This window comes from Cibotium barometz, chromosome 12, assembly GCF_041138505.1.
Source record: "Cibotium barometz isolate CiBa-2024 chromosome 12, ASM4113850v1, whole genome shotgun sequence".
NCBI classification, from domain to species: Eukaryota; Viridiplantae; Streptophyta; class Polypodiopsida; order Cyatheales; family Cibotiaceae; genus Cibotium; species Cibotium barometz.
Window position 1 is genome coordinate 54,803,575 of NC_141057.1, and position 144,179 is coordinate 54,947,753.

The 144,179-nt window shown below is 42.9% G+C and overlaps 3 protein-coding genes across 4 annotated transcripts; 1 reads left to right on the forward strand and 2 right to left on the reverse strand.

Annotated features, from left to right (window-relative positions):
* Window positions 1-2,900: 2,900 nt before the first annotated feature.
* LOC147633597 (profilin-3-like) lies at window positions 2,901-4,582 on the reverse strand. Of its 2 annotated transcripts, XM_086806719.1 has the most exons (4): window positions 4,547-4,582; window positions 4,237-4,350; window positions 3,751-3,888; window positions 2,901-3,318 (listed from the first exon to the last, which is right to left on the reverse strand). In XM_086806719.1, exons 1-4 carry the CDS (start codon window positions 4,565-4,567, stop codon window positions 3,184-3,186), a joined length of 408 nt encoding a protein of 135 aa, XP_086662845.1. In that variant the 5' UTR covers window positions 4,568-4,582; the 3' UTR covers window positions 2,901-3,183. The 2 variants fall into 2 exon arrangements, with proteins under 2 accessions (XP_086662845.1, XP_086662846.1); XM_086806720.1 differs by lacking the exon at window positions 4,547-4,582 and having other exon boundaries at window positions 4,237-4,467.
* Window positions 4,583-33,701: 29,119 nt separating this feature from the next.
* Window positions 33,702-98,354, forward strand: LOC147633598 (calcium-dependent lipid-binding protein-like). The gene is made up of 11 exons (XM_086806721.1): window positions 33,702-33,753; window positions 33,838-33,914; window positions 34,028-34,129; window positions 47,797-47,847; window positions 47,942-48,059; window positions 48,222-48,343; window positions 64,199-64,297; window positions 64,472-64,552; window positions 78,988-79,073; window positions 97,687-97,851; window positions 97,930-98,354. The coding sequence occupies exons 2-10, from the start codon at window positions 33,879-33,881 to the stop codon at window positions 97,721-97,723; spliced, it is 732 nt and encodes a 243-aa protein (XP_086662847.1). The 5' UTR covers window positions 33,702-33,753; window positions 33,838-33,878; the 3' UTR covers window positions 97,724-97,851; window positions 97,930-98,354.
* Window positions 98,355-132,142: 33,788 nt separating this feature from the next.
* Window positions 132,143-135,462, reverse strand: LOC147633599 (putative protein phosphatase 2C 8). Its single transcript, XM_086806722.1, has 4 exons — window positions 133,470-135,462; window positions 132,947-133,318; window positions 132,713-132,818; window positions 132,143-132,623 (listed from the first exon to the last, which is right to left on the reverse strand). Exons 1-4 carry the CDS (start codon window positions 134,367-134,369, stop codon window positions 132,319-132,321), a joined length of 1,683 nt encoding a protein of 560 aa, XP_086662848.1. The 5' UTR covers window positions 134,370-135,462; the 3' UTR covers window positions 132,143-132,318.
* Window positions 135,463-144,179: the final 8,717 nt, after the last annotated feature.

A 144,179-nucleotide genomic window follows, 5' to 3' on the forward strand; every position in this document is an offset into this window, starting at 1 on the left:
TCATTCAAGCACTAGCAGATTACCAAGGTAAGAACTTTAAGCTTTTGATTGATTCTTGCAATACTCATTCTTTTATTTCCCCTGGATGCTTGCGTAAATTAGTCCTAGATCATAAATCGGGAAAATCTATGCAAGTAGAGTTGGCCAATGGGAAGATTCTTTTCACACACCATGAAACAGATCTTATTCAGTTTTATTTAGATGGGAATTTAACAAACTGCCAGTTCAAAGTCCTGCCAGATCTTATTTAGATGGGAATTTAACAAACTGCCAGTTCAAAGTCCTGCCATCAGGAATTTATGATGGGATCCTTGCAATGGATTGGCTCCATAAAAATCAGGCTGATATTCACAGTCACAAAGGAACCATCTCCTTTCTTGATCTTCAAGGAAACAAGGTTCAGGGAACGGGAATTTTTGGATCCCCAGACTTACAGTTAGTCAAAGCTTCTAAGCTGCCTGAAAGGACTCAAGAAGAAGCAATCCATGTATGTTGTTAAAATGAATCCAGTAGGCAAAGAGCCAGAGTCTAAGGAGCCAGAATAGTTAAGTGAGTATGCTGATATCTTCCCATAGGAATTGACTGAGATGCCTCCAGCACATGAAGTAGAACATGAGATAGAATTGATTCCTGGAGCCCAACCATCAACCCAACGTGCTTATAAACTGTCAGTCCCAGAAGCCGTAGAACATAAGGAGCAATTGAGGTAGCTATTAGAGCAAGGATTTATCCCACCTAGTCTATCACCTTGGAGTGCACCTATTCTCTTCAGAAAAAGAAAGACGGGACAATATGGCTATGCACGCTTGATCTCTCTCACTCACTCACTCACACACGCATAGACCCCACAAAGCTCAAATCATGCATACAAGCAAGCAAGAGGCAAGAGGGAGAGAGTAGAGAGCAAGAACACACTTAGATTATGCAAAAGAGAATACAAGAGAATGAGGGTTTGGCTTTCCTTTTACCTTATCTCCTTTGTTTATACGGTTTACACCATTTAGGTGACCAAAGTTAAAATTAGGTCCTAGCCTTCACGAGCAGTCATGTAAAATTTATATTACATAACCATTTAAGTGTAATCCGGCCTTTCTTGTGCCTACAACCAAACGAAGTGAAAGTGAAGAGGTGGTTGGCCTCAATGCCTAAGAGGTCTTCAACAAGGGTTAACAAGAGGTTACATGTTCTATCCCCACAGGTGTCTCCTCTTCTTTTTATTCTCTTTTGGGAACCTCTTCTTCTAGCACCACTACCTCTGCCATGTGGGTTTCCTCCTTTTTCCCTGCTTCTTCTACCTTATCTTTACAGGTTTCTCTTCTGGTTGTGGGAACACACTTGTGGCTCTACAAGGACCTCCAGCTCTTGTATTAGCTCCTTAGTGGCCAGTGTTGTGTGGAGAGATTCAACAGTAAATGTCTTTGGTTCCTATTGTTGCATTGGATTTTGTAGGGGCACTCAAAGAAGGGGTGTTGATTATGTCGATTATGTCTCAGTGAATGAGATGAACTCAATAACTATGATTGAATGCACTCCTATTTCCATAGTTGGGAGATTTGAGGGGGAGGGTGGTAAATCTACCTGCACATACTCCTCACCTTCATCATCAAATTCTTCTTGGGGCCACCGCACACTTCATGGAAGTTTTCTTAGTTGGAGTTCCTATTTTCTTCTTCTTCTCCATGCCTTGTATTGGAAAAATAAGGACATTTTATTCTTCCCAAGTATTCCACTACTTCTCCTCCTTAGCTGAGCTTGGATGGTTTTCTAAATACTTCTTCTTCTATAGGTAGTGGCATCCTTATTATGTGGCTAAGGACCTTTGTTAGGAGATAGAAATTATTTTGATGTCATGGGAGGTAGACATTATCAAGACAATATGCCCAATTGTCATTAAGATTTATGTGAATCTTTTGGAGCTTGTGGAGATCAATTTGGTTGTAATGATCAATTAGCTTAATCTTCATGATCATTGAAATAGCCCTAACTATGAGTTCATCTGCTTTTTCTTTTATGCTTGTATATTCTAGCCCATTGTTATTAAACACCTTTTCCTTTAGCATTGTATTAAAAGATAAGTCCTTGTGCTCCATCGTGTGTGTCCGTGTTGCTGGTTGCAAAGCCACATGGCTTAGCGGATATCATCTTCCCTTTGATCTCCCTAGCAATAGTACCATTTGTTCATATCATTTGTTCATATCGAGAACTTTCTTGCTCTCTAGCAAGGAACCATAGTGCTAGTGGTTAGACCACTTGTCTTAGATCATGGAAGTTCTTATTAGAGAGGCTAAAGAGGCCAAGAGGTGTGTGAATCCCTCTTGTTTGAGTCCTTCCTCTACTCTCTAATCAACTAAGTAATCCTTCCAAAAGGTAATGGTTAAGCTAGAAATCTTGAACCACCTTCTTCTCCAATCATACTCAATCACACTCTCACTCAAGCAAGCAAGCATGCACACTCAACACACTCCATCCACACACACAATTATGCAGCAATACACACACACACAAGCATGCATCCTACAATCAAGCAAATAAGAAGGTAAGAGCTCAAGAGAAGAAGAAATCTTTGCACATGAGAAATGATTAAATTCCCCCCATTCACATTTGAAAAGTTATATATATACGAATGGACTTTGCCCGGTCCGCTAACTTAAGTGGGTGCCCATTCTCTATCCATATATACAACAAGGCATTACTATGATATAGTGTTTTCATTGTTTATTTTAGCACAAGAGACAACCTGTTAGTGTTTACCAACTCAACAAAGGTGCTTTCAAAACAAAGCCCTCAATTCCATGCTACCATTGAAATATTGGGACTTTGGTCTAGAATCCTCCTATTAAACTTAAGAGTTCAAATAGCATTGCCATAACCATCAGCATTCTAATGTGTGCCTTTTTACAGTAAAAATATCTACTATTATGTGATATAAATATTTTGAAATATCAAAAAGTTCATCAATATGCCATATTGAATCATTTTATATCTCATCAAGAGGAGCAATCAAGACTTAGAGGTTCATATAAACACCCTTCAACATTACCTCTCCAAAACAATGAACTTGGAAATGCAATCTAAATGATGAATAAGCTTGAGTCACCTATGACTATAGGCCACCACCCTATAAAAATTCAACATCTATATTGTATTCCAAGCAGTTTATTCTATTATCAAGATCACCATTTCTCATATGCATTGTTCTATAAGGTAATCACCAAGCTTCTCCACCACTATATTGCATTCACTTGGTTGAACTCCTTCATCATATATGCCTATCACAAGAGCAGCACTCGTTCTCTTTACAGTCAAGCCTCCTTGTCCCTGATAAGTTTCAAACCGTAGTCAAGCTTAAAACAATCAAGAGGGTTCCATTCAGTAATAATTTGTGCATAAATCCTTTAGAAACATGCACACCAAGGTTCACACCCTCCCAATGTTCACGGAGAATATTTTTCTTCTCAGATCTTAAAACTTACAATTTTAAAATTTACAAGTTTGAACATTTACAGGTTTTTTTCACTGAAATATAACTAAAATGCTTAGATTTTTCCAAATTTTAAAGATTTTTAAATTTACAAAAGTAAATTTTATAAGTGAAATCAAGAATTTTGCAGGTGCGTTGTAAGGGTTTGTAGAACACTACACCCTCCTACTTACATATAATTAATCTGTTTTAAAAAAGGATCTTTTAGAAACGTGCACACCAATTGTGAGAATTTTACACAAAAAGAAACATATTGAATATACACCAACCTTTTTACCACGAATAACTTGGCCAGGTTCGCCTTGAATAAGCATGTACTTGGTTCCTCCTAGTATAACGCCATGTTGCGCAAGTTGACTACTATCATTGAAACCTTTTACGATATTTTCAATCTCATCGGGAGTCACCTGAGCAATATAAGTCAAGCATAATTAAGGAAGTGATGGGCAAGGGACCAACAAGTCTTGATCCTATTATGAAAATTTGAGTCCATTTGCCATGTAAACCTTAGCCTAGGGCGAGTTTAGGGCTTTAAGCATCTCATACTTAATCTAAAGATGGTTGGCCAGCACTCGAGAGTAAGGAGGGCAAGACGGGGGCCCACCACCATCATTTTGCGTGTGTAAAGGCTCTAGGAGGGTACATGTTTCTAAGAGAATCAGATCATTACGTTCCTAAATTTCAGGAGTTTTAGATCGCATCGTGCTTAAGCTAATTAATTAAGCTGTGTTTAAAATATGTTGAGGATAACTTACTGCAGGAAAGCCATCGCTTTGGGCCCAGATGTTGCCGTCTTGGCCCATGATCGCAGCAGCCGTCAGATGGTTTCCATGGGAGAGCTCCACCATCAGCTGCCCATCCACAAACTCCTGCCACGACATCTTCTTGCTAAACACCACCAAGGCGACAAACGAGTATATGGTATGTGTGCAGTCTGTGTGTGTGTGTGTGTGTGTGAGAGAGAGAGAGAGAGAGAGAGAGAGAGATCTCACAATTACCCAAGGTGTGCAAGGCAAGCAGTTAAAAGTGCCCAATAGGATGAACAAGTAGAGCATATATACATACATGGGGGAATAGAGCTTGCATGCCACATCATTGTAAATGAGATTGTATTTAGAGAACCACCTTCTATGGAGTGGTGTTAGAGTAATCAATGGAGAAAGAGCTTTTATGAAGTAATAAGTGGGGAAACACATTGAAATGTGGAGCAAAAGTTTTCCTCTCTTTTTTTTTCTATGAAGAAAGGATCACTAAAATCATTCCAAACTTTAAGTAAACTATTGTTCACCATGACCCACACTCAACAATGTGGACTAGTCTTTCACTTGTATATGCACCAAACTCTTCACTATTGACAAATATCAACAAGTGGTAGTTAGCTTGTATGACATGCTCGTCTTCTAGATAGAGTCCCCACAATCACCTATCATGCCGACAACTCCAACTAGCCCTACAACATGTAGCAGTGACCACCTACCAAAAACTACCCTACAACACTTTATATACTTTTATGATTCATACATATATTCTCAACTTTTTTAAGTGCTTTACCTTGTTTATCTTTCCTCATCTCATACACGAAGCGTTTCTTTTCTTACTCATACTTTGGGGTTTCACCATTACTTTTTAGGGGCCCTCAAGTCTCACATTTTTTTTTCTAGTTTTTGAAACATTATACCATCTCACTTTTTTCATCTTTTTACCATAGCTTTGAGTTCACGCAATCTCTCTCTCTCTCTCTCTCTCTCTCTCTCTCTCTCATACACACACGCACACATATGTAATATTTACATGTATGTATATGTGTGTGTGTGTGTATACACAAACACATACATACATACATACATATATGTGTGTGTGTGTGTGTGTATCACATGCACATATATATATTGACATACTTACACACATGTATGCAAAATCATATGTATGTATGGGTGTATATGTTTGCATCTATCTATCCATCTTATGTATATGCATGTATACATGTCATCAAATCATGATGATGACATTTCTTAAGAGACAATCGTAACCTAAAACTAGAATCTTGTCATTTTTCAATCATGATAATGGCATTTCTTTTATGTAACAAAAAACATACTTACACACGTGGATGTAGATACATACATATATATGTATGCATGTATATGTGTGTGTTTATCTATCCATCTATATATATGCATGTATGTCATCAATCATGATCATGACATTGCTTAAGAGACAATGGTAACTTAAGGGCAAAAATTGTCATGTCTCAATTATGATAATGGCATTTCTTTTATGTAATGAAAAGCATACCACCTACGCATTGAACATTTTTATGTTCCTCTTAGATTTTGTGAGAATGAAATTTGCCAACGTTGTCTTCAAAAGCTGGCATGATGCAAATGAACACAACATAATAGCTTGAGTAAAGACAAATCCATAAGGCTTAATTTTAAAGTCATACGTTAAGTATAAGCTTGGATGTGAAGTGATAGAATTGTTGGCATATTAGAAAAAATGTAAACATCGTAAGGTTAATCATCTTTTATATCTATCTACATTTCTCATACCACTGTGTTTTTACTTAACTTTCTTTTTCATAGATTTTTTTGCATGTGACCTTTTTCTTGTAGCAATATCTCCCACATAGACTTGATATATCTACTAATAATGATGTTATTATAGAGGAAATGTACATTTTTAAAAAACATGGCAATGGTCTCACTATAAGTGTGTTCATGCAAAGGTATGTACTGGTACTATGGTAAATGCATTTTATTTAAAGATATGTTTTTCTAATTATTAGAGAGACTTTGTGACTTAGAGTTTATATTGTTAGGTTTCACATTGGTGCAAACATGCATTAAAAATATTTTTCATTAAGTTTTTTTCTCAAGAATAAGGACATAAGAAACCTTCAAATTTTCATATAGGAAGATAGGAAAAGGGATTACCTTATGCTGGTGGCAAACATTTGGTTTTTGAAAAAAAAAAGTATTCTTTTATTTATTTATTTATTTTAATCATCAAAACTTCTGAGAATTTAAACTTGGTATTGATAAAGGTAGGCTACTTAATACACCAAATCACGATAACTTGATTGCACTAGTTAGTTTATTCATAATGATAAGAAGTTAGATAATGTTATCCATGTTCTTTGCATGTGACTTGTATAATCTTTATAGAAGAGGTGAAGTAAATTATAGTTAACTTATTTTCTTCTTTCTAATTAAATTTTATTTGTGACTTCATGTGCATATGCAAGGACTTGTTATATGCTAAGGTTTTGACTATAGTGGCATTAGCTAATATGGTTTGATCTAAGAGACCATGTTGTTATTTTGGTCTAGTAAAATATATTATTAAATGATAGAATTGAATAACTTGTCACACGGATATATGTAGTAATATAGAGCTAAGTAAATAAAAGTAAAAGTAATTCAATACGTTGAATTATCACATGCATATATGTAATAATATAAAGGTAAGTAGATAAAAGTAAAAGTAACTCAATGCACATGGTAGATTGTTTTTTTTAAAACATTAGTGAGTGTACATATAGGTTATCCATGTGTTCTTGCATTCATACATGCAGGTACACACATATCCATGCATGCACGTAAATGTACATGCATGATGCAAGCACGCATGTACGCACGCACACACACACACACACACTTACATGTGCGCACATGGACACGCAACATACACGTGTTAAATTCTAACTAGAAGGTGTAACACTTGCTAAAATAATATGTCAAACTTTATTCAAACCAAAAGAATTTGGGTATGGTTTTACCTTTAAATAAACTTCCTAATGATTTATTTGTATACAACATTCAACCCTTAAAATTCATGACTTATTTATATGAAGAAATCATAAAAATAAAAGTTACATTTGCACTTAAAAGTTAGTGACTACTTGAGACCTTCTTTCTTTAAAGAATGAAAAATACATGCATGTCACTCTTACAAGCCGTGACCACCTGTATTCTTCTTCTTACACAAGGAAAATATAATTCCATGATAATATTTTTTTAAAGTATTTGATAAAGAATCAAGAGAGAGGAAGACATTAGTTTTATTTTTCTCTTCAATAAAATTCCTTGTTAAATGTTATAAAGAATCAAGAGAGAGGAAGACATTAGTTTTATTTTTCTTTTCAGTAAAATTCCTTGTTAAATGTTATAAATTTTAAAAAAGAAGTGTAATCTTTACAAATGCTAAATATAAATTACAACACTTGAAGGTACTAACTCAATGATGTGCAATCTCTTTATTATGATGAAAGGATTTTTTATAGCATTGTGTCTTATCAATAAGAGTAAATGCATTATATACTTTTGATTTTTTTAATATTTTGATGAAAGAATGCTTTATAGCAATGTGTCTTATCAATGTAAATATATTATATACTTAGATCTTTTTTATATTGGACAAAGGTAAATAAGAGCACAAACATTTATTCTTAAATGGCCCACCTCACAAGGGAAAGCATCTTATGACCCCTCAACAACCACATATATAATATATGGTAGTTTCTTAAAGTTTCAATTCTATTCCTCTTTAGACATGGATACAAATGTTTGAATTAAGAGTTTTAAAGATTATTGCTATATCTTGTAGGTGTTCTATCATTTCATTGGAATAGCATCAAGAATCAGACTTTGCATTTTCAAGATGATGAGAGAGACACTTCAAGAAATAAGTTTATATTTATAAAGACAAAGGAAAGATGATGAGATGAAATTATTTTAATATTTGACTTGAACAAATATGACTTAGGTTTATTATCTCAATGACTTAGGTTTATTACTCAATGTTTTAAATTTGTGCTAACAAATTATCATCTTTGTTAAAATTGACTACTTTTTATTATGCACCTCCAATTCTTTGTCCATGTTTATCAATTATCCCCTCTTTAAAAGAACAAAAAGAAAGTTTCATATTAATTTTGCGAGGGTAAAACACATTTTCTTACAATTATGAAGACTTTTAAATGATAAGGTAGAGATGCTATGCTAAAAGGGATATATTATAAAGAAGCGTATTGCATATGTAACACATGTAGCTTCCTATATCACTACATATGAGAAAAACAAAGTGGTTGCTTTAGGATTTCATTTCCATGAAGATATTTATGTTGTTGGGGACCACCTCAAAGAGCATGGCTTGCTACGTAGTTGTCACCTGTTCATGCTAGTGCTACATATAATCAGTCATGGAAGTGACCAGCTCCCAAGCGAGGTTTGAAAAACCTTCCACAATTTGGAATGGTACCATGGATGGACCGAATTCCCTCTGAGTAAGCCTACTGGGAGAGGAAGCATCCCGCCAAGGACCCATCACAAGGTATCCATTGTGTGTCATTGTGATGAAGAGGGTGATGATAAGGGGCCTTCTTCAAGAAAAATGGGGGGTGGAGAAGGCAGGGGTTAGCTCCTAGGGCTAGGGGTTTGGATGAGGTTCTCTTCAAAAAAATTGGTCTATTTGTTGGCAAAGGTATTCTCTCTTTGGCATTGTGACGGGCTTCCTCTTCCCCTCTAACTTTACGTCAAGCTTCCTCTCACTGATGAGTATCCACATGGTGGCATTTGGAGGGTGGAGAGGTTGGGGAGGGATTGGAGTCTGGGATAGAGGGCAGAATGGAGGTGGTGCCTTGTATGCAGATGGGTTGTGGTAGTTCCTCCCAGTCTGCAGTGTGATAAATGACTTTGGTGAGAAGGGATGGCGCCACAAGCTTGCCTTGGGGGTTCAAGCATATGGTATGGAGCTCTTTATGTAAGTATTCCACCCAATTGACCTGTACACCTTGGTGGACGTGGGCTAAGGTGGAAAGGTTTCATCAATTAAACCAGTTTAACCAGCAGAAGCGGGTGGTGAGGAGGAATGTCAGGGCCCAAGCAAGCATCACAAGTTTGGGGCAAGTGATATTTTGCCATTCGACTCCATCTTTAATGGTCGACCCCTGGAAAACATCATGCACATGGTGCATGAGATTATTGAATCTGATATAAGGTTGCTCGACTCATGGGAGATGGAGTGCATCCTGAACGAGATCGAGGCTGATATTTACTATAGGGAGAGCACCCTCATTATCTAGTACTTGCCCTGTTAATTGGTTGGCATCATAGGTTTCAAGGAAATATAAGCAATTAAGGATGTTAGGCCCCCAGGGTTACAATGTGGACAAGCCACTGAGCCCTATTTACTCTAGGGGTGGGTGACGATGGTAGCATCCACTATGGCTTGATAACAAGGTTCAGTGTAGTAGAGATACTTGTGCTCAACCTTATGGGTATTCTTCATGAAGCTATGGAAGGTGTGACTATCGACGTGCTTTATGAGCACCTCACCCACCCATATTTCTCGAAGCAGTGGCCCGCATGCCTCCTCTTCTTTTGTGGGGTATGAGTAAGGACCTCATAGGATGAGTCCGAATGGCCGGGGTGGCCATGCGAGCTGGGGATGAGAAAACAGGCAAGAAGTTGAGAAAAAATATGGGAAAAATGGCAAGAGTTTGGCTAGAGGGCAAGAAGAAAAGCGAGTGAAATGAATGGGCGTGGGCCCTTTTATATATTTTCAATAAAGGTACGCCCGTGGCTTCACAAAGGTACGGGCATGGCTTCATAAGGGTACGGGCATGGCTACATAAGGGTATGGCCGTGGCTACATAAAGGTATGGCCATGGCTATAGAAAGGTACGACCGTGGGTTCAAGAAAAACAAGTGTGGATGGACAAGTGAACGGTCATGGCTTGACCAAGGAACGACCATGGCTTTGCGGAGTCGGAGTGAACGACCATGGCTTCATGAGAAAACGGCTATGGGGCTATTTGAATGAACGGCGGTGTCTCTGATGAATGAACGGGCATTCCCTTGTGGAGGAACAACCATGGCTTTGATAAATGAACGGGTGTTCCTTTGTGAAGGAACAACCATGGCTTTGATGAATGAACGGTCGTGGCTTTTCCAAAGTGAACAGTCATGGTTCTCTAAAGCGAATGGCCGTGGCTTTTATGAAGTGAATGGCCGTACATTTGGACTTGGTTTTTTTAGGGGGCACCTTGTGAGATAGGTTTTATACCTTAAGAATACATGGTCGTCGCCCCATTATAGGTTTTGTACTGACTCCTTGCCCAATTAGTGAGGACGAGAAGATGGGTCCAATGAGGTTTGGGCAAGGTTGGCAACTCATCGTGAAGCTTTGGTGCTTCACAGGAGAGAGCCACTATAGGATAAGCGGTTGGAGAGGTAAGAGGTTGAGTAAGGGTGCAGCAAGGGAGTCGGATAATAAGGGCATGCAGGGTAGCCGAGGTTGATGGGATATCACTAGTGGGGAGACAGTGGGCAGCCTTGGCTTCCTGCTGGATTTTTTCTTTCCCTTTATCCTACAGAGTGGTAGTGGTGGCAACAAATGAGGATCGCTTTGGCCTTCCGTTAAAATTGTTGCAATGCAAGGAGCTTGGGAAGAGGGGGTTTGTATATCGGCAATCAAGGTAACCAGATTTGCCAATTTCCATCATAGAATTTTTGGGCAGTGTGAGAAGAGGTTTAGGTACCCACCTGTAGGTAGTTACAAGTTGAGGTTTAGGTACCCACCTGTAGGTAGTTACAAGTTGAGGTTTAGGTACCCACCTGTAGTAGGTAGTTACAAGTTGAGGAAGAGGTGGGTGGGGATGACCTCTTTGTGGCGGGAGAGGGTCTTTGTCAAATGTTCTCCCTATTTTTGTGGGCTTGTGGGTGCCTTATCAGAGGCCATCATGGGTGTAATTAGACACCACCCACCTTAGCTTAGTACAATCACTCACCAGGTAAAAAACCATTAGCATGTGATTAGCTTACTCCACTTGCATTAGTGAAGGTACCATGGATTTTAATAAGGTGTACTTTGGCTTTAGGCAATGAAGAAGGCCCTTTTCAAACTCGTGGATGATCATCCTCCTTGGCTATGGCATCCATATCTTGTAGCTATAAGCAAAGGGGCTTGAAGGGTTCTCCTTTGCTTTGTGATGCTTTCTGCTTCTAAAGTTTGGCTTCAGTATTGACCTCTTCCTTAGAACTGACTGGAATTCGGCTAATGCATGAGGGTTTGAGAGGGGCACAGGTCTGGACTCGGGCAATCATATCTTCTCATTCAAATAGGTCAATCGAATCTCGAGGAGGGACAAATGGAATTTGTTGGTGTGGTAAAGAGCTACTGGGTTGTTGGCTTTGAGCTTAATTTATTATTTTAGGTTCCTAGGGTGGCATGCTAGGCCTACTGGCTTCTTCGTGTATTTCTAGAATAGCACGTTCTTGTGGGATTAGAGCAAATTGTGGTGGGGATCTTAGGGCTTCTTTTGCAGTGCTCTCGTGTCCTTCAACATGAAGAAGTGCTTAGAGAAGTAGAAAGGGATTGAAGAGTCCTCTTTAATCTTTTCATTGTTTGTTCTTGAGAGCTTAATCCAATTTGTGCCACCAATTCGCTAGGACTACTTATCCCTTTGCTAACTCTCTTTATATTACTTCCTCTTCTCTAGGGGGCCACCTTGGGTTCTTCAAGCTATCTTTTTAGTACTGGAACCTTGACAGCATGGCTTAAAATTTGTGTAAGAAGATATGGGTTCACCACCTTGTGAAATCCCTATCGAGCATGCTTGCCCAATCATCTTATTCACCTATGTGCAAGAAATAGACTTTGTGCATATCCATTCTGTTATACCGGTCTGCTAGCTTCACTTCCATTATCAAATGCTAGCTTCTTTTATGTGTATTGTTTTCCACATTTCAATTCTCCATTGTCTTCTTTGTGTGCTTGTGACTATGTCTGCATCTGCTGATTTTACATGACGTCAAAGTACACCAGCCCCACAAATCTCACCAAGTAGGAAGTCATGTGCCTTATCTTTGTTTCTTTTTTATTTAGTTTGCACTATTAAATTGGTAAGACACCATACTTGAGGTAGGTAAGTGTATCACATCAACTACCATGTTTTCTTCATCTCTCACATGTTTTCCTTCTTTGGAGGCCCCCCACCATTCGACAACTCTTTAAAGCTCTACGCTTTCCTCCAACCACTCGTGATTGTGTAGTCTACACAATCAGGGTCCCCAAAACCATGATTGCATAATCATGTCATATTAAACATAACAAACCCAACAATTAACCCCTCCACACAAGGACATTTGAGCTGCCAGTGGAATTAATTCATGATCAAAGATGCCAAGTTTCTTGCCTTCTACCAGTAGGGCACCAAAAGGGGCATAGTTACAAGTGTAGAAGGATCCAAGAAACCAATATGGATAATAGAAAAGCTTATTCGGGATGCCCTCCACTTGCCCACCTTCTTTTCAAAGAAGGTGGACTTCTTGGACATTTGCCCACCCACTAAGGTGAACAATAATGGAGCTGAGTTTGCTACCTTGAAAGATCCCAAGATGGAGAAGGTGTGTAGGGTTGCCTCCATATTCAAACTCGGGAGGACTTCCCAAACTTTAAGAACCTTACAGCCCTTTTATCACACTAAGGAGTCGAGAGTAAATCATCTTCTGAAAGTATGCAGGAGTAAGCCTTCTATTTGGATGTAGCATATGCTTATTTTTATGACTAGAGATGTATGGTATGTTGATGCAAGTGTCTCTAACCACATGACTAGTCATGGAGAATGGTTTAGAGATATGCAAAAAATGAAGAAACTAGGGTATGTAAAAACATGTGATAATACTACACATCCAATTGTGCATGTTGCTAAGGTACCATTCTCTATGCAAGATGGAAAAATGAAATACCTGGCTAATGTACTTTATGCTCCCAATATTACAAAAAACTTGGTTTTTGTTGGACAGATGGTTGAGCAGGGTCTGCAAGTGAGGTTTAACCCACATGGGTGTTATGTAGAAGACTTTAATAACCAGTGCCGCCATGGTTACAAAGGGAAACAAAATTGGTAGAATGTTTAATATCAGAACATGCCTGAAGTGAAGGCTATAATGTTTGCACATGGTACATGTGTGATTGTAGACATTGACATTTGGCATAAGCATATTGGTCATGTCAATATTCAGTACCTCAAAAATATATAAGCCTAAAGAATTGTTACAAGTTTGCCAAAGTTTAAAGTGGATGGAATGCACAAGGTCTGCGAAGCATTAATCAAAGGATGCCACTATATTGTTCATTGATGACACACTAGGAAGTTGTGGGTTTACTTCATGAAAGAGAAAAGCAAAGTGTTTATACACTTTCGAAGCTTTATGGCTATGGTTGAGAAAGAAAAAAGCATACACATAAAATTCCTAAGATTAGACACTGGGGGATAATATTTCTCCAATGACTTTAGTGATTATCTAAGGAAGCACGGGATAAAGAGGTAGTTTACATATAGATACACCCTACAACAAAACAAGGTTGTAGAAAGGAAGAACATGCACATTGCGAAAGTTGTGCATATGTTCATGGAATACCTCATTACTTTTGGGCTGAATCTATATCAACTACAGTTTATATTATGAACAGAACTCCCACTACAGCAGTTCATGGCATGATTCTTAAACATAAATTTACTTGTAGAAAACCAGATTTGGCACACTTGAAAGTGCTTGCTTACATTGCCTATGCACATGTGCCAGATGAAGTGAGAAGCAAACTAGATCCCAAAGTAGAAAAATATATCTTCATTGGATACTCCCTTGAGTAAAAAGGTTATAGATGATACAATCCCACTACTTGTGAGATGTGAGTGAGCATGAATGATGTTTTTAATGAGATGAGTAGCTAGTATACTCTAGTGAACAATTCCATAGAGACTTATGTAAACAATAATATGGTTGCGAATGGAGAGTAGCAATCACATGTGCTTAGTGGACTTCGAGAGTCCTCTAGCTTGGGTCCATTATTAGACCTTGGTCAAGAAGGTTAAGGCAAAATGCTAGGAATTCTGGCACATCATTTGGTGGTATTATGAGTGCTACAATTTTAGCAAATTCACATATATCACAACATAAGGGAAAAGAGAAGGTGGATCAAGGTTTCATAATGCCTAATGTTTCAGCATGTCATTCATTTGTTGGGGACAGTGGCTTAAAATGAAGCCTTGATGAGAAGTTTCGGATCCCGGTTGTTTGTTACATAGGTGTATAAAGAGCCAAAGCAGTGTTTAGAACACCTAGAAATGATCCAAGTGTGGAGATCTATGAGGGTTAGATATCTGTTGGGAAAGTTGAGATATGATGATGGGTATACAACCCATCATATCTAGTAGTGTTGAGAACACCTAGCAGTGATCCAGGTGTGGAGGTCTACAAGGATTGGATATCTGATAGGCAGGTTGAGATATGATGGGCATACAACCCATCATAATGCTTATATGGTCAAAGCATAATGCAACAAATAGAGCTCACATGCTTTGAGGACACACTTAGGACATAAGCATTAGGAAGATGATATGGATGAAGATGGTTGCCATTAGATGCAAATGAGACATGAGAGTTGGTTCCTTTGCCTCAGGAGAAGAAGGAAGTTGGATGTAAGTGGGTCTCTAAAGTAAAGCAGAACTCAGATGGGTCTATGAGTAGGCACAAAGTAGCCAAGGGATAAACATAGACCTATGGCATTGATTATGAGGAGACATTCAGTCCAGTTACTAGGATGGCAACTATGGGAGCACTCATTCGCTATGGCTGTAGCTAAGAAATGGTCTCTTTACATCAGATGGATGTAAAGAATGCATTTCTACATGGTGATTTATAGGAGGAGTTCTACATGGTGCAACCACCAAGATATGTGGACCATGCACACTTAAAGTTTATTTGCAGGTTGCATAAAGCCTTATATGGCTTAAAACATGCACCTAGAGAATAGTCAGACAAGATAGGAGAGTATCTTGTCACTATTGGATTTCATATATCTATAACAAATTTTTCACTTTATGTGAAAAAGACAGACAAGGGTATTGTTTTAGTAGTCATCTATGTTGATGACTTGATTATCATAGGGGACAGTGATGGTGACATTCATGAGGTGATGATGCTCCTTAGAAGGAAGTTTGTAATAAAGGATTTGGGTGAGCTGCTGTGGTACTTCCAAGTTATAGAGGTGATTATATCCCGTTAAGGAATTTGGATTTTGCACAGGCAGTATGCTTGGACATGTTGTCCAAGTATGAGCCAAGTATAGGATGATAGGTTGTAAGCCAATCTCAGTGCCATTGGAGGAGAACACAAAATTAGCTGTAGATAGATCTCTACTATGTATAGGTGCATTATAGGGAGTTTGATTTATATGACTACCACCAGGCCATACTTGAGCTATGATGTTGGGTTGGTGAGTTAGTTTATGTATGCCCCAAGGAATCCACGCTTGGATGTGTGGCTAGGAGGATACTCAAATATATAAAGTCCCTAATACACTATGGATTTATTTAAGAGCCTAGAGTACAAGTATAAATGTAATGATATATAGATGCAGATTGGGCTGGTAGTATCTTAGATATGAGATCTACTAGTAGCTTCATGTTTTCTTTTAAGAGTGCTATTGTTAGCTGGATCAGCAAGAAGCAGAGGATGAGTACAGGGGCACTACTATGGCAACATCATGTGAGGTAGCTTAGTTACAGAAGCTATGGCAGCATGGGAGGTAGCTTAGTTATAAAGCTATTAGTAGATATGGGTGAACCTATGGATAAGGTTGTTATATTATGACAATATGAACATCATAGTAACCTAATGTATGATGCTATGACAAAGCACATTGAGGTGCATTATCACTTTATAAGGAAGAAGGTCAGTACAGAGGATCAAGCAGCTGACATCTTCATAAAGGCATGGGGTACAAAGAACCTCTGCAGGTTCAGGAGCTTACTTGGACTATAGGGTATGGAGTTAAGCTCAAGGGAGGAGTGTTACTAATTGAAATTTTATATATTTTGGCATGATTCAGGCGTGTTTTGGGCCTTGTTTTAGCTTTGTAAGTTTTTTGCAGCAGGCACACTCTCTGAAAGTGTCATTTTGACTGTATATGCCTAACTTTTGGTTCGGTACAAAGTTACGACAAAAATTTGGTTACAAGACAGTCTGTGCATAGATTCTAAGTGTTACATGTATTGGTGCATGTATTTTTACGTGATTGGTTCACATATAGTTGCCATATATAACAGGTTTATAATATCACTATGTTGGAGATTGCAGGTTTGTTGTAAGTGAAGAAGTCTTTTGCCAGCATTGGTTGGTAAGCTGCTACAAGAAAAGATGTCTGACAGCTTGTCACGGATTGTGAGTGACGAGAACCTAGACAAGAACAACTTCCAAGCATGGAAGTTCGTGATGAGAAACTTCCTCATGGGAAAAGGATACTCGGAGTTTATATCAGGTGACGTGTTACAAACAATAAAATTGACTATTTATCTTGAGTGACCCAAGTGTGATTTAAGAATCAGTTGTAAGAGTGAATCTGATTAATTATTGAGAGGGTGACCCAAGTGTGGTATAATAATTAAGAGCGAATCTTATTAATTCTTGAGAGGGTGACCCAAGTGTGTTATAAGAATTAAGAGCGAATCTGATTAATTCTTTAGAGGGTGACCCTAACTGGTTTGTGAGTGAATCCAACCAGCTGTGACATGTGAGACACATGTAAGGAATGTGTGAGTTTGATTATGAGTGAATCCGATCAACTCTGCGACATGTGCGATGCGTGTGAAGACATTGTGAGTGAATCTAATGTGGGAGTGAATCCGATTAATTATGTGTGATGCATGGTTTATGTGTGAAGTATGGTAGTAAATGACTTCCATTTGTCGGTATTATTTTTGCGAGTGATTCCAAAGCAATTGTGATCTAACATTGTGGACTATTTTTTATATTAGATCATAAGTTTGGGACAACAAAGGTGGACATCGGACGGTATTATCTAGCCATGCACATGTGTGCAAAATAATTAATTTTGTATGGTTTGGCCCATTGTACATATGTTGGGCAAGGTTTATTTTTTATGAGATACTTTAAAGCGTTGGCAATTTTATAAAATCCCAATTTTGGAAAAGCTATGCTATTTATGGCTCCAAGAGCTAAATTCATGAAATATGATTTAAATACCACGTGGGAGTGAAGCCACACACATCGGGGGGGGGGGGGGGGGGGGGAGGGAGGATTGCACCCAATCTTGTGTTCTCTGATTCTTATGCTCTTGAATTATACTATGGTATCCATGGTTTTTTTTCTTATTCAATTTGTATAATATTCAAATCTCCACATGTACCAAAGGTCCTATAACATTAATATCAGAGCACGAAAATTCAAGTATTGAATTTGGGTCATGGAGACTTGAAGAAAAATAAAGAAATTATTTTTTTCTCACAGGTTATTCGCTTGGAGCAAATTAGAAGGCTTTTCTACATATTCAAAATATTTGCAGAGCAGCAAGGGTACAAGGGCATTGGACAAAGAGAGTATTCATTCAAAAATTAAAGGTTTAAAAGGTTTCAAGCTTTTACCCAAAGGGTAATAACTACAAGGCAAAAGAAGGTGGAAAACCACAAGTGGATTTGCAAGAAACTACCCTCTTCATCAAAAAGGGGTTTTTTGAATCTCTCAACCTCTCCCTAATCCATACGGATGGAATCAAAGAGAGGAGGAGCATTAGAACCCACAACAAGATTGCTAAATCAGCAGCAGTGTCTAAGAAATCAATGGACGGATGTGAGTCTCTTTCAAGTCAATTTATGGTTCAAAAATCAAATCGTTTTCTCACAACCAGAATTGGGTTAATTGGAAGCTTGAAATTAATAAAAAATTTCCCTTCTCTCCTCTCCCTACAATGACTTGATGACCGGCTGAAGCTCTTTCTTTTTTGCTTAAATTTGTGTTACGTGCAGCGAATTTCTTTTTCCTACTATGTGCCATGCGCGTTTTTTAGGGTCGTCGGCCATTCATTTTGGGTGAAGCCTTTTACAAAGCTTTAATAAGATTTGGTCAAGCTTTATATATAAAAAAGGGGGCTGGATATTATGCTTATTGGGCACTCGTGGGGGGGATTCCTTATTACAAGCCAAAGCTTTTAAAAGCTTTGCTATGATTGCATAAAAGAAAGAAAAGAAGAAGAAGAAGCTTACTAATATAAGCTTTTAAAAATATTATAAGCTTTAAAAGCTTGTGAATTAGCTACTACATAAGCATTAAAAATCTTATATGTACACAAGCTTCAAACCCTTCTATATCCAAGACAAAAACAATTTCAGCAAGCAGGATTTCTTCTTCAACAATTATTTGAAACTCATTTGAAGTCTTCTTCAACAAGATATTACTTGGGTTTATTGTTGACATCAAGGTGTTATTGGATTATTATTCTTATTGTTCAATTTGGACATCATCGACTTCGAGCACTTCAACAAACCTTCTTTCAAAATACACGGGAGTCAAATAAACGTATTATCTTTTCTATTTTATTTCCGCACTCCCATATTGTTTTTCTTGCTTCTTCTACAATGGCAACCTATCCTCTACCACCGACTATCCAAGATTAATTAAATGAACTTCAAGCTCAACTCGTCTCACACAGTGACCATAAACAAAGAGAAAACTTGAGATAATAATTTCACACAAGAAAAGAAGAAGGTCATATTTCGAATCCAATTCTTCATATTTTCAGGGGGATTGCATACACAAGACAATACAAACTACTCTTCAAGCACATGAAATGAAGAAGGGAAGCAAGATCAGTAGAAAGGCTTTTACTTTTCAAGATTATGATGGCAAAAAGGATGGACACGTCATACCCGTATGGTTGAGCCAGCTTGATGATTATTTTTTGGAGATAAATTTTATGAGAATGATAAGGTTAAATGTGCTATTAATCATTTGGTAGGCAGTGCAGCTCTTTGGTGGAATGTTATTAAACAGGGCAAACACAAACCAAAGTCATGGGGAAAGAATTCCAAAAGCTAATCAAGAAGGATTTCTTACCTCTGTCATCATACAAGAGTAAAGCCAGACAACAATGGGATATTTTTAGATAGTTAGAAAAGGAGAACATGTCATCTTATCTTGACAGATTTTGGCAAACTTTATTACAACTTCAAGCTATAGAGAAAGTGCATGAAAAAGAGCAAAGGAGAAAGTTTATAGCTAGATTGAATCAGAAGATTGAAGAGCAAAGGAGAAAGTTTATAGCTAGATTGAAGTTAGTCATTATAGAGCGGAAGTGAACATGTTCCATTCTCATTCTCTTAGAAACGCCATCTCTCTAGCCTTCAATTGTGAGAAGAAAAATGGATATTTCAAGGCCACCATAGTGGCAGATTCTCACATTCCTCCGTTTCCTTGATCTAACCATCTTTCCAAACCTTTTGAGAAATTTCAACATAAAGGTGAAGCAATAAAGGAAAATGGTACACAACCAAATGGAAACAAGGCTGAATTGTCAAAGAAGAATAACAATGGAGAGAAAAATCCTCGTGTGATTACATGCTACAGACGCGACAAAGAAGGACATTATGCATATGAGTGGCTATAGAAGACAAAGAATTGAGTTGCGGCGTGGAATGTGATTAAATACAAAGGCAACGACAACCAACCAAATCAAGAGGGTACTCCAAATCATAACTTCTATGACTAGCAAGGTAAGCCTAAAACTCATACTATTACATTGTTCAATATAAAAACAAATTTAGAGTCCATAGAGGTGACCTTTGTGCCAAACAAGAGGAGAAAAACTATTCTTGGGTATGTTTATTGATTAGTTAATTTATATTATTCGTCATAATAGTTTCAATGACTGATATGTACTTTCTAAAAGTGAAAGAAATTATATATTAGATCATTTAATATTAAGACTTCAATGAAATAACAATGATGCACATATGTTTTTCGATTGATCACCGAAGGATATATGTCACTTATTGTCATTTCACAATGAACCCACAAACCTTAATATATGTATAAATATATTTCAACCTTACAAAATATTTTCTTTTCAATTTCAAAAGAAGGTTGATGAGTTGTCTGTGACACACACTCGTCTTAGTGTTTGTGAAGAATACTCTTTTGCATGTATGTGATGAATACTAAGTGATATTTATATGTGATGGATAACTTATCACAATCAAGTATTGAGAGGGATTCTATGCTGACTCTTTTCACTTGTTAATTAAATATGCAACTGAGGTCAGTTGGCAACCCAAGCAAGAGGGAATGTTATGAATAATAAAATTAACTATTTATCTTGGGTGACCCAAGTGTGATTTAAGAATTCGTTATGAGTGAATCTGATTAATTCTTAAGAGGGTGACCCAAGTGTGATTTAAGAATTAGTTATAAGAGTGAATCTGATTAATTCTTAAGAGGGTGACCCAAGTGTGGTATAAGAATTAAGAGTGATTCTGATTAATTCTTTAGAGGGTGACCCTGGTTGGTGGTTGTGGATGAATTCAACCAGCTGTGACATGTGAGATACATGTAAGAAATGTGTGAGTTTGACTATGAGTGAATCTGATCAACTTTGCGACATATGCGATGCGTGTGAAAACATTGTGAGTGAATCCAATGTGGGAGTGAATTCGATTAATTATGTGTGATGCATGGTTTATGTGTGAAGCATGATAGAATGCATAGTGGAAGATTGGAAAGTGGAAACACAGGAGAGAGAGAGAGAGAGAGAGAGAGAGAGAGAGAGAGAGAGAGAGAGAGAGAACACAGGTGTATACTTGCTCTCTATATCACCAAACAAGATACAAGTCTCGAGCAAGAGGGGAAGAAGACCTTGTATGTGAGAGACTGTAGCAAGCCAATATGCAAAGGCACTAAGGCACACAAGAGGCAAATACCCAAGTCAAGATAGAGGAGGGAATGGCCCGGCTATATATATGCCAAACAAGGGGCAGCCAATCGGCTCTCAACGACTAGGGAAAAAGGCAGGACTCCATAAAATGGAAAAAAATGGGAATATAATGTGAGGGGTAACCAGCCCCTCTAGCTAACATGGTCAACCCTAAAGGCTAAAATAGGACACCACAAAGAAATCCATCAGTAAGGGGATGATGATGTTTAACACCCCCTCGTAACACTTGATGATGCTAAGTGAACTCCAAAAAAGCCAGAGACGCTGTCCTCAATCATAGATGAAAGACTGCAGCAACAAGTACCAAGAAATCTCCACAAGCAATCTCCTCACCAACTTAGCTACAAAAGCAAAAGAACAAGCTGCCAAGTACACCGCTCCTCTGGAAGACAACAACCATGTAGGATGTGACGTGCTGCTCCAAATAATGGTTCCACTCCCAAGTGTAAGAATAGTCCTCGAAGTCAAATGTCATGTTTCCAGCCTAGAGAAGGTCTAAAAAACCTCATAACCAACCAAGATCAGATCCTATAGATAATCAATCCTAGGAGAAGTAGGTTGCTCTCTCACTGGAACCCTCTGAGTCCTGCTGCTCAAACTTTGTAACAAGAGTTGCCAAACGCTGAAAAGAAGCATTCTTTGGAAAGCATGGCACATCAAATGATGTAAAGAATCTATAGAAAAGATGGGGTCCATTTGCTCAAACTCTGTACCATGAGTTACCCAATGTTGTACACAAGTACAAGCATCACCAAATGAAAGGACTCCATATCCCCCTCTAAAAAATGACATCATCGGACTGGTACAAGCCCAACTTGATTCTGATCCAAATCCAAAAAACTCTAGAAGTACCACTATGCCCCAGGCATGGCTACTAGCAACCACATATCCAAAGCATCCCATCGGGTCCAAAAATCCATCCTCCAAAACAACCTTGCACACCTCATCAAACCAAATGCAGAACTAGCAGAGGGAGGGAGGGAGGGGCATCCTTAGAAGCAACAGAAAGAGAGGCAGAGGTAGACTCCTGCCAAAGAGGAAGGGAAGTGGGAATATAAACTGTAGTGGTAACAAAGTCCTCAAAAGCATCACTGAGAGCAAAAGACTCTTCCATAAGTAGAATCAGATCCCACAAATCAATAACAACAAACAAATGATCCCTGTGATGAAAGGATCACACCTTACAGGCAAAACACCCTCCTTTCTTTGCAAACACTGCAAAGAACATAGGCTTGAACAAAATAAACTTTACTCAGGATCTCTGAAAAGATACTCTTATCGTCAAGAAAGAACTACTCTCCTCCAAATTTGTGAGCTTCTGTCATAGAAGAAAGTCTCCCCAGACACAAAATAGCTCTTGAAACTGATCCTCAAGTGAAGTAGCTAGAGATGGGCCCCCTCTGAGTGTAAAAAACTCATTTAAGAAGCAAAACGCAACCAAAACACTGCTGTTCAATAAAAAAATAGCACTCCACCGCCAAACAGAAGGCGAGGAACATAAAGAAACCAGGGAACTATGTAGGCCATGAAAAAAACACGGGTATAGATGCGCCAAAATCAACAAAATGCTGACTCAAATCAGTAAATCCAGTGTCCTCCTCAAGTACCAAGCTACCACCAAAGCCACAATCCACATAAGACCCCCTCTACAAGTGATATGTGTCCATTGGAGAAGAAAACGCAGCCAATCGGGGACTACAAACCTGAAAATACAGATCGACCACCTTCCACACCTCATATGAGGAAAAAACGTTGAAGAGAAGGTACCTTCAGGTCCAATTGATGAATCCCAAGTGAAGGTAGAGCTACCAGCAGAGTAGGTATGGTCCAGAAAACACAGCAAAACAAGGGTGCAAATTTGAAAACGCAGAGGTGAAAAGGAGCAGTAGATAGGGCAAAATCTAGAAACGCATACATGAGAAAGCCTCTGATAAACCAAGCAGCATCAGCAAACAAGCCTATAGGACGAAAAACGCAGCACATACATTGCTGCTGCCCTGCACAGAGCAAGCCGACAGCACTATAGGAGTCCTTGATACTGATGAAGATTGACAACAAAACTGTAATGGTGTAGCGCCAAGAAGAGGGCAAACTGACCAACAACAAATCTATAAAAAAACATAGGAAAGAGGAGGGAGCAAACTAACGTTGCAAGTCATCGATGCTCTGATACCATGAAAGAATGCACAACGGGAGATGGAAAAGTGGAAACATAGGAGAGAGAGAGAGAGAGAGAGAGAGAAAGAGAGAGAGAGAGAGAGAGAGAGAGAGAGAGAGAGAGAGAGAGAGAGAGAGAGAGAGAGAGAGAGAGAGAGAGAGAGAGAGAGAGAGATAAAGAGAAAAAACAGGTGTATACGTGCTCTCTCTATATCACTAAATAAGAATACAAGTCTCGAGTAAGAGGGGAAGAAGACCTCGTATACGATGGACTCTAGCAAGCCAATATGCAGAGGCACTAAGGCATGCAAGAGGTAAATACCCAAGTCAAGTATGAGGAGAGAATGGCTCAGCCATATATATGCCAAAGTAGGGGCAGTCGACCAGCTTTCTCATGACTAGGGAAAAAGGCAAGTCTCTATAAAATGGGGAAAAAATGGGAATATAATGTTAGGGGTGACCAACCCCTCTAACTAACATGGTCAGCCCTAAAGGCTAAAACAGGACACCACAAAGGAAGCGAGTAGCAAGGGGATGATGATGTCTAACAAAGCATGGTAGTGAATGATTTCCATTTGTCAGTATTATTTTGTGTGACTGATTCCAAAGTAATTGTGATCTAACATTGTGGACTATTTTTAAGTATAGATCATAAGTTTGGGACAACAAAGGTGGACATTGGACATAATTAGTCGTACACATGTGTGAAAAATAATTAATTTTGTATGGTTTGGCCCATTTTACATATGTTGGGCAAGGTTTATTTTTTATGAGATACTTTAAAGCATTGGACTATGGTTCAATTTGTAAAAGCCCAATTTGAAAATGCTATGCTATTTATGGCTCTAAGAGCTAAATTTATGAAATATGATTTAAATACCGTGTGTGGGAGTGGTGCCACACACGTCGGGGGAGCGGGGGGGGGGAGATTGCACCCAATCTTGTGTTCTCTGATTGTAACGCTCTTGAGTTATGCTATGGTATCCATGGTTTATTTTATTATTCAATCTGTAGAACATTCAAATCTCCATGTACCAAAGGTCCTGTAACACGACGAGAAGGAGTTGAAACTTTGAGAAGAAAATGTCACTCCTCAAATAGGTACACACTTTAAAGTCATGGCATGAGAGAGCCAATAAAGTGATGTATTGGCTGTCTGCTAGTGTGTTGGATGCCATGATTGGTTATATGCAGGATGCAATGATACCTAAGGATACATAGAATACCTTGGTTAAGTTGTATAGCACAAGTACCAAGGCAAGAGAGATGCCATTGAAGTAAAATTTGCATAAGGATACATGGGATACCTTGACTAAGTTGTATAGCACAAGTACAAGGCAAGAAAGGTGAATTTGAAGCAAGAGTTACATAATGCATGGAAGAATAAGGGCCCACCTAGACCTTGGATTGGTTCCACATGAAATACCTATGTGGTTTGGTCATGGGTTCCCATGGCGTGAAAGCATCAAACGATCTCCATTCCCCATGGTGGCAGTCTAAAGAAGTTAAGAAATCCTACCTTATTATAGGAGCCTGCTAGCATTTGCATCCTCAAGTACTAACCTTTAGCAATTAGGGGGGACGACACCATTGCATAATACGCTTTGTCTCTATGGTTGTCTTTAACATGGAAGTTCAGCATGTAGTCATTCACATGTTCTAATTCTTTGGCCCTAAAATAGCCTACTCTATGTACGATTTATCTCTATGGTTGTCTTTAACATGGAATTTCAGCATGTAGTCATTCACGTGTTCTAATTCCTCGGCCCTAAAATAGCCTACTTTGTGGTGATTTGATCGGGAATGCATGGAAAAATAAACTCTTTTGGAACTTCGATTCTTCGTGGTGTTGCGCCCATGATGAACAACAAATTGCCCAGCTGAGGGAATTGAATGGTTGAATATGCGTACAGTTGTAGAGGATGGCGTTGAATGCACTTATGAGTAGGCAAACTGATGTTGGGTGATTTTGATAGCATCTTGTTTGCTTCTAAGTTGAGGTCATCGTGGTGAATACACTCTAGTCAGGGTTTACAACTTTTCAGGCTTGGGTCATGCTTGGGTTAATATTTTTTATTGTATGGCCTGGCCACATTATATGCATGGGTTAATAGCCTCAAACATGAGAATGGATATTTTCCTAGTGATGGTGAAAGTCCGTAATCTATTTAGCCCAAAATGGCCAACATGGCTACAATAGCTAGCCATGGTGTGCCCAAGCTTCTCTATGTGATACCGGTGTTGAAGATGGTGCTTGCTCCAACATGCCTTCTGCTCGAGCCGGCCCATTTTGTGACCCTCTCATCAACTTTTGTGTGTAGCGTAACTGGTGTGTACCCTCATTTCTCGTTTTTTTCATCTAGGATTTTTGAGGTCAAAGGAAACTCTATCAGAAGATACAAATGTTTCAATTCTCAGTTAAGCCCATTTGATGATTTGCAAGCTCTATATGAGTAGAGAGGGGTAGTGTATCCTACCCTAATAGAAAATTCAAGAAGTTATTGTTGTGAGGTGTTTGTTGAAATATATGATGTACAAGTGATAGAGGGCTCAGAAAGAGGTCATGTAGGTGAACACACCCTAAATAAAGTGGGCATGTGGGTGGAAAAGGGATGTAGGGTTGGCCCAACCCTAGCCCTTGGTGAACCCTATATAAAGGGCAAGAGGCCTCACTTTTTGTAACACAACACAACCAACACATCAAGGTGAAGGTTAAGACAACTTTGGAGTGGCTGAAATAGAAGGTAATATAGAAGATTTCTATACATCTTGTGTTCTTGCTCTCTCTCATATATGTTGCTCTATCTTGCCACATCAACTATTGCTTCCGTTGTGCATACTCCCCATTATTTTGACATGGTATCAGAGCCTTACAAAGGCTAAGTTCCCCTTCAATCCCCTTTTCTTTCTCTCTCACTATCATAAGCCATTCACATCCTCATCAAGAAGGATGGTGGTAGAAGAAGGTGAGAAGCAAAAAGGCGTCAAGAAGGAAGGCAACAAAAGAACTTCATCAAAGAGGAGATTTCGTCATCATCAACAAGATCTTGAAGCTTGGAAGAAGAAGAAGCAGACAATCCTTATCATCAACAAGAAAAAGAAGAGGAAAAAGAAGAAGAAGAAGAGGAAAAAGAAGAAGAAAACGCAAGCAAAATTGGTAAATTTCTAGTTTTTTCTATTAAAAAAATTTGTCAAATTTTTTCGTCATGAATCTTCTGCGAAGATTTCAAAGGTGCATGGGAGCTTCTTCGTGAGGGTATGAAGGTGTGGAAGCCTAGTTGGGCACGTTCTCTTAGCCCCATATTAAAGAGGCGTAACATCACCGGCGCTGGTCGGTCAACAAAACACACCACCGTCTTTAGCGTCATCCATCAATGGGGTCTGGCAAATGGCAACGCCTACCTAGCCCCTCCACATAGCGAGCAACACCTTCAACTGTAGTAGCAAGTCTGGCAATGACCGTTTGCAATAGTGCTATTTTAACTGCAATGCGCATAGCGATAAGCAAAGCAATCAATGCACCTACATGCAAGCATAACATGCTCAACGCCTACAGTTGTTGCATCTACATTACAGCGAGCAGCACCATCTGTTGTCTGCACAACAAAGTCAAGCAACAACAACTTGCAACAACGCACGGACCTGCAGAATCAACGGATCGTCCGGCATCAAGGCTATGGTTTTTTCTTTTTTTATTATTATTATAAAATCAGCTTTGATTTGAAAGACTTATAAGGTTCTTTTGAACCTTCTTCTAAGGCTTACAAAGCCAAAGGATTCAAGAGGTATTCTTATTCATCAAAAGTCAATAGGTGCTCTTGTTTCATCGAAGATCATTCATTAACCTTGAATTATTTTTTACCATTCTCGCTTGGGAAGTGCAAGGTATGCACAATTTTTGAAACCAAGCAAAATCGACGCGTCACGTATGAAATCCGATCCTTTTTTTTTTGTGATGAACTCATATGCATGGAAGTTGTCTATCATATTGTAATGGAGTTAGACACTGTCCTTGTGTTGATAAACAAGTGGTAAGACCTCTCCTGAATCCATGTTCACATTGGTGTATGTATTTATGCATCATGACGAAGTGGAAGGTGGAAGCAAGAAGCACATGCATAAGCTATTAAAACATGGGTGGTAGCCTTGTGTTAGTCTATGTGGCAGCTGGACTAAGGAAGCTAGCATGATTGGAAGGAGACATGTACGCATGAAGCATATCTACCACGACAAAGGATTGGAGAAGCACAAAGATGTAACCAATGAAGCCAATGTAATGAAGAATAGTACATCTAAATCCAACTTGAAGATTTTCTTTTGCAAGAAGATGGTTTCATCAAAGCGAAGGAGCAACTATGGAAGAGATGGTACCAAAGATGTTACTAAGGTTGAGGGGAATTTTGTAAGTTTCTCACATGATTAACAACTCTTCTAGTTGAGGAGTGAAGCATGTTTGCTAGAATTGGGAGTGAACCACATTCTCTATAACTCATCACTTTTGTAAAAGCCTAATTTATAAAGGCTACCTACCTTATCTTTTATCCTATGGTTGAGAGGGGGTCATTTTGTTCTTGTATGTCCAATGCTCACCTTTCTTCATGTTTGGCATTGTCCCATGGTGGCATTAAGAGAGGGTGTTAAAATATATGATGTACAAGTGATAAAGGGTGAGAGAAAGAGGTTTTGTAGGTGTGAACACACCCCAAATAAAGTGGGCATGTGGGTGGAAAATGGATCTAGGGTTGGTCCCCAACCCTAGCCCTCGGCGGTGAACCCTATATAAAGGGTAGGAGGCCTCACTTTTTGTAACATAACCAACACATGTAGGTGAAGATTAAGCCAACTTTGGAGTGGTTAAAATAGAAGGTAATATAGAAGCTTTCTATACATCTTGTGTTCTTGCTTTCTCTCATATATGTTGCTCTATCTTGCCATTAACTATTGCTTCCGTTGTGCATACTCCCCATAATTTTGACAATGTTCTCTATAAGTTGAAGATAGAAGCCTTCATAAAGAGTGTTTTGAACCTCAACAACATAAGGTAAGAGGAGATGGTGGCAAGTCACAATGAATTTTGCATGATTTTGAGTGATGCAGAAGGAAACTGAAAAGGTATGCAAAGTGGGTGCCATGTAGTGGGAAGAAGAAGTTAATTTGGCATGGGAAGAAGGCGGTAAACTCAACTTTAGAAAGCATACTTCATTTGGTCATCAACGTCATCAACTCAAATGTGGAAAGTGTAATGATGGGGAAAAGAAAGAGAGAAGATTGCACTCATAATGGAGTACCACATGCACTCATGATGGAGTACCACATACACTCAAGATGGAGTACCACCGTAGCCAAGATGGAGTACCACATACACTCAAGATGGAGTACCACCGTAGCCAAGAAGCATGAAGCTCCAAGAAGTATCATCATTCATAAAAGTATGTTGGTAAAAGTATGGTAAAAAGTATGTACAATATTCACTTATATACTTGCCCCCATTTCACACTCATTAATGTTGGGCCTCTACACTTGCCCAGCCATACCTATGCCCATGGGCTCTCTTTGAATCTATTTCCAAGCCCCCTTCATTACAAACCATCCCCACCCAAAGGTTTCATCCTCAAAACCATGTATGGAGCAATGCATGGGCTATTTAGAATCTTCTTGACTTCCCTCATGAATGCTTCCAAGTACATTTGTTGCACCTCCAAAAGTGCCTCACACAAAAGAACTCCACATAGAGTTGTCCACTTATTTGATGTACATATGGACTGCTCTCTACACCAATGACCATGGCTGTCTATACAGTAAATTTTACAGCAATGGCATCCTTCATATCATCATCCCATTCCATGCATATAGCTGTCCAAGACACCATACAACTGTACTTATTCCATGAAGAATCAAGCATAAGGCAATATGTGACCCACACCAAGTACCCATCAATAAGGTTGACTTACAAAGATGCCCGATTCAAAAGGAAACCCTTCCGCTTCCAATGGCAATGCATAGTATCCACCTGGGTCAAATGAAAATCCATCCGGTTCAAGTGGCAATGCATGTTGTCCACCCGGATCATATGGAAATTCCCCTGCTTCAAGTGGCAATGCATGCTCTCCACCCAGATCATATGGAAATTCCCCCCGCTTCAAGTGGCAATGCATGCTGTCCACCCGGATCATATGAAAATGAATCCACATCAAGGATCTTGCCATGTATACCAGAATCAAATGGATATGAAACATCATGATTGGAAGTGTCATCACCAACCGATGATCCACCATCAAAATCCACCCATGAATCACTTCCATAAACCAAAGCATTATCATCATCATTACTCAAAGCATTTTCCTCATAGATGTCATCATAGAGATCACAATCAACCACATTATTTCTTTCATCCACACCATCATTTTGTGAATCCACATCATATGCCACATCTTCATGGTCGATAACCACAAATCCTTCATGTAATGCAACACCATGAAGATCTTCATAAAAGTTGTCTCCCACATCAAGAAGAGTCTCGTTGCATTCATCTTTATCCATATAATTCTCCCTAAGAAAAGATCCATGCATTTGCTCTTCATCCTTTCCATCAACACTTGCATCTTCATGGCTATCCACTGGTTCATTTTCAACCATCCATACATGCATTAAAGCCACTTGACACAAATCATTAGCATCTCCATCATCACTTGAAGTGTCCCCATAGTAATGGCTTCTAATAAGAGATGTGGACTGAAGTGAACTCCTAGTAGAAAGCCCATGTATAGATGGGGTAGGCTTGTAGAAGAGCTCCACTAACAACATGATCTCATCTCAAGGGCAATGTCATTGTCAATATCCATGATGCATTGGACCACTTGCATGAACTCCTTGCCTAATTTTTGCATAAATCCATCTATGATCTCCTTCTCCTCAATGTTAGGCACAAAGAAGGAAAGGTACCAATATTCCTCGGCATACCAAGGCAATGAATCCACATGTAATAATGGCATGCATTTCTCCCTAAAGCTCCATTGCTCTTGAGTAACCACAAAGTTTTGTACCACTTCATAGGCTAATTTGCCCAATCCCATTTGTACTCATGCGTTACTTGCAGCCACCATTGTCTAGCTTTGCCTCCAAATTGGCATGTCACTTGCTTCACTTTGTCACCTTCATTGCATGTAAATGCACAAAAGTAGGCATCCCAATTGTGAATCCATTCCTTGAGAGCTGAATACAAGTGACTCCTTCCCCATCAAAAGAGAATACAAGTGACTCCTTCCCCATCAAAAGAGAGAAAAGCTTCCACAAATGATTCACCATGCTTGAACCAAAAGCTTCCAATAGAAGTAGAAATCATACGATCCACAAATTCATCCTTTGTCAAGGACTTTGGTAACTTGGAATGTATGACCTAGACCTAAGAAACTTGTGCACTTTCACTTGTGTGCCCTGACATGCCCTCATTCACCATGTGATTACTCATGTTATGTAAAGGCATTCCCTCTTGTTCACGGTCACCCATGGTACCAAATGAGGGTTTTTGGTGCTACCGATGTCGGAATTGAAAGATTAAAGGCTTGCCATGTCCGTCTCGATGATGTAAGAAGAACACTTCTATCACCCTGGATCACCACTTCAAGCACCCCTATACCTCTCTGTTTTGACTTTTAGCTAAAAGTCAACTATGAGGGTTGACTATCCATATGGTCACGGAATTGAAAACTATTTGGCTCATTGTGGGAAGATCTTGAATAGTGTTCTCAAGCTATGTAAACACCTTCAATTCAGTCCACACCATTTTTGACTAAATTAGGGTTTTCAGCCTGACAGAACTGTCCACTTTGCACCCTAAGATGGTGTCCAAATCACCCACTTAATAGCTGGTTGGAACCGCCTTAAAACACCCTTTTAAGACTTCCAAAGACCCTTGAGAGATCTTGAGCGAGTTGGGACTCAATTGCACTTCTTTGCCCACTGTAGAGTGCAGAAATCTTACAAAAATTTTGCCATAGTTTCCCTGCAATTTGGCCCAAATCTCAATCAAAATATAAAAGCAATTGCCCAATATCTAATCATGATGCAATGACCCACATAATCATCATCAAAGGCATATACTTGTTCATGTGACCTTTATGCTTGACCACTAGGCAAACATCCTTGGCATATCCAATCAAGTGATCAATGGCTACCATAGCCTTGGCATGCTTGCAATAGAGATGATTGTATGTCGGAGAACAGCTTTATGTTTGCCAATCTCCCAGCTAAGCCTTCCCACCCTCGTACCTAGTCCCATTCTAGGCACAAGTTGGGGCCAAGTCTTCACATCCAAGTACCTTACCCCCCTCCTTACCGCTTTACCAAAATCAATCATAACAAGGAGAGTTCATGCCATGCCCCCTCCGGGCCTCTCCTCCAATGCCCAAAGTACCCTCACAAGCATACTAGATACTATAAATTGAAGTGAGATACAAGTGAAGTGTATGTGGATGTAACTTCAAAAGGATAAGATAGGAGTACTTACAATGTTTTTTGTGTACCATGACTCATGCTATTTCATTTCATCATTAAAAAGAGCATGCACTCATACAGTCACGGCCAGCCACTCAAATGGTATTCAAATGAAGCCTTCTTGTGAAATGCCACTTCATACAGTCATGAAAACGCCTCCTCAACAGCTTGCGCTCCATTGCTTCAGTCGTGCATTGAAAAACAACCTCTACGATGCCTCTTACGCACTGGAAATGCCACTTCAAACAGCTTGCGCTCCATTGCTTCAGTCGTGCGTTGAAAAACAACCTCTACGATGCCTCTTACGCACTGGAAATGGGCTACAAACAACGCTATTTTGTAAGCTTAAACCTAAGCTAAGCTTTGCCATAGCATACGAAAGCAAACTCGCCTCAAATGGCATCAAACGTAAGGTGAAAAATGCAGCAAACGTCGGCCAAAAACGAGCAAAAAGAAAGAGATAATATTGCACTCATAATGGAATACCACATGCACTCATGCTTTCCCCAATTCATCGAAAGTAGATCCATCACATCAATCACCACAAAACAACATCCACATAGCATCCAAAATCATGTGATTCACAAGCACAATTCACTGATTTGCATCACTTCAGTCCCATTGCCTTTACTCCATGGCCCTCATCAATGCACCAATCAAGCAATCATATGATAAGTAGACTCCTATTGGTTCAATGAACACTAAGGGAGTGATGTTTGCTTAATGCTTAAGCAAAGCAAGAGGCATATGATGCATTCCTCAATGGTGGATGTAATGGTCATGCAAAAGGCTTCCACATGTCATGAGCATTCCACCATTGCAATTAACATACAATAGGCAAACTAATGGCATTCCAAACATTTCAAATGATGCAGCCATATGCATCCCATATATCACATGTAATGAAGCCTCTTAGCAATGGGATTCAACATAGCCATATGCATCCCATTGGAAGCAGCCATAGAGGCGGAGGGGCAGGTCAGGGTTTGGGGAGCTAGGCGGTCCTCACCCGTACGTACAAGCTTTATGGGCTTTGGTATTTTGATGTTAGAAGCTCTGGATACTTTGATGTAAAGAATTTCAGTCAATATATATATATATATATATATATATATATATATATATATATATATAAAACTTTTGATAAAAAAAGAAGGAATTTTGTAATTTGAAACTAAGGTATAATTTCATGCTTTTTGTTGTATGGTTGGCCACAGCAATCCGCGGTAATGGAGAGGGGAGATTTATACTTTTGCGCCAAATCAGCTCAAATTTTTGTGTGCGCCGTGCGGGTAAATCGGGCTATGTCGGTCGAAAACCTTAGCGAGTTCTGCAGCGATGGCGAAGCTCTGTCATGCGAATTTTCTCTTGTACTTTATCTTTCTACTCACATGCACAAGGAGCAGCAGTGTGCGAGACCATCCGCAGAAGCAGAAACGCTTGCGATGGAAACCCTAGCGCGCGCACGCTTTTACAGACCCATTATCTCATCGAAAAGCGTTGCGTTTGTTTACTGGATGATTTTCTCGGTTCATTACTGCTACGAAAAGTGCACAAAAGCTTCTGGCTATGGCGGAAATCCTAATAATTTTGGTCTGCACACACCTCTTTCATGTTCGCTGACGAGCCAAAGAAATCAAAAAGAAAAAAAGATATACTTAGCTTTCTGGTAACACCTTTCTCTGTACATTTCCGGGTATCATCTGTATTCTTTTTTAAAAAGTATTTCTCGTTTCTTACTCATTCATTGGATTCGTTGCTTAATGATCTGTTTTTTCTTTGCCTCTTTGGAGGATATCAAGGAGACCATTTGTTCTTTGAAAAACTAGGTGTGCTGTGCGAGAGAGAGAGAGAGAGAGAGAGAGAGAGAGAGAGAGAGAGAGATATGGGGCTCCTCTTCGGGTTTTTGGCAGGTTTCCTGCTTGGTTTCTCTCTAGTAGCAGGCCTGAAGTACATGATGGTTTTGCGAAGCAGACAACGCATCTTCAAGGTGAGATGTATTAAGATCAAAAGATTTCTACTTATTTTTCCTTTATATCCAGTTTTCTTTGGAATGTGCCATGTAATAGACTGCACCTTTGTAATGTCATGTATGTGGCCCAGGCTGGGGGTTTGCTACTTCTTGGCCAACTTAACCAAGATGATGTGAAGAGGCTTTGTGACAACAACTATCCATCATGGTTATCGTTCACTACATTTGAGCGGGTGAGTAATGATGTTTACCTTTCTATTTGTATGTATTTGTACCACAAGAAGGTCCCTACAATTTAATATCACAGAAAACGTCCATCTACATTGAGGAGGAAAGGAAAAGTTGTTTGGTCTCAAAACTCAGATCATAGGTGCGAAGCCTTGTGGCTTGTGGCAGTGATTATGCTCTGGCATGTAACTAATTCTAACTTGGAAATCCACCTCAGAGAAGAGTAATGTCAATAAATGCCATCATGGGCCGTAGAATTGAAGACTGTGTCTGGTCAAGTTTGTCCTTGCTTGACTCTCGGTAACTTCAAAGTTTGTCCACTATTCAATTCTCTTCAGCTTTTAAGAACATACACAATTCTGGGTCTGGTCACGTTTACTCAGTAACTTCAAACTTTGTCCATTTTTTCAATTCTCTTCAGCTTTTAAGAACTAACATATTCCCAACAAAATGTGAGCTACCAACTCCGGAGTGATTCCTCAACTGGATGGGAGGTTTCCTTCAAAGCATTATAATGTGTGTGACTTTAGTGTGTCCGACTACTGAGCGTAGGGATGTCAAGAGTCACAGTTGTGTGTCTCTAGCACAGATGACAACTCAGAATTACAGCCCTGATTCCTCTTGATGATCTGTGACAACAGATATCCATGATTTCACCCACCATCATGGCTGAATAGCTTTTTAAAAAGTGATTTGAACAAAACCCTGTGTTTGGATTGTTATAAGGTGAAACTGGTCGTAGCTCCCCGTATGTCCTGGCCTGCGCACCCCTCCACCTGCCTGCCATTCTCCCTCTTTCCTGCATATTTTCCTCCTGCCCTCCATTCACCCCTTTACCTGCATCTCCTTCTGCCCACCATACCCTTTTTTCAACACATTTCCTTCCTGCCTGCCATTCATCTCTCCTCCCTCTTTACTTGCACGCCTGCTTCTCTGCCTCTCACCTTCTTCTCCCCCTTGCTTGCGCAGATAAGCCCCTCCTCCTGCCTCTCCTGTTTCTTTGCCTCTGTCAACATATGGAATATTTTTACTGTGTTCAAGACAGCCATCGGCCGGGGGAGAACAATCCATTTTTCCAAAGACGAGCTTATGACCTTACAGGCAGATTTTGATAAAGAAGTCAAGACCACACTCATTTTCGGGTCTCATCCTTCCTGCTCTTAGGCCAGGGATTGGATGCTAGTGGCACTCCCCACAAAGCTTGTGTCGCACTTTACCGATGCCTGCTTGCTTGGGAGGGGCTTCTTCCAAGCTGCTGATTTAAACATGATTAAGACAGAGGAGAGAGAAGAAGAGAGAGATAGTTGGTATCAGGATTCTCTGTATTTAATTTGGTACAAAAAGGTGACATGAAAGTCTGTACATAATCTAGGCCCTTGGTCAGCCCTTTAGGGGTGACCTCTGGCCCCTACATGACTTCTATAGACTTCTATGCTTTTGAAATGATGAACGAGTTGATGTTTATGTGCTGCAAATGATGTCTTTGCTTGTATATATGTTGAGGTGGCTGGTCGGCCTGCTGTAGTGTTGTCGGCCTTCAGCTGGACAAATAAAAGGCTTAAAATGCTTAAATTACTTAGCTTAATTCCAATATTTGCCCCACTTGCTGCCCTTCACACTGGTGCTGCCTGAGTCCCCCTAGAAGGCTGTTGACTGCTGGCTGGGTGCCTAAGAAGGCTGCTGACTAGGTTCCCATGGCCTCCTTACTGATGATGCTACCGATGGTGATGGTGATGGTGATGATGATGATGATACTAATACTGATGTTGATGCTACTGATGGTAATGATGCTCTAAATGCTGTCCTAGCTGCTATATTAGTAAGGGATTATGATGTTCCTACTGAGGATTATGCCATGGCATGGGCGTGCACGTGACATCCCCTCCTAAACTTGTTGATGGGGTGGACACTCTGTCATCCTTCCTCCTTGGACTACTCACTTTAACCTTCCACTTTGACTCTGACTTTGACTTTGATATTTTTGTCTGAACACCTTCTGCTTTTGATCTCCACTTCGGCCAGCCCCAAGTCCTACCAAAGGAGGGACAGCCTTGCTATGGGTATTAAATACCTTAGCCATCATGTAGACCCAGTTGGCAGCCCTTGTGAGGGCTTGGGCAGCAGTCGGCCAGGCCAGACAGTAGGCAGCCAAGGCTGACTACAGTTGGCCAGCAACCAAACCAGCCCACGACCCAAAGACCAAGAATTTAATGCTATAAAACCAGTTGTGGCAGTAATTCAAACATGCCGACATCCTTTCTGCCATCCGACTAGCTCCATATGGACATATAAAAAGGCGAGCTATCCTCAGTCCATAAAATCATTATATAAAATCAAGTTCTCAAGTAAACAGTCAAGCATGTGTTCTTAGGCTCCAGCCTTTGCATACTTTTCACCATTCTTTGTGCTTTCAAGCCAAAGGCAGTAGAAGCTTAGTCTCTTCGAGAGTTCTTAGCAACACACCAACCCTCAGTCTCGGGCCGGTGTATTCTCTTCGAAGGTAGCTTCAGAGTTGCCTACAACATATGCATAGTTCTGCGCAACGTTTGGTCACTTTGTCCTTGTGTTTGGCAGTTAGTAAGTTGGTTGGTCCGCTCAGCTTTGTGGACACAGTTTAGCTTGTATTCAGTTCTTCAAAAGAAATAAAGCAAATACTCCTACTTGTAGGGGGGTCTTCATTGGGTAATTTTGGACCCCATTTGGTGTCGTCTCGACTACATCTTTCAATTCACATATGCTGTTTAAAGGATTGCTAAAGACTCACTAAACTTAGGTTTAAAGAAGGCCTTGTTGTTTTACACGATCCTAACTTGGCATATGCTACATTGACCTTGCAACTTAGGGTGAGAGCATCTTGTGGATGCTGAGATCAAAAACCACTTGCCCATACACCATGGCATCAAGCTTTGAAGACATTACTAAAGAAGAAGAACCATTTGAAGAAATGCTTCCATGCAAAGAAGACAAAGACAACCAAAAGTTAAAAGAGGGGATAATCTCCCACCCAGACCCCGGTCCTCTCGTCGTCTTGAAGACCATCGTATCGATTTGGTACCTGGAGTCGAGTCACCCAGTAAGTTTTTGTATTATTTGTCGAAGGCGTTGGAAGTTGAGTTGGAGACTCAACTAGCGCAATTGCTTAGGTCTGGTTTCATGAGGCCTTCATCATCTCCATTTGCTGCACCGATTCCTTTTGTGCAAAAGAAAAATAAGACTGTGGATTACTGAGCCTTGAACAAGTTGACAATCAAGAACAAGTTCCCCATGCCAAGGATAGAGTACATCCTTGAAAGACTCAATGGTGCTAAGTACTTCACCAAGATCGACCTCAAAAGTGACTATTATGAAGTCAGAATCTTTGAAGCCAATATCCTGATGACAGCCTTTTGAACAGAATGAGGTCATGTCTGTTGGCTTAACCAATGCACCGGCTACCTTCAACAAGATGATGTCACGAGTCTTTGCTGTACTCATTGGTAAATGTCTTCAATTTTTTGGATGACATTCTTATTTTCTCTGCTACTACAGAATAGCACAAAAGGATGTGTAGAAGGTCTTGCAGGTTTTGTGAGAGAAAGAACTCTACATCAATGTGAAGAAGAGCGTATTTGGAGTTCAAGAAGTCCAGTACTTAGGCTACGTGATCGGTTCCGATGGAATTTGTCTTGACCTTAAGAAGATTAAGGCAATCCTCGATTGGGACGTTCCGAAGATAGGCCAAGAGATACGATCCTTCGTGGGCCTTTGCCAAGTGTATAGCTCTCATATGGATCGGTTTTCTAACCTTGTAGCACCATTGACCGATTTGCTCAAGGGAGTGAAGACTAGAAGACAAGGTTTCAGTCACACAAGAAATGCTTTAGACTCTTAGAGGCATTCTTTGCTCTGCAAAAGGTGGCTTTAGAAGCACCAGTACTGAAACTCATATCATGGGATGATCCCATTGAGGTGATCATCGATGCTAGTAATTTCGCCATTGGAACAATATTACAACAAGAAGGAAGACCAGTGGCGTATTACAGCAAGAAGTTGAATGATGTAGAAAAGAACTATTCTGTGACCTGTCTATGACAAAGAGTTGCTAGGGGTTATCACAGCCTTGAAACAGTGGAAACCTTTTCTTTATGGGAGGGAATTTACTGTGAAGACAGACCACTAGGCCTTGAAGTGGTTACAGACTATGCTAAGTGCCCAGTGGAGCGATAGACAACACCGATGAAGTTAGTTGTTCCAACAATTTGGCAGAATGATTGAGTATGTACCGGGTAAGCACAACCCTGTGTAGATGCTATTAGTTGGAAAATCAATATTCAAACAGTACACGAGTCCACTGTATTGGAGATACAAGGAAAGGACTTAAGTATGCAGATTGCCCAGAATTTGGAACTCCTTATAGTATGGCCCTTTATTTAGAACCGGGTCATTATACCATTCAGGACGGTTGGCTCTTTTACAAGAGTCGACTTTGTGTTCTTAGGGAGAAGAGAGTGACACTCCTCCATGATGCCCATGATTCACTCGTTGGTGGTCATTGCGTAGTCTCAAACTCACGTCGTAACTCTTCTTTACAAGCATCGTTGCTCTCCATCGAGGTGAGATATTTGGTGGAGGAAGTATCAAAAAGAAGTCTTTTCCTACCTAGGTTAGATCTAGGCTAAGACTTATGCATACAGAAATGGGCTGAAACCCTAAAAATGGAAACCTTACTTTGGTTTTTTCACTTTACACACTGAATCTAGGCCTGAAAGAACTATTGCTAGGGTTGAACTCATGCAAAATATAAAAGACCTAATTTTGGCCTGCAACCCTAAAATGCAAACCCTAATTTAGCCTGCGAAAAAACGCAAGCTAAGGACAACCCTAGAACAGCCTAGGCTTTGATACCAATGTGACGTGTGTTGCAGAAGCATGTCTATGATTAACGCTAAGCAATAGACATTCATGCTAATCCTTAGACCTAATCATGTACAATGATCTTGGATCTTGACCTAGATCCAATTCATGCATGCTAAGCTTCATGCAAATGATCTTGCTCATTCACATCTTCATGATGCATACCAAAGATCCTTACAACCCTCTACTTGCAATTAGTCAAGAGAAGCCCCTGGTGATTCACCATTGTGTCCTTGCTGTCTTGCAGACTTTGACAAATAGATCCTCTTGATCTTTGAATGATGATTCTAATGAATAGATATATTTCTAGATGAATCCAGGAACATGCCCAAATTCACCTTTTAGGAACGTGCATGTTATATACTCATGGTAGTCAACCCACAAGACTATATAACTATCAACTCCATTATGCATAGTATGGACTAGATACTATGACATCCCCACTAACGTCATGAGTGCCCAATAGTGGGTGTAGAACTCTGTATCAAGATATGCTCTCACACACACACACACACACACACACACACACACACACACACACATAAGAGCATATATTCACACAAAGCTCTTTGTACTAAGTTTTTGTCAAACCTCTGGAGATGCAGGGCAGACTCAGCCATAATGAAGCCTAGCACTAAGGGAAGTAGCAAATAGAAAGAATTAGCACATCAAATAAGTAGTTGATAGGATAAAGGCACCGCTAAAGATAGAAAGAATTAGCACAATATCAACTGGCCGCAACTCAGACGAAAACTTCACAATGTGAAATCTGCATGTCTGCTAATACGGTTGAATTATATACCTAGATGAATCCAGGAACATGCCCAAATTCACCTTTTAGGAACATACCTAATGATCCTATTTATAGGGAGAAGATAAAAATTCGTAATTGAGTCGGTTTTGCCTTTTTAGCCAACAAAACTTTGTCCAAAAAGTCATATTTTGTGTTCATAATGTGTCCAACTTGTGCCCCAACCATTGGGCTATGTCCTAGGCACTTTTCGGCATCGTTTGTACTGCCACCAAGATTGTTCAAATCGGACCATATTCTTCCTCTTATCTTGCCCATATATCTGCTGAGGAGGATAAGCATGTCCATGTGCATTGGGATTAACGGATGCACATGACGCCACCACCATAGGGATGAGGTGGATAAGACTGTTGGTAAGAAAAGGAGGCATAGGGCCCGTGTTCCACATGTCCTGTAATGCCAGAGTGATCTCAGCTCCAATGTCATCCCAAGAACTCATGAAAAACATGGGAGAGAGGCCATCATTCCCAAGAAATTCACCATGTGATAATGCTTGAATTGCATGTCTAAGCTCATCTCTAGAAAAAGGGACATCAAGTAATGCACACATGTCATCCAAAATCAAGACACGTCATCCAAAATCAGCCTAGGCAAGGACTCCAAAAATTCTATAGTGCTCTATCCTTTTGATAGGAGTGAGTCCCTGTAGGTAACAAGCGGCAGTAAAAATCAAAGGCAATCCTCCCGACCATGTTAGGCTCAGAGTGGAGCACATCCTTTGGGTAGCTTTGGTGGCTATGGCTTTACAAAGAAGTGAGTGGAGATAAGAACTCATGATGGTGCCGTAAGGGTATGGCTGTAGGATGCACCAAGCTAGGACCGTGTGAAACAATGAGGCCTTCTTTAAACCTGAGTTTAGTGAGCCTTTAGCAATCCTTAAATAGCATACATGAATTGAAAGATGAAGTCAAGACAACACCAGATGGGGTCCCAAATTACCCACTGAAGGGGTCCCCTTGCAAGCAGGAGTATTTGCTTTATTTCTTATGGAGAACTGAATACAAGCTGAATTTTGTCCACAAGATTGAGCCGACCAACTGATTGACTGACCGCCAAACGCAAGGACGAAGTGACCAAACACTGGGTAGAACTATGCATAAGCTATAGGCGACTGTGAAGCTATCTTCGAAGAGAATACACTGGCCCGAGACTAGGAGTTGGTGTGCTGAGAACTCTGGAAGAGACTCAGCTTTTGATGCCTTTGGCTTGAAAGCACAAAGAATGCTGAAAAGTATGCAAAAGCTGGAGGCCTAAGCACACATGCTTGACTGTTTGCTTGAGAACTTGATTTTATCCGATGATTTTATGGGTTGAGGCTTGCTCGCCTTTTTATATGTCCATATGGAGTTGGTCAACTGGCAGAAAGGCTGTCTGATAGAATGTGCAGCGGAAGAAGGGACAGTGGAAACATAGGAGAGAGAGTGAGAGAGAGAGTGGGAGAGGAAACACAGGTGAGAACCTGCTCTCAATATCATCATCCAAAGGAATACATGTCCCGAGCAAGAGGGAAGAAAACCTTGTATGTGAGGGACTGCAGCAAACAATGCTAAGCAAGGAGTGAAGAATGAGGGAGGCAAGCCAGCTATATATATGCCCAAAAGTAGGTAGCCGACTAGCATCCACACGATTGGGATAAATGTCCAAGACTAGGATAAATATCCAAGACACCATAAAAATGGGAATAAAATAGGGAAAAATATGTGAGGGGTGACCACCCCCTCTAGGTAACATGGTCAGCCCTAAAGGCTAAAATAGGACACCAAACAGGAAGCCAGCAACAAGGGGATGATGTCTAACACCCCCTCTCAGCAGCATCGGATGCTGAGTGAACTCCAAGAAGCCAGAGATGCCATCCTCGATCAAAGATGAAAGCCAGAGATGCCATCCTCGATCAAAGATGAAAGACTGCAGAAACAGGTACCAAGAAAGTTCCACACTAGAGAAGAAAACGCAGCCAAACAAGGGCTACAAACCTGAAAATTCAGGCCAACCAGTGTCCACACCTCCTATGAGGAAAAACACTGAAGAGAAGGTACCTTTGGGTCTATCAGATGAAGCCCAAATGAAGGTAGAGCTACCTGCAAGATCTGTTCTGAAAAAAACGCAGCAACAAGGGCTGGAATTCTGAAAATGCAGAGGTAAAAGGGGCTGTAGAACAGGCTGAATCTGGAAAAACAGTAGAGATATGGTACCACCAAGCCTCAGATCAGCAAATTGGCATCAGAAAACGTGTAGGAGAAAAAAACGCAGCATGTAGGCTGCTGCTATCCTGCACCGAATAGGCGGGTAGCACTACGCTGGGGGGGGGGTGGTGGGCGGTAGATGCTGCTGAATACTGAAGACTTGCTGCAAAACTGCTGTAGACAACACCTGTAGAAAAAGGCAACACTCCAAGGTGCTGCTGCCCTGAAAACAGAGCAACCCGACCGGTGAAGAAGGGATCTCAGGGGTCAAATGTGTAAAGGATGAACTCGGGCTGCAATGGAGAAGCGCCTGGAAGAGGCAGGCGACCAGCAGCAAACCTGAGAAGAAAAAGCGCAGATCTGTCCATCTGCAAAAAAACGCAGAAACACAGGAGGTAGAGGAGGGAGCATCCAACACTGAAGATCAACAGCGCTCTGACACCGTGATAGAATGTGCAGCGGAAGAAGGGAAAGTGGAAACACAAGAGAGAGTGTGAGAGAGAGAGATGGAGAGGAAACACAGGTGAGAACCTGCTCTCAATATCATCATCCAAAGGAATACATGTCCCAAGCAAGAGGGGAGAAAACCTCGTATGTGAGGGACTGCAGCAAACAATGCTAAGCAAGCAGTGAAGAATGAGGGAGGCAAGCTAGCTATATATATGCCCAAAAGTAGGCAGCTGACTAGCATCCACACGATTGGGATAAATGTCCAAGACTAGGATAAACATCCAAGACACCATAAAATGGGGATAAAATAGGGAAAAATATGTGAGGGGTGACCAGCCCCTCTAGCTAACATGGTCAGTCCTAGAGGCTAAATAGGACACCAAACTGTCAGAATATGCAGCGGAAATGACAACCAAACTTGGGTAGACAAGAGCAAGTAGACTGCAGAAAATAATCAGCACAAGAAACACAGAGAGATAGGTGTGTAAACTCTTCTCTATACACAAGATCCTGAAAAACTGAATGAGAAAGTGGTGGGGGCTGAGGGGCAATATATACATCTCCATGTGAGCAGTCGGCCAGCTATACAGATGGTGCCCACGACTGAGAAAATACCCCACGACTGAGAAAATACCAGTCGGCCAGCAGCCTGATGCCCACGACTGGTGCTAGAGCAGTCGGCCAGCAACCCAGATGCACACGACTGAAGAAAGTCCAGTCGGCCAGCATTGGGGTGCTCCTGGCATCACCTGGCAGCCCTCCCACCACTAGGAAAAAATGGGAAAAATAGGGAAAAAATACGGGGAGTGTGGAAAAATGATATACGGGCGGGCACACCCACAACAGAGGCCCTGGTGTATACAAATAGACAGGAGATGACTTCTAACACCCCCTCTCAGCTCCTGGCTGTGAAACCAACCCCAGGGAGCTGGAGTGCCGCCTGAGCGTAGCCTGAGGTAGAGACTTCGTGAAGAGGTCCGCCGCATTGTCCTCCGTCGAACAATAAAGTAGCAAGATGTCACCCGCCAAGATCTTCTCACGAACAAAGTGATACTGTATCTCTATATGCTTGGTCCGGGCATGGAAAACCGGGTTCCGAGCAATAGCTATACAACTTTGGTTATCACACTGGCTGTGGGCTCCCTCTATGGAAACCCCATCTCGCCTAGCAGCCTCCGCAGCCATACAACCTCACAAGCAGCACCACAAGCAGCCCGATACTCTGCCTCTGTCGAAGAAAGGGCAATAGTTGGCTGCTTCTTGCTGCTCCAAGAAACTGCTCCTGAGCCGAGGGTAAAAGTGTATCCTGAAGTAGACCTCCTCGTGTCTGGATCTCCTCCCCAATCTGAGTCACTCCAACCTTGGAGCTTGACTCCATTCCCTCCTGTGTAAAAGAGTCCCAGATCCTTCGTACTCTGCAGATACTGCAAGATCCGCAATCCTGCGTCCCAATGAGTCTTCAATGGCGTCTGCATAAAAGAGCTCAACAGCCCCACGGAGAAGCTCAAGTCCAATCTGGTGTTCAGCAACCAGATCAATGAACCAACCAGCTTCCGGTACTGCGAGGCATCAACTGGCTCACAAGGATCTGTAACGGTTAACTTTGTGTTCGGGTCCATCGGCGAAGTAATAGGCTTACAGTTCTCCATCCCAAAGGCCTCAAGCAACTCATGAACATACCGCTGCTGAGAGACGAAAACCCCCCTCTGGGTCTGCCAGATCTCCAATCCCAAGAAGAAGTGGAGTAAGCCTAAGTCGGTCATCTCAAACTCCTTTGACAAGGCAGCCTTCGTCACTCCAATGTGCTCCACATGACCGCCGGTGAGAATGAGATCATCCACGTAAAGGATGATAAGTGTGACCATGCCGCGTTCCCGAAAGAGATACAGGTTCGGATCTGCAACCGATCTCTGAAATCCAGTCCGAATAAAGAAGGAATCAATCTTCTGATTCCAAGCCCTCGGAGCTTGCTTAAGACCATACAAGGCCTTACGTAACCTGTAAACCATCCCTTCCGATCCTGGAACAATAAAGCCTGGAGGCTGCTCAACGTACACCTCCTCCTGCAGGTCACCATTAAGGAACGCCGATTTTACATCCATCTGGTACACGGGCCACCTCTGAGAAGAAGCAAAGGCAAGAACGGTCCGAATCGTGGTCATCCGCGCTGTCGGTGCAAAGGTATCCTCGTAGTCGATGCCTGGTCGCTGAGCATAACCCTTAGCCACGAGCCTGGCTTTGTGTTTGTCCACCGACCCATCAGACGCGTACTTGGTCTTAAAGACCCATTTGACACCAATGACTGACCGCTTCGACGGCCTCGGTACCAACTCCCAAGTGATCTAAAAATCTGAAAATATGCAAGTGGCTGTCCAGCCCCTTAGCCCGCCTTCCTCTTGCACCTTCTCTTCCCGTTCAGCCCGAAAAGTCCACCGATCAGCAACCTGTTGCTCCCCCTCTTGCTCAGAAAAACGCCCAAGATCTCCTAGAGCCTAGGGCTCTGATACCATGTCAGAATATGCAGCGGAAATGACAACCAAACTTGGGTAGACAAGAGCAAGTAGACTGCAGAAAATAATCAGCACAAGAAACACAGAGAGATAGGTGTGTAAACTCTTCTCTATACACAAGATCCCGAAAAACTGAATGAGAAAGTGGTGGGGGCTGAGGGGCAATATATACATCTCCATGTGAGCAGTCGGCCAGCTACAGATGGTGCCCACGACTGAGAAAATACCCCACGACTGAGAAAATACCAGTCGGCCAGCAGCCTGATGCCCACGACTGGTGCTAGAGCAGTCGGCCAACAACCCAGATGCACACGACTGAAGAAAGTCCAGTCGGCTAGCATTGGGGTGCTCCTGGCATCACCTGGCAGCCCTCCCACCACTAGGAAGAAAAATAGGGAAAAAATACGGGGAGTGTGGAAAAATGATATACGGGCGGGCACACCCACAACAGAGGCCCTGGTGTATACAAATAGACAGGAGATGACTTCTAACACAAAGAGGAAGCCAGCAACAAGGGGATGATGTCTAACACTGTCAACTTGTTTTAATTACTGCCACGATTGGTTTTATAGCATTAAATGTTGGTCTTTGGGTTGTGGGTTGGTCTACCGTCTGGTTGCTGGCTAACTGTAGTCAGCCTTGGCCGCCTACTGTTTGGCCTGACGGACTGTTGCCCAGGCCCTCACACAAGGGTTGCCGATTGGGTCTACATGATGGCTAAGGTATTTAATACCCATAGCAAGGCTGTCCCTCCTTTGGTAGGCCGCCTTGGGGCTGGCCTTAGGACTCGTCCCTGCTACATGAATGCAACTAATATGCTCTAATGCATTGTACTCCTAAGGCTGACATCTACATGCACCTACATGAGGAATACTTGCTGAACTCTCCAAAGTGGGTTAAGACGACTGACCTAACAGACCTCTATGGCTGGGAGACTGACCTACCTAGCTCGTGCATGACATGTCGCTCACAAGGGGGTCACAGCATACGACAAAATATCCTATCAAGGTGTAGTACTACTTCTCTACATGTTTCTTGCACTGTTGATGAACCAGTTTGTCACACCATGTACCACAATGCATGGGTGCACGTGACATTCCCTCCCCCTTAGCTTGGCGGTAGGTTCATGGCTTCGAGGTAGTCCGCCAATAACTATGGATACTCGAGGAAGAATTTTTCATCTAGCCAAACGGCTTCATGGGTCCCTCGATCTTTGAGCTTGGTATAAAATTGGCAAAGTCGTCGTCTAAACCGTGCTTCCAACGATGTAGAAGGATCTCCTCGGGCTCTATCACTTCTACTTCATCAACCATTTCTAGTTGCTGCTCTTTTGGGACATTCTGCAATGAAGGTATAATATAAGGCTTTAACCAAGAGACGTGGAAGACATTGTGCATCGTCCAATTGTCTAGCAATCTGAGTTGCATGGAGACATCACTTAACTTCTTGATGATGGGAAAAGGATCAAAACTCTTGAATGATAACTTTGGACAGCCTAGCCCACTTGCTTGAGTCTTTGCTGCATGATCCTTAAATATACCCAATTGTCCTCTTTGAAGTTGACGTCTCTCCTTGACTTATTTGCTTGTCTGGTATAAGCCTCCTGAGCTTTGGTAAGACGCTCTTTGATTGGCTCAATGATGGCTGAAAATGTTTCTGATGGCTAAAAATGTTTTCGACGTCTTGTTGGCTTCTAAGGAGATATCATCCGAGTGTGAAGGGATGAAAATCTTCGACCAAAGGCTGCCTCATAAGGAGTTCTACCAACGCTTGATGAATGTGTCATTGAGAATCGCCTGCACCAACGGGAGATAAGCTCCCACTTCGATTGCTGATCATGGCAATACGCCTTAAGCACATCGAAAGCTACCTAATTGTAAATCTCAGTTTGGCCATCGGTCTAGGGATGGAATGCACTAGGCAATTGCAATTAGGTACCAAAGTTGTCGAATAGAGCTCGCCAAAATGAGATGTAAACTTCGGATCCCGATTTGAAGTAATGGTCCGTAGCAAACCACAAACTGGATACCAATGTCCGAGAAAGAGCCAAGCTATATCTTATGTTGTGGTCGTTTGTTTGCATGGTATAAGCATACACATATAGTGAGTATTCCAAGATCAAGTAGATGCGAGAAGTGGTCCAACGAAATCCATAGAAATGTCGTGAAAAGGACCCTCAAGGAACGGGCAATGGTTGAAGCAACCCTGGCTGTTTGGTGTGAGGTACTTTCACTTTTTGACATATGGGACATGCGGAAACATAGTTGTATACATCCCTGTGCCTCTCCGCTCAATAAAATGATCTTTCTAACTTCTCCAAAGTACTGTTGATCTGGTGCCAGCTACAAAACCCGCCAGTGATATAAATGTCGAACAGTCATGCAGGCGCCTTGTGATTGTCAGCTCATGTTGAGCTTGACATCTCAACAACCAGTATATGGAGTGACATCGTTCACACTCTTTTGGCCACCTGGGCCCGCATACAAGGATCTTCTAGAGTTGCGCATACAAAATGCAGCAGGTTTTTATGAGAGTGGAACCATGCTGTTTTCTTCTCCTCCACTCCTACGTGGCTTTTATGGCAGAATAGTGCCCCCGATTGGTTGAGATCTTCTTGTGTTTTGGCTTGAGATCTCCTTTTGTATGATTTTATTTTACTTAATAGAAGTCTCTTTTCTGGGAAAAAAAAAGAATTACAGCCCTCAGGTGAATGGAGTTTGTGGCTTTTCTTATGAAGAGGATTCTATAGAAATTACAGCTCTGAGGTGAACGAAGTTTGCTGGTTGTCAAGGAGCCCATGTAGTGACCTCGGAATACTGTTACAGGTGAAGTGGCTCAATATGCAGCTCAAGAAGATTTGGCCATCTGTTGCCTTGGTAAGCTGTTTTGTAGCTATTTCAATTCATGTAGCACCGGTGACATTCTAACGATAATTATAAGAAGGCTTTTAATCAATATGGCCTTTTATAGGCTGCATCAACGCTAATCCAAATGACTGTTGAGCCTATGCTGGTGCCTTATTGCCCACCTGGATTCCAAATGAAGTTTGCAAAGCTTTTTCTGGGAAATATTGCACCTCAGATTGAAGGTCCTGCATCTGAATTATTTGTACACAGTTAGTTTTTATCCTAATTACATATATCATAGAATCCTAGGGGCTATTCAACCCGAAAATGGTGTCAAAAAAGTTGCTTTAGGTGAGCACGTGGAATGTTGCTATGTTTAAGGCAGTTGTACATGTTACTTTCAGGAATCAAGATCCAAACTATCCAAAGAGGCCAGCTTATAATGGATCTAGACTTCAAATGGGGGGGCGATCCAAGTATTATTCTTGCTATCCAAACACCTGTTGGTGCCAAGTTGCCTATTCAGGTGAGTTGTTCTATGATCATCCTTATTTGAGCATTGAAACTAGTGTGATATAATATGCATGGTCTTGCATAAATTGAGAGTATTTATATATGTGATTGTGTTGGTGCTTATTGATCATCTATAATCATCCTTATTTGAGCATTGAAACTAGTGTGATATAATATGCATGGTCTTGCATAAATTGAGAGTATTTATATATGTGTTTGTGTTGGTGCTTATTGCTTCTTGTTGCAATTGCTCTCTTTATTTTTTGGATTTTCTATTTAAAGGTAAATGTGGTGTAGGGTTGGTTCAAGATGTGGACAATGTGTTTGCTAAGGTTTTCTACGGCCATAATGGAACTTGCATGCAAAGAGGTTAGTATGATAAATAGCCTTGGTAAGGGCGCTATAGTTGTAAGTGACTTTACTGTCACTTTACATTGAACGACAACTTCTATGTGGATGAGTGGGGCTGCGACAGGGGAGGCATGATTGGCATCCTCGCCTGCACAACATTCTCTGACCATGCACAAGTGATCCTTACCCTCGCAGAACTGGTTCAGGCGGACAGCCAGCAGAGAGACTTAGGGCATTCAGAGAGCAGGAGAGGAGCCTTTGATGCACCTTAGCCTCTCCTTCAGCGGCTTGTGTGTGTTCTCCTTTGCATCTTTGCTATCTTGTTATTTTAGACTACACAATATGGTTGGTTAGCAGAGCAGGCTTGGTGCTGTAGTGAGCTTTTCCAAAAGGCACCAGCACATTAGCACAAGCGCAGAGCTTTCATCGTCTAGCAGCGAAGTGGCTGTAAAACAGCAGCGAATCGGCCCATCTTCTTTCTTGTCTTCAAGCAGCAGCAACGACTTCAAACTGAAATAGTAAAGAAGACAGCAGTGTGGTTGATTCTCCACAGTGCTCCGAAGACTTACAACAACTACAACTTGTTGAAGGCCTTTAACTCAAGCTTGAAACTAAGAATCAATGTAGTGCAAAAGTTTACAAGTAGCCAACCAGCTGTAGCAGCAAAGAAGGGAGATCATCAGGATTGCGCGAAGAAGAACTCATCATCCTTAACCTTTCAAATTTATGTGGCACGGATTTTTCGATGTGCCCAAACTCGTTTTCTCAGCACCCAATTTGTTTTCTGCAGATTTCTGTTTATTAAAGTTTCATCACATATAGTCATCTATAAGCAAGCGTCCACACGCACAAAGGGCTTTTTGGTCTTCTGTTGCTTAAAGGGTTTCTACTTACAATTTCTTGAATCATGGCAAACTCTGATTGAGATGTCTCATCTGGTGAACCTTGGCAAGTTTGATGGTTTGAATTTCCACACGGGGAAAATCAGAGCTTGTTTGTCTTCATGAGGATTGTCTCATGGAACATAGAGGGACTTGGTGGTGTTTTTCCGTAGTCACGGAAGGTCCCATGGACATTTTGCACTTGCAGGAGCATAAACTCGACGCAAGCCAATGTGGTAGATCTGGCAAGTTATTATTTGGTCACACCTTTTGGTCGGGAGTTGCAAGGATCAAAGGTGGTCTATGTATTTCAGTGTCAGCCCCTGTCTTCTTGCATCATTGGCCATGGTGTCATTTTGCTTGCTAGAACGCAATGGATCATCATTATGCAAGATGGGGGACACATTGGTATTCTGAATATGTATGCACCTAGTCATAGAGGGGAGAGGATAAGGCCCTCACTGATTTGCTTCCTCATGCTGATCATTGGGGGTGACTTTAATATGGTTGAGCAACCATCAGATAAAAGAGGACAAGTGGGTATGGTGCACCCACTTCAGAGGGCCTCTTGAGAGAGGTTTATTCTTTTTTTTTTTTTCTTCAGAAAGGAGACTTCTACTAAGTATGAAAAATTTTACAAAATGGAGATTTCACACCAAGCAAGGTGGAGATCTTAACCAATCAGGAGCCCTGTGCTGCCAATAGGGTCCCGAATGAGAGGATGTGAAAACGATACCAATGTCCCACTCTCTCATAAACTGGGCGCGCTTCCTCTCTGCAACCCTCGAAGATCCCTGGATTCTGGCCCAGGTAGCCATAATGGTGTGAATAATATCACTCCAAATCTTGCAAAGACACTGAGAAACAAGATCGGGAGTACCCTCAATGGCCTTAGTGCATCTAGCCTTCCAGATATTCGAGGTTGAGATGCTAGCAATAATCTCCCGTCTAACCTCTGTGCCGGAGGGACAAAGTGTGAAAGTGGCAAATCTTGAAGACAACACTACCAAGCAACTCCTTGCCTAACCATAATGGCCAAGCTCCTGTCAGTCCCCTTGAACCTCAGCTGAGGCCCAGACTGTGTCAACCAAATGATAGAACCAAAATTAATCCTACCAAAGAGGTGTGCAATCGCAGACCAAACCCTCTGTGCTTCCTTGCATTCCCATAAACAATGGTGAACTGACTTCGAAACCCCTGCACATCTAGGGCATGCTGGGCAAGCACCGGTAACAGACCTCCACTGATTGGTGGCCAGACCACCATGAAGAGAAACCCAGATAAAGGAGGAAATCTGTGGCTTCCTATAAGAATGCCACAATCTCCGTCAAAATACCCTCTGAATGTCAATCGAAATGCCGTAAGACTCCCAATGGGGTCTAAGAGTAGGGACACTCTGAATGCGTCCCAAGATAAGATGTTTGGCATTCCGCACTGTATAACTAAAAAAAGGCATGCTTTTCAAAGGGTTACAAGCATCCTGCCACTCCCACTCACCGGGGTCCCAATGCAAATGTCTGATAGGGCAGCCACCAAACAACCAAAGGCTAACACTCTCTGTGATCATCCCTGGGGGGGGGGGGTGGTCAACATAGACGTGCTTCCCTAACCTGCCAACAACTCTGGCTGGACGAATCTGGGGGCCCTCAATAAGGTCCTGCACATCACATCTCTCCAGTTGCCATCCATCCTGTACAGAAAAAAAGACCGGTACATCATCCTCCCTAGGCAAGGAGATACCCATAACTTGAAGAGGAACATCTGTCTCAGAGAAAACCCCAAACCAAGAATGATGATGACCTTCCAAAAAAGATCCAGTAATCCAATGGTTGGGAATGGCTGCATCAATCTGTGCAATCCTCCGGCTAGAGCCTCTCAAATGCTGCATGAAATCCAATCTCTGCACCTCGGTAAGGCTCTGAAACCTCTTCCAAGCCAGCACTGTGGGGCATAGGGTCTCCCAGCCAGCCCAGAGAATATGCATAGCTGCCCCAAGAGGCCTACCATGCACATCTAAGATCAAATCATTGCACAGAATGGGTTGCCTGTTAGCTTCCTCCGTTGAACGCAGGGGGATGTGTACCAAAAAACTCCTCAGGTAGTCCGAGGCCCATAGGAGATACCTAACCAGGGGGGGGCGAAGGGGAGCGGTGAACTGCATCTGCAAAAATAAAGCATGAGCTGAGAGTCCAGTCACCTCCGCGAACAGGGACTGCGTGATTTGTTGCATGAGAAAGTCCTTCCACGGCTCAGTGCTTGGAAGAAAGCCCCTAACAACAAGCTTACAGAGCAAGGCCTTACATTGCACCTCGGGGTCAATGATATTCAATCCCCCTTCCTGCTTAGGCCTGATAATGGTTTCCCAAGCAACTCTGGCCCTGGTGTGTGCATTTCCACCAAGCCCTGACCAAAGAAAGTTCCGAATAAGGCGACGAAGCTGGCCAATGCATCCCTTATGAAAAATCCAGCACGAAGCAATAAACCAAGTCGTGGCTAGCAAAACTTGGTTAACCACCAAAGCTCTAGAGGCCAAGTCGAGCTTCCTTCTACTCTAGTGATGAAGTTTGCTTTTAATGCTTAAGAGCACTGGAGCAAATTGTTGTGCAGGGGAGATGTCAACGCCCACCTGACAACCAAGGTATCTGGCAGAGCATCCTCTCTCAATCCAAGTAATACCAACATCTGTACCCCAATTTGCACCAAGAGGAGAATCACTGATCCAAAAACCAATTGATTTATGCCAATTGATAGTAGCTCCTGCTGCCAAACAAAAGGCCTCCAAGGCTGTCCAGAAAGCACATAAACAAGCATGTGAAGCCTCAAGGAACAATGCCGTATCATCTGCTAACTCAGAGTGCAAAAACTCTTTTTTTGTGCATAAAGGCAACTTGAGAACCACAACACTAGGGACAGCTTGAAGAAACCTGCTCATAGCCTCAGCTACAATGAGGTACAGTAAGGGGGCAAGGGGATAGCCTTGCCTCACCGAACGGGAAATTTGAAAACGCTCGCCGTGCTCCCCACAAGCTAAAACAGTGCTATGAGCCTCCCTGTATAAGCAGGATACCCCCGTGATCCAGTTTTGGGAAAACCCCATAAGTGCCATAGTGCCCTCCAAAAAATCCCAATCCACTCTGTCATAAGCTTTTTCAAAATCAAGCAAAAGAATGGCAAGAGGCTGTTGACTAGACTTTGCCCACTCGACAGCTTCCTAGAAAGAAAAGATGTTATCAACTATACTCCTTCCTTGGAGGAACCCATTCTGTGTATCATGAATAGTCCTTTGGAGAATCGGTTGCAACCTTATACTCAAGGCTTTAGCTAAGATCTTATATGCAGATCCAAGGAGAGTGATGGGCCTCCATTGTTTGATGTCAGTCTTGTCCCCACTCTTGGGGATAAGGTGAATCAGCCCCTCCGTGAGGTATGGCGGCATCATACCCGACAACCACATTTCGTGAAGGGCAACAGTGATAGCATCTCCAATATGATCCCAAAAAAGAATAAAGAAGGCGGGAGAAAGACCATCATCCCCTAGGCATGAACCACTGGAAAGAGCAGGTAGTGCGTGAAGGAATTCATCCTTCGAGAAAGGGGCATCCACGGAAGAACACATAGCATCTGTAATGAGCCTGGGCATGCACTCCCAAACTTTCTGCCGTGCCACATCTCTCGGAGGAGAGGGCACCTCTGCAGTCAACAAAGATCGATAAAAATCTGAAGCAATACCCCTTACCTTATTAGGCTCAATCTGAACCTCACCCTGTGAATCTTGCAAATACCTTACAGAATCCCTGCTATGGGAAGGCCTATGTGCCGAAAAAAACTCTTTGTTGCATCTGCCACCCATCTGAGTCCAAAAAGCCTCGTTTGCATGAAACGCAAACTCAGCCCTCCTATCCATGGCCAATTGCAGCTCTGCTCTAACTGTGGTCAAGAGGTCTGTAATCCAAGATGCATGTGGATGCTTTTCATGTTCCCTCTGAAGAGCAGCAATCCTACGCCTAATAGCTCTCTCCTTGTCCAGAGCCTCCTTCTTCTTGGACAAGACAACGCTATGATAATGATGGCTGGTCCTCTCAAGAGCCAACTCAATATTATGACGAGGATCAGGACCATCACAAGATCTCCATCTCTCTCTGATCTCAAGGGAGATGTCAGCATCTAGATACAGAGAGTCGGGGATACGGACACGGCAAGAGGCCGAGTGAGCCCCAGGCTCCCTGAGACACAAAACGACGGGGCAATGATTGGATTTGGTGGTGCCAGGCATAATAGCAATGGCGCCTCCTCTGTCCAGGGACCAATCATCCACATAAAATTTGTCCAAACGTGCAAAGATGCTGTCATTCCCGCTCCTGCGGTTATGCCAAGAGAAAGATAAGGAGTTTGGCCTTCTCTGGAAGTCGTCCTCAGTCCAGCAATCCCTGCCAAAGAAAGAGAGCGTGAACCTCTCCCATGAGGCTCGCTCCAAAGGGTGTAAACCCCCTTCGCGTCCACCCTTCTTGTCAGAAGGTTGCTCAACCGTATTGAAGTCTCCTCCCACTATCCAATGATCAACCTGGGGAATGACATTTGTAATGGTGTCCCAAAAGGCCACCCTTTCACCTCTCACGTTAGGTGCATAGATATTCAAGATTCCCAATTTCTGACCCTCATGCATGATCAAGATCCACTGCGCTCTAGCAGGGATGATAACACTGTGCCCAATAACATGAGGCATAAAAGATGCTGCCACTGAAATGCAAACACCCCCTCTAGCCCCAATAGTCGAGGACCAAAAGGTGTGGCCAGAAAGCATCTTACCAGTTTTGCCACACAGAGATCTATCCAATTTGTGTTCCTGCAACAAAAGTATATCCATAGACCCTCCTGTAACAACAGGGTGAAGCCGGTCCTTCAGAAGGCGCTTCCTACCACGGGTGGGAAGCCCTCCAAGGCCCTGAACATTCCATGAGACGATTCTGGAAGAGAAGAGGGTTTGACCCCCGATCTAAGAAGACGATGGGCAGCCTGAGGACGCCTCTCATAATGCTGGAGGACGGGATAATCCACGGGGCAAAGTGCACTGACATGCCCTTGTCCGAGGCCCTGCACAGTACCTGCATATGTATGAGAAACCTGTGTGCCCTGCGGGGCATCAAGGGCAATGGCATCATGTTGAAAATCTTGCAATACATGATCCCCACTGCGTTGAACATCCTGCATATCGCCCCCTCCAAGTAAAAAGGACTCAACAAAATCATCCTGATCTGATATATCATCTCCTTGCAAAGAAGCATGAGCTGATACATCCCTCTACCTAGAAACATCATCTATGTGAGGTACAAGATTCGAGGTGGTCTTCACATCAATCGCACCAGGGGGGCGGGCGTGAGAGACAGCTCGCCACACTTGGCGGACTGTAGGATGGGAAGGATCCAAGGGAGGTGGTGCGTGAGAAGCATGCTTGCGAGGCCTCCTGTGACCTCGAGCCCGAGGGCAATCTCGAGCAAAGTGACCCTGTTGGTGACAAACCCGGCACTGATCAGGTTTACTTGCAATCTCCATACGTTGCTTCAAAAGACCACTAGGGCCCGGACGCAAAACATAGTCCTCAAAGAGCTGACAGTCATGGGCAAGAACCATGACCTTGGGGACAGCATCCGCCGAGGCAATGACCACCTGGGCAGAAGATGTTGGCAAAGCGTGGAGGGGGGGCACTTGAAGAACCAGCCCAAAGGCGGACCCGATGGCCTCAAGCATATGCCAATATGCGCGAGGAAGACCTGGGAATCTGAGAGTAATTGGGAAACGGTTCCGGTCTTCCTTAACAGGGTCAAAATAGCTGGAGTAGAGAAGAAAAACAACCTTCCTCGGGCCCAATGGCAAAGGGCTGCCCTTCAAAACCTTTGAGGCTACGTCCTCGGAATCAAAATCCACTTGGAAGAAACCTCTTCCAAGCGACCTGACATCTCGAAAGTGTGGAGCAAGGTCAGAAGGCAGAGCCGCCAAGACCCAATCCCGAGCCTGGAGACGGGAAGGGTGAGATCCAAAGATTGTGGCAATGAGGGTCGTTTTGGAGTCTTTCTCGATTTCGGCGAAGAGGACCTTGAGCTCGGCTTCGGAAAAAACAATGGTTCGCCCGGCCGAGGGAGAATGATTAGCCATGATGCTAATCGAAGAAGAAGGCCGACTTGAACCCGGATGAGGAGCAATCCGAACCAAGGGGAAAAGGTAGGCAAGGAGGCGAAGGAAAGGAAGGGAGGGTGGAAACGGGAAGCAAGGGGGGGGGGGGGGAGCTGAACACACAGGTGAAGGGAAGACTGCGCAGAGGGATGAGGCGGAGGAATGAGGGGAGGAAGATGCAGGGGCGACCAGCGAGGAAGGATGAGAGGCGGAGGAATGATGGCAGGCAGAGGCAGGGGCGAACAGTGGAGGAGGACAGTTGGGAGGCGGAGGAAGGCTGGGGCGACACTGGCACAGAGGTGGAGGGGCGCAGGCAGGGTTCGGGGAGCTTACATGGTCATTCGCCTACAGGATTGATTCAGAGAGGTTTATTCTCTCTATACATGGAAGAGATTGTTGGCTTGAGGATGATGTTCACAGGAGGCCATCCTCTCTCCTCTTTTTTTGGTCTAATAGGATGAAGGATACAGGTTGCGTCTATGTACGCTTAGACCGCTTCTATGTTGATGTTTGGGTTCTTTACAGGGGAGGACATACACATAGCTTCTTGCACTTCCAATTCTGATCATTGCCCAATGGTTTTATGTATTAGAGATCCAAGAATACCATGGCTCTACGCCTCGTGTGCGTATTCCTAAACATTTCTACTCAGATGCAGAGTTTTCATGGCAGGTGATAGATGTATGGAAGTCTCGTAACTTTTTTAATGGCCTAGAGAGTGTGGCATCCGCATTGCATCTCGTGTCAGTGATTTTTTCTACAAGATGGCCTTACTAAGGATTCAGAAGGTCATTGACCATGAGATGGTTGTGAGATGTAGGTTAGCAGCATTACAGAGGGAACATGAAAATCACCCCAATGCCCAATGGATTGCAGATAGTTTATGTACTGTTAGGGATGAGCTTCAGTACTCCGTGGAGTAGAGAGCGGAGTACCGCTACCATGCATATGAGTCATTTTGGACTCAGATGGGAGGCAGATGCAGTAAACACTTTTTTGCTACTCATGGTCCATCTCATAGCAGAGAAAGTGCTAGACAGTTGCAGGATACTCAGGGCACAGTTCACTCGGATCCTTCTATGGTGAGGTGGATTGCCTCTGAGTTTTATTGTCAGCATCTTATCGCTGAGCCCCATACGCCCCCGAGGGATAGATCACAACAGAAGGGCTACTTTGCATCAGATGGTCACGGAGGACATTGTACTTCACTTGATGCCCCTTTCTCCACTGAGGAGTTCAAACTTCAGGCAGGCATTCCATCCATTACCTCAGGGTAAGTTCCAAGGGGATGATTGCCTCTCACCCACCTTTTTTGTGACATTATGGGATGACTTTGGGGAGCATATCACTATGACTCTTTAGGAGATGTGGAACATAGGGAGTGTGCCTTCTTCTCTTACTGAGGGTCTTATTCACCTTATCCCAAAAGGTGATGATAAAACAAATATTGGTCAGTGGAGGCCTCTCGCATTGCTTGGGACTGCCTACAAATACTTGCTAAGGCAGTAAGCATGAGGTTGCAGCCATTATTGCAAGATGTGATTCATGATACACAAAATGGGTTCCTTCAAGGAAGAATCATCTTTGATAATATCTTCTCTTTTTGGAAGGCAGTTGAATGGCCTAAGGAAAGCAACCATCCCCTAGCCATCTTATTGCTAGACTTTGAGAAGGCATATATTAGAATTGATTGGGATTTCCTTGAAGGAACCCTTAGACCTTAGTTTGCACGAGTACTTACGAGCGTGAGGAAGCAATTTCTTCATTGGAGTTCTAGGAGATTGGATCTAGCCTCTAGACCCTTGGTGGTTAACTAACTACTACTTGCCTTAGCCTGGTTCATTGCCTCATGTTGGTACTTCTCTCGTGGATGCATATTGGTCAGTTGTAGAGATTGATTAACCTTTCTCTGGTCAGGTATGGATGGTACACTAGACACTTGGGTTCATTGCCTAATGCTAGTGCTTCTCTTGTGGATGCATATTGGCCAGTTGTAGAGATTGGTCAAACTTTCTTTGGTCAGGTATGGATGGTACACTAGACACTTGGGCTAGAGTTGCTTGGGAGACTATTATACACACTAGACAAGAAGGGGTGCTGGATATTGTAGATCCAGATATAGATATACAGTGTAGAGAATTGCTTTGCAAGTTAGCGGTCAGAAGTTTCCTTCTAGGCATTGAGCCTTGGAAGAATTTCTTTATGTTTCACATTTCTAGTTGTACATCTCGTGGTGCTGGAGGTTGCGGATGCTCAGTTTATGTTTCATCTTTACAGAGGTAGAGTATAGGGCACCTTCATCTCCACTTAGAGATGCCATTATGAGCACCGGGAGCAGCATGATACATTTTTGAGACAAAGGCTTCCTAGATTAGAGGATGAGGCTGATAAACAGCCCATTGCTCTACATGAGACCTGTCATGACCTTGTGAAAATGGAACAGCACAAGTGTGGGCGTGGTGGTTGCTGAGCAAAATGAATATTAAATGATTCATATTTGGGGTGCCCGGACAAAGGGAATGATGTGTGGACATCTTCAGGTGTGAAGGGGGACCAAGAACATTAATATTTTTAATGTTCTAACCATGGGTGGCCCCTAGGCCTAAGTGGCCCTTAGGAACTTTAATAAACATTAAAGTAAGGGCCTTAGGATATTTTTAGAGGGAGGAAACTCCACTTTTGGTACACGCCTCTCTCTCTCTCTCTCTCTCTCTCTCTCTCTCTCTCTCTCTCTCTCTCGCGCGTGCGCTTTTGGGGAAGCGTGCAAGCTACATGCGTTGAGGAGAAGGGAAACGTGAGTCGACTGGCTGCTGGTTTCTGTACAGAACAGGCCGTGCTGTACAGTCCACGTGGCTGCTGTACGACTGCAGGTTCAGGTTCAGGCGGCGCTGGCAGGAACAGACAGCAGGCGGCTGCTGTGCAAGTGTTGACCTGTACGGTACAGGCGGTTGCAGACCTGTACGGACAGGTACAGTCGACAAGGAAAAACTCTGTCCAGCTGGTACAGTCGGGTACAGTGCAGACCCGTACAACTGGTACAGGCGGAGGTGCATCATACAGGCAGCAGCTGTGCAGGTGCAGAGCCTATACGGACTGGTATAGGGGATACTGCTGACCTGTAAGGACACGTACAGACAGGTACAGTTCTGTTCAATCCTGAACAGTAGAAGGCGGCGCATTTCCAGCTGCTGCAAGCAGTGCTTTATCAGAGCATAGTGGTGCATCAGCCAGGTGGTTGCAGGGGGGAGAGTACAGACAGTCTTTGTCAAGTACAGACTGGTACGAACTGTCCCACGGGTGCAGAACCACGCATTGAATTGGTAAGCTCTGAACTTGTCCATCTTTCTTTCTTTCCACTGGCTTATGTTTGCTGCAGAGTTGTGTCATCTGGCCCCTTGTGAGAGGAGGGGTATGGCAGTTTGAAAGGGTGGAAACAGAGACTGGACAGTGGATGTTCATGGAATATGCCAGATGTGTGCTCAAGGCTGCCCTGCTGAATTGTCTTGGTTGATCAGAGGAAAGCACAGTGTGTTGCTTTTGTGGGACACAGATCTGTGTGTGAATCCTCTGTGCTAAGAGGTCTCGAGGGCTGCCAGATTGGACATACAGGTTTATTCTCTTGGCTGGCTTTGTTGTACTTAGTTTTACATCTCATTGAATTTGAATAAAGAAATACCGAAAGGGGCGCCAAGCTTTGGGGCCATCAGGTGTCGATTTCATTTCAGTTTTGGGGCATTCTAGCTCCAGTTAATTTTGTTATTTATTTGGACTACAAGTGGAAGGGTGATTGCTAGTCTACCGCACTTTGGTTTATACCAGAGGCTGGTTTCAAGGTTCCGTTGCCGGGACCCATCATCAACTTTCTTAAGGGGGTGAGCTCGTGGTTGACTCGAGGAAAGTCATTGCTGAAAAATTCAGCAGCATGTCTGATACAGAAGATGAATATTTTTATAATGAAGAGAAAGAGCAAGAAATCTCTCCTTAGAGAAATGAATCTGAGGATATTCTTGCAGGAGAACAGGCTGCAGATGATGAACAAGATGAGGATGTAACACAGCCAGAAGATATGCCTAGTAAAGAGGAAGATGATGCTCAGTTTAAAAATCGTTTGGCAGGTGTAATGGATGTGTTTATGCAGCTCACACAAAGTGAGAAGTTTGCTGAATTTATGAGATCCCGTTCTGAGCCTGAAAAGAAGAAGAAGAAGGTGCGTTCTAAGAACCTACCTCAGGGTCATAGTGGTGCCTTCCCACAGGATCCATCTTTTGGACAGTTTTCGAACATGCAACATACTTTTGGTGCCAACTCACAGAGTTTCTTTTTCGGACAGCCATCTATTCCTCAGCAGTCTATGCATCCAGGTTATTTTGGTGGTGGCTCTGTGTTCCAATCCATGACTGGGGGTTATCCTCAGGGAGGCATGGGTATGCCAGGGACTTTTGGAGCTAATTTTCAGCCTGGTATGCAAGGGAATATGTATGGTGGTATGCAGTCTGGAATGCAAGGGAACATGTTTGGGGGCATGCAACCTGGAATGCACGGAAATATGTATGGGGGCATGGAGCCCGATATGCATAATGGTATGTTTGGAAACATGGCTGGAATGTATGGCATGCCAGGTGTGGGAATTGGTAATGTTGACCCTATGATGGGCATGAATGCTGGGCGTAGCAATCTTGTGAAGCCACTTCCCTACGATAATCTAACGCCTATGGGTAAGGCGAAGGATTATAAGGAAGGGGGAGCTGCTGTGAAATTTGACACATTCAGTGGGGCCAAAGATAAGCTAAAGGCACTTACCTTTTTGCAGCAGTTTGATGCTGCTTTTTCTGGTGGTAATTACACGGAGTCCTCTAAGGTGAGAAAAGCTGCGACTTTTCTCAAAGGCAATGCATTGCAGTGGTGGTCTACTCTTCTTTTGCAGGGCATAGCACCAGAGTTTTTCATCATGCCACTTGATGGATGTGATGTTTTGTTGGGTATGCCATGGTGCCACAGAGTACATGCGGTGGTAGATACATACAATAGGAAGATCACTTTGACTCATAGCGTGAGGCGACTGGCTGCTGCTGGTTTCCGTACAGAACAGGCCGTACAGACCGTGGCTGCAAACTCTTAGCACTCTCTCTTACAGGTTCTCAGTTTGGTGATGTGTGGCAGTTTCGTCATGACCACTTGCATGTGGATACACTGCAGCAAGCTTTCCGGCACCAGATGGTGGATGGCTTGCCAGATGTTCGCAGCAGTAGGTAGGAACATTCCAGTTCTTGTGTTCGTTAGTCAGAGGAGCCTTTACAGGTGAACTATGCTTTGATGTCTCGTATCATTCAGGACAAAGAGCCTCTTGAGTTGAGGAAGCTCTTTCCCACGGGACTCGTAAGAAAGCCAAGCAAGTGGCAGATGGTGACTTGCAGGTGGAGGTGAATGTTGAGTAGCCTCCAGGCTTTGAGGTTGTGGGTTCAGAGGGGTTGGTTACAGGTTTCCAAAGGCCTTGAGTGGTCTTCAACAGGTTTCCTGGACTTGGCATCCCACCGTAATAGGTGTTGATCCTTGTGAGCAGTATGATGCCTCCTTGACTTGGAAGTAGAATGGTTCATTGATTTGGTTGATGCATACCAGATTGGACGGGAGCTTCCTGATGAGGTGTTGAGCTCATGTTTGCAGAGGACTCTTTGGGAGGCAGGATTGCATATCTTGTGGGTTCTGCAGCATGCGAAGGATCTTAGACTCTTTTACACAGGAGGGGGATTGATGGATGGAGTCAGACTCCACTGTTGGAGTGACTCAGATTGGGGAGGAGAGCCAGACACGAGGACCTTGACATCAGGCTACAGTTTTTCCCTTGGCTCAGGAGCAGTTTTATGGAGCAATACGAGGCAGCCATCTATTGCCTTGTCGTCGAACAGAGGCGGAGTACCGGGCTGCTTGTGGTGCTGCTTGCGAGGTGTTGAGGTTGCAGAGGTTACTTGGCAGGATTGGGTTTCCACTGGTGGAACCCATGGTCATCCAGAGGCATTTTATTCGTGAAAAGATCATTGCTGATGACATCTTGCTAGAGTTTTGTTCGACGGAGGACAGTGCGGTGGACCTCTTCACGAAGTCTCTATCTTAGGCTTTGCTCCGGTGGCACTCCAACTCCCTAGGGTTGGTTCCACATCCAGGAGCTGAGAGGGGGTGTTAGCAGTCATCTCTTGTCTGTATATTTACACCAGGGCCTCTGTTGTGGGTGTGGCCGTCGATTTAGGTGTTTTCTCATTTTTCCCCACTCTCCATATTTTTTCCCTATTTTTTCCTATTTTTACCAGGTGTGGGAGGCTGTCCTGTGGCTCTTGGCTGATCCAGTTGTGATGGCCGACTGCTCCTGAGTGCTGGCTGACTGCAAGAGGCTGGCCGACTAGAGATGCAGCAGGTCGGGTGTCTTCAGGCTGCTGTCGGCTGCCTTTTATGCTGGCCGATTGGATCATAGGGGCCATTTAAAATGGCCCCTAGCCCCCACACACTTTGTAGTCAGATTTCAGGATTTTCTTGTGTATATATAGTAGAGTTACACGCCTCTCTCTCTCTCCTTCTCTATTGCTGTGTTTTTCTGCAGTGCACTTGCTCGTGTTTTCAGATTTTGTCATCATCTCCGCTGCATATTCTGACAGATATGTGCATCGACAGCTATTGCTTGGAAGACTTTTAAAAGTGTCCCTATGGATTGGAGACTTGCATCCACTGAGCATTGACAATTATTGCTTGGAAGACTTTTAAAAGTGTTCCTATGGATCAGAGACTTGCATCCGCTGAGCACCTCAGAGGGAGTCTTAGATGAATCGATTAAATTGATGGAGGTATACCTCATGAGTGGATTACTGGCACGTGCATGATCAGCATCATCCTAGGTGGTTGGGTGTTTTCTCCAGGACAAGAGTGCCATTACAAGTGTTAGCCTTGTTGGGGCAGAATGAGGGAGATTGTGTTTTTTTTCTATCCAGCTAGGATGGAGATTGTTGAAATGTGACACGTAGGAGATTATTCCTGGCCCCTTCATCCATGAGAGTAGTCGCTTAGGAAAGCATTGGCATGTCGACCCTCCACCTTATATTGTGACCCATGGGTCTTGGTGCTTATGGTTGTATGGTGGATGTTCTATCAGATCTCTTCATTGGGATCCTAGTGAGTGAGAGTGAATTGATGCAGCCAATCCTTCTCTTCGACAAACAACATCCCTTTCTCTCCCTTCAACAATTTCTCTCCGCTTTCCATCTTCGACAAAAACAACCACTCTCTCCTTGGCACCTCTCTCTCTTTTGCCCACACACACCCTTCAAATCAGCCGCCACACATGTTTTTTCTTCTACTGCACCACACGTGTGCGGGTCTCTACATCCTTCTCACCATCACCATACTCTTGCCATCCACATAACCGGCACCCACGTGTTCATCAACATGATGTGTCCTGTCCCACAATTGCCTCTATCATACCATCAACGCCCTCACCATCAAGCGCAAGATTGGACGCTCCGTCGCCTTGCCATTCAACAATCTTGTGGGCTGTCCAACACTCCATCCAATTACCATCAATTCTCATCAGCTACCATCACCTCACTCTGCACCAGCCACTATTGTCCCTCCACGACACCATCTGCACCAAGTGCCGGCGCTTCTCCGGGCTCAGTACCGAAATCCCAACAGTTCTCAGTTCTGCTTGCCCAGCACAGGTTTCCTCACCTGCCTTCTCCAGCAATTCCTCAACACTCCTCGTGCATCTAATGCCGGTCCTGCCATGGCCAATCGACACTATCCCCTGGTACTCCGGAACCACCCCTATACTCCTCGGTCCCATCCTCCATCCACCACCGCTGGCTGACCATCAATCCCCACCCCCTGAATGCCCCGCCATTCTGTCGCAACAGGGACTCCTGCAGTCACCTTTGGTGTATTCTCCAATTCTAACACCACCTCCACCGCCTGTGCTTCTTGGCTTTCCCGGTGGTGGTTGTTAGGAGGGTGCATGGGGGAGCTGTGGTGCAGGGGATAGGGAGGAGAGGGGGCTAGGGTGGGTGTTGCTAGGGGAGCCATGCAACAGCTGTTTGATGGGGTTCTCCAGGTCTTATAAAGCTTTATTTATTTTATCTGGTCCTTGAAGCAATTTGCATGATTTAATTGAATTAGTAATAGCTAATGTACAAACTTTCTTGCCTTTTCTGTTTTATGTGGTGACTTCTTCTAGATATTACATTGGGGCCCATTGTGTTAATGAAAAAATCTCCTTGATGAAGTTTGATCTTATCTTTTTTGATGTGATCTCATTGTACTTCTCTTCTTTTGGAATTGGTATAATAGTAGTTCTCTCCACATCAAACTTTCACAATATGTGTGTGTGTGTGTGTGTGTGTGTGTGTGTGTGTGTGCTCAATCGACACATTGGAGAACTGAAATCGACGAATTGATTGTTTTGACGGAGACATTATGGTTGTTTGTAGCTAAAAGATCTCAAATTCTTTGCCACGGTTAGAGTGATCTTTAAGCTTTTTGAAGACATACCTTGCATTTCAGGAGTAGCCATTGCACTTCTGGGTCAGGTAAACATTACTTGAATGGAGAGGTTTTATACATGATCAAAAAATTATCGATGAGCTTTGTGTTTTTTAAAGGCCTTAGCCTTGATTGTTCTATATGGTTTTAATCTTTCAATAGCTGTGCCTGCAAAACTTTACTGAGAAGGAATTGTAATGAATGTCTTTTGCTGATTGCAGCCGAAACCGGAGATAAGATACAATTTTAAACTGATTGGTGGAAGTATATCTAGTGTTCCTGGTATCTCTGATGTGATCAAGGTGAGTTTTGGCATCATATTTGGCATTTGAAAATTGAGTGAGATTTTATTGAACCTGTATAGTGCATCAAGTTTTTTTTCTCTGAGAAAGAGATCCTTCTATTAGTAACCAAGAAAAACAGCCATAATGGCTAAATAAAAACTCGGCTCCACATAGTGAAGCGAGAGTCAAGAAATAGAAAAAAGGGGAGGATGCTCTTCTCCTCCGGCTGGCCGCTTTAGGAGGAGAAGGCTATCTTATACAATGGAGGATGGGGAAACCACAAATAGGTGGTCTATAGTACCAAATGGGCTCACCACCATTGTGAGTGAGAAAGGGACCGTGACGCCAAATCTGCAGAAAGGTCTCGCGGCGCCACATGGCGGCGAGAAGAACCTAGTTCACCACCACGGCCCGGCTAGATAAGGAAAGCCTGGTTGAACTCCAGTATGACAACTTCTTCCGAATGCTTAGAAGAAGAGGGGCTAGTTGCTGCTCCGGGTAGATATCAATATCTACTTGGCATCCAAGATAACAAACTTGAGTGCCACTGAAAAGCCTCAACTGGGCTCCAAGTTGGGGCGGGCAATGAGCCAACCTAGAATCCACACGACTTGTGTGAGTTGATCTGCTCTCCAGATGCATGGAAGAAGATCTCTATCACCTTGGCAAATCTCTAGAGGTTCCTCTCATCTCTGGAAAGGTATGTTGTTGTGTCATCGATGAACTTTGAATCAAGCAACTCCTCTTGTGCACGGATGGGAAGACGTAGCCCCTGGAGCCCCTTCTCCCGAGAGCGGAGAGAAAACTACTCATGGCCTCGGCAACAAACATAAATAGTTAAGGTGCCAGCAAACAACCCTGCATTGGACCAAGCGAAGAAAGCGGAAATCTGTTGTCTCTGGCTCCTTGAATGAGAACCTGGCTGTGTGAAGCCAAGTAGAGCCCATAAACACCTTGGATCCACTCCTCAAGGAATCCCATCCGGCACATTGTTCCCTCGAGAAAGCCCTAGTCTACCCTGTCATAGGCTTTCTCAAAATCCAGAAGGAGATCTTGCTGCCTGAACTTGGCCGAAGCGGTCGCCTCCCAGAAAGTGAAGATGCTGTCTAGACTGCTTTGATCCTAGACGAAACCCATCTGCGTGCCTTGGATCAAATTGGGGAGGAAGTTGTACCGGTTGATGGCCTTGGCTAGAATTTTGTAGGTGATGGGCCTCCATTGCTGGATCTCCAATCTATCACCACCCTCCTTGGGAATCAAATGGATCAATCCCTCTAACCACCTCTCTGGCATGGCTCTCATGGTCAATAAGGAAACCGGAAGCATGTCCTCTCCTGGGCATTTACCCCTAGGGAGTGTTGTTAGAGCCTCCGCAAGCTCCTTTGCAGTAAAGGGTATCAAATAGCAAAGTCCGTAGAGTGGGAGGAACCACCTCTCTCATATGCAGCCCGCTCACGCTCGTCTAGCACTTGAGAGGATGTTGGGGGGGGGGGGGGGGGGGGGGGGGGGCACCCGTGAGCAAAGAGCGGAAGAGATATGTGGCAATGGCTCGCACATGGGGGGTATCCATAACTATGGATCCATCTTGGCCTCTCACAACCTGCGAATATCATCTCTCCCCCTATGTGGGCTTGCTATCTCAAATCTATCTCCGGTGGCTATCTCCCACCTGAGTTCGAAAGGAAGCTCTTTCATGATGTCTATACTCCACCCTCCGCTCCTCAATGGAACTAAGCTCTGCACGTGGGCTGCAGCCAATTGGGCCTCAATTCATGGGCTATCTAGGGTACTCTCCTGAAGCCCCTACAAGGACGCTAGGCTTTGACGATTGCTCCTCTCCTGCTCTCGGAAGCCAGCCAATTTGCTTGTGCTGCCTCTTGTGATAAACTATTGATCTCTCCAAGGCTTGCGTCCAAGGCTTGTGTGGTTGAACCGGAGTAAAAGTCTGAGATCTCCTCTATCCTGCTACATATCTCAGAGTCTTGAATGAGGTTGTCTCGAATCGAGGTGCTCAAATGTATGTCCTGCCTCTAGGGTTCCTCCAGGGATGTAATGACGGGTGCATGATCGGAGAAAGTGGTGCGTGCCAGAATACCAATCATGCCACCACGTCCAAAGCCCACTCATCTATATAAAACTGGTCTAATCTGGATAGGTTAGGGCTTGTACTCCTCTTGTCAGATCTTGAGAAGCACAGACTCCTAGGGCTGTGTCCGAACTCCGGTAAATGCCAAGGGTCCTATCCCCTCAAAGTCAGAATCAACTCCTCCATGCCTTTGAAAGCAGTGCTGTCCTCCCAAACCCTGAATGTTCCATGAGACAATCCGCATAACTAAGATCGATGGGAGGTAGATCTATCGGAACTGCCCTCCACTCGAAGAGTCTTGGGCGTGGGTTTGGACGGAGAGTAATCACTATCTGTCCTGGGGCGAAGCCACACTAGATGGTTAAGAATTGTGGCCTTCATGTGGAGCCACCACCACCTGTCACAATGAAGGTATTGTAGGAGGGAGGAAGAGGTACTACCCACTTGACAATGAAGAAACAAGGCTAGAGGATACCATCTCCTCTCTTGGGTCTTTATGGCTAACCCTCCACATCCGAGTCAGGCGGGCGGTGGGAGTGCTTAGGCGGGTCAAGAGGGGGTTCCGATGATGTCGGGGCAGAGGGAGTTGTAGGGGGGAAAGTCGGAGGGGGTGGGGGGGGGGAAGGGGGGACCAGCGCTGAGGAGGGAGGTCGTTCGCTTGTTGCGAGGGAGGGGGGGCAAGGGTTGTGAGGTCAGGCTTGTCGAAGGCTCTAAAGGGTCAGAGGGCCTCGTGGGAATTTGGATGCACGGAGCAAGATCGTGACGAGGCAATGGTCTCCAAAAGGAGGGGCTGACAGCGGGTTCCTCGAAGGTATTGGGTGGGTGGGTGTTGTTTGGGGGGGGGGGGGGGGGATGGAGCATCTGGGGGCTGCTGAGATAAGTGCTCGTGTAACGGTTCTTTGACAAAACTTGTATCCTCCTATGGCTTGCTAGACTGGCGCGCTTTGCGGCGCCGCTCTGCTCTAGAAGTCCAATGATCGTTCTGCCTCGAACCAGCGGTCTATCGCTCTCCTGCATAGGTATTCTCCGAGGCCGGGGGCCTTGATGCTTTGACGCCTGGGGACCGGTATCCCACACTCCTCCTTGATGAGGATCTGAACTGGGAAGAGAGGGAGGGTGGACCATTGGAGGCATCCTCCTAGAATGACGGCGAGGACAAGCTCTAGCTCCCCTCTACCAGCAAATGAAGCATTGGCCTAGGAGGCACTCAACTTTGCAGAATAGGAGCTCCCTGGAGGCAAGGAAGTGATTTGACATGAGGAACTGACTGTGGAGAGGCCATGTAGATACGAAGAGATGGAATCTTGCGAGCTAGAACTGAAGCGGCAGTTGGGGGGGGGGATCCATCACCCTTCCGATAAGAACACCTAACACCAGGAGGAGTGGAACGCATTTCTTCTTAAGACCAGGAAAGCAAACTGTGATTGGAAAGCCTGAGACGCCAGCCAGAGGGTCGGACGCTAGGTCGAAGCCGTGCTGCCACCTCACAAAGAAGCTTGGGCCGTACTTAGTGCGGTGGGGCTCAGCTGCATGACTTTGTCCAATGTTGCAGGCGAATCAAACTCAACCTGGTAGTGTGCACACGCCAAAGGATGAATATCAGTGATCTTTCGAGGCTCACCGATAAGGCTTGCCTGCAAAAGGTCCTTGAGCTGTCAACGTGCCGGGTGGCTACCCACAATCTTGCAAACCAAGGTGGAGGCCTCCAAGGATACGATTGGTGAAGTGAGGAGCTAGAGGTCTGCTTTTGAGAAGGAAAGGCAAGAGACCATGGGATGGCGGAGCAGCTGCCAGTCCTCCTAGACCAAAAGATGCCGACACTTACTGAAGCGAGAGAACAAGCCAAGGTCGGAAACACCTGAGGAAAGGGCTAGGGTGGCAATTGAAGGGGCAAAGCCGAGGAAGAAGGGCTGGCAAAGAGGGGGGCAAAAACGGAGACTGGGCAGGAGGTCAATAAGGGTGGAAGCAAGCATGAGCTGGGCGAAGACAGGGGCAGGCTGCACTGAGGCGCAGGCCACGAAGGGATGAGGCAGGGGCTCAATGGGCGGAAGAGGAAAAGGCGAGAGCTGGGGGCGACATCAGGCAGAAGGGGGGAGCAAGGCGATGGCGAGAGAGAACAAGCGAAGTCTGGCGATGGCGAGGACAGTGCGAGGCTGGCAGAGGGCAAGGCAGTGCAAGGCGGAAGGCTGCGTGAGGTTGGCGATGGCGAGGTCAGGCATGCAAACGGGGGGGGGGTGGGGGGCTCCAGAACTCAGTTCTGCGGCACAGTTACATCGCAGGAGATTTCCAGCACCTTCATTTGTTAGTGCATCAAGTTGTTCGTGAATGTAATAACAAAGGCAAGTTAATCCCATTGAAAAGATCAAAACTGCTCTCATATCAATGTAAAAGTTTGAAGAGGAAAATTGCCTAAGAACTTTTTTAATTGGGTTGTGAGCTCTTCAGCTGCTTGAGTGCTACGCCCCCTGCCTTGCCCTCCTCTGCGCACCCCAACTTTGCCCTCTGCTGCCCGCCTAGGTGGGCAAGGGGAAGAAGATGCGGGCAGAAGGGCTCAAAAAGGGGGAAGGAATGGGGGACAACAAGGCTCAGCAGGAGGGAGGAAAAAGGGGAAAGAGGGGAAGGGGGGGGGGGGGTAGCGGGGGGCAGCCTTGCTAGACCGAGCAACAAAGTGGAAATCTGCCACCTCTGACCTCCTAAATGACTGTGCAAAGCCAAATAGAGCCCAGAAATACCTCAAACCCACTCCTCTGGAAATCCCACCCGGCACATCGTCCCTTCTAGAAACCCCCAGTCCACCCCGTCGTAGGCTTTCTCAAAATCAAGAAGGAGAGTTATCAAATCTTGTTGGCCGAAGCGGTCGCCTCCCAAAAAGTGAAGATGTTGTCCAGAATGCTCTGATCCTGAACAAAACGTGTTCGTGTGCCATGAATTAAATTGGGGAGAAAAGGTTGCAATCTCCGGCTGATGGATTTGGCTAAGATTTTGTATGTGGTCCCTAAGAGGGTGATACCCTTCCATGAGATCCCAATGACTACCAAATAAGGACCCAGGGCATTTTCCCCTGGGGAGAGCCAGCAGAGCCTCCACAAGCTCCTCTGAAGTAAAAGGTGTCAACAGGAAAGTCCGGAGAGTAGGGGGACCACCTCTCTCGTATGCCACCAAACTGGCTCACGTGCATCCATCACCTGAGAGGATAGGGGGGCACCCATGAGTAGGGAACGGAAGAAATCCGTCAATGGCTCGCACGTGGGGGGGATCAGCAACTATGGGTCCATCCTGGCCTTGCAATCTGTGGATACCATCCCTCCACTTGTGTGGGCCTCTAATCTCGAAGAAATCTCTGATGACCCTAACTCTCGCCTGGGTCCAAAAAGAAGCTTTGGAATGGTATCTTTACTCCACTCTCCGCTCCTCAATGGAGCTAAGCTCTGCATGGGTTGCAGCCACCTGAGCCTCAATCCATGGGCTATCCAGGGTTGCAGGGAGGCAAGGCTCTAGCCTTTGACGGATGCTTCTCTTGCTCTCTGAAGCCAGCCAGTCTGCCAGTCTGCTCTGTGCAGCCTCCTGCAATAAACTGTTGATCTCTCTAATGCATGTGTCCAAAGCCCCTGCAGCTAAACCAGTGAGGAAATCCAGACTGTCCCAATTCTCCTCAATCGTACTGCAAATCTCGGAATCCTATAGGAGGCTGTCTGGTATCTGGGTGGTCAAATGTCTATCCTGCCTCCATGGGTCCTCCAAGGAGAGCATAACGGGTGCATGATTGGAGAAAGTAGTGCTTGTGCAAGATACCAACCATGCCGCCTCGTCCGCAAGCCCACTCATTCATATAAAACTGGTCTAATCTGGAAAGCCTGGGTTTGTACTCCTCCTGTTGGATCTTGAGAAGCACAGACTCCCAGGGCTGTGTCCGAACTCCGGTAAATGCAAAGGGTCCTATCCCCTCAAAGCTAGAATCAGCTCCTCCCAGGTCGAGTACTCCATGCCTAAAACTGTGAGCTTGCCACCTCCAAGTCTGTCCTCCGCCGTCTCTAACATGTTAAAATCACCACCCATGCACCAAAACTCGGCCTAGGGGAGGGAGTGACGGACTGTGCTCCAAAAAGTGGCTCGCCTTGCTGCAGTGGTTGGTGCATAGAAGTTCAGGAGGAAGTCCACTTTGTCCTCTCCAATCCTAATGATCACCCACTAAGCATGTGCTGTGGGTGGCTACCAACTAGCTTGCATGCCAATGTGGAGGCATCAAGGGAGGCGACTGTAGCAAAGAGTTGGAGGTTCGTGTAAAAAAAAAACGGGCGGAGAGGGGCGGCCTCGATCGGGGTTGATAAAGTGTCTGCCATGGAGTGCTTATGAGGGAAAAGACCAAAGGCGACAACACCGTGCCACACAGGAAAGAACCAAGCCCTTGCCTTCACAGGAGGTGTGCGAACCGGGGGATAGGAGATGGAGTGGGTCCTTTGAATCGCAAGGAAGATGAGGACAGGAGTAGCGTGGGGCCAAGGTGTGAAAAGGCGGAAGACGCGGCAGAAAGAAAGGGGCAGCCAAGGGAAGGAGGCGGTGGTGGAAGGAAGAAACGAGGGGGGGAGGAGAAAAGGCTGACGGAAGCAGAAAGAAGCGCAGGGAGGTGGATGGTGAGGGCAGTGAGATAAGAAGGGGGGGGTGCTGGCTACAACGAGGGGATGGGAGGGCAATGAGCAAACGACGACGGAGGGGGTGGCTGACGGAAGCACGGGGGGGAGAGAGAAACACAAGGCACTGAAGGAGGCGGAGGTGAGGGCCAGGCGGCAGCAGGGGAAGGATGGTGAGAGGAGGAGGGGGGGCACAGGCTGAGGGAATGGTGAGGGTAAGTGCACGAATCAAGGCAGAGGGGGGGTCTCCAGCTTGCTAGTTTTTTACATTGAGGTCAACGTGAATACCTTGCTGGCAAGTGCAGTGTGGCTTCTCTTGCATTGTACTCATTCTTATCATTGTATTCACGAAGGATGGTGAATGGTTAAGTTCTGGGAGAACTGTAGATGGGTTATGTGGGTTATGAGATTTATGGATTTTAGGGCTTGTAGATTTGCCCCATATGAAATTGGGATTTAGGATGAAGGGAAACCCTAAAATTTGTATGTAAACCCTCATTTTGGAATGGAATCTCTCTCTCATGGTTTTGGCTTATTTTAGTATCTATTTTTTATGCTAGTCTAGTGATATTTGCTCCTTATTAGTTTGGCCATAATCTTGATTAGCAAGACTAATTAGTTCATCTACAGTTGTATATTTTCCTCATTGCATCACAGAACCACCTTTCCCCCCTTGAGGCCGACATCACCAATCTTCCCACACTCCGTGACCAGGCGGCCCAATTCAATGCCATCTGTCACACTCTCCAGTCGGCTCTTGGCAGTCTCTTCACCCCTTCATTAACCTCGCTAGGCACCACTCTGAGTCAGAGCACCACTTCCCAGGGCTTCTCATCTGCCGCACATCTTGGCGAGCCCCCTACTTCCATAGAGCACTAGTGCAGTCCCTTGCACTTATTTTTTCTACATCAGTATTCAGCTTTTGTTCTTTTCCGGACATCATTCATTTATCCCTTGCACTTCTTTTTTCTGCAGCAGTATTTAGTTTTTGTTCTTTTCTGGACATTATCTGTTTATCCTTGTATTACAATTATAATATGCAGAATTTTTCCTTATCTTATGTTTAGTTTTTACGTTTTGTAAGCACACCATTTATTTCATTAATCTGACTTGTGGTGGGGCCTCTCTTTTCTTCTACGACAACCTCTTCGGAGCTGCATTTACGGGGATGATGAGTCGTTTAGTATTGGGCAACCTATATCCCACCAGACTGATTGCCCTGACAAGTGTTTGGCTGACTGGTGTTCAGTTGACGTCAAAGTGGCATCCAGCACCCTCTTGCAGTCCTCTACATCGGCTACGTACTTTTTTTGGGATCAGCGTTGCATTCCAGCAACTTGCGTGGATGGTGCCACCAGATTTCAGACAATTAGCGGCAATCGTGCAGTAACCATGCTATACTCATTGCCAAACGATGCACCTACTGAGGGATGAATACTTGAATAAACATTTAACTTTGGAATTGCCGGATAGAGACTTTTTAATGAATCAAGTGTTAGTGTTTTGCTTTCCATGTTCTGTATTATCTCTTAAGTCATCTTGTTGATTGTCTTTCTCTCATGTCAATGTCTAGTCTTGGGCGCATGATAAGCATAGTATCTTGTCAGAGTTGTGTGCGTGCATAGTGAAGCGGGGAAGCCGCACGTTTCTCTATCCAAGTAGCAACCCCGTCTGCTACAATTACACTGCCAAGTGTGGCAGATAATTGCCAATCCTTTAGGCATGTAGAGACTGAATGGGAAGCTTTTATGCATGCTTGGGGAGATAGCCTGATTGTGGCAGGTGCAATGCTTGCTGGTGTGTGGAACTACCTTATTCTCTATAATAGGGCTCTGTTTTGGATGTTAGGCTTTACTGAATAGAGGTTTCCTTTCACAAAAATAAACATAAGCAGCGTATTATTTGTTGAAATACACAAGTGAATAGGGTGTGTGCGGGAACAAGCCCTTGGTTAGAGGTTGCAAAAGAGAATGTGTAAATGTGAGAGAACTTGTGAAAAGGTGAGAAGAATCTACTGGGAGAGAATAAAGGGTAGCATGAGAAGATTTAGGAAGTGTGGAGATATTCTGGGAGAGGTGGAGAGAATCAAGCAAAAGAGGTGGAGTGAATCAAGGAGAAATCAGTGGGATTAGATGCTTGGATGTAAACTCTATAAATTGAGGCATTGGCTAATGAGAATTTGCTGGTTTTTGATTATCCATGCCTACATTAAGCTATTAGTTAATTATTCACTAATCACGTCTTAATTATCGTCTAATCACTTTATTAATGATGTTGATTCTAGCATTTGATCCACCATAGCTAATCACATTGCTGTAATTTTAACATGGTATCAGAGTCTAGCCTAGAATCCATCAAGTTTATGAGCCCATTATCTAGTTAATTAGGATTAGTAGATAATTAGAAAATAATTAATTTTTTAGTTATTTTCAAGAAGCTTTCTGGTACTCCCAGCCAGTGGAGGAGCTCCCTCTCCTTGTAGGCTCAACCATTGCCCAAGCCCTTTTAGGGACTCATTCTAGACTCGAGAGCCTACACACAGCCCAAAGGAATTGAAGAATTTCAGCGCAGAACGTCGGTGGCAGCACGATTTGCAGGTGTCGTTTTTCAAAAGGGAATTTGATATTTCTACTTCATCCAATGCAATGGGTCTAATTCCTCTTAGCCCCAGGTGTTTTTAAGCATGCTCTACAAGCTGGTGAAGTCAAAAATTGATTTGATTAAGTCTACAGTGAGATCCAAGCTCTTCATCAAAACTGCAGGTGACTTTGGTAAAACAGAGATTAAGCATTCAATGTTTGGTGAAATCTTGTGTTTCTTGGCTTAATCCTCTACTAGACTAATTGCTATTGATGGCCTTGAAAGGATTTGAGCTCATTTGAACTCTTAAGACCTCAAATCTGGGCTCCCCGCATACTATGTTTTCTGCACACAAAACAGAGGGTTAATTTATTAATCAATGATTAATCAGTGCTAATCACTGTATTTTGGTACAATTGAGGGTTCAAATTAACCATTAGGTATCTGATACAGATTCCTATAACTTCAGATTGCAATTCGGAGTTGGTTTGATACTCCAACCATTTCGTACAAATTGGTTACCCTTGATTGAATGTAATTTCTGATAAAATTATGCTGATAAATTTGTGGTAATCATCATTTTGCATTTAATCCTTGGTTAATGCCTCCAAATCACACTCAAATTCAAGATTATTCACAGCCAGAGTTGCATTTGGAATGTGCATAAGAATGAATGCTATATGCATTATGTATTGGGCACATTACATCAGTATAAAAATGGGATCAGACACTGTCCTTGTTCAGAATAAGACAAGAGGTAAGACCTCCTGCATAGATTTGGGTTTGCATTGCATAATGACACAAGATAAACATCAAAAGCCCAAAAGAACTGTCAACAAAACATTTAAACATGTTGCTCACATGGAGCAAGAAGACCTGACGGACAAGCTCATGGCCCCAGCCATGAAAGAAGAAGAACATCTCTTTCTAAGAGGAACATCCACACCAAGAAGAAAAGCTAGAGGAAGCATTGAAGGAAGACATGGACACGAGAAGAGAAGCTGCCACAACAAGAAGACTGAAAGAAGAGGAAGACACGGACGCGTGAAGAGAAGCTGCCACGACAAGAAGACTGAAGACAAGAGAAGATGTGAGGCTCCAAAGAGTGAGGAGCCATGTGAAAATCTGAGAGAGAGAGAGAGAGAGAGAGAGAGAGAGAGAGAGAGATCCCACAACCCAATGTAACCTGCCCCAACAGAGTAAAACCACCTCTGAGCCACCGATGATGTAGCCCACGCGGTAGATGTATGTGTGAGCACTTTAGTCAAGGTCGCGGGCACTTATAGTAGCCTTGGACACATAGAGAGAGAGAGTGTCAAGGACTATGAGTTTAGGGACTTGAGGCACTGGTCGCGGACTATCAAGTAAGAGAGAAACTTGGTATAGGGTCCAGGTGTGCTAAGTTCACTTGAGGGGAGGTGTACTAGGCACTGGTCGCGGACTATCAAGTAAGAGGGAAACTTGGTACAGGGTCCAGGTGTGCTAGGAGTATTCACTTGAGGCATAGTCATAGGGGACGGCGGGGACGGTGCCTAGGAACGCGGGGACGCCGACACGGGACGGCGCAGGGACGGGGACGGACGGGGACGGACGGACGTCCCCTGACGGGCGTTTCAAACCGGGGACGGCGTCGGGGACGGAGCAGGGACGGGGGACGGCCTGTGCGGGGACGGCAGATAGCCGTTGCGCCTGCGTCGCCTGCGCCCGTTTCTGGCCGTTGCGCCTGCCTGCCGCGTGCGTGCCACTGTAGCCGTTTATGGCTGTTGGGCTTGGGCTCTACTAGCCATTTATGGCTGTTGGGCCTTGGCCTTCTCTCTCTCTTGCCTATCTATATAAGAGCCCCTACAAGGCTACAAGCTGCCACACACAAGTTCATTGCTCATTGCTCAAGCTTCTTGAATCTTCTCTCGAGTCTCTTCCAACTTCCAAGTTCCAAGCTCTAGGGCCTAGGCTCTCACCTCTCCCTCAAGCCTCAAGCCTCTTGAGTCTTGACTCTTCCAACTTCCAAGCCTCTAGGCTCTCTCTCTCTCTCTCTCTCTCTCTCTCTCTCTCTCATTCCTCAAGGCTCTCTCTCTCTCTCACTCCTCAAGGCTCAAGAGTCAAGCGGCAAGCCATCTTCAACCATGGCATCCTCCTCACGTGCCGGGGCTTCTCGTAGAAGGACAACGGGATGGACATGGTGGGAGGAGGTAAACTACACCACATCCGTTCATGGAGGCGGTTCTCGGCCATGGGTATGCAAGCTTTGTCCGTACCGGCGAACGGGTGGCGCCGACAAAGTGCGAGCCCACCTCTTGCATGAGAGTGGGCATGAGGTGAGGTTTTGCACGAATGTCACGCCCGAGAAGAGACGGGAACTTCTTGACAAGCTTAGCGTCTACGAAGCGGTCGAAGCGACAAGAAGGACACCACGAGTGGCCGTGGATCCCGCGACGATGGGAAGAGGAACTCAAGCCTCTACCATGGAGTCATGTGGTGGATCGGGATCATGCACACCATCACCTTCGCCATCAAGTCGGAATGTTACTCCATCCACGACACCGGCACCCTCCATCTCCACAGCCTCTCAATCATTACGTGGCCCACGGCGACAATCTACACTTGGGGAGAATTGGAACCCCAAGTTGAAGGAGGAGGTGGATATGGCGGTGGCCCACTTCTTCTTCCAGGACCACATTGCCTTTCAAGCGGCTAGGTAAGTGCAATCGATCATTGCCAATTCATCATTCATGTTTTCATCATCCTAGTCTCCTTCTCATTAGTAAATTACTTTCTTGAATAGGTCGGAATACTTCAAGGTAATGGTTAAGAAGATTGGGGAGTATGGCTCAACCTATACGCCCCCCTCATCCGAGAGCTTGCGCACTACATTGCTCGACAAGGAGAAGCGCATTGTAGAGCAAGCGGCCGACAACACAAAGCGGCAATGGGAGAGGAACGGAGTGTCCCTCATTGTGGATGGATGGAGTGACACCCGCAAGAGGAGTATTCACGGCATGGTTGCATATTCCCGTGGAGAGATGTACTTCATCTCATCTCATGATGCATCCGGCACTGGGAAGAGCGCGGATGTGCTTGCGGCGGAGTGGGCTACCACCATGGAGATCGTTGGCCCCGAGCATGTAGTGGGCTTTGTTGCGGATGGGGAGCCTTCCAATAGGGCGGCGGGAGCTATTCTCCAAGGTATGTATGGACATGTCACGGTGTCCTTTTGTATGGCTCATTGCCTAAACAACCTCCTCAAGGACATCGGGGCATTACCATGGATCAGCCCGCTCATTGAGGAGGCCAACACCATGGTCTCCTTTGTCCTCAACCACCAAAGACTTCGGCATGAGTTCAACAAGAGGTCCTGTCTCTCTCTTCTCAAATATTCCGACACCCGGTTCGCCTACAACTTTCTCATGTTGGGCCGGTTGAAGGATTGTAGTGGTGCTTTGAGGGGGCTTTTCCTTAGCGACGAGTTTGTCGCCATGCAAGAGTCCCATACAAACACTGGCCAAGAGTGTAGGCTACGGGCGGATGACGCCTCTTGGTGGGAGCGTGTGAAGACCACAGATGCTATGGTGAGGCCCATAGTCCACCTGTTGAGGATTGTAGACGCTATGCAGCCATGCATAGGCAAGGTCTACGAGGCCATGGATCGCATGATAGAGAAGTTGAAAGACTTCGTGCCTGACGAAGACAGATACGAGGAGATCCATGCCTTGTGTCTAGGAAGGTGGAATTCCTACTACTCTCCATTGCATGCAGCAGCTTATGTGGTGGACCCAGAATTCCAAGGCAACTATGGCTGTCATGATGCACAGGTTGACCGCTCCAAAGTTGGTGCTGCTCTATGGTGGGAGGACTTTGGTTCAGATGGACCGGAGCTGCAGCAGCTTGCCATCCGCATACTTAGCCAAGCCGTCAGCTCCTCTTGCTTGGAGCAACTTTGGAGTACCTACAGCCACATTGCCTCTAGGAAGAGGAACCGACTCGGGGTAGAGCGTGCCAATGACCTTGTCTTCGTCAGCGCGAACTTGCGAATGCTTTGCAAGAGCATGACCAAGAAGGCAGATTCCTTCACCGAGTGGGAGATGAGTCAACAAGAAGAGCAACGGGAGGATGAGGTGCAGGAGCAGCATGCCAGTGAGGATGAGACTGAGGATGAGCTTGATGCTTCTTTGGCAGCCGCACAAGCTACCCATGACCATGAGGCGAGCACTTCACGTGGATGATCATTCATGGATCATGATTCATGGGCCTTACTACTTAGCTCTAGCCTCTAGCCTCTAGTCTTCAGCACTTTTTTGTCATTGACTCATTTGAGTCCGTCCTTGTATTTTGCCTCCTTAAGGCTCCTGAGTCCTGACTCTTGAGTCATGACTCATTTTGTATCTACTTAATTATTAATATGACTCAAAATCTTAGCATTTTAGTGTAAATTTGTGCTCATTTTGATGTGCTTCCAAAGTAGAATAAGTGCAGAGTAGAAAATTTAAAAAAAAAGTATTTTTTGAGTGCCGTTCCCTCCCCCGTCCCCGTTCCCTACTTATGGCCGTTCCCCGTCTCCCGTCACCGTCTCCCGTCCCTTGTGACTATGACTTGAGGGGAGGTGTTGAAATACACAAGTGAATAGGGTGTGTGCAGGAACAAGCCCTTGGTTAGAGGCTGTAAAAGAGAATGTGTAAATGTGAGAGAACCTGTGAAAAGGTGAGAAGAATCTACTGGGAGAGAATAAAGGGTAGCATGAGAAGATTTAGGAAGTGTGGAGATATTCTGGGAGAGGTGGAGAGAATCAAGCAAAAGAGGTGGAGTGAATCAAGGAGAAATCAGTGGGATTAGATGCTTGGATGTAAACTCTATAAATTGAGGCATTGGCCTAATGAGAATTTGCTGGTTTTTGATTATCCATGCCTACATTAAGCTATTAGTTAATTATTCATTAATCACGTCTTAATTATCGTCTAATGAGAATTTGTTGGTTTTTGATTATCCATGCCTACATTAAGCTATTAGTTAATTATTCACTAATCACGTCTTAGTTATCGTCTAATCACTTTGTTAATGATGTTGATTCTAGCATTTGATCCACCATAGCTCATCACATTGCTGTAATTTTAACATTATTTAAGCTTCTTGATACATATAACTTATTTTTTCTTTTAATTATGCAGGACACTATTGAAATGGCAGTGGCTGACACTATACAATGGCCACATCGGATTGTGATTCCAATGGCTCAACCTCCTGTAGACTTAAGGTATTGGCTGATTATAAGTTGTTTATCTTCTATCCTGACCTAGTAGTGATATTGAAGGGCTTTTTGTGTAGATGGCTGAGCATTTGACCAGCAGAAATCTTGCATAAACACGTTCAGATATCTCAAATATTTAAACCTACTTTACAATACTGAACAAATCAACAGTATGCAAGGTTTGAAATAATTCATCTTGCATGTTTAAAAATCTCTCTTTTCAAAAGATCCTTCATTAGTCATAAAAGAGAAATGTCTGCTTCCAGAGTTTGGGGGCATAGCCCTGGGAGCCTTATTTTCTCTCGATCGGATAGGTGGAGCACTGGCCCCAACCTCTCTGTGTTGGATAGGTTTTATGTCGACGAGTGGGCTTGCAACCGTGGAGGCATGGTTGGTATTTTGGCAGGCACTACATTTTCAAATCATGCCCCAGTTATTCTATCCCTAGAGGACCCATGGAGGCATGACAGGCATGCGAGCTCCAGGATTCTAGATAGCCTCATTCAGGACCCCGAGATCTGCAGCCGGATTGAGCAGATATGGGCGGGACTGGACTTTTCCTTAGGCTCTGCGGCGTGCACTTTGGATGATGGCCTGGGGGAGATCAACGTTAGTGTTTTGTTACAGGATGCAGCCCAGAGTAGATTGGAGGGATTTCGGGAGCAAGAGAGGAGTCTGAGGAGGGGCCTAGCCTCTTCACAGCGTCTTCGGGAGAGTTTCCCAAACAACTCGTGGATTGAGAGTCAGATTGCTGCCGCCCGCACACAGATTGTGTAAAGGAAGAGGTGAGTTCAAAGAAGGCACATTCATGCTCTAGAGGAGGGTGGAGTATAATATAGATACCATGCTAGGGTTTCATTCTGGACCCAAGCCGGTGACAAAGTTACGGGGATTTCTTTGAGATAGCTGTCCCCCACAGGAGGAGAGACGGTATTCGCAGGTTGCGTGGTCAAGATGGAGCTATTGTTTGTGATCCCCACATGTGAGAGCCATCACCACGGATTTCTTCCGATCTCTTCTCATTGTTGCCCCATTATCTCCCAGGTGATGGATGCGTACGAGAGAGTCTGGAGCCACGCGAGAGAGGTGGTTCCCCCCTCCCTTCGGTCTTTCTAATTGACCCCTTTCACTTCAAAGGAGCTGGCGGAGGCGGTGACGACATTACCCAGGGGCAAATGCCTGGGGGAAAATGGGCTTCTTGTCTCTTTCTTTCTTCGCCATTGGGACCTCATGGAAGGTGGCCTTCGCGTTGCCTTCAATGAGATTATGCTCACAGGTGCCATGCCAAAGAGGCTTACAGTGGGCTTGATACATTTGATTCCCAAGGTGGGTGGTGATAGATTGGAGATCCGACAGTGGAGACCCATCACCCTTCTAGGGACGGCCTATAAGATTTTGGCCAAGGCCATTAGTAGGCGACTTCAGCCTTCTCTCCCAGACTTGATCCATGACACTTAGATTGGTTTTGTTTAGGATCAGAGCATTTTGGACAACATCTTTACCTTTTGGGAGGCGACAACTTCGGCTAGGATGTGGTAGCAGGACCTCATTGTGCTACTCCTAGACTTTGAGAAAGCTTATGACAGGGTGGATTGGAGCTTTTTGGAGGGCACAATGAGCCGGATGGGATTCCCCATGGAGTGGATTTGTGGAGTCTCAAGACTTTATTCAGCATCACATAGCCAGGTTCTCATTAAGGGAGCCCGAGGTGACAGATTCCCCCTTTCCCGCTCAGTTGATAGGGTTGTCCTCTGGCGCCGTACCTCTTCCTATTTGTCGCCGCGGCCATGAGTGGTTTTCTCTCCGCCCAGGAGACCGGACTTTAGGGATTGCGCCTTTGCCTTCACACACAGGAGAAGCTGCTGGACTTAGAGTTTGTAGACGATACATCAGCCTACCTTCTTGGAGATGTTGGGAATCTCCAGAGATTCGTGGAGACGATCAAGATTTTTTACTGTGCATTAGGAGCGTAGATCAATTGACATAGGTCGTGTGGCTTTTGGATAGGCTCAGCACCTGCTCCAACTTGACGACCAGCTAAGGCTTTCCGGCGGGTCCCAAGGGGCACTCCAGTCCGCTACCTCGGTTGCCAGGTTGGCATTGATATCTCTCCCGAGCACTAGCTCGCTCCGCTTCTTCTGAGTATTCAGAAGAAGCTTTTATACTGGAGCTTGGCGAGGCTATCCCTAGCAGGCAGAGTGGTGGTGGCGAACCAAGTAGTGATTGCCACCATGTGGTACATCACTTCGTGCTGGGCCTTTTCTCGGGCATGTATTGGCCAGGTACAACGTTTGATCCGGAAGTTCTTGAGGACCGGAAGTGATGGGAGGCCAGCCAGGGTGTCAAATCCCTAAAGGATCTCCTCGTGGAACGCTCCTGGTACAAGACTCAAAACCTGCAACAAACAAACAAACAAGAAGGGGGTGCAGGCATGACTCACCTCCCAACCACGACAGCCGTGGGCAAGCCCACAAGACTTGGCTGTCCCCACTGAGCCACGAGCTGAGCTAACTAGATGGACGTACCGACCAATCCCTTCCTCGTGACATCCCATACCGCCACGAAGCTACCCTCGCGGGCCTTGAGACTGCTGCCGGCCTCGGCTGTATGAAGCAGGTGCACGTCTGCACTAGATCCAGGCTCCTGACCATAGAGCTCTCACAAATCACGCGAGACTCTATATGACTAATGACTAAACTTGGCCACCCTTTTATAGGCTCTTGGCCGGTCATCGGGTATGATCCCCTACCGCAAAGGCAAGGGGGGGAGGGTGTGGTCCCTGTCAGCCAAAGATTGCCAGAGGCAGGAAGTGACCCAAGTAAAGTCTGGAGGCAGATCCATGGAGGAGTTCCACTCTGTGAGAGCTAGAGCATCCCCCCGTTTGTGCACCTGCATCTCCTCTCCCGTCCTCCGTGCTGCCTCCACCTCTCCCGTCCTCTGATCGCTTCCACCTGCCTTTGCTCTCTCCCACCCTCTTCTTCTCCTGCGTGTCCCCCCCTGCACACTGCCTTCTGCCACCTGCCCGCCCTGCCTCCTGTGCGTCCCTGCCTGCCCACCCCTGTTTTCCACCCATCTCCCCCTCTCTGCTGCCTGTGCCCTTGCCTCCTTTTCACCCTGCTTCCTCCTTTGATTCCCTCCTGCCACCCTTCCTATCTGCCTTCTCCCGCCTTTGTGTTGCCTCCTTCATCACCCCCTTTGCCTTGCTTTTCTCCTTGCACCTCCGCGTTGCTGCCTTCCCACTAGCGTTTCTGCACAGCAGTTTTTTTTTCTTCTGGAAAAGAGACTTCTATTAAGTATGGAAAAGTATACAGTCGGGTACTGAAACCGGCTATCAGAAATCTGACGGCGGGCGGTGAAACAAACACTCGAACATAAAACACTTCCTATCTGCCTTGGGAACCTGGAAAAAGAAACAAACAGGGGGAGCTAGAGTGCTCCTGCAAATAGTGCAAGGACACCGATTGGCCCCAAAACTAGTGGCGCCCCTTGCGGTATTTCTTTACTTGAACAAAATTTGAGTACATATTACAACTCGTAGAATCCTCTACCAATAGGATCCCTCAAAGCTTTCACCCAGGACTTCCAAATAAGAACTCTCGCTATTACAGCAAAGCATTCCATAGAGAAGGCACACCTGTACGACACCTCCATGCTTGTAAAGGTTTTCTCCGTCGTTACCATGGATCTCTCAATCCCTTTCCCAAACAGCAGTAGGGCTGTACCAAACCATATGTCCTTCCCTATAGTCAACTTGCATGTAACCTCGAGAAAACTACAACCTGTACACACGAAACCAAAGACCTGTATTCGATAAACCATAGACCCGTATCCCATAAACCAAAAGCCTGTTTCCTCGAAACCAAAGTCCTGTTTTCATGACAGATAAACCATACAAACATGGTTGCCAAAACCTAGAGAGAGAAAGCAATCCTTGAATACACATAAGTCCCAGACGAAGAGTAACACACATCTCTTCCAAGAACATCATCCCGTGCATCTTAGCTTGATCCTCTGTATCCCAATCTCGTAAACAAGGCCTGCAATCCACGATGAGAGAGAAAGAAGAAAGAAAGAAAGAAAGTTATATTAACGTCCACGGGAGGCCGAATCCGACCTATGGGACAGATCAGGTACATCCATTTACATTCCACTCTGGGTATCGATGCCAAAGAGGCATAAAACTGAAAAAAAAAAACTCAAAATGAACTCTTAAGACTCTTAAGAGTTTAAGTTACAATGGGTTCTATTGCATCTAGTTCGAAATTGAGGTTCAAAATAAAAATAGCTATATTTCATCCATGGATGGATTTGCTCTTGAGGGGGGTGGGATACGGAATTCTTTAATGATTGCTTGTCCTCCTCTGTATATTGCCCATTTGCCATTCTTTCTTGCTTCTTTAACTTTATTCAGCTCTGCCGATTTGTTCTTGAGTTGTAGCGGGGTGAGTTCATTAGCTATCCATACCTTTGTCCCTTGGAGAGACCTTGTTTGCTTCATCACTGCTATTTTCTCATTGTTGTCCATATAGGAGACTTTTGCCTGTGTATCCTTTACTATAATAGAGATAGGGTCTCCTAAGTCCACGAAGGGGACTACTTTGCTCAGTTGTGCTGTAAGTACATCTGTATCTAATATGTAGTCTTCTCGAAGCTCTTGAGCTATGTCTGCCCTATCCCAGCCTTGAGGAAGACCACCGACTCTGATTACCTGCAACCCCTCCTGCTTGCAAAGAGAGAGAGAGAGAGAGAGAGAGAGAGAGAGAGAGAGAGAGAAAACCCCTTGGCTGTTAGCCCCTTGGCGCTTCCTTCAGCTCGCCTTCTTCCAAGAGAGAGAGAGAGTCGTGCTGCTCAGCCCAACAGCCGCCTAGATATGTCTCTGCTGGTTGCTTCCACACATGCAGCCCGCTTGCATCTGCCTGGCTCCCGTTGTTGGCTGCAGCCCATATGCGCAGCCACTTGGTCTTCCACATGTGCAGCCTCCACCTGAAGCCCGCCTGGTTGCTTGACTAGCAGTAGCCCCTACGCACAGCCACCCGGTCCCCTTTTGCTGGCAGTAGCCCAAGCACAGCCACACCCGACTATAGCCCATGCGTAGCAGTGCCTACCTGGAGTCCAAGCGCAGCAGTGCCTACCTGGAGTCCAAGCGCAGCAGCCTGGTAGCCGATGTGCAGCACTTGCGCAGCAGCGCTCAGATGTAACCCTTGCGTAGCAGCGCCCTGGTCACCCGCCTGGTAGCCATACGCACAGCAGCACCCGAATCCACACGGCGACCACCTCAAGGGGATGCGCCCCTGTATATACCATGCGCCACCCTTCACCTTTTTAAAAGAGGTGATTCGCTTTTTCTCAAAAATGCCAAAAGCAAAGATTAAAAACGCATGCTTTCAAAAATAATAATATTTTTATCATCAAAGGTTATTAAACCTTATAAACAATAAAATCCCTTTTTGTCCCCTTTCACACTTGGGCTGGCCACCATATATGGGTTTCCTTTCATATCCAACTTGATGCCGTTCACACTGTCCATCCCGTGCCCGTGCCCACGTGCTTGTTGTCTAGAGGGAAAAACACAGGGTCGTAACATTTCCCCCTCTTGAAAAATAGCAAGCGTCCTCGATTGCACTCAATAACACAGTAAGCATCCAATGAAGAAAGATTAAGGCCATACCGTCACATCAAAGTGACAAACAACTCTTGCTTGTTCCTTCAGAACCTGTAGTTAGCAAAAGTCTAAAACCAAGTGGAAACACGTAACCTGTGTTAGCCAAAAACAAAACCATGCATCATTCTACATATGACACACATATGCATGGCACATATATGCATTCGCAAACAATATGCCCCTCAAGATGCTCTACCTACTCCAAAATTACAGTCTCAAGGTTGCTCGCAAGCCTTACGCCCATGGATATCCACGATTGGAGGTACAACATGAGCATATGAAAGCACTCCATGCGTCTAAACTATACATCCACTAAGTACTTTCCACATATGTCCCTCTTGATGCTTTACCCACTCTGCACATGGCCATCCTGCAGGAGCCACACTGAGTGATACACCATGAACATAGTAAAGTACCTGATGTATCATACCAACATACATGCATCTCATCTTGACACATCCGGAGTATTATCCATGTATTCCCAAGGGTACCAGGATCCAATGGCACCAGAATACCATAATACCTTGGAAAGTGTATAAATACATGCACAGATAGAGTTCGATCCATATATCCATGAACCAAACCAACTCTAGGATTGCTTGCAAGACTTATGTCCTTCATAGAGTCTCGAAGTGCTAACTCAGGTTGCTACAGACTTTGAGCTAAACCAAACCATGCCATTCCAAAGAAGACCAACTTCAGAAATAGCATCGTCTCATGTGACTAGTACACTATATCATAGAAGTCCCATAAGTAGATGTACGGTCAGCCTCAGTACCTCGGGTGAATACAAAGATATCACCAAGCGACTTCTAGATGAAAAACTGAGCCTGTCTGCAAGGGAGCGGAGGTGCTACCTCCCTCTTGAGCATCAGGCAATGCTCCAGACCCATGTTCTGCTGAACTTGAATGAGCTGTTGCAAGAGTCGGCTCCAACTCAAAGGCATCAAGATAAAGCTGCAATACCTTAGGTGAATCTGCTAAGTCACCCTCCTTCATCCACTTCGCATCCATCAGGGAATATTTCTTTAAACTTCACAAGATAAGCGATGGGAAACTTTACCTTGTACCTTTCTTTCCTTGTGTGCCAGTATCTGCTCGGGAATAAGAACCTCATCAAGTTCCTCCTCTTCCGTCTGAGCCTCATCTGATACATCCATAGGCACCCAAAACCTGCTTGCACTCCACCCAAGTGGTAAGCACAAGTCCCTAATGAAGCATAGTCGATCACCACTGCTAAACATAGAAAGAAGCTGCCTTCTGAACCCATGAAGCCTCCGTGAAGATACCACTGGTGACAAAGTGTCGAAAGCCATAGGCTTCTACCCATCTCTTGCACCATAACACTTCAACTGCTTCTTGTTCCTGGTTGACTACTCCCTGTCCTTGGTGTCTTTTCTCTTGAGCTTCATCTTTAGCTTTTGCTCTTCACCTCATATAGGCAAAGACACACAATCCTGCACTGTCTCCTGCACTTCCTTTTCACTTTCCACATGTAGAAGCTTTTGATGTGGCAACCACGGGCTCGCCTCCTTGAGAAAGTAGACGATATCCCGGAGATGGAACCATGAAACTGGCCTTTAGAAATTCGACGGTAGAAATTTGACGGGCGGTGAAACAAACACTTGCACACAAAACACTTCATCACCCATGGGAACCTGGAAAAAGAAACAAACAGGGGGAGCTAGAGTGCTCCTGCAAATAGTACAAGGACACCGATTGGCCCCAAAACGCAGTGGTGCCCCTTGTGGTATTTCTTTACTTGAACAAAATTTGAGTACATATTACAACTCGTAGAATCCTCTACCAATAGGATCCCTCGAAGCTTTCACCCAGTACTTCCAAATAAGAACTCCCGCTATTACAGCAAAGCATTCCATAGAGAAGGCACACCTGTACGACACCTCCCTGCTTGAAAAGGTCTTCTCCGTTGCTACCATGGATCTCTCAATCCGTTTCCCAAACAGCAGTAGGGTTGTACCAAACCATATGTCCTTCCCTATAGTCACAGCTCGCATGTAACCTCGAGAAAACTACAACCTGTTCACATGAAACCGAAGACCTGTATCCGATAAACCATAGACCTGTATCCCATAAACTACCTCTGCCCTTGACCTACTTCAACCATCTTGCAACGAGCAATCCCTTGGCTGTCTTGGCCCTCTTTAGCACTTGTAGAAGAATAAGATGATTAACACCCTAGATTGCCTATTACTTATATAGTACACCAACATGCTGGTCGGTTTGTTCCAATACCTGTCGGCCTGTTTCTGCTGCTCCACAACTGGTGGTCCATAGTGCTGCCCCTTTGCCACCTAGATGCCCACTTGCATGCAACAAAGGACCTGACTCCTAGGTCTGGTGTCCTAGGCAAAACCCAAATACACCTCTACATCTGAAACCGGCCTCTGGTAGAAACCAAAGTGCGGTAGACTAGCAGTCACCCTTCCACTTGTAGTCCAAATAAATAACAAATTTAACTGGAGCTAGAATGCCCCAAAACTGAAATGAAATCGACACTTGTTGGCCCCAAAGCTTGGCGCCCCTTTCGATATTTCTTTATTCAAATTCAATGAGATGTAATACTGAGTACAACAAAGCCAGCCAAGAGAATAGACCTGTATGTCCAATCTGGCAGCCCTCAGGACCTCTTAGCACAGAGGATTCACACACAGATTTGTGTCCCACAAAAGCAACACACTGTGCTTCCCTCTGATCAACCAAGACAATTCAGCCGGGCAGCCTGGAGCAGACATCTGGCATACTCCATGAACATGGTTCCACAGCTCAGTTCACATATACATCCACTGTCCAGTCTCTGTTTCCGCCCTTCAAACTGCCATACCCCTCCTCACAAGGGGCCAGATAACACAACTCTGCAGCAGCAGACATAAGCCAGTGGAAAGAAAGAAAGATGGACAAGTTCAGAGCTTACCAATTTCAATGCGTGGTTCTGCACCCGTGGGACAGCTCGTACCAGTCTGTACTTGAGAAAGATTGTCTGTACTCTCCCCCCTTGCAACCACCTGACTGATGCACCAACTATGCTCTGATAAAGCACCGCCTGTTATTGGAGATGCGCCGCCTGTTACTGTTCAGGTCTGAACTGGACTGTACCTGCTTGTACCTGTCCGTATAGGTCAGCAGTATCGCCTGCCTGTTGTCTTAACCTTGGTCGCCTGCGCCGCCTGAACCAGATGCTACTCAGCAGTCTGACCTCCACTTTTGGAGTTACACGTTTCTCTCTCTCTCTCTCTCTCTCTCTCTCTTGTTTTTGGAAAAACGTGCAAGAAACCTGCGTGGAAGAGAAGAAGAGGGACTGGCTGCATAGAGGGGTGGTTGCTGATTTTGCTGTGTGGTGAACAGGCCGTACAGAGACAGGCCGTACAGAGCACGTGTCAACAGGCTGTACAGTCAAGCGGCTGCAGCTCTATTGCAGGCTGGTTCAGGTGGTCGACTGGCTGCTGGGTTTTTGGTTGCATACAGGCAGGCCATACAGTCCACGTGGAGGCTACTGCAGGTACAGTCGACTGCTGCAAGTACAGTCGGCTACTACAGGTTTAGGCGGCGCAGGCTGGTACGGACAGCTAGTACAATCCGTACTGTTAGCGGCTATACATATCAGGTTGCAGGCGCTGCTGTACGACAGCAGGTCTCTCCAAAAATATCCTAAGGCCCTTACTTTAATGTTTATTAAAGTTTCTAAGGGACACTTAGGCCTAGGGGCCACCCATTGCAAGAACATTAAAAATATTAATGTTCTTGGTCCCCCTTCACACCTGAAGATGTCCACACATCATTCCCTTTGTCCGGGCACCCCAAATATGAATCATTTAATATTTATTTTGCTCAGCAATCACCATGCCTACACTTGTGCTGTTCCATTTTCACAGGGTCATGACATACTTCCCTCTTGAAAAATGGCAAGTGTCCTCGATTGCATTCTGGTGATACAGCAAAATATTCAAAGTGAAATGTACAATATGGCAAGATCAGCGTCCCAATCTCTCTAAGCCATGCACATGTAACAACATTCACTGCAAACCAATGGCGTAGTAGTAGTCCAAGTTGTATACCACTGTGAACCATACACAACCACAACATCCAATGTGACTAGTACACATATATCATAGAAGTCCCATAAACAGATGTACTGTCAGCCATCAGTAACTTCGGGTGAGACAAAAACTGCACCAAGCGACCTCTAGATGTCATCTGAGCCTGTCTGTATCAAGGGAGTGGAGGTGCTAGCCCCCTCTTGAGCATCAGGCAATGCTCCATGCTCTGCTGAACTTGAATGAGCCATAACAAGAGTCGGCTCCAACTCAAAGGCATCGAGATAAAGCTGCAAAACCTGAGGTGAATCTGTTAAGTCACCTTCCTCCATCCACTTCGCATCCATCGGTGAATAGTTCTTGAACTTCACAAGATAGCGACGAGAAACTTTACCTCGTACCTTTCTTTCCTTACACTGGACAACAAAAGCCTTTCGGAGGTCCGGTAATACCAATACTGGATCCGAAGTAAGCTTTTCTTTAAGCTTTTTAAAGGCTGTAATTTCCTGATCAGTCCATCTAAACGGAGTTGCCTTCTTTGTTAAGGCATAAAGGGGCGAAGCAATTTTAGCAAAATACCGTATGTACCGCCTGTAATAGGAACACAATCCCAGAAAGTTGCGTACATCATGCACGGTCCTCAAATCTGGCCAATTAAGAATTGCTTCCACCTTCGATGGATCCATACGGACTCCATGCTTAGACACAATATGCCCCAAGAAGTGTATTTCTTGCAAGAAGAACTCACTCTTCTTGCCATTAATAACCAGCCTATGGTTCCGGAGTTCTGCAAACACAATGGCCAAATGCCTTCTATGCTCCTCCTCAGTTTGTGAATGCACAATCATATCATCAAAGAATGTGCCCACAAACGCTCTCTGTGGCCGGAAAATCCTGTCCATCATTCTGTTAAATGTGGCAGGTGCATTTGTCAAACCAAAGGGCATAACCAAGAACTCATACAACCCAAAAGTGGTTCGAAATGCTGTCTTATGCACATCCTCGGGTCTAATACATATCTGATGATACCCGCTTTTCAAGTCAATCCGACTAAAGACTGTGGAGCTCTGTAAGCGGTCCAAAATGTCATCGATCCTCGGAATGGGGAATCGATTCTTGATGGTATTCTTGTTCAGCGCCCTGTAATCAATACACATGCGCCAAGAACCATCTTTCTTTTGCACTAAGAGTACAAGTGAGCAAAAGGGTGATGAGCTAGGCTGTATCAACCCTTTATTCAACAGCTCCTGTACCTGACTCATAATGTCTTCTTGTTGGGTTGCACTAACACGGTACGGCGGTCTATTTGGTGGAGTACTACCAGGAATTAGATCAATGGCATGATCTTCTGGCCTTTCCGGAGGAAGTTCCCTTGGCAATGACTCGAAAAAACAATCTTGGAACCCACATAAGAAATCAGTCCTGTCCTTATCTAACATAGACAAATTAGACTTAGACTCATCATCTTTTGCATCCTTTACATAAATCAAATACGCGGAAAGATACTTTTTCATTACTGATGAAATTGCCGAAGCTGATACAATAGGAACAGATTTTCCTTTTAACTTTACATCCAAAACATGTTCTTTCCCTCTATGAGTCAAAGTGATCTTCCTATTGTATGTATCCACCACCGCATGTACTTTGTGGCACCATGGCATACCCAACAAAACATCACATCCATCAAGTGGCATGATGAAAAACTCTTCGCTGTTCACATAACCCTGCAAATGAAGCCTGAGCTTCCCAATAATAGGAGTGACGGGTTCTGCATACCCAGGGCAAGCCATGTTAGCCTCATATAAAGGCCCCATCTCCTCTGCACGAATCCCCAATCGGCCAGCCAAATCCGGTGAAATAAAGTTGGCTCTAGCACCTGTGTCAAAGAATATCAAGGCATTTTGATCTCTCACTTTGCCCCATGCCCTGCACAACTCAGTCTCTTCACCACCTGGTTGTTCCCCAACAAGATCAGGAACTAACCCTGCAGAAGGTTTTTGTTTCTTTGACTTGGGCTCTCCTTTGGTGTCAGAGTCCTTTTGGGACTTTCTCTTGGGACAATTAAAAGACATATGTCCCTCCTCTGTACAGTAAAAACATTTTCGAGCATCCATCAAAGCCTGTCTCTCCTCAGGAGTTCTCTTGGGCATTGGCAACTTCTTATACCGCTTCTTTGTAGACCCTTTTGCATCACGCGAAGCATGCCCTGACTTTTCAGATTTCTTGCTTGAGTTCTTACTGCCTTTAAATCCAGATGAGACTCCAGTGAGTAACGCATTAGCTGTCATAGCATTCTCTATCATCTGTGACATATTTGTTACTCGAGTCTTTATGCAATAGTCACGCACTTTCTTGGGCAGCCCACAACAATACTTCTCTACCTGCTCAGACAAAGGCACTGCACGATAAGAAGTAACTGGGAGTAAAGCTTCCCAAAACTTCTTATTATAATCAAGATTTTCACACTTTGACGCATCCAACTTGTGCCATGCTGTCATTACATCCACCTCAAACGTAGATGTGAGCCATACGGAAGAGAACACCTGTTTAAACTATACCCAAGTAGATGGTGCTATGCCCTGCAAAAGAAGAGTAGACCACCACTGCAATGCATTGCCTTTGAGAAAAGTCGCAGCTCTTCTCAACTTAGAGGACTCCGTGTAATTACCACCAGAAAAAGCAGCATCAAACTGCTGTAAGAAGGTAAGTGCCTTTAACTTATCTTTGGCCCCACTGAATGTATCAAATTTCACAACAGCTCCCCCTTCCTTATAATCCTTCGCCTTACCCATAGGCATTAGATTATCGTAAGGAAGTGGCTTCACAAGATTGCTACCCCCAGCATTCATGTCCATCATAGGGTCAACATTACCAATTCCCACACCTGGCATGCCATACATTCCAGCCATGTTTCCAAACATACCATTATGCATACCATGTTTTCTTTGGGGAGTTCTATTGTGACTTGGAGTAGCAAGAAGCAGACTACGGTTGCCCTATCCAGTATACAGAGGCCGAGTACAGAGGTGCTGCTATGGTAGCATGTGAGGTAGCTTGGTTGAGAAAGCTACTTGCAGATTTGGGTCTATCACTGGATAGACAAGTTGTCATTTTCTATGACAACATTAGCAGTATACAGTTGGCCAGGAACCCAGTTTTTCATGCTCACACGAAGCATATAGAGGTCCACTACCATTTTGTCAGAGAGAAGGTTTTGGAAGGAGACGTTTCCATATAGTGCATCCATCTCCTCATCCATAGCTTTCTCCCAACACACATTTCCAACGGGCTGCATGCCCCCATACATATTTCCTTGCATTCCAGGTTGCATGCCCCCAAACATGTTTCCTTGCATTCCGGACTGCATACCACCATACATATTCCCTTGCATCCCAGGCTGAAAATTTGCTCCAAAAGTCCCTGGCATACCCATACCTCCCTGAGGATAACCCCCAGTCATGGATTGGAACACAGAGCCACCACCAAAATAACCTGGATGCATAGACTGCTGAGGAATAGATGGCTGTCCGAAAAAGGAACTCTGTGAGTTAGCACCAAAAGCATGTTGCATGTTCGGAAACTGTCCAAAAGATGGATCCTGTGGGAAGGCACCACTATGACTGTGAGGTAGGTTCTTAGAACGCACCTTCTTCTTCTTCTTTTTAGGCTCAGAATGAGATCTCATAAATTTAGCAAACTTCTCACTTTGTGTGAGCTGCATAAACACATCCATTACACCAGCCAAACGATTTTTAAACTGAGCATCATCTTCCTCTTTACTAGGCATATCTTCTGGCTGTGTTACATCCTCATATTGCTCATCATCTGCAGCGTGTTCTTCTGCAAGAATATCCTCATATTCAATTCTCTCAGGAGAGGTCTCTTGCTCTTCCTCTTCATTATAAAAATATTCGTCTTCTGTATCATCAGACATGTTGCTGAATTTTTCAGCAATGACTTTACTTGAGTCAACCACGAGCTCACCCCCTTAAGAAAGTTGATGATGGGTCCCGGCAACGGAACCTTGAAACCGGCCTCTGGTAGAAACCAAAGTGCGGTAGACTAGCAGTCACCCTTCCACTTGTAGTCCAAATAAATAACAAATTTAACTGGAGCTAGAATGCCCCAAAACTGAAATGAAATCGACACTTGTTGGCCCCAAAGCTTGGCGCCCCTTTCGATATTTCTTTATTCAAATTCAATGAGATGTAAAACTGAGTACAACAAAGCCAGCCAAGAGAATAAACCTGTATGTCCAATCTGGCAGCCCTCAGGACCTCTTAGCACAGAGGATTCACACACAGATCTGTGTCCCACAAAAGCAACACACTGTGCTTCCCTCTGATCAACCAAGACAATTCAGCCGGGCAGCCTTGAGCACACATCTGGCATATTCCATGAACATGGTTCCACAACTCAGTTCACATATACATCCACTGTCCAGTCTCTGTTTCCACCCTTCAAACTGCCATACCCCTCCTCTCACAAGGGGCCAGATAACACAACTCTGCAGCAGACATAAGCCAGTGGAAAGAAAGAAAGATAGACAAGTTCAGAGCTTACCAATTTCAATATGTGGTTTTGCACCCGTGGGACAGCTCGTACCAGTCTGTACTTGACAAAGACTGTCTGTACTCTCCCCCCCCTGAAACCACCTGACTGATGCACCAACTATGCTCTGATAAAGCACCGCCTGTTACTCGAGATGCGCCGCCTGTTACTGTTCAGGTCTGAACTGGACTGTACCTGCCTGTACTTGTCCGTACAGGTCAGCAGTACCGCCCGCCTGTTGTCTTAACCCTGGTCGCTTGCGCCACCTGAACCAGATGCTACTCAGAGTCTGTACTTGCTGTCGTACAGCAGCGCCTGCAACCTGATATGTACAGCTGCCAACAGTACGGATTGTACTAGCTGTCCGTACCAACCTGCGCCGACTGTACCTGTAGCAGCCGACTGTACGGGTAGCCTCCACGTGGACTGTATGGCCTGCCTGTATGTAGCCAAAAACCCAGCAGCCAGTCGACCACCTGAACCAGCCTGCAATAGAGCTGCAGCTGCCTGACTGTACAGCCTGCTCTGACACGTGTTGTGTACGGCCTGTTCACCACACAGCAGAATCAACAACCACCCCTCTATGCAGCCAGTCCCTCTTCTTCTCCTCCACGTAGGTTTCTTGCACGTTTTTCCAAAAGCAAGAGAGAGAGAGAGAGAGAGAGAGAGAGAGAGAGAGAGACGTGTAACTCCAAAAGTGGAGTTTCCTCTCTCCAAAAATATCCTAAGGCCCTTACTTAAATGTTTATTAAAGTTTCCAAGGGCCACTTAGGCCTAGGGGCCACCGATGGCAAGAACATTAAAAATATTAATGTTCTTGGTCCCCCTTCACACCTGAAGATGTCCACACATCATTCCCTTTGTCCGGGCACCCCAAATATGAATCATTTAATATTTATTTTGCTCAGCAACCACCATGCCCACACTTGTGCTGTTCCATTTTCACAGGGTCATGACAACATCATTCCAGAGGGTGACCTTGAGTGCGGAACATGCACTACTTCCATGTGCGAGACATGCACACCTGCCCATGACCATGTATGGGACTTGTACACCTGACCATGGACTCTAAAGTGGATCCCTGGTTGACTCATCTTGGACTGGGCCTCACACTAGTTACCACTCTAGGTCCTGCACCTACTGTACAAATATGGCCATGTGGCATCCAAGTGCGGGATGCACGTGACATCCCCTTCTGCTCAACTTGACAGAAGTTGCATAGTCTCCAAATAGTCCGTCAATAATGCCGGATAATCTTCAAAGAAGTTCTTGTCAAGCCAAACTGCTTCATGCATCTCTTGATCTTGATGCTTTTTGTGGCCGGAGCCGTGCTTGAAGCGTGCAAAAGGATTCTGGAACTATCACTTCGGCTTCATCGATGATATAAGGTTCCGGTTCATCTTGGACATAAGTGGGAGGAGGTCCGGCATAGTGCTTCAACCAAGCAACATGAAAGACATCATACATGGTCCAGCTGGAAGGTAACTTCAGCTTCATGGACACCTCGTTGATCTTTAAAATGGGAAATGGTTCGAAATCTGAGAGAAATTGAGGAGGGAGGCCTTGAGACTGCGAGTGCCCTGCTGTTGCTAGAGTTCAATGGAAGGGCCACATCCGCATATATATCTATAAAGAGACATGGTAGCCGGTGTACGCGACAAAGACTTGGGTTCTATTGGGACTAATGGGAGTGGAAATCTAAGGATGGCAATCTTATCAAGGTCAGATGCCAAGCCTTGAGAAGAAATGATGTGACCTAGGAGTGTGCCTTGTACCACCAAGAAATGACACTCTAAGGGATTGAGACATAACTGGGAGCAGTGACTCTTGGCAAAGCTGTGCAGACAAAAAGCAGCAGAGTTATGAGAGTGGAACCATGGTATTTTCTTCTCCTCCACTCCTACGGGGTTTTTATGGCAATATAGTGGCTCCGATTGGTTGAGATCTCCCTTTGTATGATTTTATTTTACTTAATAGAAGTCCATAGGGGCATAGCTCAGAGATATTTGCTTCAGGATATTCCCCAGTTATGATACACACCACCTTCTTGAGTATTGACACCACCTGGGAGATTATTGCTAATAGCATGGCATGGCATATCTGGAAGACCAGATGCGAGAGGCCTTGGAGGGTATTCAGGTTTATGACACCCAATGTATTTGCAATATATGGAGTGACATCATTCACTTCTAGAGCTTTGCAGACAAAACACAGCAGAGTTATGCGAGTGGAACCATGGTATTTTCTTCTCCTCCACTTCTATGGGGATTTTATGGCAATATAGTGGCTCTGATTGGTTGAGATCTCCCTTTGTATGATTTTATTTTACCTTAATAGAAGTCCATAGGGGCATAGCTCAGAGATATTTGCTTCAGGATATCCCCCAGTTACGATACACACCACCTTCCTAAGTGTTGACACCACCTGGGGGATTATTGCTAATAGCATGGCATAGAATATCTGGAAGACCAGATAGAGGCCTTCGAATATGGAGTGACATCATTCACACTCTTTTGGCCACCACTTGGGCCCACATACAGGGATCTTCTAGAGCTTCGCAGACCGAACACAGCAGAGTTATGAGAGTGGAACCATGGTATTTTCTTCTCCTCCACTCCTACGGGGCTTTTATGGTGATATAGTGGTTGAGATCTCCCTACCTTTTGGTTTGAGATCTCCCTTTGTATGATTTTATTTTACTCAATAGAAGTCTCTTTTCTGGAAAAAGAAAAGGTCTGGTGACACCCTTTCCTCTTTTTGGAATGGGATCCAAGCAGTTCCAGGTTAGCAGAGGCCAAGTGAGGGTGACATCCCCTTCCTATCTCTATGCTACTGGTATCTTTAGGCAGTGATTACTTTTCTAGGAATCATCCTTGCCCCTTGGTTAATTCTTGACTTTTTTATTTAGAAGTATTAAGACTCTATTTTGGGGATCAAAATCTCTCAATTGAACTAATACAGTAATGCCAAAACTATCAGGATGGTGCACATTTTGTCACAAGCATAAATGTCTCAGCATTCCTTCATGTTGAGAACATAGCGCTTTGCAGCCACCCTTCGTTTACATTTATCTACACTTTCATCAGTGTGCATGGAGTAGTTTTGTATGCGTGTTCGCAATAGTTGTGTTTGTCCTGTTTATCATTTGTTCTTCCACGTATTTGAAATCTGGAGACCACTTTACAAGAAGCTGAAGCTTCAAGGAAGGTTGACCTTGACAGTCATAAGAGCAGAGTCATTGAAGAACTTGGAGGTGATTGGAAAGTCAGATCCATACGTGGTCGCATATGTTCGTGTACTTTTCAAGTTCAAGACCCAAGTAGTAGAAAGCAGTTTGCACCCCGAGTGGAATAAGACATTCGAGTTCAATGTGGAGGACAAGGAAACACAATCCCTCGTTTTGCAGGTCTCTCTCTCTCTCCCCCCCCTTTGCATATTTTGTTCTACTTGAGAGTATCTTGTTTAGGTAGGAGATTTTTCTTTCAACAGCCCGACTTTCAGGCTCTCATGGGTTACATGTACTAATAATTTCATAGACCCTTTGGGTCCTTTGTGGACTCTCTCTTTCTCTCCCCAATGCAATTCAAGCAAAAGAATGCAGAATTAGCGAAACCTAGGGCAGCTCGAAAAGAAGGAAAATGGGCATTCTATGAGGATAGGACTGCCCATTGAGGATCCTTGTAAGTCTAAACCCAACGCAAAGCCAAAACAAAACCAAACCCAGATGATTGGTGACTTTGGTGACTAGATTCTTGGCATTGCAGATCTACTAGTGGATTAGAAGGATGTTTTCTTTTGCTAGATCACAGATTTAACCAAGACTGATATGTCCTTTATGTTATGTATTGGGTCTCATAGGTCATTTTGGCCTTCTGCAGACATCATTATTATCCTCCTCTTCTTCTTTTCTGTCTCTCACCGACACATGTAAGCATACATTTTGGCAATACTACCACAAAAAAAATCTTGTGTTCTTTTTCATCTCTTTGTTGCCAGCCTTTTGAAAAGAGGAACTCTGGAGTAGGTTAAGGGGATCTTTCTGCATGCCAAGGTCTCATGGCGACCTGCATCTATGCTATAGGTACTTCATAATGTGGCATGATTGCTCCATTCTTCAGGACACAATCTTGTGGCCCTCAAATCTTATGAAATGTTGGGCATAAGCAGGCATGCCTTTATGTCTCTGCCTTCCACTAAATGTTGGGCATAAGCAGGCATGCCTTTATGTCTCTGCCTTCCACTAAATGCAAATTACGGACCCAACTCCAAGTGTTATTGATCGCATTTCCTGTACTTTTTCGTCTTTTGAACCTATTGAGTACACAGCCTCATGTTTACTTTTGGTGTTCAGGTTATGGATAAGGATGTTGCAGCAAATAAACTGCTAGGTGTTGCAGTCCTTCCCCTTGCAAAACTAAAAAATGAGGTGGTCACTGAATTGACTCTTGATCTTGCACCATCATATGACATGGACAACAGAGAGGACACAAAAGATCGTGGTTCCATTTATATCTCGGTGAGTCCTGGTAATATTTCAATCCTCTGATTGCAAGAAGCAAAAAGTTGGACTACTTATGAGTTGTTTTTTTCACAGGTGAAGTACCATGTTTTTACACGAGAGGAGCAAGCTGTTGCCATGGAGGCTGAGAAAGCTTTTCTGGAAGCTAAGAAGGCAGCTTGGGAAGCAGGTTTTATCGGTGGAACAATGGATGCCATAGGAGGAGCAGTGGAGGAAGCAGGTAAGCTGCTGGCAGATGGTGCAAGTATGGTGGGGACTGGAGTTGGCATGGTGGGGACTGGCTTGGGAAAAGCAGGGAAGTTTGTCTCCAAAAGTGTGTCAGATTCCTTTACAACAAGGTAGGCATAGCACCCTGGCTATGAAAATAGCTGATGGGCAGTGGAGATGTTTGTCTTTTCTTGCTCTATGACAAATATGATTGGTTTTCGGGACGTTTTCTTTTCTTTTTCCATGGAAAGTACTTATTCATGATTATATCTATTCATGTTTTTTTTGCAACCTATTGGGCTGCATATTAGCTTGTTATATTATCATGTTTTCCATTGAAACATTTGGGCCTATGCAACACACATAGGATGTGCATTATAGGTAGCATATGTTAATATTATTAGCTAGGTGTTATCAAGCTATGCGAAAAGGTATGTTGGTCCCTTCTATGGCTTGGCTAAAGGCATGAGTTCAAACCACAACACTTAAACTAATGTAATCACTCTTAAAAAAGAAGTAGCTATGTGAAAAGGATGAATCCTTTGCTATAGAGTATTAAATTGTTCATTTATATCAAACGGGTCAATGTAATTTATTTTTTGGATTGTTTGTTCTTGGCTATATGATCTTTTTGTAATGAAGCCATTACAGTTATTTTCGAGACTTTTGTTAGGAAGATGTATTGAAGTACTCTATGATCACTTTTGACAAAGAAATGGCTCCCATATAAATAGTGATGCCATTTTTTGATGGCATGAAGTATCGCCAACATTTCTTGATAGGTATGTATATATGCATATATAAATAGATCTATATGTATGCCAACATAAACACATGTATGTGCATGCACACAATGCACCACACACACACATGCACACAAAAAACACACGCACACAAAAAAACACATGCACACACACTCGCATGCATGTGCACATACACAAATATCCACACTTACACGCACACACTTACTTAACCTCACACATACACATAAAATTATGGTGGGTGGGTAGTACTTGTCTGGTTCTACTATTCCAGTGGTTGGACAGTGGCTAACCCATGGGCCGGATGTTAGAATCAGTAGAGTTTTAATAATAAAATTGATTAATAGGAATACGCTTAGAACTCGAGTAGTTAATTAGAATCCTGAAGACTTCTGTAAAGAATAAATCAATGGTTGTGCTTGATTCAATTAGGAAAAAAGCATTGATTCTTTCAAAGTTAAGTCTGTAATAGTTTTCCTTTTATCTGGTTTTATCAGATGAAGGTAGTTCAGTATCTTGACCTTGTTAAAAGAATTCGTTAAGAAAATAAAAATGGTGGAATCATCCCTGTTTTCCGAGCATGGGAAATTTTTTCGGCTTTGTGAAGTCTGGGTATACAAGAATAGGGATTGATGTGAGCATTTCTTTGAGCTCCTCAAAGCTCTTGTTGGCAATAGTGTCCCAAAAGAAAGCTTCTTAAGCTTAGACATGAGAGGAGCAACAATATGTCTCTTGATAAACCTCCTATAGAATGAGGACAAACTCAAGAAACCTCTCAATTTAGTATTCTTTTAAGTGTATGCCAATTCTTGCCTTCTTAATCAACGATAATGTTGTCCTTACTCACAATATGTCCAAGATATTTGACTTCTTGTTACATGCACTCTCCTTTGCATATAATTTGTTGGTTCTCAAAGCATCCAAAATAGCCCTTACATTGCTCAAGTGCTCTTGCTTACTCTTGCTATAGATCAAGATGTCATCAAAGAACACAAGTATCCACTTGTAAAGGAAGTGTTGAAGCACTTTGTTGATTATTGCACTTTAAAAACACTAATTTAAGTCTTAGCAATTTTGATAAGGACTTCACATTCAACCATATTTGATACTTTTGCCAAGCTTTAAGTTATCATATTTCTTTGTGTGATCAAAGTTAGGGCATGATATGAGGTAGGCTAGTCTTGTGGGAAGTGGTAGCTAGGGTGGTTAGTTGGAAAAGAAAGCCTTGAGATGTAAATAGGAGATAAATTGGTCGTGTCTAACTTCATCTCCTTAAAATTCTCTCCATGTATCATGATGTCCATACCTACTAGGGCGGTAGTCCACTTAAGTTATGAAGAGTTGTGAAGTGATTACAACATGAGATCCACGCACACACACACATACACACACACACACACACAAAAGAGTGCTTGAGTTCCTTGTTGCAAGCAAACACACACATACACACATACACAAAAGAGTGCAAGACACGAGAGATGGATGGTTGAGTTTTTCTCTATATGCTTTTCTTTCCTATAACCATATAACTAAAAGATAGAGTACATACATAAAGGGAAAGTACTCTCCTACAAACAACAACATATAAAGTGGTCGGTCTATAGTGTGAATCTAACTATATGAGTTGGCGTTATAACTATACAATAACTCTAGTACTCCGAAGTGATTGCCACACTGCTTGTCATCCACTAGCGGCATATTAACGATAATCTCACCAACCATGCCAGTGGCATAAGTGCGGAAGCTAGCACCCAGGCGGGTTATCAATGTTCGTCTCGTAGTTGAACTCGATTTCTCAACACTCTCTCAAGCTCAACTCCACACACTGTACTCCAAGTAAGCTTGTAAACTTGTGAAGCTTCTCTGTACCCAATGCCTTTGTGAAGATGTCAGCCACCTGATCCTCTGTGCTGACATATATATCAGATCTACATCATCTTTTAGAACCTTCTCCTTGACAAAGTGATAATGTACCTCAATGTGCTTCATTCTAGCATGGTATACTGGGTTACTGGCCAACTGTATACTACTCATGTTGTCACAATAAATGAAAACTGTCTTATCCACGGGCTCACTCATATCACCAAGTAGCTTCTGAAACCAAGCTACCTCACAAGCTGCCATAGCAGTATTCTTATACTCTGCCTCTGTACTCAACAATGGAATTGTTGGTTGTTTCTTATTGCTCCAACTCACAGTAGTACTCCCAAATGAGAACATAAAACCATTGGTAGATCTCTTGTTTGCAACACTACTAGTCCAATTACCATCTGTGTATCCATGTAGCTGTATCTCTATACCAGCTTCATAAAAAAGTCCATAATCAATTGTGGACTTTATATACCCGAGAATCCGTCTAGCGGCATCCAAGTGTGGCTTTCTAGGGATCTCCATAAACTGACTCACAAGTCCAACAGCATAGCTCAAGTCTGGTTTAGTAATTAATGGTCATGTAGATCAAGCTATCCACTATGCGCTTGTATGTAGTGGGGTCCTTTAAAAGCTCACGTGTATTTGTAGAAAGCTTTGCGTTTTGCTCCAATGGCACTAAAATAGGCTTACAACTTGTTATACCATACTTTGACAACATATCCAAGCCATATTGCCTCGGCAATATAACAAAATGTGATCTCACCACCTCTATGCCCAAAAAATGTCACAGCTCACCCAAATCCTTCATCTTAAACTTTTACTTCAAAAGCCTTCTGACATCATGTATGTCAACATTACTATCATCAGTGATAATCAAGTCATCTATATAGATGACTAATAGCATGATCCCTCTATTTGTCTTTTTCACATAAAGTGAAAGATCTGCATTGGATATCTGAAATCTAATGGTAACAAGATACTCCTTGATCTTGTTTGACCATGCTCTGGGTGCCTACTTCAAGTCATAGAAGGTTTTGTGTGACCTGCACACAAAATCTGGGTGTGCATCACTCTCATAACCTGGTGGCCGGATCATGTAAACTTCTTCTTGCAAATCACCATGTAAGAAGGCATTCTTTACATCCATCTAATGTAAAGACCAACCCTTTGTTGCAGCCATAGCAATGACAGCTCGCACGGTTACCATTCGTGTAACAACGGGGTTGAATGTCTCTTCATATTCAATGCCATAGTCTGCGCATAGCCTTTGGCTACCAATCTTGTCTTATACATGCTCACTGAACCATTAGTGCTATGCTTGACTTTATACACTCACTCACATCCAATTGCCTTCTTTTTCTTAGGCAAAGACACTAACTTTCATGTTGCATTTGAATCCCAATGCTACCATCTCCTCATTCATGATATCTTCCCATTTCTTATTTCCAAGTACTTGCTCAAAACAAGTGGGCTCCAATTCTTGTATTGCTTTAATCATGTAAGCATAATGATGAGATGTATATCCATCATATCTCAACCTATCAATAGGGTACTTAACTATCGTAGACCTGCGCATAGTTGGATCACTACTAGGTGTCCTCATCAAAACAATCCTCGTTCTCCTTACACCAAGAGTAACCACAGATGGAGTGCGAAGCTTCTCATCAAGGCTCTACTCAGAGCCGCTAGAGTCACCATCCATATATGAGTGACTTGCTTACAGATCAGACACAAAGGGTTGATCTATTTTTTCCTTCCCTTTGCGTGATACATGTGTACCTACATCTGTTCTCAACCTTCTTGACCATGGGCTAACATTGGATCCATTACTAAAGGACTCTCCAGGTCCACTAATCACCTGTGATTGCTGCTGTACATGTGCTGTGGCATTAGAACTTCTTACATCTGCATGTTCTATTGTCTTCATCACTGCTGGTGCATACCAGCTACTTATCTCGTTAAAAACATCTGTTCTCACTTCATGAGGAATATGCACAAATGTAATACACCCAAACACTTTCAAGTGAGACACATTTGGTCTTATGCTTGTAAACTTTTGTTTAGGCATCATACCATAAACAAGTGTAGTGGGTGTCCTATTCATAATGTACACATCAGTTGCTACTACTGCTTTAGCTTAAAAATAATGTGGCATATTCTTTTCAACTATCAAGACACATGTTACTTCTGGAATGTGTCTGTTTTTTCTTTTTGCAACACCATTATGTTACGGAGTATACATGCATGTAAACTATCTCTTGATTCCTTGCTTCTTCAGGAATATTCTCCTCCATTATCTGATCTCATGTATTTTATTTGCATGATGTCACTTCTACAATGTGTCTGTTTTTTCTTTTTGCAACACCATTATGTTATAGAGTATACCTGCATGTAAACTATCTCTTGATTTCTTGCTTCTTCAAGAATATTCTCCCTCATCGTCTGATCTCAGGTATTTTATTTGCATACCTTTTTTCTTCTCGACCAACGCTTTAAATCTTTGAAAGTGAGAAAACACCTCACTTTTCTTCTCTTGGTGGTCGGTTCCCATACATTTGAATATATGACATCTAATGGCCTTGCACTGATATGCTTTTCATGTGGGAAAGCATGTTTGGCTTGCTTACCAAGCTGGCATGCTTCACATACTTTGTGCATACCATTAAACTTTGGTAAACCTGCAATAATATTTTAGGCCTGCATAGACTTCAGTCATTGTACATTCACATAACCAATGTGCTTGTGTCATATGTTAATATCTACAATGACACCTGTTTCATGTGCAAACATGGTTGCCTTTACTTCAGGCATGTTCACATCCAAAGTAAATATCTTGCCATTTCTGTTATCCTTTGCAACCAAGCGACACTAATTTTTGAAGTCTTTCACAAAACATCCTTAAAGATTAAACCGCACTTGCAAACCCTACTTAATCATATGTCCAATAGAAACCAGGTTCTTTGTAATATTTGGGACATAAAGTATATATGCCAAGTACTTTATATTTTGTCATCCTGCATAGACAATGGTACTTTACTAACATGCACAATGGGATGTGTAGTATCATCACCTGTTTCTACATAACCTGGTTTTTCCATTTTCTACATGTCTCTAAACCACTCAACATGACTGGTCATATAGTTAGAGGCACTAGAATCCACATACCATATATCTTGAGATCTTGACACATCTTGTGTTATAGAACTGAGCATGTGCTACATCACAAACAGCTGCTCACTTATGTCATCTCCTCCCTATTTATTACTAGATGATGCATAGTTGCCTTGTTGCAACTTTCTACTTTTAATATCATTTTGCTTTTTATAGCAGTCCTTTGTTATGTGCCCTGGTTTGCCAGTACTTTATGCTATTTACATTTTGATTTCTTTGCTAACCATCTCAGCCTCTTTGGTTCCTCTTGTCTCTAGACTGGCCTCTTCCACCTGTGTATGTATAATTGCTGCTCTGCGAATCATTAAACTGTTGTCCAAAATTTTGATTTCCCTATGGGCCACCACCTTGGCCTCAACCACGACCTTTACCTTTGCCTCTACCTGAAGTAGAGTAAAAGGCATGTTTCGATGTGTTCTTGCTTTGTGAAGAAGATTCCTCACCGAGTGATTTTTTCTCTATTATCAACATAGATACCAAGTCTCGAAAGTTGAAAATATTCTCCTTGACTGCAATGGAGATCTTAAAAGCCTTGTACTCTTTGCCAAGCCCATTCAAATAGACACTCACCGAATCATCATCTTTCACCGATACATTGATGGACCTAAAGGATTCAACAATGCCCTTGATCTGTAAAGCATACTCATTGATTGATATGCTTTTCTTTTCCACAGTATGCAGCTCTTACTTTAGCAATTTCCTTGCCTTTATGTTGGTCTAGAACAACTACACCACATTCTGCCACGCAACTGTTGGAGTGTTAGCATCCTGTATGTGTCTTATCATCGTGTCTGTGACACTAATTTAAAGCCAATACATGAATTTTCTTGCACCCTAGTTCTAATCCTTGAATACCTTTATGTCTGCTGGGAGTGGCATTCTCTTCAGACAACTTAGAAGGCTCCTCATTTTCTTTTTCGATATAGTCCCAAAATCCTTTTCCCATAAGGAAATTGGTCATTTTGACCTTCCAGGTATGGAAGTTATTTTTGTCCATCTTTGCATTGAAAATCTGATTGATTCTGTCACCAAACATGTTTTCTTGCAACAATAAAAAAACTGCAACAAACAATTTCTGTATGTAACCTGTAACACACTAGCATCTTGTATGACTACTGCAGCGGTATTTCAACACAACAAACCTGTATGTCACCAAATATAACCAAAGTACATGTACATACACCCAATATTAATAATGCACTGCAAAGACTGACTGCACTCCCAAATGCACTACTGTACTGCAATAACCAGATTTCGACTAGAGACGATTCTCAAGCAGAACTTTTCAAAACTATCGAAAATATCTTACAGTGATAGAACAGAGACTTAGACGCATCCAAAACACAATTTTGGCCATAAAATTATAGTACCAAGTACTGCGTATCACACAGGAACCTCCAAGCTTGCAAAGACGACTCCTCAATTGGAGATGTGTAGCTCCTGGAGCTACCAAAAGGGGTGTTGTACCTAAATCAAGAAGGAAACAAGATGGTGATGCTCTTACCCGTGTACCGCTTCCTTGCTTGCTTGTACTTGTTAAAATTACAGCAATGTGATGAGCTATGGTGGATCAAATGCTAGAATCAACATCATTAAGAAAGAGATTAGATGATAATTAAGGCGTGATTAGTGAGAGCAATTAACTGATAGCTTAATGTAGGCATGGATAATCAAAAACCAGCAAATTCTCATTAGGCCAATGCCTCAATTTATAGAGTTTACATCCAAGCATCCAATCCCACTGATTTCTCCTTGATTCACTCCACCTCTTTTGCTTGATTCTCTCCACCTCTCCCAGAATATCTCCACACCTCCTAAATCTCCTCATGCTACCCTTTATTCTCTCCCAGTAGATTCTTCTCACCTTTTCACAAGTTCTCTCACATTTACAGATTCTCTTTTACAGCCTCTAGCCAAGGGCTTGTTCCCGCACACACCTTGTTCACTTGTATATTTTAACACTTCCCCTCAAGTGAATACTTCTAGCACACCTGGATGCTATACCAAGTTTCCCTCTTACTTGATAGTCCGCGACTAGTGCCTCAAGTAGTCCCTAAACTCATAGTCCTTGTTGACACACTCTCTCTCTCTCTCTCTCTCTCTCTGTCCAAGGCTACTATAAGTGCCCGTGACCTTGACTAAAGTACTCACACATACATCTACCACATGGCCTACATCATCGGTGGCTCAGAGGCGGTTTTACTCTGTTGGGACAGGTTACATTGGGTTGTGGGGTTTCTCTCTCTCTCTCTCTCTCTCTCTCTCTCTCTCTCTCTCTCTCTCTCTCTCTCTCTCTCTGAGATTTTCACATGGCTCCTCACTTCTTGGAGCCTCACATCTTCTCTTGTCTTCAGTCTTCTTGCCGTGGCAGCTTCTCTTCATGCGTCCGCGTCTTCCTCTCTCTTCGTTCAGTCTTCTTGTTGTGGCAGCTTCTCTTCACGCATCCATGTCTTCCTTCAATACTTCGTCTAGCTCTTCTTCTCGGTGTGGATCCTCCTCTTGGAAAGAGATGTTCTTCTTCTTTCATGGCTGGGGCCATGAGTTTGTCTGTCAGTTCTTGCTCCATGTGAGCAACATGTTTTAATGTTTTGTTGACAGTTCTTTTAGGCTTTTGATGTTTATCTTGTGTCATTATGTAATGCAAACCCAAATCTATGCGGGAGGTCTTACCTCTTGCCTTATTCTGGACAAGGGCAGTGTCTGATCCCATTTTTACACTGATGTAATGTGCCCAATACATAATGTATATAGCATTCATTCTTATGCACATTCCCAAATGCAACTCTGGCTGTGAATAATCTTGAATTTGAGTGTGATTTGCAAGCATTAATCAAGGATTAAATACAAAATGATGATTACCATAAATTTATCAGCATAAAATTACATTAAATCAAGGGTAACCAATTTGTACTACGAAATTGTGGAGTATCAAACCATCTTCGAATTGCAATATGAAGTTATAGGGATCTGTATTAGATACCTAATGGTTAATTTGAACCCTAATGGTTAATTTGAACCCTCAATTGTACCAAAAATAGTGATTAGTACTGATTAATCATTGATTAGTAAATTAATCCTTTGTTTTGTGTACAAAAAACAGAGTATGCGGGGAGCCTAGATCTGAGGCCTTAGAGTTCAAATGAGCTCAAATGCTTTCAAGGCCATCAATAGCAGTTAGTCTAGTAGAGGATTAAGCTAAGAAATACAAGATTTGACCAAACATTGAATGCTTAATGTCTGTTTTACCAAAGTCACCTGCAAATTCCATGAGCTTGGATCTCATTGTAGACTTGATCAAATCAAATTCTAACTTCACCAGCTTGTAGAGAACCTTGAAAACCCCTAGGGCCAAGAGGAATTAGACCCATTGCATTTGATGAAGTAGAAATCTCAATTTTCTCTCTGAAAAACAGCGCCTATAAATTAGCAAAAATCTCCAGCTCTGCGCACGGTAGTTTGGATGGGATGGAGCGTAAGTGTGTTAGCTAGGTTTGCCTAAAGTGGCTTGAGCTAATTTGATGTATGAGTAGCTGGGAGTACAGAGGGTTTGTTGCAAAAGAGGTTAAAAATTTAATTATCTACTAATCCTAATTAGCCAAGTGATTAGTAAGATAATGGGCTCATAAACTTGATGGATTCTAGGCTAGGCTCTGATACCATGTTAAAATTACAGCAATGTGATGAGCTATGGTGGATCAAATGGTAGAATCAATATCATTAAACAAAGAGATTAGACGATAATTAAGATGTGATTAGTGAGTAATTGCATCCAAGCATCCAATCCCATTGATTTCTCCTTGATTCACTCCACCTCTTTTGCTTGATTCTCTCCACCTCTCCCAGAATATACCTCCTAAATCTCCTCATGCTACCCTTTATTCTCTCCCAGTAGATTCTTCTCATCTTTTCACAGGTTCTCTCACATTTACAGATTCTCTTTTACAGCCTCTTGTTTGCCAAGGGCTTGTTCCCGCACACACCCTGTTCACACTTGTATATTTCAACAGTACTTGCCTCCTTAGCTCTCACACGAACCAAAGCTCTGATACCTTAAAGAGAATGTGGGGGAATGAGAGCTTGAGTTTCATGCAAGCAAACACACACACAAAAGAGTGCAAGACACAAGAGAGATGGATGGTTGAATTTTTCTCTATCTTCCTCTCTTCTCTACAACCATATAACTAAAAGATAAGAGTACATACATAAAGGGAAAGTACTCTCCTATAACAAAATACAAAGTGGTCGGTCTATAGTGTGAACCTGACTATATGAGTTGGCACTATAACTATGCCATAACTCTAGTACCCCAAAGTGGCTGTCACACAACTTGCTATCCACTGGTGGCATATCAACGATAATCTTACCAACCATGCCAGTGGCATAAGTGTGCGGATCATCAATGTCCGTCGTAGCACTAGTTGAGCTCGATATCTCAACAACCAGCAGTTCACCTGTAGTTCACTTGGGAATCCAACGATGTTGATCAAATGCGAATTGCGGTGCCTCTTTCCAACCATAGATCCCTCCTGATTCATGATATGTCACTTAGTCCACGAGGGTCCCGCTTGCCTATGCCTCCATGTGGCAAAGTACCCATGTCTTAGAGATATTTTTTAGTAATCTGTAGCTTCTTGAAGAAGCTTAGGCAGTGGATATTTATTGTAATCCTATTTAAAGGCTCGATAGTTTATGTATAGGCACATAGCACCATGCTTCTGGCAAAGCCCAAGAAGAGATTTTGGAACATCTCGTTCACCTTGAAGCTAGAACTCTTTTTCCATCACACTGAAATGTAGTGGAATTATTAAGATAGGTTCTTTATCAGAAATGAACTAAAATATAAAGCCACTCTCTATGTAAAATGCGTAATCCAGAAATGCAAAGTTTTTCTTTATAATCTTGAATTTTCACCTTGATACAATTTATCATGGTATCCCATACCGTATTGTCAATAGCCTTTGTCGTACTTGTGCACTTGGAATTTCTCAAAACTTTAATTTTTTAATTAAAGTATCATATAAGAAATTATGTGTTACATTATTGAAAACTATTATTCTTAAATCTTTTTCAAGCATTTTCTGTCTAGAAAAGAGACTTCTATTAAATATGAAAAAATTTTACAAAAAGGGAGATTTCAAACCAAGCAAGGGGGAAATCTCAACCAATCGGGTGCCTTGCATTGCCAGTAAGAGCCCCATAAGTGGAAAAAATGTCATGATCCCATTCTCTCATAAATTGGCCACGTTTTCTCTTACGGTCCTTGAAGATCCTTGAATCCTGGCCCAAGTGGCCCCATGAGTGTGTGGATAATATCATGCCAAATCCTACAAATGCACTGGGTATTATAAACCAAAGTGACCTCCATGGCCTTAGTGCATCTAGCCTTCTAGATGTGCCAAGTTGTGATGCTAGCAAATGATCTCCCATCATGTAGTGTCCAACCTCTATGCTAGAGGTACGTAGCATGACTCTCACATGTCTTGAAGATGACCATCGACCCACTCCCTGGGTAACCCGTGTGATCATATCTCTATCGTTCCCTTCAAATCTGATTTGGGGCTTGATTATGTCAACCAAACAATAGCACCAAAATAAATGTCGGCATCTTTTCTCATCCTTCCAAAAAGGTGTACTATTGTAATCCAGATCCTTTGTGCCTCCCTACACTCCCATAAGCAATGATAAACTATCTCTGAAGCTTTTGCGCATCTCGGACAAGATAGGCTAGTGCTAATGATCGATTCTTCCCACTGGTTGGTGACAAGTCCACCAGGTAGAGAAAGCCAAATAAAAGAGGAAATCTTCCTTTCCCTATTTGAGTGCCACAATCTTTGCCAAAAATCTCCCTAAATGTCAAGGGTGATCCCATAAGCCTCCTAATGCGGTCGAGAAGTAGAACCAAGTGTCTGGCATCCCGCACAGTGTAATTGAATAAGGGCTTGCTTTTCATGGGGTTAAAAGCAACCCTCCACTCCCACTCATGGGGTCCCAATGTAAGTATCTGATAGGATACACATCATATAACCAAAGGATCCAAGAGTCCGTAATCATCCCTTGAGTTGGATCAATATAGATGTGCTTTCTTACCTTGCCCACCACTCATCACCGATCGGACCACCACTCATCACCGATCGGACCACCAAACCCTCACTGATATCCTACTCAAGACTTCTCTCCAAGAGCCATCTATCCTGAATGGAGTAGAAGATCGGTACACCATCATCACCCAAAGTGGGAATACTTGAATAGGTACCCTTGCTCCTAAGAATGCCCCAAACCATAAGTGATGAGGTCCTTCCACGAAGTTCCATGTGATCCAATGGTTAGGTATGGTTGCATTCTTATGCATAATCCTCTGACTAGTGCCTCTCTCATCCTCCATGATACTCATGAGCCTCTTGCAATTGAACACTAAGGGGAGAAGAGTCACCCAGGCAGCCCATTGGATATGTGTGGCTGTTCAAAGAGACCTACCAAATTCATCCAAGATCAAGTCATTCCACACAATGGGCTGCCTGTAAGCATCGTCAATTGACCGTGGAGGAATATGAATCAAGAAGATCCTCATGAAATCCCATGCTCGCATGAGAGATCTCTGCATCATCCAAGACCATAAAGAATGGGATGTAAATCCAATCGCCTCCCCTAATCGAAATGCACCTTGTAATCTCTTTTGCAGAAGAAAGTCCTTCCAAGGCTCAATGCTTGGAAGAAATCCTCTGACTCTACCGGACTACAAAGTAAAGCCTTACACTGCACCTTCGAGTCAATGATGTTCAATCATCCCTCTTGCTTAGGCATAATAATGTCATCCCAAACCACTCTCGCTTTAGTGTGTACAGTGTCATCTAATCGTGACCAAAGGAAGTTCCAAATAACCCGACGAAGCTGACCAATGCATCCCTAGTGAAACACCCAACACAATGTGACAAATCAAGTAATCACCAACAGCACTTGGTTAGCTACCAAGACTCTAGAGGCCAAATCAAGCTTCTTGCTACTCCCATGTTGAAGTTTTCTTTTAATGCTTATGAGCACAGGAGGGGAGAACTGTTATGTAAGCGAGAAGTCAATGCCAACTTGACAGCTAAGATATCTGGTAGTGCATCCTCTCTCAATCCAGGTAAACCCCACATCCAAACCCCAATCTTTCTGCAAAGAGTCACTAATCCAAAGTCACACTGATTTATGTCAATTAATGGAGGTGTGTGTTGCTAAACAAAACATCTCCAAAGCAATGCGGACAGCACTGAGGCATGCTTGCGAAGCCTCCAAAAACATAGCAATATCATCTACTAACTCAGAGTCTAGTAACTCCTCCTCTGTGTGAAGAGGCAACCTACGGCGGCTTGAGACCCCTGGGGTAACTCTAAGAAACTTGCTTATACCCTCTGCTACTATAAGGTAGAGTAGTGGAGGAGCTAAGGGGTATCCCTGCCTCACAGAGCGGGAGATCTAAAAGCGCTCACCACGCCCCCCACCAGCTAAAACTGTGTTGTGGGCCTCCTTATACATGCATGAGACACCTCTGATCCACTCTTAGGAGAAACCCATCCACGCCATCATGCCTTCCAAGAAGTCCCAATCCACTCTGTCGTCATAAGCTTTTTCAAAGTCTAGAAAAGAATGGCAAGGGGTTGTTGGCTAGATTTAGCCCACTCCATAGCTTCCTGGAATGAAAAGATGTTATAAAAATACTCCTTCCTTAACCATTATGTGTATCATCAATAAATCTCTAAAGAACAGGCTGAAGCCTCATACTTACTGCCTTCGCTAAGATTTTGTAAGCAGAACCCAGCAGAGTAATGGGCCTCTGTGTGTAATATTGGTCTTGTCCCCACCTTTTAGGACAAGGTGGAGAAGACCCTCCGTGATTAAAGGGGCCATCATACCAGCACGCCACATCTCCCTATAGAGCAGCAGTAACATCATCACCAACGGAATCCCAAAACTGCAAGAAGAAGGATAGAGAGAGGCCATCTTCCCCTAGGCATTTTCCTTTCGAAAGGGCATAAAAAGCATGTACTAGCTCATCCTTCAAAAAGGGGCATCCAAAGAGGCACACATATCATCTGTAAGCATGGGTATGCACTCCTATCTGTTGTGCAACATCTCTATGGACCTATGTAGAGAGCAAGGTCTAATAAAAATCTGAGGTAATACTCCTCACCTTATTTGGATCAATATGAAATTCTCCATGAGAATTTTGCAAGCATCTCAAACTATCCCCATTGTGCATGGGTCCATGTGTTGAGAAAAATGGTTTATTGCATCTACCACCCATATGTGTCCAAAATGCCTAATTAACATATGAAATGCAAACTCAAACTGCATATCCATGGCCACTTATAACTGAGCTCTAACTATGGTGGAAAAAAGGTCTAGGATCCAAGAGATGCAAGATGCAAGATGCTTCTCGTATTCCCTTTGAAGCACAACCAACTTGCATTGATAGTTTTCTCCTTGTCTAGAGTCTCTTGTTTCTTGGCCAAGGCAACATAATGATAGTGCTAGCTAGTCCTCTCTAGGGCCAAAACAAGCCTCTCTTGAGGGTCAGGATGATCACAAAGCCTCCAAATTTCTCTAACCTCCAGGGAGGTCTCAACATCCTGATAGAGAGAGTCTGGGATGTGGGCACACAGTACACCCTTCTGGCTCCCAAGTTCACTAATGCACAAGAAAACTAGGCAATGATCATATTTGGTAGTACCTTGCAAGATGGAAATAGAACCTCCTCTATCTAGGCCCCGATCATCCGTGTAAAATCTATCCAACCGTGCAAAGATGCATCCATCCCTTCTATGGTTATGCCATGAGGAAGATAAGGAATTAGGCCTTCTCTTGAAATCATTCTCTATCCAATAGTAGCACATGCTTGATGAGATAGATTTTATAGATTCAATCTATTCGTATAGATATTAAGGCTACCCAAGATATATAAAAGCAGGATGCTGACCCAAACAGATCTAATTGTGTATTTGAAGAAGGGGATATAGTTTCCTTAGGGTTTGACCCAAGCGAAGTTTTATCTCCCTTGGAAAATACAAGAAATTATCACCAAGATATTATGGACTCTATGTGATAGGAGAGCAAGCGCTCATGAACTTCTTCTACCTCCTCACCTTCTTCAAGTCCACAATGTATTGCATGTCAGTTTACTTAAGAAATATGCCCCTAATCCCGATCATATCCTCGACGATGTGAACATATTACCTTATCGCCTAAGGACAGTTGAGAGTTGAATATGAGACTATATTAGTTTGAGAGAAGCCTCTCAGAAATCGAATTTTGAGAGAGTACCTGATCAAGTGGAAGTTCTATCTAATTGAAGATGCCACTTGGGGGAGGAGGAGGAAGAGATATTAAAGGAGTATCCATACTTTACTGAGTTGACATCTCAATCCTATAAGATGTGGGGGAGGATGTAAGCTACCTCTTACAAGGTACTTGTAATAATCTAGAGACAGATATATCTCTAAACATAACCTTGGAGATGGAAAATTTCGAAGATTCTTTTGCACATTTAAAAAGTATGTGTAACCTTTAATTTTTGGTATTGAGCCTTAGAGCTTCAGAAGTTAAGATTAAAAATACCCATAAAACCTTAATTTCGCATAGGTTTCTTCCATATTAATATCTCCAAATTTTTCTATAATAAAACACACGTAGTACTGGGTTCTCTACAAGGGGTGTGCTCTACCCTCACAGCCACCCTTTTTATCCAATGGCTGCTCAACCATGTTGAAGTCTCCTTCAACAATCCAATGATCAGCAAGGGGTACCAGATCTATGATGGTGCCCCAGAGGACCCTCTCTCCCCATACATTAGGCACATATATATTCAAGATACCCAGCTTTAGCCCCTCCTGCATACCATAATCCATTGTGCTCTAGTAGGTATGATAACACCATGGCCAATAACATGAGGCAAAAGTGATGCTGACACTGAATTGCATACCCCACTTTTGGTCCCTTGTGCACAAGACCAAAAAGTGTGTCCACAAAGGATCTTACGAGTTTTACCACACTGAAACATATCCAATTTGTGCTCCTACAAACGCAATACATCCATAGGAGGTCCACCTATAATGGTAGGTTAGAGCTTAACCTTAAGGTGCTTCCTACTGCACTTCGCAAGCCTCCCTAGACCGTGCATATTCCATGAGATAATCCTCATGGTTGGTAAAGAGAGGACTTGCCTCTCGTAATGCTATAGAAGGAGGTAATCCTTGGAGCAAAGTCCAATTTCATCATGTTCACTCTGTCTTGGACTCTGCACAGTCTCTGCACATGTGCACAATGCATGGGTGCCCTGTGGGACACTATGACATAAATCTTGCTACACATCCTGCAAGGCCTCATAAGATGGCAACATGTCCTATGCATCCATACTAAGTATATCATGCATATTGTCCATCCCAAAGCAAGGAGGACTTAACATAGTCCTGATGCGACATCATTTTTGTGAAGATGACTCTGCAAACTCATCACTCTGACCCAATACATCATCATTGTGTACATTATCTTAGGAAGGGCCTCATTTTGTGCCCTAGCATTCCCACCTGGAGGGTGGCCATGAGAGATGACCTGCCACTCCTATAGCAAAAGGCTTTGGCCGAGGCAGAGTAATAGGCTGTGTCTCTTGGGGAGCACGTTTATGCCACCTCCTAGGGAAATCCCATACAAAGTGGCCCACCTAGTGAGACAAGTCTACCTGATGTCTCCATACATTGCTTCAAGGGACCATAAGGTCCCAGAAGCAGCACAAAATCCTCCAAAGGGTTTGCCCAACACCATAACCCTAGGAACAACATAAACCAAGGTAGTGAGTGCCTGGGTAGTAGAAGCTCAGCAGAAGTGGGAAAACATGGGATGGTGGACACTTGTAGGACCAGCCCAAAGGCTACCCCAATGGCCTCCAACAAAGGACAATAGGCATGAGAAAGACCTGGAAATCTAAGTTTGACAGGATAACGGTTCTAGTCTTCTTTGACAGGTTCAAAGTAGCTAGTGTACCCAGTAGGAAGAAAATCTTCCTTAGGCCCAAAGTGAAGGGAGTGCCCTTAAGCACTTCTAAGACTACCTCCTCTGCAGCATCAAAGTCTACTTGTAAGAATCCTCTCCCAAGTAGCTGCTAAGCTCACCCTAATGTGTTGACATGGGAAGTTGCTGATTCGCTGTTGAGCTTGAGCTAGGCTCAAGATCTCCACCATAGTCGCTCGTCACCGCTCTCCTCCTGCACTTGTTGTCACACCGAGGAGGCGGTTGCTCTAATCCAACGGGTGGTGCAACCTCTCTCGCAAATATCGCGCGTGGGATCTCCACAGAAGGCGATCGCGATGGTAGCCTAATCACTCAAGCAAGAGGGAGAGAAGAGGCAAGAGGGAATCATGGGAGAATAAGTGATTAGTATTAATCACTCCCAAACCCTAACCCTAAGCACACCACACATGTTAGATTACAGTTGCAAGCCAGAGGGAGAGAGAACAAGTGCTCGTAATGGTCTGATGGAATACTTAAAGTGATTCTCGCTTCAAGAGCGTGTGATAGCAAGTTAGAATGAAGTCCTAAGTGATGTACTTCATGGATATATTATGAGAGTAGTCATTGTAATAGCCTTAGGCCTCTTATAAGCCTAAAGTGTTCCGTTGGCCATAGTTTAAGTGTGTGAACACTTATGGCCATGTATATAAGTGATTTTCTCTCATAATACAATAGACTCTCCCATTGTGCAATAGAGTCTTGCTCTTGCTAATCTCTTTCTTTAATGGATGCTAGTGAGTGTGTGTGAGTGATGTGAGGTGAGGTGAGAGGTGAGACGAGTACCCGTAGTGCAACGACAGTGTGACAACGCTTGCGGGAGGTGCAATGGAATTTCTTCTCAAGGAGTTGTAGAGCTTAGAGACCTCAAGGGTTACGAGCTCGGCCATTGGAAAGACCCTCAAACGACAGTTGCGGTTCACCAGGTAATCTCTTGTTGGATGTGTTTCAAGGGAGGTTAGGGTGAGCCATAACATTTTTGGCGCCGCTGTAACGAGGAGCCATCCTTGGTCTTTTTCCATCGTTTTTCTCTAATCTACGCATTACCCATTGCCCATTATCTTGATTGATGATTTCCTATGAAAAAGATGTGGATTTATTGGAGATTTGTGTGTGATTTTGTGAGAAATAGCTCTCTTTTTTGTTTTTGGAAAGAATGCTTTTTTGCTTAATTTATTATTGTTGTTGTTAATGTGGTTTTTAATGTTCCTAAGGCTTGCACATAGAGTGTATTAGAATTATTTTACATCCATTGCATCAAATAATTGAATAGAATGTAATTTTTAGTGAATATTAGCTCTCTTTAGAGTTAAACATAGAACTAGATTTATTAATTTTAGCTTAAATTGTGTGTTTTTTTGTTGTTGAAATTGTATGCATTAGAGTGTTAGCAAGCATTTGGAGTAGCTTAATTCTTCATTAATCCACTTCAAGAGGCAAAAAGATTAGAAAATATATTTTTTGGTATCTAATTTGGTCATGTAAGTAGCCAAAATTAGTGTTTTTGAGTGTTTTAAGAGCATCTAGATGCATCAAAACACCTAATTACATCAATTTTTTTATCAATTAGAGGAATTTGACTCTCTTTTGTTTAATTTTATCTCAAAAGAAGAGACCAAAATTAAAAGTCTAATTAATCTCTAATTATACATTAGTTGATGCACATAGTATAGCAATTCCTTGCTTTATCTAATGATGTGCTCAATTGTGTGAATTAATTAGTAATTAGAAATTAATTTGAGCTCTTAATTAGTGTCTAAAAGAGGGAACGATTAGTGAAAGGATCAATCTTTGATTAATTTTTAATCACTTTTTTACATAACTCATTAAGGCTAATGAGCATTGAATGAGTACATGCTCGCTAGTTGTCAAATTATCCATTTTGGGAGTCATTTATGAAGGGTGTAAGGGGTTGTCATAAAAGGGTTAACTTTTTTTATTCCCACTTACCTTGTTGGAAAAATGCCCACATGTTCCTATTTTAAAATTCAAAAAATATTTCCCTCAAACAAGGAAATTCGAATTTCCCACTAGACTCTAAAAAAATAAATAAATAAAATTTAAAAATATGTTCACGTCTTAAGCGTTTCACGGCATGAACCCTTAAGTGTTTCATGTCATGAAACAATCTCCAAGAATATATATATACATATATATATATATATATATATATATATATATATATATATATATATATATATATACATATACACACACACACACACACACACACACACACACACACACACACATATATATATACATATATATATATATATATATATATATATATATACACATATATATATATAATAAAAATTTAAAAATCGGTTCACGTCTTAAGTGTTTCATGACATGAACCCTTAAGTGCTTCACGTCGTGAAACAATCCTCACGAAAAAAAAATTAGTTCATGTCTTAAGCGTTTCACGGCATGAATCCTCAAGTGTTTCACATTGTGAAATAGTCCCTGCGAAAATAAATAAATAAATAAATAAGTAAATTTCAAAAATCGATTCATATCTTAAGTGTTTCATAGCATGAACCCAGAAGTGCTTCATGTCGTGAAACAGTCCTCGCAAAAAAAAAATTTTCAAAAATTAGTTCACGTCTTAAGTATTTCACGGCGTGAACCCTCGAGTGTTTCACATTGTGAAACAATCCCTGCGCAAAAAATAAATAATAAATAATAAATAAATTTCAAAAATCAATTCATGTCTTAAGTGTTTCATGGCATGAACCCTGAAGTGTTTCATGTCGTGAAATAGTCCCCGTGTAAAAAATAATAATAAATAAATAAATAATTTTAAAAATCGATTCACGCCTTAAGCGTTTCACGACGTGAACCCTTAACTGTTTCACGTTGTGAAACAGTCACCACGCAAAAAAAAAAATTCAAATTTGATAAAATTCGTGAAGTCTGTTTCACACCGTGCACGAACTGCACCCTGCTAGTTCACGTCGTGAAAGGGGTTCATTGACAAAAAAAAAGGCTTTGGAAAAAAGCCAAGTTTGGAGGCTCGTATCTCCTAAACCGTGAGTCCGATGAACGTGCTCCAGTGCTCATCGAAAAGCTGACATCGAGCTCTTCGAAATCGGTCTTGACTGTCCGAGGTCAAAATTGATTGTTTTGGCCTCCGACCAACAACCTCAAAATTTGACCCAAAAATCGAGGCAAAAAACAATCCTTAAAAGCACTAAAAATCACTCAAAACAACGCAAAAACGATTGCGAAACATATTTGGACTACTTTTTGAGGGTCTAAACGACAAAATCACAAAAGACTCAGAGAGACAAAGTTGTAGTACTAAAAAAATACTACAACTCTGTTATACAGAGTTTTTCCAAATTCCTTTTGGAACACCTTCAGAAATGGGCTGCGAAATAGGGGAAAAATTTTGGGAAAATTTTTTCATCTTAAGACAATGATGGAAAATAGGTTTTAGGACCTCCTCTTCGATCTGAGAAGCTACTAGCATGCACCTTTTCTAGAAAAATATCTTTAAGAGGTTAGTGCATGTAGCGCCTAAGCTAGTTAGGACAAGCGGACACTTGTTTGGCCCAATGAAGGGTACGCCAGGCCTCCTGAGGCTGTAAACAGACTGTAACAGGCTGTCATAAATTTATTTAAAAAAACACGTGTACTTGCTCATTAAGGAGCAATTGACAACGTCAGACATGGTAACGATAAAGGGACTACGTGGATCGACACTCTCATTGAACCCAATGGCTGACATCCTCGAGCCATTGAGATCCATGCCACAAATGCACCTCCCAATACCATTCGCCATGCCAACAACAAGAGCGTCATTGGGTTTTGCATCCCTTGTCACTTCAATCCCACCGGGCTTTGGTCCTTTACCTAACATTTCTACAAATCCTTTAGGTACCAACCCTTTCCAAACCCTGGATACCCACACCTTGGACATATTGACTAGTCTAGGAAGGGGGGTTGCCCAAGGACTAAGTGAGTCCCTACCCCCACAAGAGCACTCACATACGGCCTCAGTGATGCATACAAAAATACGGCCATACAGATTTCCAAAATCATGGGCAAATACGACAGAACAACTGATACGACGGAACAACTGATCATGTTCAATTCATTCAAATGTTTGAATAGAGATGTGAAGCCTTTGAAAATCCCAACTACCCCACCAAGCTACATGCATTGTGAACTTATGCTTAGTGAGATAGGCTAGTCGTCGATGGTTCATCACATTGATGCCGACAATCAAGACCAACTTCAGAACCTTGAAAACTGCCTTTATCCACGGCTTTTCAAGACAAGGTGATCGATGGAATGTAGCGAAAGAACTCTATTCAATTGAGCGTAAACCAAACGAAACCATTAGAGGCTTTATCCTTCGGATAAAACTCTTAGACTCACGATGTGAGTCATGGAAAAAATTAAATGATTCTCAATTGAAGAGATGTTTCACGACAGGCTTAAAGAAAAACAGCTTACACAACTTGATCATTGTATCCAATCCAGAAACATTTGATCAATGTTGTAAAGAAGTAATACGTTTAGATGACAACATGATGGAAGATGATCATGATACGAGATGTCACTCATTTAAACCAAGTGAAGCAATGGCTAAAGAACGATTGATCTCGAAATTGTCATTCCTTGAATTCTATGTAGCCTTACTTAAAAGCTTTCAATCGACATCTCTAAGAGAGGATGAGATCTTTCAAAACCAAAAATCCTTAAAATGCCTTGTGTTAAGTGCAATCACTAACTACAACCATTCCAATCCCCATTGTGCGTATAAGGCACCTATTTTTTTGTACTACATATATTGTAAAATCTTTGGTCATGACACTACGCAATGTCCCAATTCATCAATAATCAAAACCTCCATCTCCCGTGCACCAAACAGAAAAGAAATAGTCCAAAGGGTAGAAAGTGCTCAAGAAGCAATTAAGCAAACACTTTAGCATTTCTATTATCGTGGACCGCACAAGGTGGCAGATTGCACAATTTGGAAAACTTCCATGCGCACAATCACTGACACTTTGCGACCCATGTGTGAACGCGGTGGCATCGATCACATGTTCCAAGATTGCCAAAGGCGAGTTGCTTCACTACTGCAACCTGTCTCACAGAATACAACTCTAAACATCTTAAGTGTACAAAATGGGCAATTGTCCACAGTACCCTTGAATGTGCTTACGCGATTACAAGCCAAGGCACAAGAAATGGTAAAAAAGAATGCAAAAGACAATACTTCGAAATGGGTAGAAGAACATGCCTTAAAGAAGAAACCAAAAGAGAAAACAAAACCTTCTAAACCCAAGAAAAACAAGGGACAACAAACTATCAAAACCAAGGTTGAAAGAGAGGACATTGAAAAGGAGCCTGGAGGACATAAACCCAAAAGAGCCAAAAGCTACACATCATGCAGAAGCATCCACCTCAAGGGCTACCACACAAACCACAAGACCCATATGTGCGACACAGAATACAAAAGCCCAAAAGGAAATTTGTTCTCATCGCATGGACAACATAATGAAAACCTGACAATCCAAAGAAAGTCAGAAGATGAAACAAGTTCTAGTACGTCACTAATAAGTTCTGATTTGTCACTCAATGTACTTTTAATAGACCAATCAAGAAACTAGAACCCGCCCAATCACCCCAAATTAAAAATCACGATCATATGAAGTGCGGAATGCAAAAAGCAAGCTTAGGAGAGCATGCTTAGCATTGTTGAGTGTCTTATAGGATCACCAGTTGTGATTGAACCTCATAATGCCAATCCTAAAAAGCAACCAAAATACAATAACTTAAGAAGTATCGCTTTCCCTTTCAAGAGGAAGACGGACTCTCTATGGAAGAGTCATTAGAGGCAAACTGTACGTGAATTATGCAGTTGAAAAAGCACATGAGGAATTCGATGAATCCTTTACAAAATTAAAGAAGTCTCCCAAAACCTCATTTGGAAGAGTTCTCTTCTTTCATGGTGAAGCCAGCATAGCATCAGAACTTGCATCTTTAAAGGCTAAACATGAGTTATACCAAGGCATAAAGAGCTACATGATTCACAAGTTTCCAAACAGGCCTCAATTAGAATTGTTCGAGGACCAAGTGTGCCATTGTATACATTGGATAATCTTGAAAAAGTTGAGAGGCAAAAAGAGGATGAAAGTGAATGGGAATATGAAATAGAAACAAGATCTAAAGCTGAAACAAAAACTGAAACATCCATGGTTCCACTTGAAGATTCTATTATAGTATGTGGGATTTTTCTACAACCAATGATGTTAAGCAAAAACGCACATTGATTAGCCCTCGAGTTAGTTATAACATCCTAACAATAGACACTTGGGTGTCATTGGGGCAACCTAAACTCATCCCTATAGACAATGGTCTTGTAAAAGGGGCCAATGGACAAAACATTGAAGTTCCAGGTTACTTTAGCTATGCTATTCAAACAATTGGTGGAAATGTGGAATTTAGATTCCATGTTACCACAGATCTCCTTGAGTATGATGTCATCCTTGGTGGAACTCGGATACGTGACTCGTTGTATTCACTTGATGAATCCATGCAAACAGTCACCTTGAACACTCCTGAAGGCGTGCAATTGCTGTTACGGGAGGAAGAGACCTTGGAGGAGCTGGAACTTCCAACATATCTTACTGAAACTATTCCAAGAATTATGGTTGGATTGAAAATTTCTAATAAAATCACCACAATCCAAGCACAACTTTATCCAACACACGAAGCATAGGCTTTTGTGGATGGTAATGTGGAGTACTTTTAGTTTTATTGCAAACACAAGGGTACTACCAAGATAATACCAAAGCTTGGATTCTCAAGTACATCAAAAAGTCCCCTAAGCCTGTTCAAAGAAACAAACCTCCGCACCAAAGGCATCAGCCACACCAATTTATAATGTTCATCTCAAGGATGGGTGCATGTGCATGTGCTTCAACAACAAGGATGCTATGATGGTAATCCCATCATATGGTTGCCAAGATTGATCAAAGTGAAGACAGCCTCGCTATCAAGTTTAACCCCAACAGCTTCACCTAAAGTTCAACAAGAATGGAGGCCCAAGCAACATCAAGCAAGTCACTCAACCACTCTCGTGCATTAAGCACCTAAAAAGAGCTTATGTGTTTAAGCAACCCCAATGGTAACCAACCAGCAGTCTTACCTACTGCCTTGACAACATTTGAGCCAAAAATTGAAGAATCAATTCCCACGTTTGCAAACGGAAACTTATGAGCGCATCAAAAACAAACTCACAATGCTCTTTTCACCCCTCTGGTTGTGAAGTGTAGAAGCTACGCACCAGACCTAAGCACCTATTCTCTAAAATAGGGAATAGACACAAGAACCGTTGATCACAAGGTGGTAGAAAAAGAAAAAAGAAAAAAAATGCCTACCTAAAAAAGGTAGAATATCAAAAGAAACTCCCAACAATCTTCAATCCAATACAATTTTGTTAACATTATAGCCTACTATTCTTTTGGCTAAGTTAATGTAGCAACTGCTCTATGAGTACATATCCTCCATACTCATGCACTGGAGGACATTTGCACCAAGGCCTCATCATTGACAACTTTCTTGTTGCCATATACATAGGCAGTGATGTGTGTGAACACACTTAGGACCGCCGGGGCACTTTTTCCCTCTTTAGGAGGTTTTTTCCCCCGGCTTGTATATATGCCCATCATACTAGGGCTAACTTATCTTTTGTACATTGACACAATCTAATACACTTTGTGTTGTGTGCATTCTTGCTTCTTCTTCTCCAAGCTTTGTGTGCTTTCCTGCAACCCTTATTCCAACAATTGGTATCAGAGCAGGCATCGGCTCCCAGGGCTACGCCGCCAGCACCCTCCGACTCACGTTCTCCGATTGAGGTGAGCTTTCACGAGCGCTTCCAGGTCCCTATACTCTGCAAATTTACCCATAGGGCTGGGCGTTCTCAAAAATCGCATCTGAGGTCATTTCGGGCTCCGTTTTTGCATTTCAAGTTCTGCACAGGTGTTTTCGTCATTTTCTGCAGAAATTTCGACAGTGCAGTTTTCTGCAAAACAGGCATACGTACTCTATTGTGGACCGTGCTACATAGCACGAGTTGTTTTTTGTTCAGTGTTTGCTTCATTACAGGTAGCTTTTGCATCAGTTTCAGTCAGTGGCCATGGCTGATAACAGCAATGATGTATTTCGCATGTTATCTGCTGATGACAAATTGGATGGAGACAGCAACTACCCACTTTGGGCATACATGATGCAGCATGTTTTGGTTGCAAAAGGATTGTGGAATATTGTGCAGGGTATGGATGTACGTCCAGGTTCTGTGGATGTAGGATCTATTGAGGATGTTGGAGGTTCTAGCAGCTCTACTGTTGCTGCTGTTTTACCAACTGCTGAACAAGCTCGTTGGGATGGTAAAGATACGCAGGCTCATGCCTTGATTGCACTTTCTGTCAAACGTAACATCACCCCACATATTCGTTCAGCTAAAACAGCAAAACAGGCTTGGGATATTCTAGCTGGTTTGTATGCAGGTCGTAACGAGGCAAAAATCGCTTACCTGCGTAAAGAGCTAGAATTGAAGATTATGCAAGAAGATGATGACATGAATGTTTTTCTTGCTGAGATTAAAGATCTAAAAGAACAGTTGATTTCTGCAGGTGAGATTATTCCTGATCATTCTCTTGTGCAGACTGTTCTTGATGCGTTACCTGAGACATATCAGACTTTTGCTTCCACGTGGAGACTTCTTAATGAGGACAGACCTGATGCTGTCAAGTATGATACTCTAGTCAACAAGCTCTTGCAAGAAGCGCAGTCCAGGCAAAACAGGGCCAGGCAGCGTGCAGTTGATCAAGCATTTATTGCTGCCCAGTAGCAGAGAAGAAGTGGTAAGGCAACCCCTTTCACTGTTTCTTCTCCTATTAGTAGGTCTGCAACTTCTTCTCCTTCCACCACAAGTAGCAACAATAAATCTGAGAAGGCTCTTGATAAAGGCAAGAAAAAGACCAGGTGCAACTATTGTAAGGCAAATGATCATGTCATTAAGAATTGCCCTAAGCTAAAGGCTAAAGAGGCAAAGAAGAAAGAGTCAAATCCACAATAGCGGATGCTTCTACAAATGCAGATTCTGCAAATGTTGTGCAGGATACAGAATGGGCGTTTAGCGTGTATTGCCAGTATGACCCATCTATACATGATGCATGTTTGGCAGTTTCTGTTGACTCTAATGTATGGTATTTTGACAGTGGTGCTACAAAGCACATTACCTCGCATCGTGATATGTTCACTTCTCTTGAGGCTGTCCCTAATGGGAATACTGTCACATGTGCCAATAATGCTTCTTACCCAGTGAAGGGCATTGGTAAAATTATGCTTACTGCTGCAAATGGCAGCGCTTTCACACTTTCAGATGCTTTGTATGTGCCAGGGATAAAGAAGAATCTATTGTCTGTCTCTGCGCTTGCTAGACTTGGACTTGTAGTCAAATTTATGGATGACAGTTGTACTGTTCATGATTTGACTTCTAGTGATATGATTATTGTATCTGGCACCTTGTTTCGTGGGCTGTATAGGCTCAATTCTTATGACAAGTGTGTGGAAGATTCAGCAAATGCAATTTCTGATGAAAAGGCAGTTTCAGATGCAAAACTATGGCATGCTCGTTTTGGTCATCTGAACTTTGCTAGTTTGCTGCGTTTGCAGAAATTTGATATGGTTGCTTCATTGCCCCCTCTTGAGGCACCATTGAAACATATTTGTGAAGGCTGTATTTTGGGCAAAATGCAGCGTTTTGCATTTCCAAAGGATGGTTCTGTGCGGGCCACTCGCAAATTGCAGCTTGTACATAGTGATGTATGTGGGCCTATGCAAACTCCATCATTTGGTAAACACTTGTACTTCGTGACTTTCATTGATGATTACTCGAGGCATGCATGGGTATATCCACTGAAGGCAAAGACCGAAGTGTTTTTGTGCTTCAAACAGTTTATGCTTATGGTTGAAAATGTATCCAATTGTACTGTGGGCACCCTCCGTTTTGATCGAGGGGGGGAGTACATGTCTAAAGAGTTTGATGCATTTCTGGCTAGTCGTGGGATAAAACACCAATGTACAGTGCCGTATACCCCTCAGCAAAATGGTGTTGCTGAGAGGAAGAACAGGTCACTTATGGAGATGGCACGATGTATGGTCAAGAGCCAAGCTTTGCCACATGCGTTTTGGCTTGAGGCTGTCATGTGTGCTGCATATGTACTCAACAGGTGTCCCACTAAGGCCTTGCAGTTTATTACTCCATACGAAGCTTGGCATGGCAGGAAGCCTTCTATTGGTCACTTACGTGTCTTTGGTTGCTTGGCCTACGCTTTAGTGCCTGTGCAACAACGCAGAAAATTGGATGATAAGACTGTCAAATGCATTTTTGTTGGTTACAGTGCTGAGAGCAAGGGTTACAAATTGTATCATCCGCAGTCAAAGCGTATCTTGATTAGTCGAGATATTGTTTTTGTGGAAGATGCTGTGCAGCCTTTGTTATCATGTACCAAAGAGACAGGTGTGAGCTCACGGGATGTATTTGATACATTGTTGCCTCTGTTTACAAGTGGAAATTCAAATGTAAGTCCTAATGAGGCAAATATTCAGCCTATGCAGATTTCAAACGACATCATAGATCAGCCTATTTCTGATGCAGATTTACAGGATGTAATTTCTGAGGATACGGCTGAAAATGAGCAGGCTAGAGGTATGCCTAAATGGCTGGTGCAAACCTTGCGTGATAGTAAAATTGATGCACCTATATCTAGTCGTACTCGTTCAGGTTTTCAGCATGCCTCTTATGCATCAGATTGTTATGCTTTGGCTGTGTCTAGTATGTGTGAAGAGGAAGAACCTCTTTCATTTGATGAGGCACAAAAATCAGAAAATTGGTTGGTTACAATGCAAAGTGAATATGATGCTATAATGAAGAATGGTACATGGTCTTTGTGTGATTTGCCTATTGGTAAAAAGGCCATTGGATGTAAGTGGGTTTTTAAGTTGAAACGAAAGCCAGATGGCAGTGTTGATCGCTATAAGGCTAGGCTTGTTGCAAAGGGTTATGCTCAAGAAAAGGGCATTGATTTTGATGAGACCTTTGCTCCCACTTGTCATATGACTACCATTCGTAGCATTTGTGCATTGGCAGCTCATAATGGTTGGAATGTACATCAGCTGGACATAAAGACTGCGTTCTTGAATGGAGATTTGCATGAGGAGGTGTATGTATCGCAGCCTCGTGGTTTTGTTCAAAGAGGGCAGGAAAACAAAGTGTGCAAGTTGAAAAAGGCTTTATATGGTTTAAAGCAAGCTCCACGAGCTTGGTATGAAAAAATACATGCATATTTTACTGCACATGGGTTTCAAAATAGTCCAATAGAAAGCACTTTGTATGTTAAACGTGTGGATGGTGTACATCTAATCATTGCTCTCTATGTCGATGACATGCTGCTCACAGGACCAAATGAGAGTTATATTGCTGATTTTAAGGCTGATTTGAATGCCTCTTTTGAGATGTCAAATTTGGGGCATTTGCATCATTATTTGGGGATACAATTTAAGCAGTGTGATGGAGGTATTGCTTTGTGTCAGACAAAGTATATTGAGACATTGTTGCGGAGATTTGGCCTTGAAGACTGCAAGCCTATTGCTACTCCAATGGAGACAGGTTTGAAGTTGAGTCTTCATGATGCTGGAGATCACTTTGATGTCACACTCTATCAGACAGCTGTTGGTTGCCTCATTTATGTATGCATTACGAGGCCGGACATTCAGTTTGCAGTCTCACAGGTGAGCAGGTTTATGCATAGCCCAGGGTCTCAGCATTGGAAGGGAGTTAAACGCATCTTTCGCTACTTGAGTGGTACCATACATCTTGGGTTGTTTTATCCCAAGGGGGGATCGTTGTCGCCAGATTTACATGCTTTTTCGGACTCAGATTGGGCTGGTTGCTATGACACAAGAGTGTCCACAAGTGGTTTTTGTTTCATGCTCGGTAGCTCATGCATATCTTGGTTGAGCAAGAAGCAACCTACTGTGGCCACTTCTAGTTGTGAAGCTGAGTACAGGGCAGCTTTCACAGCTACGGTTGAGTGTGTGTGGCTCAGACGGCTTATGGCTGATTTGGGTGTTGGACAGGAGTCTGCCACCTCTATCTACACTGACAGTCAGAGCGCATTGACAGTTGCGAGAAACCCAGTTTTTCATGCTCGCACAAAGCACATTGAGGTGCATTATCACTATGTCAGGGAGAGACTCTCAGCAGGAGAGATCAGCTTGGCCTATGTGCCAACACAGGACAACCTCGCCGATCTTTTCACAAAGGCGCTTCCTCGTGAGAAGTTCGAAGCTTTCCGCAAAGCTTTGGGCTTGCTCCCCTTTGTGGATTGATCTACTTCGGGCATGGTACTCCCCTATACATGAGTGCCAGCTCTCGTTCACACCATCACTCCCAGGGGGGATTTGTTGCCATATACATAGGCAGTGATGTGTGTGAACACACTTAGGTCCGCCGGGGTACTTTTTCCCTCTTTAGGAGGTTTTTTTCCCCGGCTTGTATATACGCCCATCATACTAGGGCTAACTTATCTTTTGTACATTGACACAATCTAATACACTTTGTGTTGTGTGCATTCTTGCTTCTTCTTCTCCAAGCTTTGTGTGCTTTCCTGCAACCCTAATTCCAACATTTCTCAAGGCATGGTGGGCAAAAGCCTGGTCAATGGTACAATCCATCGCCTAGAACTTTCCTTTAACTTGCAAACCTCTCCAAACATAATTCTTAACAACGCATGGGTCTAAATATTTAGTGAAGATAGATTAGCCTCTCAAGTCGATGTTATTCTTTCAAGTTTCACCAATGAGTGGCTACTTCAACAAAAAGCAACAACTTAATAAGAGTTTATTTGACTCAATTCTTATACTTCATATATATATGCTTCATCAGAGCACTTAAATATACATAAAAGCATAAAAAGCACATGGGAAGAAGCATGCAGGAACAAGTCCTACTCAATAACATTTGACAAGAATCCTGCCACACAAAGAGACATCATCGAAGGCCAATTTCTTCAAATGATGAATGTCGCTTCAATGAATCAAATGAGGAACTAAGAATCACCATCTCATTCTGATGATTTTGTCTACGTTCCTCCGGATCCTTCCCTCCCTTCTTTCCCATTATTAACATCTCTTAGTGTCCCCACTAACAGAAATCACATGTAACCATGCTTATGATTTCCAAAAACAAAGTGAGCAAAAAAACCCCAAAAATGTTCACACAAATCCAAATTCAAACATCTATAAAAAGTATCATGTTCCTTGCTTTTGATATTCCTCTATGATAGAGTCGGACTCCTTGATTTGAACCTAGTAGGTTTTCCATGTGAGGTTTGCTCATGTTCTTTTAAGGTAGATTCCTTTTTAAAAACTGTTTGGGTTTAGCTGAGCCATGCTCTTTTTTTGTATTATCACAAAAGTGGGCAAGCGTTGGCATCTTCCAAAATTTTGGGAGAGCCCTTCTTGACCTTAATGCATCCTCTAAAAAGTCATAAATATCTTTCAACTTGAGAATCATTATAGGTGACAATGAAGTGATGTAAGAGTTTTTCCCTCATTTCACGTACAACACCTTTGGTTGTCCATGCCCTATCTTGTTCATTCTATAGTAAGAATTTTTTGTATAGGGCTCGCTAAAACTCTTCCCAAGTTTCACAGGAAACTTCTTATCCTCTCTTAAATGCATCCACCACTTATAGGCATGACTTCCTATTGATAGAGTAGCTTCCATCACTTGATCCTATGGCGTATAACAAGATCTTGGTACAAGGAGAAATCTCTCACCACTCACGTACTAGAGTTGAACAACATGTGCAAATAAATCAACCATGGCAAAAGCATATGAAAGCACATAAAAGTATGAAAAAAATAACACAAGAAAAAGCGTTGGGTGCAATCCCTTCCAGTGTGATGTGAGTGCCACCTTCCATATGCGGGTATTTTTTATATTTCTTCCATAATAATCCAAGGAGCCATAGGCCTATCTTTTACAAAAATAACCATAAGTCTTGCAACTAAGGTTGCAACCATAAATAATTGCACTCACACATGTACAAAATATAACATGCCCCAACTATACAAAATGGGTCGCGGATATAACAACAAAATATCGGCAACAAAATGAAATACTCATGATACTGCAAATGATAATATGCACTATGCACAACCCGGAAATTGTAATTGGCTCTATCATAGTGCTCATCACCTATTGAAATCAATTGGACTCTTCACAATCAATCCCAACATCATAGCATATGATAAGCATAAACATAAATACCAATAACACTAGCTCAGTATATAACATAGAATCACCAGCAATGTCATGTGCAAGACATGTGCAGGCTAATCCCAGAGTTGACCCTTGAAAGGCAACAGATAAAAGACAAGATTAGAACCAAATTTTGGAGCATATGTTACAGTGTGGATAGGGAAGGACTGGTGGAGGACAAAGGAGGTTGTTGGCCAGTGCAAGGTTGGTTGGTGGTATTCCACAAGACCCAAGGGGAATGGCAATCTTGTGACTTGGGTGCCACTTGGGGCACACCAGCAAAGGCTTTTAGGCAACGGTTCCAAGGGAGGATAATCCCCCAAGGGGTGGAGTGAGAGTGCCAAACTCAATACTCAAGAAAAGAAGACCATAGAAAGTGTTAAAAGGATAGGGCATGAAGGGATAGGGGACAGAATGGAGCAAGATATAGAGCTGTATAGCATGTGATAGTGTACATACATGTTGGGTAGTCACTTTGAAATCGTTTTCAAGCAAGAATAGAAGATAATGGGAAAAATAGTGAGTTGGCTGCCAAGAATAGATAGAACTCCCAAAAAACACACTCCTATTGGAACTTACATTTCAACAGCCCCCCATAAACCACAATAGAAAGGTCCTTGAATATAAACGCCACTCCATGCCACACCTCAAAATGGATTCAAAATGAACCATCAAAGAAGTTGTCCCTGTCCTTCCCATTGTTGACCGCATCTTGACACAGCCATCAAACATGCTTGATCATCAACATGCATCAATGTCATAGGGAGATTATATTCAGTTCAGGCATCATGGCCAAGTTCGAGGACTTGGGAGCCCAAATGGTCTTTTAATCATGTGACACCATGATAAAGGGCTGAGCTGCAATCGACTCCTAGAGCAGCTCAAGTACTGCCAATTTGTTGCACTAGCACATGACGTTTGACAATGCCGATCAACCTGCAGTGCAAGTTTTACACTGCAACAAGTCCCCATGCTTATGATAGGTAGACCAAGTCCCTATCAAGCCGTTGCTACTGCATACCGTGTCATGAGTGTTCAGAACCGCCTCAAAGAAATCCTAAAAAGCCTAGAAATGAGTTTTATCGCAATCATTGAAATCAAGATGTGATCTGCTTTCCCATGTTGCAAAACTGACATTCTCCAAACTTGTGAAAGCAACTTTCTTAAGATTAAGTCGGCCTGTTCCGCTCTTATTTGCGAGCTTGTATTCAGGTGTACATTGGCGTGTTCAGAATCTTGTTTCTGCTAATTATGACAAGACACATTAAAGGTATACCCCTCACTTCCACATTAGTTACAAACTCTCAATCAGGAAGGGCAGCAAGGGGACAGAGAGGGGAAATAGGCTGAGGCTTCCGACTTGCAACGTTTTTCCCCTTGCTAGCTGCCCTCTCATAGTGACCCCTCTTTTACAATAGTCCAACTAATAAATAAATTCCCTACGATGAAACCAAGCTGGTTGGTGAAGAACTTATTGAAGATGAATATTTCCAAGGTATCGTGTATCTATGCATCGCTATAAAACTTAAGAAACTTGAGAGAGAGAGAGAGAGAGAGAGAGATCATATACCCTTGTATCATTTCTATCAATCTGTGTGCGTGTGTGTGTGTGTGTGTGTGTGTGTGTGTGTGTGAGAGAGAGAGAGAGAGGAGTATAATTTTCTCCATATTTTTTCTAGGCCAAAAAATCAATGCACCAATTACCTCATGCCCAATGTTCCACATACTAGACAAGCAGAGAACTACACATGGCTTGATTCAAGATGCACATGCGCATATGGCTGCTTTCACAAGGTATGGGCATGTGTGCATTCTAAGAAACCAAATTTCGACAGCACTTCATTCAAGAGCAACTGATCCACAGATGCATCCTTCAACAACCCAACAGATCAACAAAGGAAGCCATAACACTTTTTGTTTTTAACGGCAAAAGATAATACGTGAAGCTCCAACTAGAAAGACTGGCATGAACTGTGCGTTGAATCAGATTTAGGGCTTCACATATTACACGCAGATGGGCAGCATCCATAATAAACTAGCCCTGGTTCTGTGATCGCCGCACTAGGACGGGGAGACGTGGAAGGCCCCTGATACGAAACGGCAAGATTGGGAATTTCTTGCATACCGGACTCCACACCTGTCCTCGCCTGAATAGAGAGAGCATGACCTCAGAACTGGAGAGGAGGCACTAGAGCTCATACACCTCAGCCAAGAAAAAATGACCTTAATTCGATGGCTTTGCACTGTCAATGCCCATACATGCACTAGTGGCGGCATGTCCAATCTCTCTTAACAAGCTCAACTATTAACACATGAAACATGAAACAGATGAACACACTATAAAAAGGTCTCGTACTATGTTTTACCACCTCAACAAGCCAGTGCACATAATTTAGTAAACTACACAAGGCTCAGTACGGCTTAAAATAGGTCTTAAAAGTAGGATGCATTGAAAAAATTACTGCAAATGCAAGCCCTCAATTTAAAAAAACAAAATTTACCAAAACTCGAGACCACAAATAACATAGCACTTACTCGACGGTATGCAGCACTACCTACATGTGCAAAATGACACCTTGACACAGTACTGATGACTAGCTTGCTTTCATGACTGTAACCTTGGGCGTCACCAATATGCACAAGTCAACCCGGCAGCCTATTTACGGACCATGCCAACCCTCTTTTCCCCTTTAGCATAGCACTAACCCTCTTTTCCCCTTAGCATAGCACTACCCATGAAAGACGTCCAGACTCCCATCTCAAATTCCAACAAACCACATGATCTGCTGTACCTCATTTTATGAGGCATACATGATCTCTCCATCCAGACTGCACAAAATGTAAGGAGAAGGCAAACACCTTACTTAACACAGAAAAGGTATCAGATAAAGGGGCTAAGCTGCTTTTTCCGATTGATTGCATAACTACTGCAAGATCCAAGTACTCCAAAGCCAAAAAGCAAAAAGGAGATGTGGGTATATACTATGCTAAGAATAAGTACAGCTTATATAGTGCAACAAGATGCAAGATTGCTTTGTCTTGCCACTTCTAACCACTCTATCTAGCTTTTAAATCAACCACTACCACACTGATATTATCTTTGCTACCCCTGCCATAAGCCAGCTTCACTAGAAGTGCAGCAACAGCGGACGATACAGGGTCCTCACCAGGTGGAGCTGATCTCCGTTCATGCTTTTTCCGGAGAGCAGCCAGGCTTTTCCGGGCCACTTCACAGGCAAAATCATTATTGATAACATCCCACAGTCCATCGCTAGCTAAAATCAAGCACTCATCCTCCTTCATCCGCTGAATGCATGTTACCTCTGGTTCAGAGATAACATAACGCTTCAGATAACGATCCCCTACATCAAATCAAATGATCCCACCAACTGAGCCACAACATACATTACTTGATCAGAGAAACACGAATTTTTAGAAGATGACAGCAAACCTATTGCCCTGGAGAGTGCCAAAAGCCCCCCTACTCTATAGCCGTCCCAACATATAACTCGTCCACCAGCAGCCTCGATGCGGCTAGTCTCCTCCTCTAGCTCGGGCTGTCAAAGAATGTATCCAAAATAAAAAAGATAGTCAAATGGTTTAACAAAGCATGAAAGATTGTGAAACGCTTCAGACAAGAGGGAACAGCTACCCATAAACAGCGATGTTCAAACAACTTGTGTACCTTGTGATCTCTTGATAGAGGTATGGCCGTGCCGCCTCGTGCAAGGACAGCTCTAGAATCTCCACAATTAGCAACAACAATCTGGCAGGAGCCAACCACTGCCACTATAGCTGTTGTACCAACATTCTCTGGGGCAATTGCATCCACACAGCAAGTGCAGCCACTATCCACTGTATCATCATCTCCATGTACCCCATTCGGACAAACTCCACCAACCTCCTTGTCCATCTTTAGGAAAGCAGCTTTCATCACCTCATCCCAGTTCGCATTCCATTCATCTCCAGATTCAGCCTTCGAATCACCCACCCCGAAAAACTTTGTGAGCTCCTCTGCAAGTAAATGATGAAGCCTTTCCATGCAATAAGTAGAAGCCTGCAACACATCATTAAGCAACAATAGGTTCATGAACATCTAGAATGACTTCAATCCAAAGCCCATGACTCAATGGGCTCCAGGCACGCAAGTCAAGGAAAAAGTTTCACACTCCAACATACAAAAGCAAAGACGAAAGACTCAAACTCACTTGGGAACCACCATGACCATCATATACACCAAAAAAGTGCAAGTCTGAAGGTGCTTTCCTGTCTGCCTCATTCTCACAACAGCATCCTCCGATCAGCCCACAAGGAAGAGCCAAAAACGATGGCACAATGGCAGCTGAATCTTCCATTTCCCTTCGGCGTCCGCAGACCAGTAACTTCCCACAAGAAGGGAATTTCGAACCTGTCGAATGATGCCGATCAGGAGAGGCAGAGTCCTCAACAACTGTTGAAGGCATGGGAGGAGCCTTGATAGCTGAATCCACCATGTTTAGGGCCAATGGCACCGTATCATTGTGAAGACTCTCAACAAGCCCTTTGGAGGTCATCCTAGCAGCTTCCCCAGCATCCACAACACTGTCTACCCCATACGATAAGGGCTTCACAGCACAGTCTGGTACAAAGGAGGTGTTCTCAATCATCTGCTCAAAAACCTGGTATGTATCATCTTGCTGATGCTGCACAGATTCAGCCATCACAGGGGGAACGCACTTGGAGGAGCTGTCTATTAACTCAGCTGTCCATGCCGTGCAAATGGTGTCTTTCTCATGTTCATCATTGCCATTCAAAGGGGAGCAGGCAACTTCTTCTACGCTTCGGCTGGCCTTCCTGATCTTGAGGATATACTTGCTGGTGGTTTTGTACGATCCCTCTGGAGGAAAGGACTGAGATCTAATCAGCCCAGTACACTTCATATGCCCACTAGTAGAAGAAACGTATACTTCCTTGCCATCAAACTCAGCAAGAAACTGGGAAGCTTGGGTTGCATCCAGGTCACCGGGCCCTTGAAACAGAGGGATTTTCTCCTCGACTTCACATAGATGGTAGACACTAGCGCGAGAGCGCTTCTGTATGCCCTGATGGGCATTCCTTGGGCTGAACATCTGCTTAAAGCGTCTTATCTCAAATCTTTTCCTCCTCTTACAGCTGATATCCCAGATCTCTCTCAACAAAAGGATTCTGTACTCTAAAAGGCCACTTCCTTGCCATAGAGGATGCGCCCCTGTTGTGTTTCGTTTTCTGCCATTGCAGTGTATATTCTGCCTTCTAGGCAGGGTTCTTTTTAACTAATAGAAGGATCTCTTTTTTAAGTAGCCGGGTCTCACCCATCACGCACCCCCCCCCCCGGGCCTCCCTTTCTCTTTCTTTTCCCCCTCTTTTGTGTGCATCACTTACTTTCCTATGGTAAAGCCATCAGAAAAGACATCTAAAGAACTGACCTAAAGAGAAAAGGCGGCTGTTACTGATACTCTAGATGGTCAGCGCTGCTGCTGTTTTTTTTGCTGTAGCTGCCATAGCTGACAATCCGTTCTGTCGTGGTAGAAGACGGCAATCCACCTTCATTGAAGAATTGTACAAAGCATATCATCTTGTAAAAACCCTAACAGGTATGGTTAACACCCCGTACCTATCTTCAAAGCTTCTTACTTATCTTGCCTGCACGTTAGGGTCAGTGTTTGCGTTGAGTTACATGATTCTTTTCTACCGCTGAGGGTCATTGGTTTCAAGCTCCTTAATTTGCAACTTAAGAGTTGAGATTTACATGCTTTGGCCTGCAAATTGAGGTTAGGTTTCTGGCCGACCTCTTCTCCTCTTCCTTACAATTTAGGGGTAGGGTTTACATACTTAACGCATGCTACTTAAGAAGGCCTCTGCCTACAGTATAGGGTTAGGGTTTGATAAGCAGCCCCCTTCCTTAGGGATCACATGGAGCAGACAGAGATCTGGATACACATGTCTTTTCGGCACCTTCTTTCTGATTCGAGGCCCTAATCCACAGTGTAGCTGCTCAAAACTAAACCTACGTGCGGAACACAATCAGTAGAGGAATACAGAGCACACCTTTACATAGCTAATCTTTTGCCTCTTGCTGAACCTCCGAGCATGCAAAAGCTTATGGGCTTAACGAAACGATGGAGGAGAAGGCTGGACACGAGAGTATGGACCTTGGAGTTGAAAGGCAAAACTTGGGTCTTTGGAAGAGACGAAGAAGACATTCAAGTCTCCTGGCGACACGTGTCTTCCACCTCCCCTTGTAAGGTGTCAAAATCATTGAATCTCAATTCACACTAGGTCCGTCCCAGTTCATTTGACCCTTTCATATGGAACTCAGTGGCCGCGGTCCGCCGGTCCGGCCTTAAGGGGAGGAGTCTTGCAATTGGTGGCTTTCCCGGATGGTGTCATTCCTATGTACACACCTCCACCCAAAAATATTGACACACCCTTTATGTGAAAGTTTGGTATGAACCCACCCTTAGAAACAACATTGACAGCACTTGAACCAGTTCACGAAGAATATTTTCTTAAAACTTGCAATTTTAACATTTACAGGTTTTTCACTAAAATGCTTAAAATTTTACCAACTTTAAAGACTTTTACAATTGCAAAAACAAATTTTGCAAGTGAGATCATGAATTTCGCAAGTGAGTTGTGAGGGTTTGCGGGTTTTCTGTGAACACTAGACATAACAGAGTCTTAGAGCCCCCATCAAAGGAAAAGGTATTTTCGCTTCACTTCACCAACAAAGTTGCTTGTCCATCTATACAGCACGATCTAAATTATCCATGTGAAAAAGAGCTAATAATGTAGGCAAGTATTCATGTCATAGTGTAAGGGAGGTTCATATCCTAATTCAAACTTATCGCGTAGATGATAATGGATCGTGTCATGTAAGTGGTTGTGATAGGCAAGACGTATAGCACTCAATGTGTGGGGCGCACAATGAAAAGAAAATCAGTATTGGAGGCATGTAGAAAAGGAGGTTCATGACCTCATTTGAACGTATAGATTATAAAGGACGCTACCATGCAAGCAGTTGCGATGAGCAAGACTCATAGCACTCAATGCATGCACCTAAGTCAAAGACAAAGATTGTGTATGATGAGAACAAAGTCATTATATGAGGCATTTGGTTTCCACAAACTCCATCTTCACCCCATCTTTGTTTATGATTATAGGGCCCATTCATTAGCATAAAACACTTTAAAGCAAACTGCCTTGCATCATAGTTGTAAGGCCAAGTTGACCTACAATACCAAACACCACTAGAGAAGGATGGTCGATCCTTGAGTTCCTCTCTTGGCATTAACATATGTAAAGTCTACCACAAACTTGTTTCACGTGTCTACATAAAGTGCAAAGCTTTTGAACTTTGTGTGAAAATTTTACACTTAGATCAACAATACTTGCCTCTCATTCCAACTTTAAAAGTTTGCCTATTGAATAGTTTTCTTTACTCTAGCCCATCTCCATGAGCTTCTTTTTAAAAGTACATACAATCATGACTTGCATCTAGCTAGCAGAAAATAGTCCACCTCTCTATCTTGTTTAACTAGTTTGTCACACATGTCCCTTTCACCCTATTTACAACTGTCTACTATGCTGCATGATGAAGTTTTTTCCCCACTTCTTCGCGTCTCACTTCTACTACTTTACATGATGAAGTTTTCCCCCCACTTCTATGCTTGCACTGAAATAGTTCATGAGAGTATGTTTTCCCATAACTTATTGTTGGGCCAATGGAGAATCCTTCATGAGACATTCACTAGATAATCTTATGGCAAAAATAAGTGACCTGAACACTTATATAAGGGACTTTATAATCAAAGCTACTTTTTATGTATGGGAGATATTGGCTAACATATGATTGATGTATAGTAGGGAAGATTAATATTAGCTAACATATGATTGATGTATAATAGTGTTGTTGACCTTACAAGTACATCCAGGTAACTGAAAACTAAAACTTAATGAACCTAAGACATTTTACTCTAATCACTTATCGTATATGCATTCCCTTGTTGGTAGCATGAAAAAGTCCATTTTTCCAAAGCTATGTGGCTCTTATTCAACCAACAACTTACATTATAACATGTCAAGGCCTTTCATGCTTCCAACTATACTTTCATTAAAATGAGGTGGGCTCTATTCAACAAGTCGCATTATAAGATGTCAAGGTTTTTCATGCTTCTAACTATACTTTTATTAAAAAAAGGTGGGCTCTATTCAATCTCCTTTTCTTTAATTAATTTTTAAATATAGATGGGCTCTATTTAATCTCCTTTTCTAATATAATAGCAATCCTAAGAGTCCTACAATACATCATGGCTAAAGATTATAAAGCGATTACACTCATGATAATACCTTTTCATTAAGTAAACAATCTTTTTTATGGGAGGTGTACCATGTATATGGCAAGTTGAACTTTGACATTTAGGCTTTTGGCTTCCATCATACTCTACATACTTGTGGGTAACAACTTATATAGTATGCCATCTTTTGGGATCTCTATTTACCTCTCATTATTTCTAAGGAATGTTAAAGTCAAGTTGGATAAACGCCTTCGTTTATGCTTGTCAAAACTTAACATGTAGTGGTTATTTCGTGCATCGACATCTAAGCACACAAATGAGTAGATATAAGATAACTAAACTGTGATATACACACGACACACCTTTTTTAATGGATGTAGACTACAAAGTTTGCATGAAGGAATTAGACGTCGCATGTAAACTACAGTGTATAACAAAAAATGGAAGATTTTTTCCCTTTTAGCCATAATCTTTCAAGCTTTGAGAAGTATTGATAAAATGAGTCGCATGCTAGATCTAACAATGAATCGAGGTTGAGAAGCATTAATAAATTAATGAGTTGCATGCTAACCTATAGCAGCAGTGAATCTAGGTTGAGAAGCATTGATAAATTAATGAGTTGCATGCTAAAATGTTTTTTGTGCAAAACTTTACGTACTTCATGAACTTAGGGACCTTAAGAGTTTCTAGTCTAAAAATGATATAGTCTTCACATTACACAATGGTTTTGATGCTTTGTAGCATTGAAAAGTAGTTATTTTTTAAACACCAGGCCATTTACAAAAAGATCTTTAAAAAATAACCATCACCACATCACTTCTAATCCCGATCTCTATTGAGAAGATCACATATCAAGTCCCATCTCTCATCCTCCCAACAAATGACATTCCCCAGAATTTTTGGAAGCCCAACAACTACATACAAGCAATTAGCAAAAAAAAAGTAGTTATTTTTTAATGTAATTCTTACTATACTTGAACTAAAAAATATACACACCTTCTATGCTAACACTAATATTTCAAGAATCAATTTTATTATGTGGAAATTTTCCAAAACTATGGAAAGATGTTTCCCCAATGTTGAAACCTTGTCACAATCATAAGTGTGCCACATAGCCCAAATAAGTGCCATCCAAGAGGGATCATTTCAAAAAGTTGAACTCATAAATAAGTGCTAGAAAGGGCTCCCACCAAAACTATCCATACTAGAACGTGATATAAACAATTTGTATTCAAGGTACTAGTCCCTCTAGAATAGAGGTCCTAGTATGCTTCACAAATTGATGGCAAGAAGGAGCAAGTATGGTTTGATTATAAAATAGGCTTGCCATCTTCAGTAAAAGTTAGAGCTAACTTTCTCCCTTAAAGATAAAGCAATCCATGAGGTGTTTGCGAAAAGTGGCATCATTAAAACGATAATTACAAATATTAAAAAAAGGAGACTTGTAAGATGATGATTTTATGAAGCCCAATGGCTAGGTCTAGTGCTACTCCTATGGATAATTTTTTGTCCTTTAAAGGGAAGAAGTTGATTTGTAAATCCATAAGTTAACTATTGCATTATAAATCATTATTATTGATATTTAATAATTTGTCAAGTAGTTATTCATTTATGAATAAGTTGTTTGTTGCATTATAAACCATTATTGATTCATTTGCTTGATAAGTTGATTTGTAATGCAATTTTCATACTATTATAATCACTTCTATAAAAAAGCTTCGTCCAAGAATCTTTTTTTGACATAAGCCTATTTTTATGTGCATTGCACTTTAATTAAACATCTTCATAATCACAAAAGCATAAAACAACGATATTATGGGTGCAATAGAAGATCAAATCTTCTAATATATAAGCCAATTCATTTCCCACCCTACCCAAGAGGTTGTGAGTTTGAACCTTGACACCTCTCCAAATGTATAGAGGATAAATTTTTAAAGTACCATTTGCTGGTCATTATAGAATCCAAAATTTTCAAATCCAAAAACTTCAGACTCACACTAACTTTTTTTTCCTAAAAACATCACATGGAATTGATAAAGTACAATTTTAAACATGAAACTTAAAATGTATACCAAGAATCTTACACCTACTTTTTAATCACTTATATATATATATATATATATATATATATATATATATATATATATATATATAGAGAGAGAGAGAGAGAGAGAGAGAGAGAGAGAGAGAGAGAGAGAGAGGCTCACACACATATATTTGAGGAACAAACATGGGTTTTATTGGTTTCCTAATTTTTTACATAACAAAAGCATGTGATCTATTGGTTACCTAATTTTTACATAACAAATGCATGTGATCTATTCGTACTTTTGGTAACCACGCTTACATAGTTATGGGATGAAGGTTGGGTAAAGTGATATAAATTGGGATAAAAAAGGGGAGGGCCCATATTTGACTGGCATTATACTAAAGAGTTAGTTAAGTGCATTCCCAAGATCATATTAGCCAAGTATTCTCGATGATGGGGATAAGCATGGCATGTCACATTGGCTTCTTTGGTATAATCAATCAAGGTCTACAAGTCTTATCATACACTTCAAAAAGTTCAAGGGGCCATGTAGCTAAATGCAACTAATATCATGCGAGATAAGGCAAAGTGTGGGGCTATTTGTAAAGTCAAGTTTTCCTTTATGTTGGGCCACAACTCTCTATTTGTTAATTGGGATTTGATCTCTTTATTACTTTTTATTGAGTCGCACCAACTAAAAAATCTGGGTGCGATTAAGGAAATGAACCTCCTCGCCCACAAAGAAAAAAATCTGGGTGCGATTAAAGAAATGAACCTCCTCGCCTACAAAGAAAAAAAGGTGAATTGTGAGTATTTTTAATGAACATGACCCTTAAAAGACATTTGTTTTCCCTTCTTATAAGCTTGTATGTAAACATTTCATTTACAAACTGTGTAGATATGCCAATTAGGGGAAATTTGAGGTTGTAAAAGGGCCCTCTAAGAAAAGTGGGAAAGAGATCATGTACCAATGAGAGACATGCTTATGTTACAGACGCGTCATAATAATTTGAATTTAAAATTTGGAGGGAATCTTATATCTCTTTTATCTTACATTAAAAGCCCCTTATATGTATGGTATCATTGGGAAGATCTTGAAGAGAAGATTGTAAATCTACCTGCTCTCACAAGTTTGGAGTTAGCATGCTCAAGATATATGGTTTTACGATATTTTAAGGAAACGATAACATGGCATCTCTTAGAGGGCCCTTTTACCCCTAATGCAAGATGAGTTATTGATGAATCCCAAAAAAACAACATCCCAAAAAAACAACAATTGAGCGTGGCTTGGTTGGAGAGGTTTCAACCAATCAAGGCAAGGCACCATTGGATTGAAATCCTAGAAATTGTGTGCGGATCCTAGGCATGTTGTCCATCTTGGACGTGACCTTTGGCAAAAGTTGACGTTCTTTGCCTTGCAATTGATTGATTGATTAAATAGGAACATTCCAATACGGGGTTCTTTGGGGGATAATTGTCGCCCCGAATTAATAGTTGTATGGCATGGTATGGTTTGGAGCTTACAAAATAATGAAAGGTGGGATCACCACACGACGCTACGCTAACTTTGGGTTTAATGCGATTGGCTACCGAAAATGTAGACGACGGTAAACCAAACCCAAAGGCCAACAAGTGCTGCTGCTTGTCAGCAATTCGTACACGTGTTATGCTAACGTCCTGCCTATGTGGCATGTATCTGCTGCAGCAACTCATCGACGTGTCAATTGGAATCAGCGGAGCGGGGCAGATTTTTTGCGGTACAGAATCCAGATCGGATCTCCTCGAACTCCCCCGAAGGGGAAAGGGGAAAAGCCGGGGGATCAGAGAAATACGTTAAATTTAAATCAGAGAATTTCTTGGTTACACATTAATTAACTAATTTTTGAGGGTGCTCATTCACTCTAACACATTAATTAAAATTTTTTGGGTGCTCGTATTTAATTTTTGGTATAAAACCTAAGGTTTAAAACCTTAGGGTAGGGTAAATTTAAATATATATTTATTATTAGTGATAACCTTAGTGTAGGGCAAAATCACAACATACTAAAAATTACAACATACTAAGAATTAAAGAAATTTATAACATATTAAGAATTAAAGAAATAGCAGCGTAGCTAAAATTTAAAAAATTACAACTTAGAGTAAATAAAAAAACTGCGAGAAAAATAAAATGAAAGAAATTACAACCTACAGTAATAAAGAAACTGCGAAAAAATTAAAACATATTGTAACGTTCTCAATATATATGCATACAAAAACTAGATACCAAATTGTTTTTTTTTTGCATAATTGTTTTTTTAATTAATTCGTTGCCAAGGTGGCTCCAGTTTTTTTGAAAATACATAATTACAAAGAGTTGGTTTAGGGGATTTTTTTCCGTAGAGCTTTGAGCAGGACTCAGCAGAGGGCAGAGGAGGCAGTAGTGATTGTGATTTTAGCACGACTCTCAGCATGACCAACATGATTTTAGCAAAAGGGAGGGAGCGGGACTGTGTTCACACAACAAACATGATTTCTATAATCAATCAAGAAATTCAATGTTCAACTTTGATTAAAATGACTGTGTATATTGACGTGGGCGTATTTCAGAGCCATCGAAGACTATAGGCTGACCTCTATGGCTTACCACCTCCGATGCACGGTGGGGCATGGAGTAGCAAGTTTGCAACTCCATGCCCCACCTTGTTGTGCTGCTGGAACAACCTAGAGGAGAGAAACACATAGTGCTAGGGTCCAGCACGTCCACCTTCAACTTTGCTCCATGTCCCACTGTGCTTTGCTTTGTTACTAGAAGCATTTAGGAGACATACACAAACTGCATGCATCCTCACAAATGCCAAAGGGAGGAAGCTACAAGAGTTGGAGAGAGAGAGAGAGAGAGAGAGAGAGAGAGATGGATGCCACATATACCTACACGAAAAAGGAATCAAGTCTTTCTAATTATAGCTGCCACATATACCTTAGACAAAAAAGCTTTCATCCTATGCATAGTTCACAAGCCCAAACTAATTAATTAATGAGAAAAAAAAGATTTTAGGTGCTTATTAGCTCGTGCTCTCCCTCGAATTTAATATTGAAGTTCATAACCACTTTTTTTTGTAAGGATGAAAATAAAATCAAAGAAAAAAGATCAAGAAAATATGTACAAAATGGCTAGAGACGAGAGCCCCAATGTAAGTTCATAACCACTTTTTTATGGACATACTTCTCAAGGAAATTTCTAAACATAGGTGATCTTAATAATGCTGGCAAGTCTCCAAAATTGGGCCTTTGTTCTTTCATTCCCCCCTACACTCTCATCATTCATGCTTCTCTCTCTCTCTCTCTCTCTCTCTCTCTCTCTCTCTCTCTCTCGCACTCACTTGTTTTTCTTACATATTAGGTTATTGTGATTATACACTTGTTTTTTGCCTCATTTTTCACAAATGGCATAAGGGAAAGAATATTCTTTTCCCCCCTCCTATGTGAATTTCTAACAAATGCTTGGGCACCTCACATTTATGTAAAGGCCTCAAAAAAATGGTCGTTAAGGGGGCCTATGTTAGTTTTTTTCCTTTCCAAGATTCTTGATGATATCTATATCTTCTTTCTTATTGGCTTGCTCCACTAAGCTATTTGAATTTTGAGGCTTTGATGGTCAGCTATGAAGGGCCATCCCATGGCCACTATGTGGATTCCAAGCATGAAGTTAGCAATGCACTCTCAAAAAAATTTAATGTCCAAGAAGGTGATTCAAAGATCATGTTGACAAGCTCCAAATCTCTATGGAGTGTGGTACGTAAATGCTCATAAAACTCATAAACAATAAGTAGATAAGGGCAATGTTGGGCACAACTGTTGTGATTCTTTCATATGATGATAAATTCAAGATTTGAAGACAAGTAGATCCTATATAAGAAGAGCATAACATAGTTCAATAATTGCTTCAATTGTCAAAATAATTTCTAATTTTAAAAATTAATGGTCTACTAAACACAAGTTAGTTATGGATAAAATAACTCTAATTAGAAGTTAATTTTCATAATTAACACCCATGACCTCTCTCTTATACATCTTTGCATACTAAAGTGATGCAAACCTAAGAAGCATTCCTATTAGTAAGAAGCATTCCTATTAGTAAGTTGACTTTGAAATTTATGGAGTATCTTAAAAATTTGTAGAGTATGTTACATGTGTGTTTTTTTTAATCATCATTCTCATGACACTCTTTTAATGAAATATATTTGTGAAACAAAACACTCCACATATTTAGTGTTAGAGTGGAGATGAAGGTAGCAACTCACACATAGATGTAGCAAGCAAGGAGAGAGAGAGAGAGAGAGAGAGAGAGAGAGAGAGAGAGAGAAACACAATAGTCAAAGTAGATTGATGAGAATGAGTGAAGTACAAGTGAAGTGACATGATAAGGTCACTTACACACTCAATAAGAGTGCCCGGCCCCTTATTAGCCTACGTCCACACATCACTACCATATAAATGGCTACAAATTCTTTGTGATATAAACATGTATAGGGATCATATAGCTGATCAACCCCCAAATGGAAATAAGCCTAAAGCTTTGCGAAAAGCTTCAA

What these genes read in the sequence shown, in the direction of transcription:
- LOC147633597 (XM_086806719.1), bottom strand. Translation starts at nt 4,567, where the DNA reads ATGCAAGCTCTATTCCCCCAT. An exon ending in AAAGCGATGGCTTTCCTGCA is followed by an intron (nt 3,889 to 4,236) that starts GTAAGTTATCCT and finishes TATATTGCTCAG; the next exon opens with GTGACTCCCGATGAGATTGA. An exon ending in AAGTTATTCGTGGTAAAAAG is followed by an intron (nt 3,319 to 3,750) that starts GTTGGTGTATAT and finishes GAAACTTATCAG; the next exon opens with GGACAAGGAGGCTTGACTGT.
- LOC147633598 (XM_086806721.1), top strand. Translation starts at nt 33,879, where the DNA reads ATGATGGTTTTGCGAAGCAGACAACGCATCTTCAAG. An exon ending in TATTGCACCTCAGATTGAAG is followed by an intron (nt 48,060 to 48,221) that starts GTCCTGCATCTG and finishes TGTTACTTTCAG; the next exon opens with GAATCAAGATCCAAACTATC. An exon ending in CCATTGCACTTCTGGGTCAG is followed by an intron (nt 64,298 to 64,471) that starts GTAAACATTACT and finishes TGCTGATTGCAG; the next exon opens with CCGAAACCGGAGATAAGATA.
- LOC147633599 (XM_086806722.1), bottom strand. Translation starts at nt 134,369, where the DNA reads ATGTTCAGCCCAAGGAATGCCCATCAGGGCATACAGAAGCGCTCTCGC. An exon ending in ATGGTCATGGTGGTTCCCAA is followed by an intron (nt 133,319 to 133,469) that starts GTGAGTTTGAGT and finishes GATGTGTTGCAG; the next exon opens with GCTTCTACTTATTGCATGGA. An exon ending in GGCACTCTCCAGGGCAATAG is followed by an intron (nt 132,624 to 132,712) that starts GTTTGCTGTCAT and finishes GATTTGATGTAG; the next exon opens with GGGATCGTTATCTGAAGCGT.